Genomic DNA, 144179 nt, shown 5'->3' with positions numbered 1-144179 from the left:
TAGTGGTTGTTGTCTGTGCCCTGACTGCAGTATACACCACTATATTCACCTCACCTATATAGCTAGTGATCTAGCTTTAACCACTTAACAACTGCCCATTGCCGATTAACGGCTTCAGGGCGGTTGTTTAACTCAGAGAGGCCGTTAATTAACGGCCTCCCAGAATTCTGCTCTCGCGTGCCCCGAGGTGTGCGCACTCGAGAGCATCCGTGATCGCCGGGTCCATAGGACCCGGCGCATCACGGTAAACGGCCGCTCATAGCGGCCGTTTACCACATGATTGCTCCGTCAAATGACGAAGTGATCACTTGGAAACAAACCGGCGTCATGTTATGACGCCTGTTCCTCCCTCCCCTTTCTGTACCGATCGGTACAGCGGAGGGGAAGAGATCGGTGTCAGCAGCGATGTGGGCTGCATCTGCAGTGCCCACATCGCTGCGCACCGAATTTAACCCCTCAATTCCCTGCCAATACTCTGCAATACCAGTGCATACTCTGCAGTACCCTGCCATTACTCTGCAGTACCCCGCCATTACTCTGCAGTACCCCGCCATTACTCTGCAGTGCAGTACCCCGCCATTACTCTGCAGTGCAGTACCCTGCCGTTACTCTGCAGTACCCGGCCATTACTCTGCAGTACCCCGCCATTACTCTGCAGTGCAGTACCCCGCCATTACTCTGCAGTGCAGTACCCTGCCATTACTCTGCAGTACCCGGCCATTACTCTGCAGTACCCCGCCATTACTCTGCAGTGCAGTACCCCGCCATTACTCTGCAGTGAAGTACCCCGCCATTACTCTGCAGTACCCCCATTACTCTGCAGTAACCCCCATTACTCTGCAGTACCCCCCAATACTCTGCAGTACCCGCCATTACTCTGCAGTACCCCCAATACTCTGCAGTACCCTGCTATTACTCTGTAGTACCCCGCCAATACCCCGCCAATACTCTGTAATACCCTGCCATAAATTGCCATACCCAGCCATACTCAGAGATACCCAGCCATACTCAGTGATACCCTGAAATACCCAGCCATAGACGCCCCCCACCCCTCACCGCCCTCCGGTGCTTCTACCAACTCGCCAGTACGATCAAAGCCAGAATCTTTTTTTTATTTTTTATTTCAGGCTTCCCAGCCTAGAGGTGAGATGTGGGGTCATATTGACCCCCCAGATTTCACTGTAAAGAGGACCTGTCACCCCATATTCCTATTACAAGGGATGTTTACATTTCTTGTAATAGGAATAAAAGTGATCAAAAATATATTTTTGGGAAAAAAAATGTCAAACTAAAATAAATAAAGTAAAATGAACAATAAAAAAATAAAATAAAAATTAAAGCGCCCATGTCCCCATGTGCTCGCATGTGCCACACATGTGAGGTATCGCCGAGAATGTTAGAGCGAGAGCAATAATTCTAGTCCTAGACCTCCTCTGCAACTCAAAACATGTAACCAGTAAAAAAAAATTTAAAGCGTCGCCTATGGGGATTTTTTAAGTAGCGACGTTTGGCGCCATTCCACGGGCATGTGCAATTTTGAAGAGTGACATGTTTGATATCTATTTACTCAGCATAACTTCATCTTTCACTTTATGCAAACATTGGGCTAACAAGTGGTTAATAATAGAGCTTGCAGTCAGTAGTGTTAGGAGTGCGTGCTGTCTGCGTGCTCTGTACCCAGTACATACCGCTATAATATAGGGCAGGCCCCTACTTTCAAACATCCAACTTACAAACATCTCCTACTTGCAAACGCAAGGAGACAGCAGCAAGTGAGATGAAAAAAGATAGACGACAAAACAAATTATACAGGGGTGATAACCCTTCCCTATGTTTTCCAAAAAGCTTAAAGATAGTTTTTTTGACTGGAGCTACACTTTAAAAATGTACCGGTTGAAAATGACAAACAGATTCAACTTAACACAACAAACCTACACAGTCCCTGTCTTGTTTGCACCGCCTGTATACTGCTGTTCTGAGTATATAGGGCCTGGGGGCCACACGCATTTCCTTTTTTTAATATGGGTACGGGGTTCCCCTTAATATGTGTACAAGACCCAAATAGGCTGGTAATGCGCAGGGAGGGCTACCCATGCCATTTTTCTGAATGATTTTCAACCATATTGCAGGAACCAGATATAACATTAAAACCGCAAGCAGTTTTAAATGGTGTTATTTCCGTTTAATGTCATTTTGTGCAGGGACTGTTCTAAACACGGGAAACACGTGGCACTTCACAGGCATACTACAGACACCCCCCAGGCACCATATTTAAAGGAATATTTCACTTTTTTTTTTCACTTTAATCGTCATTAAAATCAGTGCTCCCGCCAAAACTGTAGTTTTTAAAACTTTTTTTTGCAGTGACCCATGTCCCCTGAGGCAGGAGGCAGGTCGCCAAACCCTTTTTAGGACACTATCTTGCATATTAGCCGTTAAAATTAGCACTTTCCAATTCGAACGTTCGAGTCCCATAGACTTCAATGGGGTTCTAACGTTCGTACCGAACGCGGGGGTCGTTCGCAAGTTCTGGTGCGAACCGAACCGGGGGGTGTTCGGCTCATCCCTACTTACAGGAGAGAATTGCCCTTCCTAGGGGTAGATTTAATCTCATGTTCTGTTGTCTCCTTCCATTTGCAAGTAGGATTAGTTTGTAAGTTGGATGTTTGAAAATAGGGGCCTGCCCTATATGCTCTGCAGAAATTTGGGCCTAAGGTGTTGGTGTTGCCACAACACTGTAAGCCCTCACAGTTAGGCGGCGTACACACGGGCGGACTGTCTGCCCAAACTAAGTTCGTCAGACAGTCCGCTCAAACTTTTGAATGAATGAACTTGCCCACACACGGCACTTTTTGAGCGGACTAATACGGCAGACTAAGTTCGTCGTACTAAGTCCGCGCAACTTTTGAAATGAACGGACTCGCCCACACACGCGGAGAAAAGTACGCTCATTTCGAGCGCGTGTCAAGGTAGGCGGGGCCCGCGACGGAGACGTCGCGGGCCCCGCCGCCTGGAATGAACTTAAAGGGGAACCCCAACGCTGAAAAAAATCGGCGTGGGGGTCCCCCCAAAGTCCACAACAGACCCTTGTCCGAGCACGCTACCCAGCCGGCCAGGAAAGGGGGGCGAGTGAGCGCGCCCCCCCTCCTGAGCCGTACCAGGCCGCGTGCCCTCAACATGGGGGGTGCCTTGGGGAAGGGGGGGCCGCGCGGCCCCCCCACCCCAAAGCACCTTGTCCCCATGTTGATGAGGACAAGGGCCTCTTCCCGACAACCCTGGCCGTTGGTTGTCGGGGTCTGCGGGCGGGGGGCTTATCGGAATCCGGGAGCCCCCTTTAATAAGGGGGCCCCCGGATACCGCCCCCCCCCACCCTATGTGAATGAGTATGGGGTACAATGTACCCCTACCCATTCACCTGTGAAAAAAAGTACAAAAAAAAACACAACACAGGGTTAAAATATTTTATTGCACAGCTCCGGGGGTCTTCCGTCTTCGGGGGTCTTCTCGCCGTACTCCTCCGCTATCTTCTTGTAGCTCTTTTGCTAGCGGAGGAGTCCGGCTTTCTTCCTCCCCGCCGCTGGCCTCTTCTCCCGACTTCGGGGGTCTTGTCCCCCTCTTCGGTTCTTCTGCCGGGCCACCGCGCCTTCTTATAGCTCTTTTAGAGGTGGTGGCTCGGTCTTCTGTCGCCGCTGTCGCCACCGTCGCCGCCGTCGCCGCCGTCGCCGCCTTCCGTTCTTCTTCTTCTTCTCCAGGAGATGTTGACACGACGCTCTCTCCGGCCGGAATGCCAGAGCCGCGCTGCGCGGCCACTTATATAGTGACAATGGGGCGGTGTCACATGGTATATGTCACATGGGTTGGTCACATGGGTTGATGTCACATGGGGACTATGACATCGTAAGGGGCGGGGTCACCATGTGACCAACCCATGTGACATATACCATGTGACACCGCCCCATTGTCACTATATAAGTGGCCGCGCAGCGCGGCTCTGGCATTCCGGCCGGAGAGAGCGTCGTGTCAACATCTCCTGGAGAAGAAGAAGAAGAAGAAGAAGAAGAACAGAAGGCGGCGACGGTGGCGACGGCGGCGACAGCGGCGACAGAAGACCGGGCCACCGCCTCTAAAAGAGCTATAAGAAGGCGCGGTGGCCCGGCAGAAGAACCAAAGAGGGGGACAAGACCCCCGAAGTCGGGAGAAGAGGCCGGCGGCGGGGAGGAAGAAAGCCGGACTCCTCCGCTAGCAAAAGAGCTACAAGAAGATAGCGGAGGAGTACGGCGAGAAGACCCCCGAAGACGGAAGACCCCCGGAGCTGTGCAATAAAATATTTTAACCCTGTGTTGTGTTTTTTTTTGTACTTTTTTTCACAGGTGAATGGGTAGGGGTACATTGTACCCCATACTCATTCACATAGGGTGGGGGGCCGGTATCCGGGGGCCCCCTTATTAAAGGGGGCTCCCGGATTCCGATAAGCCCCCCGCCCGCAGACCCCGACAACCAACGGCCAGGGTTGTCAGGAAGAGGCCCTTGTCCTCATCAACATGGGGACAAGGTGCTTTGGGGTGGGGGGGCCGCGCGGCCCCCCCTTCCCCAAGGCAACCCCCATGTTGAGGGCACGCGGCCTGGTACGGCTCAGGAGGGGGGGGCGCTCGCTCGCCCCCCTTTCCTGGCCGGCCGGGTAGCGTGCACGGACAAGGGTCTGTTGTGGACTTTGGGGTGACCCCCACGCCGATTTTTTTCGACGTTGGGGTTCCCCTTTAAGTCCATACCAGGCGGCGGGGCCCGCGACGTCTCCTTCGCGGGCCCCGCCTACCTGGAGACGCGCTCGAAATGAGCGGACTTTTCTCCGGGCGGGAACAGTTCGCTCATTTCGAAAGTACAGTAGACTGGCACACACACGGGCGGACTGTCCGCTCAAACCAAGTTTCAGCGGACAGTTTTACGGAAATTCCGTAACACTTTGTTCATCAGACAGTCCGCTGAAACTGTCCGCTGAAGCCCACACACGAGCGGACTGTCCGCTGAAACACTGTTCAGCGGACAAAGTTGGGCGAACAGTCCGCCCGTGTGTACGCGGCCTGACTCTTGGTGGGCGCTGGAACGGGCTCTGCTGTGAAATATTATATCAAGAAATGTAATTACATGCCCCTGTTGAACAGGGTCAGAAAAAATGGACTTTAGGCACTGGTGCCAGAACACTGTAACCCCTCACATATTCTGTTGTTGAGCGCAGGAACAAGCCCTGCTGTGAAATATTAGATCTAAAAATTTTAATTACGCGCCCCTGTTAAACAGGGGCAGAAAAATTGGGCCTTAGGCACTAGTGCTGGTGCCACAACACTGCAATCCCTCACAGATACTCTAGTTGGAGCGCAGGAATGAGCCCTGCTGCAAAGTATTGCATCAAAAATTGTAGTTACACGCTTCTGTTAAACAGAAGCTGAAAAATTGGGCCTTAGGCACTGGTGCTGGTGCCACAACACTGCAACACTCACAGATACTCTAATTGGAGCACAGGAATGAGCCCTGCTGCAAAGTATTGCATCAACAATTGTAATTACACTCCCCTGTTAAACAGGGGCTGAAAAATTGGGCCTTAGGCACTGTTGCTGGTGCCACAACACTACAACCCCTCACAGATATTGTAGTTGAGCACAGCAACGAACCTTCCTGCAAAATATTGCATCAAAAATTGTAATTACAGGCCCCTGTTAAACAGGGGCTGAAAAATTGGGCCTTAGCCACTGGTGGCGGCGCCCAGAACCGAAAATGGTATTACAAGCTATCAGCATGATCATTTAAGGGAGGAAGAGGATAGTCACTCAGCATCAGCATAGGCAGTCTTGAAGGGATCTGACATTTCAAAAAAAATATTCGGCTACATCAGCATCAGGTGCTTGGTAGCTGGAGGTGATCCAAGACTGATTCATTTTTATGAAGGTCAGTTAATCAACTGAGTCGGTGGACAGGCGCACCCTGTGATCCATTACAAAGCCTCCAGCAGCACTGAATGTGCATTCCGAAAGAACGCTGGATGCAAACACACAACAGTAGCTCAATTTCATACTGTGTAAGCTCTGGCCAGTGATCCATCCTCAAGACCCAGTAACCCAGAAGATTTTCGGTGGAAAAGGTGTCCAAGTCTGATCTTGCCCCTAGGTATTCCTGCACCATGTAAATCAGGCGCTGGCGATGGTTGCTGGAAACGATCATACCTTGGGGCTGAGGACTAAAAAATTGTCTGAACGCATCGGTCAGACAGCCACCTTCTCCACCGCTCCTTCTCTGACTGACTGAAGCCTCAGCAACACGTTGTCCAGGACCAGGAATTTGTAACCTCCCAGGCTCTGGGAACGCATTGCACAGACCTTTCTGCAGGGCCTCTTGAAGATGTTTCATCCTCTGCTCCCTCTGCGACGGCAAGATAAGGTCCGCAACCTTACCCTTGTAACGTGGATCAAGGAGGGTTGCCAGCCAATAATGATCCCTCTCCTTGATCCGACAAATACGAGGATCCTTCCACAGGTTTTGCAGGATCAGGGAGGCCATGCAGCATAGGTTAGCTGAAGCATTCGGTCCGGGGTTCTCTGGGTCACTAAGGATGACATGATCTGCAGCCACCTCCTCCCAGCCATGTACAAGTCCATGGGTTTCTTGGGACTGTAAATGATCCCTTAAAGACTGCTGCTGATGCTGAGTGCTAGGCTCCACCTCCATGCTGACACAATCCTCCTCCTCCTCCTCCTCGTCCTCTTACTGTGTGATCGGCAGGCCAGCAGGAACACTGTGTGGATAAAGGGGTCCTTGAGAGGTAAGGAAGTCCTCCTCTTCCTGCCTCTTTTCTGCCTCATGTGCCCTGTCCATTATTCCACACAGAGTGTGCTCCAACAGGTGGACAAGAAGGACAGTGTCACTGATGCATGCACTGTCACTGCTCACCATCCTCATGGCCTCCTCAAATAGTGACAGGACACTGCATGCATCCCTGATCATGGCCCACTGGCGTGGGGAAAAAAAACAAGCTTCCCTGACCCTGTCCTGGTGCCATAGTCACACAGGTACTCATTGATGGCCCTCTGCTGCGCGTGCAGCCGCTGCAGCATGGCCAACGTTGAGTTCCACCTGGTGGGCATGTCACAGATTAGGCGGTTCTTGGGCAGGTTAAATTCCTTTTGGAGGTCAGCCAGCCGGTGGCTCCTGTCCCCCAAGCACACCATCGCAAGCACCGCATGGCATCTTTTTGCCTGCGTATTAGCGTAGCTCCTTGAATGCCTACGGAGCACCACTGGTTCCGAGGACAAAGCACAGGAAGAGGCCATGGAGGAAGAAGAAGAGGAGGGGTGGAGGAGAGAGTTGTGTCAGAATCACCAGTAGTAGCATTTTGGAGGCTTGGTGGCGGAACAACCTCCAACACTACTGCACCTTGTCCTGCATCCTTCACAGCTGCCAGCAGAGTCACCCAATGCACCGTGAAAGATAGGTAATGTCCCTGTTCATGCCTGCTGGACCATGAGTCAGTGGTAATATGCACCTTACCACTGACCTCCCTGTCCAGCGAGGCCAAGACATTGCCTTCCACGTGCCGGTAGAGAGCTTTCCATGAGAAAAAGTGGCGTTTAGGAACCTGCCACTGAGGAACCACACATTCCACAAACTCACGAAAGGGAGCAGAGTCTACCAACTGAAAAGGCAGCAGTTGTAGTGCTAGCAATTTAATCAAGCTAGCATGCAACCGCTGGGCATGTGGATGGTTGGGAGTGAACTTCTTTCGGCGGTGCAGCAGCTGGGGCAGGGAAATTTGCCTGGTACAATCTGACCTCGGTGTACCAATACAGATTGCCCGCAAGTACTTGGCTGTGACACACCTAATTCTACACCTTCATTCCTCTCAGTGCAGGTTTCAGAGAGGACTGAAGGTATAGTGGGGTTGGAGATCCCAGCTGATGAGGAGCAAGGAGAGGTCTGTTCTTTAGTGTGGGTCTTTTAGGTACGCTTGCCAATGAACTGCATGGCAGGTCGCCATATGTCTGGTCAAGCATGTGGTGCCCAAGCGGCTGATGTTTTGGCCACGCGAGATAAGACATATGTTGCAAATAGCAGGGGTGCGATCCGATGCACTCATCTCAAAAAAGGCCCACACCAAAGAATTTTGTAATAAAATGCGGAAACAGCAGTGCCCTGCACATACGGAGCTCTACGTTGTGATGTAGTCAGTGTGTTGCCCTTAAGCTGGCCCCTGGAGGGCATTCTGCCTCATTGAAGATGTGCCTCCTCCTCCTCCTCTCCCCTATCAGGCACCCACGTTGAGTGAGTGACCTCATAACCCCCTCCCTTCTCATCAGTGGAGCAAACCTGGCAGTATGCTGCAGCTGGGAGAACATGACTGCCAGATTGCTGTCCGTCTTGGGCACCCCCTCTCTCTGGGCTCACATTACTGCCTTCCTCTAGCTGGGTACCATAATCAGAGCCTTCAAAACACTGGGCATCCTCCTGGAGCATGTACCCAACACTGTGGTCAAACAGTTCGGGGGACTCCTCAGGAGGACATGGTGGAGCTAAGGAAGGAGTGACTGATACCATTGAGCCAAGGGAAGCGGCCGTGTTTACCAGACAAAGTACCCTGAGCCTGGGTGAGAGAGGATGAGGAGGATGAGGAGGATGAGGACGGCTTGGTCATCCACTCTACCAAGTCTTCAACACGGCCAGCTGCCGAAAAAAAGGGCAAGTGTGTCCCACGGCCACATGCTGATGAGGATGCACCGTGTCCACGACCAGCACTGTTGCCTCTAGACACAGAGCCTGCTTGCCCTCTTTTATTGTTTAGTGACTGTCTGCAGCTTTTTGTTGGCCTTCCAGACATACTAATGGCCTGCAGGGAGATGTAGCTGCACAAAGCTGGGACGTATATATATATTTATACTGATTATACTGCAGCTAGTAGAATCAACTGCCTGCCTGTAGTATTATTAGTATGAGAACGCCAGCAATTGTATTCAGGTAAAGATTTAGGTGCACACTGTGCAAAGGACACTAAAACAAAATACTGCAGCTCCCTGCATGTATTTGTATGAGAACGCCAGAAATTGTATTCAGGTAAAGGTGCACACCGTGCAAAGGACACAGTACACCAAGTGAAAATATGCAGCTCCGTGCCTGTCAGTATATTATGAAGAGAAGAAAAGGAACGGATCTAGCTAAACTGAATACAGTGTATAAATATATATACAACACACCTGGGATGCATATATATCCTCTACACACTCTAACCGAAGCTAACTGACTCGCCTGCCTACTCTATCTAACTCAAATTAAATGACACTGTCTCTCTCTCTCTCTGTCTGTCTTTAATCACAAGACCGCCATGCAGGCGGCCTTATATAGTGTGGAGCGTGTACTAACCCCCCTGAGACATAATTGGCCAAAGCCACCCTGGTTTTGGCCAATCATGGCTCTCTGTTTTTTCTGAGCGGTGATTGGCCAAAGAATGTGGGTCATAGTGCATGGCCAATCAGCACCCAGCAATGCACTGCGATGCCGCAGTGAATTATGGGCCTTGACGCACCACTCAAATTTGGCACAAACTGCCCATAACGTTCGCAATTCGACAGACGATGTTCAAGTCGAACATGGGTTTGACTCGAACACGAAGCTCATCCCTAGTTAACACCTGTTTTCCTCAGCAGAAGTAGCCTAGAGTACAGATTGAGAGATTCTATGTGGGTTATTTACTAAAGGAAAATCCACTTTGCACTGCAAGTGCACTTGGAAGTAAAGTCGCTGTAGATCCGAGGAGGACATGCAAGGAAAATAAAAAACAGCATTTTAGCTTGCGCATGATTGGATGATGAAATCAACAGAGATTCCCCTCCTTTCAGATCTACCCCTTAGGCCGCGTACACACGAGAGGATTGTCCGTCCAACTTAGTCCGCTGAAACGTGTTTCAGCGGACAATCCGCTCGTGTGTGGACTTCAGCGGACTTTTTCAGCGGACAGTCTGGCGGACTAAGTCTTTCGGAATTTCCGTAATATTGTCCGTCCAAACTTGGTTTCAGCGGACAGTCCGCTCGTGAGTAGGCTAGTTCGACGGACTAAGTATGGCGCATGCTCAGAAAGGATTTACACGGCCGAAGGTTGCATTGCAGTGTATTGGACGTCGAATTTCTAGTCCCGTCGTACGTGCCGTACACGTCATCGTGCAAGCTTTCAGCGGACTGTCTGTTCGTCGTGTGTGGTCAAGTCCGTTCATTCAAAAGTAGGACGGACTGTCTGTCGGATTGTCTGACAGACTTAGTTAGACGGATAGTCCGCCCGTGTGTACGCGGCCTTAGATTTAGAGCGCCTGCACTTCCGTGCACTTGCTGTGCAAAGTGGATTTGCCTTTTGTAAATAACAAAAAGCAAAGAGAGGGGAGCCTCTGGGTGTATAAATAAGATGCAATTTTATTAATATATTTCTTAGATACGCAACTTACATTTTCTGTCGTAATTAAAAGCATTGTTTCCATCAAAGAGATCCTCAGGTCCGTCATGAAATCAATCCAGTCACAGTATATGCTTAGCCTTACACAGGAACCCCACCACTAAATGTATAAGGGTCGGACGTGGTGTATACAATGTCCCATCAAAATAAAAGCATGTGGACTTTTTTTTATTTTATGAAGGTTCCTCACTTCATGATAGAATCCTTGGAAACCATTATTTTTGGTGGTGAGTAGTGATGGACGAACTTCCGACGGGACTTTTCGCGAACGCGAACTGCGAACGCGTCCAAAAGTTTGCGAACCGCAAAGTTTGCAGCGGACCCCATTGACTTTAATGGCAGGCAAACCATAAAAACCTACAGGTCATATTTTCAGCCACAAAATACTTACTAGCTGTGCACACATAGTCCCACCACATGGACACTGACATAACAAAAGTATTAAGTGAATCTGGGATCGACAACGACAAGCATTCTTTTTTTATCTGTGAAATTTTGACAATTCAGGAGCGCATGAAGGCCATGGAGGAGAGGCAAGTTCAGTCCAGGCTATGAAGGGGGTGCAGGAGATGATCAGTGCCACAGTCAGGGCAGCGCAGTCCTGTGCCAGTGTCCCAATGTGCCAACCTGTACTTGAACCCCTCCCTCTGCCTGGCCCTTACCCCACCTATGCAGGGCTCCACTGCGGTGGTCCGGAGGTGCCAGTCCAGTGCTGATCCTCAGCCATGGTGCTGGCACTGCCTGCTGATTGGCTTCTCCGCTGCTATCTCCCTCACTGTCTGAAACCAGCACCGAGATAGAGACTGAGCACTGACATCAGCACCGTGATAGAGAGCACTGACACCAGCACAGAGATAGAGAGCACTGACACCAGCACAGAGATAGAGAGCACTGACACCAGCACCGAGATAGAGAGCACTGACACCAGCACCGAGATAGAGAGCACTGACACCAGCACCGAGATAGAGAGCACTGACACCAGCACCGTGATAGAGAGCACTGACACCAGCACCGTGATAGAGAGCACTGACACCAGGTCCGTGATAGAGAGCACTGACACCAGCACCGTGATAGAGAGCACTGACACCAGCACCGAGATAGAGAGCACTGACACCAGCACCGAGATAGAGAGCACTGACACCAGGACCGTGATAGAGAGCACTGACACCAGGACCGAGATAGAGAGCACTGACACCAACACCGAGATAGAGAGCACTGACACCAGCACCGTGATAGAGAGCACTGACACCAGCACCGTGATAGAGAGCACTGACACCAGCACCGTGATAGAGAGCACTGACACCAGCACCGAGATAGAGAGCACTGACACCAGCACCGAGATAGAGAGCACTGACACCTGCACTGTGATAGAGAGCACTGACACCAGCACCGTGATAGACACATTATCAGCCATTGTGCTACATGCTGGGTGTTTGGTATGCTGCATGTACCTTTAAGAAGGGGTGTGCTCCCCTTCAGTCCACCTGACCTCATCTATCCATTAGAATGCATGTGCCTCCACTGTGGGAACACTCATACTTTAGTGTTAGGACCACAGATACAAGAGTGCCTCGACGAGGCTCTGGGGCTTACGCATGCATTTGCAAATGCGTGCGGACTAAACCCCTGTTTTTAACGTACTGTTAGACAGGTCAATTTGGTTGTCTGCGAGCTGGTGGTAGGTAGGCTTAGATTTTTCCTGGGCATTCCCCAGGCCTTGTTGTTACCTGATTTAGCCTTCCAATACCACTTACTGCTATAGCCAGCTATAGATGAGGGCGGTGGCGAGTTTTTTCATATCGTATTTGTATTGGTGCAGCAATGCACCAACACCTTTGCAGCCATTGTGCTACATGCTGGGTGTTTGGTGTGCTGCATGTACCTTTAAGAAGGGGTGGGCTCCCCTTCAGTCCACCTGACCTCATCTATCCATTAGAATGCATGTGCCTCCACTGTGGGGATACTCATACATAGTGTTAGGACCACAGATACAAGGGTGCCTTGACGAGGCTCTGTGGCTTATGCATGCATTTGCAAATGCGTGCGGACTAAACCCCTGTTTTTAACGTACTGTTAGCCCCTGTACACACGGTCAGAGATTTCGACAACCAGCACCGTGATAGAGAGCACTGACACCAGCACCGTGATAGAGAGCACTGACACCAGGACTGAGATAGAGAGCTCTGACACCAGCACCGTGATAGAGAGCACTGACACCAGCACCGTGATAGAGAGCACTGACACCAGCACCGAGATAGAGAGCACTGACACCAGCACCGAGATAGAGAGCACTGACACCAGCACCGAGATAGAGAGCACTGACACCACACCAGCACCATGATAGAGAGCACTGACACCAGCACCGTGATAGAGAGCACTGACACCAGCACTGGGATAGAGAGCACTGACCCCAGCACCGAGATAGAGAGCACTGACACCAGCACCGTGATAAAGAGTACTGAGACCACACCAGCACTGTGATAGAGAGCATTGACACCAGCGCCGTGATAGAGAGCACTGAGACCACACCAGCACCAAGATAGAGAGCACTGACACTACACCAGCACCGAGATAGAGAGCACTGACACCAGCACCGTGATAGAGAGCACTGACACCAGCACCGTGATAGAGAGTACTGACACCAGCACCGTGATAGAGAGCACTGACACCAGCACCGTGATAGAGAGCACTGACACCAGCACCGAGATAGAGAGCACTGACACCAGCACCGAGATAGAGAGCACTGACAGCAGCACCGAGATAGAGAGCACTGACACCAGCACCATGATAGAGAGCACTGAGACCACACCAGCACCGAGATAGAGAGCACTGACACCACACCAGCACCGAGATAGAGAGCATTGACACCAGCATCAAGATAGAGAGCACTGACACCACACCAGCACTGTGATAGAGAGCACTGACACCAGCACCGTGATATAGAGCACTGACACCAGCACTGAGATAGAGAGCACTGACACCAGCACCGAGATAGAGACAGCTGCAGAATCGGTCAGCAGTGCACTTAACGATCAGCAGCACAGCAGTGCCCCAGAACCCTATATACTGTACACCTATACCAGTCCTTAAAAGGACCTTTGTGGACCTAGTAGCTAGTGATTTTCAGACTGTCCCTCAGTCCCTACACTGATAAAAGACAGCTGCAGAATCGGTCAGCAGTGCACTCAGCAATCAGCAGCACAGCAGTGCACCAGAACCCTATATACTGTACACCTATACCAGTCCTTAAAAGGACCTTTGTGGACATAGTAGCTAGTGATTTGCAGACTGTCCCTCAGTCCCTACACTGATAAAAGACAGCTGCAGAATCGGTCAGAAGTGCACTCAGCAATCAGCAGCACAGCAGTGCACCAGAACCCTATATACTGTACACCTATACCAGTCCTTAAAAGGACCTTTATGGACCTAATAGCTAGTGATTTGCAGACTGTCCCTCAGTCCCTAAACTGATAAAAGACAGCTGCAGAATCGGTCAGCAGTGCACTCAGCAATCACCAGCACAGCAGTCAGCAGCAGTGCACCAGAACCCTATATACTGCACACCTATACCAATCCTTAAAAGGACCTTTGTGGACCTAGCAGCTAGTGATTTGCAGACTGTCCCTCAGTCCCTACACTGATAAAAGACAGCTGCAGAAACCATCAGCAGTCAAGTATAATAGGCTTTCTATATTTGAAAGAAAGTATATTATACGTGTACAACCCTATATACTGTACACCTATACCAATCCTTAAAAAGACCTTTCTGGACCTAATAGTAATAGCTAGTGATTAAACTGGCTGTCCCTGCTCAACACAGCATCCTGTCCCTACACTGACAAAAGACAGCTGCAGAATCGGTCAGCAGTGCACTCAGCAATCAGCAGCACAGCAGTCAGCAGCAGTGCACCAGAACCCTATATACTGTACACCTATACCAGTCCTTAAAAGGACTTTTGTGGACCTAATAGTAATAGCTAGTGATTAAACTAACTGTCCCTGCTCCACACAGCGTCCTGTCCCTACACTGACAAAAGACAGAATGTAAAATGGCCGCCAGATCAGGTCTATTTATAAGGTAGGGGGAATGTCCAATTGTCCATGTGCTGAAATGTTTCAATTGGTTGTCCTGTACCCCATGATGGATGTGTCATCATGGGTCAAAGTTCTTTCACAATGTAAACGCATATGTCCGCAGCGCGAACAGCACTAGAAGTCCGCCAGTTTGGCGAATCATGAACACGCAAAATTTGCCGTGAACTGACCGCCGGGTGAACCGCAAGGCCATCCCTACTGCTGGCATCTGTTGGTACTGTTATCCAGGAGACTGGCAGTTGAGAAGACTCCTCCGCTGCAACCACCAAATGAGACTCTCCCACATGGAGGAGTTATCTGAATGAGATGATCTTGCAGCCCCGGATTCCGCTGTTGAAGGAAGCCCCTCTGAAAGGGCCGCATCCTCCATTGTGCCCACTTCACCATAGGTGCTGTGGCTACAATGGTGAAGACTATCCTGAGACATTGAGAAGCCCTGAGAAGGGAAGCTGACATTGCAAGGTGAATTCTGTTCCAGATTACCGGGATCTTCTCCAGAGGAAGAGAGATGGTGCACTGTGTCAAACTGTGCCCCAAGAAACGCTAGTGACTGTGTCGGATCCGAATCACTCTTCTCCTTGTTCAACAGCCAGCCAAACTCCATCAAGACAGAGATGACTTGATCCCAATGCGACAACAATTGCTCCTTGTCCTGAGACAGCACAAGTAAATCGTCCAAATAATGATGTAACCGGATACCTCTGACTCTGATCAAGGCGACTACCGCCAGTAAGAGCTTCGAAAATACCCGAAGCGATCTTGTAAGCCCGAACGGGAGACATATGAACTGGAGATGTCTTTGGTCTACTGTAAACCTGAGATATTTTTTGAAAATCCTTTGCAATTGGTACATGAAAGTAAGCGTCTTTCAGGGAGTCCGTGTAGGCCAAAAGAATTTCTTTCTTTTCTTCTGATTGTGGGAACAAAACAATGTGTGGGTGAACTGCTGAATACCCAGGTATGTCCTATGGAAACTGTTTTGATGGCCCAATAATCCTGAATCGAGGCTGCCCAGACGTGGCAAAAACAAAGTAGACGAGCCCCTACATGCTCCGCCTGGACAGGCCCTATATTAAAAAGATTTTGTAGCATCTCCACCACCAGAAGATGTTGACTTTGAAGGCTTCTCACCAGAAGGCTGGTTTCTCCTACAATTTTTCCTAAATTTGTGACCCGACCTAGGGTAAGAATCCCGATTTACTCCCAGTAGCACGTGTGATGGCTGAATCGAGTTTATTACAAAAGAGAGAAGCACCCTCAAAAGGAATCTTACACCATGCCTGTTTAGAGGCAGGATCTGCCACCCAAGGGCGCAGCCCTATGGCCCGTTTAGCTGTAAAAGAAGAAAGCATGACACGTGCTACCAAGTGAATAATATCCAGGGAGGCTTCACCCAGAAACGCAGACGCCATCTTCAGTTCATATATCAGAGAATTCTTGACCGCTTCCTCAGAAATACTTCCTAAAGTCGCACCCACATCATCCGTCCAACATTCCATAGCTTTAGATAATGCCGCTAAAGCCAATGCTGGCTTACAGGCCATCCCTGCCGTAATATAGATACGTTTTAAATCGGTATCAATTTTTCTCTCTAGATCATCCTTGAAAGAAATGGTGTCTTCTAGAGGGAGCGTGACATGTCTCACCAGCCTCATTAGGGGAACAGACTCAAGATGTTTGACCTCTTCACCTTTAAATGGGTACATTTTTGCCACTTTGGAGATAAGTGAGTTTTTTCTCTAAACCTTACTCCACTCATCTGAGATAATTTCACCCAGTTCACCCAAAAAGGGAAAATTTGAGCGTTCTTTCTTAAGATACTTAACCACGTTCAGACCGGACCATTTTGCTGGCTTAAGACCAGACTACTTTTTGCGATTCGGCACTGCGTCGCTTTAACTGACAATTGCGCGGTCGCGCGACGTGGCTCCCAAACAAAATTGACGTCCTTTTTTTCCCACAAATAGAGCTTTGTTTTGGTGGTATTTGATCACCTCTGCGTTTTTTATTTTTTGCGCTATAAACAAAAATAGATTTTTGAAAAAAACACATTATTTTTTACTTTTTGTTATAATAAATATCCCCCAAAATATATAACAAAACATTTTTTTCCCTCAGTTTAGGCCGATACGTATTCTTCTACATATTTTTGGTTAAAAAAATAGCAATAAACGATTATTGATTGGTTTGCGCAAAAGTTATAGCGTTTACAAAATAGGGGATAGTTTTATGGCATTTTTATTAATATTTTTTTTTTACTAGTAATGGCGGACACATCGGACATTTTTGACACATTTTTGGGACCATTGTCATTTATACAGCAATCACTGCTATGCAAATGCAGTGATTCCTGTGTAAATGACACTGGCAGTGAAGGGGTTAACCAGTGGGTGGCAGTGTAGGGGTTAAGTGTTCCTAGGGGCGTGTTACTAACTGTGGGGGGGCTTGGCTTTGTTTTAGTGAACACTGATCTCTGCTCCAATCACATGGAGCAAAGATCAGCATCACTTGTTGCTAGGCAGAACGTAGAGATGCTGTTTACAATGGCATCTCCTTGTTCAGCCACCCCCTGAGATGATCGCAGGTATGCCTGCGGCGATCGAGTCCACAGGACCCACGACCGGACTCACGGGGGTCCCAACCAGCGGCGGCGTGCTCGCAATGGCAGGGCGGCATTTAAAACTGGACGCACCTGTACGCCAATAAGCCTGCCCGTGCCATTCTGCCGACGTACATCGGCGTGCGCCGGTCGGGAAGTGGTTAAAGTACTTCCTCTGTTTAGAGGGTGCCTCTACCGGCTCCTCTCACCTCAGTGCATCCTTCACTGCTCTGACCAGATGAGAAACCAGGGAGAAATCAAATCCTATACCGGAATCATCCACATCCGCTTCACTGTCAGAGGATCCACTGAAGGAACAGCTGTCACCGGAGGGTCCCGGAACTTCAAGGTCCTCTACCTCAGCTGCTGAAGCTGGTACAGAGGGAGGAATAACTGTGTGAGTGGAATTGGATTTATTCAAGGATTCTTGAATGACCTTCCTGACCAAGGTCTTTAGCACCTCTTTCCTTCACAGCTCGGGAATAACAGAGAGATGTATCCTCTGGCACTTTAGCTCTACATCCCCAACAGGACCTTCCTTCCGAGCGACCAGAATGGCAGTGAGAATAGTGCCAAGATCCAGACCTTGATCTATCAGACTGGTGTCTGGAAGAGGACTTAGGACGTCTAGAATTTAAATTCGAGTGGTCACGCCGAGAGCCAGACTGAACATTATCTTTGCGTGCTGATGAACGAAGATCAGGTACAGAAGGGCTGAAATAAATGATAGGGAGAAAAAAAATCTAATTTTATCCTATATACCCTACCAACCCCAACAAACAGGCAGAAGGAACAACAAAATTCCATCCTACCTGCGGCGCAAGGGCTGGCCACAAGGGGGCAATGAAACATCCATGGCTACAGATTCAGACAGGCTGCAACAACATATTAGCAAATTGAAATCAATAAATTAAATTAAATTAAATTTAAATTAAATCCATAGTTTAATATATTAGCAATCAATAAATAAATAGATTTAGAGCCAAAATACAACAAGGAACAATAGACATCAAGCCCCTTACCTCTGTAATCAAAGATAGTAGATACTGAATGCAGCAGCCAAGCCCTCCTGAATCTGACAGGCATTTAAACCCGCCGCCAGATGACATAATCACTCCATCCAGTGTCACCAGCGTTGTTTTCCTGGCGCTCCTGCGCATGTGCGATCGCGTCATCTCGTTCGCACTGCGCAGGCGCAAACCAAGCCTCAATTTCACTCGAGACCATGCGGCTGCACAGTACACACAGAGAGCGGTGAACTGGAACGCAGATGCGCTCCAGCCGTCTCCCCCGCAATATAAAGCATAGACAAATGACAAAACAAACACAGGCTGCCATAAATTACCACTCCAGCACGCTAACCATCTGACCTGGCTCCAATCCACAGGCACATCACCGGGGATCACAGAAAAGGGGGAGGCCTCCCGCTAATAACTAGGACAAATGGCCATACTGCCGCTTGGCAGCCAATGGCTGGATAGTAAACACTTCATGGCAACGCACTTAATCCCCGTGTCCACCCTGCTAATAGCTGGGATGCTGGACTCCAGACACCAGAAATTCTTCATCATGTGTGAACGGAAAACAGGAACCAGAAACGGATTCACGACTCCTTCAGATAAGAACTTAACCCTTGGTCCTTAAGGAGGAGGACAAAAAATAAACACGGCCTCTGATTAGGAGCAAAGATTTATGGGAGTGGGGTCCTATGAGGTATGAGAGGCGGGATTAACCCATTTAAACCTATACGTAAGCTGCCATAGAGTCTGTCAGGAAATTTGTATATTTTATCTTAAAAACTAGGGCATAATGGTGTTGTGGAAACTTGCCCAAAAAAAAATAAAAAATAAAAAGCATAATAATATTATTCTTGATATCACTAGGAAAAAAAAGCCTTTAAAAATTAGTTTGCAATAACTCCATCAGTATCACCAGCAAAGCAGCTTCATTATTATCCCATTATAGAAGAAGAGAATGTGTGCTGCATTTCAAGATTTCATAATTTGCCAGGTCACGAATGTTAATTCTCCATTACGAACACTAGTTTACAATATCGACCGCTTCTGGCTCGTCCTTGCTTCCGATTGTGTGTGTTTGTACTTTGAACTTTTGTCAGACAGACTTGTGTACACATGGTCGGAAAATCCAACAACAGACATTTTTCTATGGAAAATTTTAAAACCTGCTATTCAACGTTTGTCTGCGGTAAATCGGACATCACACAATCAGATTTTCTGCCAACAGCCTGTCATCTCACATTTCCTGTTGGAAAATCCGAACGTGTGCACACGGCTTTAGTACATAGCTGCTACACAAGCTACAGTGTAAAAAGTTAGCAGACAATTTTAGAAAAAAAGCAAACTGATGACAGTCCATGTCATAAAAGAGCAAAAGAAACACTTTGTTCACTTAGTTTGCTATCCTGCATCACATCCAATTAGATTGACTTGTATGTGTTTTATCGAATAAATAAAATTATGGATTAGTGCTAGGCAGTTAGCCACATATGTGGTAATACAGGTGAAAAGAATGTGACAGATTTGATCAGAGCAGCATACTACAGCTGAAAATAGGATATCTAAATTAGAAGCGTAGTCTGGGTGATGCAGAACAGCCCGAATACAATGTGGAATGAGGCATGCCTCTTCACTCTTCCATTTTTAGATTCCATATTCACAGATTCAATTGCTCAAAAGAATGACGCTGTGAGCAAAGAAAACACAGTTGATTGTTTTATGTCAGTTCCTTTTAAACACAGGAGAAAACAGTGCAATGATAATAGATGTTTTGGACACAACTTTAGCTAGTAATTACAGGAAGCCCATCTTGTAACTAAGCAGATGAGAATGGTTTAATTCGACTTTTAAATATCCTAGTAACCAATGACAGCATCTGCTCTACCTATGTTTTTTTTACCCTCTCTCTTGCATGCACTGCACTCATTGTACAATTAAAAAACAAGTTAATATTCAAATTTATTGAGCTGTGAATTAGGTTTGTGGTGTCATTAATTATAGGCAACATTCTTTGAAAGCTTCCACAGAATGCACTCAGTGACCTTTTTGTCTGGACAGTTTGAGAAGCTATTGATGATTTTATTATGATCGGTTTACCTACTTCAGACAGGTTAGTATATCTACTGCAACCATGTCTTTTAAAATTGAAAGAACAAAATATGTAAGGAAAAACATAATGAAGATACTTCTTAACTTAGCACAAATATTTATTACTGATGACTCAGCAACCTGTTTGACTACATGCTTCCTCCCCACTAGTTATAATAAATACAATAAATTTAAAATATCCAACAGGGAGTGTGGGAACCGGAATCTGAAAGATCACATTAGGTGTGCTGATCCAGGAACTCAAGCACAGAGATTTTCCAAATGATATAAAAACTATTCAGCATCTACTAAATAATAAGATACTAGTACTGAGTTGGGCTGACCATTTAAAGTAAATTTAATATTAAAAGTACTTTTTTTAAAAATTTAGATTAGAGTAGGAGATAGTTAACCCCCCCCCCCCCCCTGACAATGTGTTTCTTAATCTCTGTCCACTAACAGGAAGTGAGAAAAAATGTTTTCTCAAAAGTGAGGGAAATTCCTTCTTAGAAAGTTTTCAGCAGAACAAGTGTCCTCATTGGATGATTTTCCTCTTTTTCTTTTCTGGAGACAACTCAACAAATTTGTAATTTCCCTCCACTCTCACTCACCGAGACAAATAAAGATAGTTAATCTCTAGTGGGAACAATGCAATAAAAACTAAAAGTGGTTCTAACTGCCCAATCCTCTATCCTAAGAAGTTTTGGGTTTAGAGAGATGCACTTTAATAGTTGATGGGTATGAATAAACATTATAAGCAAATTGTTCAAATGTACAAACTTAGATTATAATTATACCCACTTAAAGTAGAACTAAAACCTATCTATCCTTTACATCTGAAAATCAGTCATTAGATGGCTTGACAGTTGGGTTGACAGCTCACATAAGCACACTAGTAACTGTGACAGTTATTATTCAAGGCATGCCTTCAATGTAATTGTTTTGGAAATGGTGAAATCAATGGGTTTAGTTCCACTTTAATTGGTGTGTCTTAGTAAGTATGCATAATGGGGGAAATCTCTAACATATTACAAAGATCTTGTCATGTCAGTGATAAAAACAATGTTATTTTGTTTTTCCTGCTTTGTGCTTTACACTAGTTTAACGATTTAATGATGAAATTCATAGTGCACCATATTTGACAATAGCTGTACTCTGATTATTGCATTTGAACAAATTTATGTGGGTTCATTATTTACTGGTCCAGTAGACTTGTCAGCAGGGTATTTACACCTTGGAGACCACGAGGCACAAAGCAATACATATCCATCAACAGGATTATTCTATTTTATTTTATTTTTTTATTTTTTTAAACACACCTTATTGCTATGTAAAAATGGAAGTATAAAACAAAGTTATCCATTTAGTTAAACATACCATGAGTCTACCGTGTGTCATAAAGAATGGGAAAGTGTCCACTCAAAACATTTGTTGTTACAGAAAAGATGCCATAAGAGTATCTTATAAGGGTAGAAAACAAACATAAGAAGGAGACACATCAGCCTATTGCATTACCGTAGGACTAATAATGCAATAAAAAAATACACCAATATGCTCCCAAAGGAGATAAGGTCAAGTGCATGTAACAGCTCATCACACTACCAGACGCGTGTCCATCAGCTTACATGTTTCAGGGGCTATGCCCTCTTCCTCAGAGCTAACAAAAACCCCCAATACTGCAATCAATATATAGAGAACAAAAAAACAGCCTATAAGGGTGTATAAATAAAATCTGGTCAAATATTGCACAAAGATCTTCAAACAACTGGGTTCCCGCAGAAGCTTGGCTGAAAATTTTTCAATTAGCGACCCACACATGCTGGCTTGCTTCTAGGATGCAAAACTGTTGGTTTTCACTCCTGCAATGCAACGTGGGGGTTGCTAAATGGGAATTTTTCAGGTAAGCATCTGGGAGGACCCAATTGCCTCATTCATATGGGCAATGAAGCTGTGACACCAGCAGCCCACCTCTCTAACTCAGCCAACCAGAGGAAGCTTTGTATTCATTGATAGAATGCATTGCTTGCCCTGAGTGACAAAGCAATGCTGCTGTAGACTCTTCTGTATTTCAGTTATGAGACAGGAGCAGCTACATATAGTTTATACTGCACATCCTGGGGCCTCATAGGTTAGTGTGGAACATAGTTCCATAGAACTTTGTAAAGTGTGTGGAAAGATGGAGTTTTTCTTTAAGAATAGGAAATGTTGCATAGACTTCTTTCAACGGACTGTCTACATGTTCTAAGGACAGTTTGTATATTGAAGGTGCATCTTCTGCCCTTCCTCCTTCTCTTCCTCCTCCTTTTCCCTGGAGTTAGAGGAGGAATGCTTCCCTTGGGTAGGAGGACCAGCTTTAGCCTCCACTGCTGGGATAAATTGTGAGCCCTGAGAGATTCCTGAGGTAGTTGGCTGAATCAGGGATGGTGTTGTAAGAGAAGAGTGAAAAAATTGGATAGTAGCATCTAGCTCTTTCTTAACTGAGGTGATTAAATCGCTGCATGCAGAAGCTTCTTCCTTAACTAAGGAGTCAATGCAGATTTGTCACAAAGTCTTCTTCCAACCCTCAGGTAACTTTGTTTTACATGAGGAGCTTTTCTTTTTGCTAAAAAACGACTAAAAAGAACACCAGAGCATCCCAGTGAGTCAAACCTGCCTCCAAACTTGCTCACCACAGGTGCATAGGTAGTACAACAGCCAATTCCCTGTGCGCAGACAGGCCCCAGCCACCAGGGGGAAAAAATAGAAAGAGAGAGAGGCACTACAGTATACAGGGCAGACCCTCCATACCCTCTTACCTGGGCCTTGCTGGTGCCTGTGCCACTAGCCACAGCCACAGAGGTGAAAACATTATACTTTGCGGCTGTTTCTCTGCTAAAAGTACAGGCTGACTTTGCCGCATTGAGGGGCCAATGGACAGGGCCATGTATTGTAAAATCTTGGATGAGAACCTTCTTTCCTCACCCAGAACACTGAAGATGAGTCGTGGATAGATCTTCTAGCATGACAATGACCCAAAACATTCTGCCAAGGCAACAAAGGAGTGGCTTAAGAAGAAGCACATTAAGGTCATGGATTGGCCTAACCGGTCTCCAGACATTAATCCTATAGAAATTTAATGGAGGGAGCTGAAACTTCAAGTTGCTAAGCAACAGTCAAGAAACCTTAAGGATTTAGACAAGCTCTATAAAGAAGAGTGGATCAAAATCTCTCCTGAGATGTGTGCAAACCTGGTCACCAACTACAAGAAATGTCTTACCTCTGTGCTTGCCACCAAGTACTAAGTCATGTTTTGCTTGGGGATCAAATACTTATTTTACTTACTGAACTGCAACTCAATTTATAACATTTGAGACGGGTTTGTACATGTGCCTTCTTGAGGAGGGGAATCTTGTGGGTTCTGCAGGATTTCAATCCATGGTGGCATATTGTTACCAATGGCTTATTTGGTCACTGTGGTCCCAACTGCCTTGAGATCATTCACAAGTTCCTCCTGTGTAGTTCTGGGCTGATCCCTAACTTTTCTCGTGATCATCCTTACCCCACAAGGCAAATTCTTGCATGGAGCTCCAGAACAAGGGCGATTGACGTTTTTTTGTATTTACTCCATTTGCAAATAATCTGTCCAACAGTTTTCTCCTTCTCACTAAGCTTCTTGCTGATGGTCTTGTAGCCTATTCTAGCCTTGAGTTTTTTCAGGACTTTTGGTTGATTTTCTGTCTCTACCATTTAAAATACATGTATAATAAAAATTATAGACCCTTAAAGCGGGGTTCCACCCTAAAGTGGAACTTCCGCTGATCGGAACCCTCCCCCCCTCCGGTGTCACAATTGGCACCTTTCAGGGGGGAGGGGGGTGGAGATACCTGTCGAAGACAGGTATTTACACCCACTTCCGGGCATAGACTCCCATGGGAGTCTACGCCATTTCCTGTCCTGCCGCACTGTCTGCTGGGACACACACGGGTCTCAGAGACAGCGCGGACAATTCCTATTGCGCTGCGCGACTCGCGCATGCGCAGTAGGGAACCGGGAAGTGAAGCCGATTCGCTTCACTTCCTGATTCCCTCACCTAGAATGGTGGCGGCAGCAGCCGAGAGCCGAGCGATCGATCGGCCTCGGCTGCCGGCATCGCTGGAACCCGGGACAGGTGAGTGTCCATTTATTAAAAGTCAGCAGCTGTAGTATTTATAGCTGCTGGCTTTTAATATTTTTTTTGTAGATGGAATCCCTCTTTAATTTCTTTGTAAGTGGGCAAACTTACAAAATCTGCAAAGGATCAAATAATTATTTCCCCCACTCTATTTAGCAAATCAGCATTTTCTTCAGCCCCTCCAAGCATACAATTTTACAATTTATCCATGTACATAGCTTTAAATTTAGTTTGTCAGTTCATATTCATTCATTTTTCAGCTACAGTATTACTGGCCCTTTTTTTTTTTTTAAACAAGAAAACTACTGCCCATTTTTACATGACTGACTTGTCCACTGTGTATCTACTTGGCACAAGTGTTTAACTGGTTGGCGACTGCCCACTGTCAAAAGACGGCGGGAGGTGCGGCTCCTGTTCTGGGACCCCATCATATGACGGCGCCCCACAACGGCCACACTCGCGCGCCGTGTTGTTAGGACATGGCGCGGCTCTTTAAACATGTGATAGGCTGTGTTCAATCACAGCCGGTCACATATAAACAAGGAAGTGCCGGTAATCAGCGCTCCTCGCCTCTCACTGACAGAGTGTGAGGAGAGGAGAGCCAATCACCGGCATCTCCTCAAAGGGGGACATTTAGGAATGTATTCAGGCCACTGATCATCAGTGCCCTAATTACAATAGTGAAAAATAGTGTTACCATACAGTGCCCACCAATGGCAGTGATCAGTGCCCACCAGTGCCCATTAGTGCTGGCAGTCAGTGCTGGCAATCAGTGCCACCTATCAATGCTCCCCATAAATGCCCATCACTGCTGTCAATGCCCATCAGTGCCACCCATCAATGCCCATCAGTACCGCCTATCAGTGCCCACCAGTGCTGCCTATCCGTGCCCACTAGTGCCACCTATTAATACCCACCAGTGCTGCGTAACAGTGCCCACCAGTGCCGCCTAACAGTGCCCATCAATGCAGCCTAACAGTGCCCATCAGTGCCACATATCAGTGCCACCTTTCAGTGCCCATAAGTACGGCATATTAGTGCCTCCTCATCAGTGCCATAAGTGCCACCTCATCAATGCCCACCAGTTCAGCCTATCAGTGCCCATCAGTGCCGCCTCATCAGCGCACATCAGTGCGCAATTGTCATTAAAAGTGTGACAGTGTTGAAAGCTGAAAAATGGCTTGGGCAGGAAGGGGGTGTAAGTTCCTGGTAGGCAAGTGGTTAACGGTGTACCACATTAGCGATCATTTAAAAAAAAAATGCAGAGTAAGCTTAGCAATCAGACTCCAGCTATAATTTGATTAGTGAAGATTAAATATTGAAATTCATTGCCCTACCATCAGAATTACAGAGATATAAAATGATGTAAGTTTGTGAATACACAGTTCAATATATTTAGTCTTCTCTTTACCATCTTAGCTTATCATTTCATGGCAATGACATATGATGACACTCCTGAGAATCGACATTTAAACTGGAAATTAACTGGCAACTGGTTCTAGAGAAGGAATGAAGTGTCTTAGTCATAATAGCTGTTCTATTGTTTGAATGGCTCGCGAGTGTATATAAGGGTCTGCAAAGAATTCTACATTCACTAACTGGCCAGAGGATTATCTCTCTGTCTGCGAAGCGGTTCCTAAATCTTCACTCACAAGACCCTGGTACCCCACTTTCTTGTAAGTACTGACTTTTATTTATGCAATGCCTGCTTAACAGTTAAGTTGATAAAGCAAAAACATGATACAAGCATTGTGTTGTATACACAAAAATCAATAATACATTATGCATGGGTAAAGGCAGTTTGAAGAAGGCATGGGGATTGTTACAAATACAAATATTAGGGAATTGATTTACAGTCCATATACCTGGCATATGGATGGTCCAATGAGACAGCAGAAAGTCATAGGGAACCCCACAGAATAATATAGTCATAGAATGGAAATAGACTTCAAATAGAACCGCATGAAATTATGATTCTAACGCTATCTACTTGAACTTTAAAGATAGTGAAAAATGTGTTTGAAATTATATTATATATATATATATTTGTAATATCAATTAGTATACCTTTTAGGAAACAGAACAGTAACCATTAAGATAGTAATAATTACAAAGGTATAATTATTTAGATTTTAAAAGCAATACCACCGTTAGCTATTTTGCAAAATGTAACTGCAGTGAAGATGTTTCAATTGTTAAAAAAAAAAAAAAAAAAAGGAGAAAGAAAAAAGAAAAAGAAAAAAAGAAAATAAATTAATATTGTCTTAATATTGAATATTAAGGATGATCATGGAGGAGGGATCTTCACTGTTTCTTATTACTGCTGTTTATGTTTTGCAATACAACTGTATGTACTTTCCCTTAGAATCTGTTTATGTTTGTGATTGAATTATTTTAGGATACTTTTTACTGTTATCGCAAATTATATTATAAAAGTCTTTAATAACAATTATCTCAAGTTGAACACTGTTCAACAATTCCATGAAGCGTTTCAGTAGATAGATAGATAGATAGATAGATAGATAGATAGATAGATAGATAGATAGATAGATAGATAGATAGATAGATAGATAGATAAAAGTGTAAATTCCATGTGGGCATTTTTTTCCTGTGGTTTGATGTGGATGTCCCTTACAAATCTGCAGATAGAATAAAACACAACATGATAATGTTCTAAAATACTTGGAACAGATGTTAGAAGAAACTGTTATAGGAGCAATGGGAAAGCCCATGCTGTTAAAGAGGAACTCCAGGCAAACAGATATATTGGTGAGCTTCACATTTTGTGGTTTTATTTGCCAAAGGATTTGACATTTTGTTCAACCAGTCTTATAATTTACACAACTCTATCCCACTGCACAAACAGAAAGGATCACTTACCACTACCTGAAACAGCTTTCTGGATCACCTTTATGCTTTACAGAATTACAAACTCTTTGGCAGCTAAAACTGTAAATATTAGTTTATTTCAGCTGCGTATTAAGCACTTGCCTGGAGTACTGCACTGAATATAGGAATTGTTAGGCACAGGTAAGTTTTACTACAGCATTATTTTTTGTAGTTATACAGTCATGCATGTTTACACCATTATATATTCTAAACATGTTCGGATCAAATGATGGAGACTGCCATTGGTACCTTATTTTTAAAGTATATCTAAACCCATGAAAACATTGTTATATGCTGCAGCTTATCAGTCCTTAGATGTGGCGTCTATAACTGTTTTATTTTTCAAGGAAAAGAATACTTTAAGCACATAAAGATTTTTTTTTTTGAACTTGCCAGAAATACAGTGTCCTTGTCACTTCCTGTGAACTGAAAGCACAAACAATGTTTTCTTCCTTCTGTAAACGACTACTCCCCCCAAATCCCATGTAATAGAGATGTGTAGAGGAAGATATGTTTAAAGTCTATCCGGGGTGAGAATCATGGCTTTGTACAATGAGCAAGCATCGATACCCAGAGACAGTAGGTAGGTTTCTCACAGAATTACTGAGTGAAAAATCCTAATATATTACATGTTTACCTTTTGTTTAAGAGCTCCCCAGCTGTCATCCTCATTTTTCCTTTACCACATAGCGAGTAACCGTCCGAGAAGCAGAATGCAGCCAGTGAAGTTATAACTGCAGTACTTTCCATTAAATTAATTAACTGATCCTAGGTACTCTTGGTTAAAGTTAAACTATAGGCCAGAAGGTTTAAAGTAGCTTTAGGAATGACATGTTTTACCTTTGTAGCGGCCATAACCCTTTGTAGGGCGGCCTTGATTTATTGGGCTTACCGGTTACCTCCGCTTGGCTTGTTCTTCCACGTCTAGGGGTTCCCAGGGTTGATACCCAACAACTTGGATGCTGACACCAATAAAGTCCTTTTGAAAGGTATTATTTTGCAGGGATAACATCCAACAACACAGTCTCGTATAGGAACAGAGGGCAAGGGTGAAGAACTCAGACACCTTGAACTGCAGACATAACAAAGTCTCTAATACCACCCAGAGAGTAGCCACTCGCAGCTGGGCACTTCAAGGCTGAACAGATCTCTAGCCAGAGATCATGGCAATCAGCAGATTGATTCAGAACTAAAATCTCTGAACGTGGACAAGTTGTAACTGAAAGTGAACAGGAACCTTTTTCCTCAGTACCTGGAACGTTCTCTGTCTCCTTGATAGTACTGGGAAAAGCGTGGATTCGTCAATGTTATTCCCAACTCAGTAACCAGGCCCTTCTCAGGATGCCACTTGTCGGCCCTCCTCCAAAGAGTCCTCCCCGGTCCCTTTCACGAGCTGTGGTGCCCCTTCAAGCCGAGAGCACACCCGGACATCTTGAATCCTCCCTCAGTTACTGCCCTTAGGACCAGCCGGCTCCGAGACTCGGGAACAGACGAATCCCTACCCCAGACCAGGCTGGTCAATTGGGGCTAACAGACAGAAGCATGTTTCGGGATGTCGAACACCCCATGACCGGGACCCCTCGCGGGGCTACCCCGGTCCTGGAAACAAGAACAGACCACACGGGCCTCACGAACTCCTCCTGAACACGTGATCCCAACATCTTAAGTACACCTTCCCAGACTCCTCAGCGGGGCCCGGCACACCCACTGATTGGTTCCGAGAAGGCTGATACCCAAAACGTCCAACCGGGCCTGGTTCTGGCTTGTCATGTGCACCTCACTGTAACATGACCAAGCAGAACTTCTAACACAGCCCAGCCAAATTGATGTCAAAGTTAACCTACATAATTAACCCTCAGAACTCCACTACTGTTCTGGGGCAAAAACTAAATTTACACATGAATGACACTTTGTCCAAAATGTCATCTGCTACACCTTTAACAAATATGGTCTTCTTTTATAATACAATGTTGAACCCACTGCGTAATAAGGGCTCAGTGTTCCTTATTTTCTGTCTGTAAGAGCAGTGGATGTTGTGCCCACTCCTTCCATAGGCCACTGGTTGCATAGCATCCTCTGCCAAGTACCTGTATGAGGAGCCAAAGAGGATGAGGTGGCCTCTTGCACAATTCCCATCCAAGCAACGGTAGGAGTTAAGACAGAGCCTGCAAGTGTGATGGGAGGGCACAAATGTCTGGGTGCCAGAACTGGTAAGTGGAACTGATGGTGCTGGTATCAGAATAGCAGGAATACAACTGGTATTGCACAGAGGAAACACCAAGTTCAAATTTAAGGGAAGTCAGGTTACAGGTCAGGGTTGGTAGCAGAAGAACAGTAAAACACAAAATTGTAGGCAGAAACAATGTCAGGAACAAGCAGAAGTTGGCAATGTGCAGGCAGTGTAGTACCATGTTAATAGGCCGAATTGTGGTCAGGCCGAGGTGCGTAATTGAAGCCAACAGCAATCATAAGCAGACAGAGGATATCCAAATGTAGGTAAGGTGAAAGATGGGTCAGCAACAAAGAGGTCTGGCACAAGTTCAGAATCAGGAATCACAGGGGTATACAGACAAAGACCATTCAGCAATTAGCCTATAAAAAACTTTTAAAAGTTTTAAAAGCCCGCTTGGCACCAATGTCTGTGGTAAAAATGCACGCATGCTGCTGCACAATCTGTGATGGACGTGTGATAATTAGGCACAGAATGCACAGAAACATGTATGCTGGTGGCTGGCACAATATTCCTGACATCCCTCTGTAGTTATTTTCTTACCAGCAGCAACTTAATTACATAATGGCTGGATGGAGGTCCTGGGTATATCAGAATTCTGCTTTGTCCTGCCCACCATGACATAATAGTAGAGGATTATTGGCCAAAAGAATCTGGTCTGTCATACTTTATTCACACCCATACCCACAATAGAGTTAATTGACAGCTACAATTCTCATTTCATGTTGGAAAATGTAGTTTGTTCCAGCAGCACCATGTATTCATGGATTTTTTTTTTAAGAAAGGGATTTATTTGTATTAAAAATAAGTTTACACCAAACAGCTCAAATATGTTACTGCAAATGCAGCAAGAAACATAGGGGAACATTTACTAAAAATGGAGCACGCAGATACTGGTATAGCTGTGCATAGAAACCAATCAGTTCTTCTAGGTTTTATTGTTAAAGCTTAATTGAACAATTTGAAGTTGGAGGCTGATTGGTTAACATGCACAGCCATGCAGAGCTGCACCAGATTCTGCTTGCTCCCATTTTAGTAAATCCCCTCTATAATGCATTTTTTCAACTTTTTGCAACATATAGAGTTTCAATAAATGTTTATTGCCATTATTTAATTGGCAACGATGCTTTTTCCACACTTGATATTTTGGAGCATAAATAACCAACTCAAAAATTATATTATCCCCTAACCTTACTCCTTACTGCTTACTCTTTATTGCTTATTGAAGCAAAAAGAGAACGAGATTAAAATCCTAGTGAGTCATATGGGAGCAGTTGGGGAGAGCTACATGGGGGTTCCCCTGTACAAGGAGTGAAAAGCCAATAGTTTCTAAAAACAAAACATAAACTTTACTCTAGATAGTATTGAAAGCTGAAACACTAACCTAAAGCATTGTAGGAATCACAGGTTCAGAGATGACCATCTATATAAAAACCTATGCTTTAACAGTCAGTGACCGGTTAGGAGAGCAACCATGAAGAAGGATGGTAGATCAGGCCTTGAGACACAGGATTCTGGCAATGTACTAGAGCCCATATAGCATTCACCAAGAGTCTTACCAGGTTGGTATACAACATGTATCTGAACCAGGCCGGAGCAATGAGGATCACTGCATTGGCCTCCATCTTGACGAGGAAGAAGTTACAACGAAAAAAATTCAAAGAATTGGGTGTGCTGATCCTATGGAACCACTTGAACATCTGCTAAATGATCCCTGTACCTGAGACATACCTGTCTATTAGTTGTTAAACCTGCAGGCCATTCTACCTATCTTGCCACAGTAACATTTCTAGTTCTCCCCTGATGGATGGAATATGCTACTTCCATTTTGTTGTCTGACTAAATTCGGATCAGATGACCTTCCAGCTGGATAGCCCCTGTCACGGATGTTATACATAAACATCCAAGCAGGTAGTCAGATCGCTGGGCTGCACCAAGGAATAGGGACATCAAGTAAAAGGAAAAATATATATATTTATTAAAGATAAGGACACACGTGCACCACCAATAAACAGCAACCATAAGCAAGCAAAGAAAATACAAAGACAAACCCCAAAACACCTAACTATCTAACTAACTAATATAATACACAAGCAAGGAAACAAACAAGAAATAATAAAGCAGGGACAAAAGCAACAAGGAGACAGAAACCAGGGATAAGGAAGCAGACCAAGGAGCAGGGAACAGGGAACGGGACTGGATGACAGGATAACAAATGGGGTGCTGGAACAAACTGGAACAAGAGCAGGTACTATCAGGAACAAGGGCTAGCAGAGGAATTCTGAAGCACTGAGCATAGTTCAGGGAGGGTCTATATAGTCCAGCAGACCCAATACAGGTGTACTTGATGGCACGTCTGAAGTCCGAGCAGGGAGACACCTGCTGGTGGCCACTGGAATTACACATTTTGGTCCAGAACATAATATTGTCAACAGCAGGTGAAATCAGAAATTACACCGTTCCTGACAGCCCCAATGCTGCAGAGACAGCTGAATTACCCAAAAGTACTACAATGTTGATCAGGAGTAGGGATGAGCCGAACACCCCCCGGTTCGGTTCACACCAGAAATTTCGAACGGACCCCAAATTCGTACGAACTTTAGAACCCCATTGAAGTCTATGGGACTCGAACGTTCGAAATTAAAAGTGCTAATTTTAACGGCTAATATGCAAGATTCTGTCCTAAAAAGGGTTTGGGGACCTGGCTCCTGCCCCAGGGGACATGGGTCAATGCCTAAAATGTTTTTAAAAATGGGCGTTTTGACGGGAGCACTGATTTTAATGACGATTAAAGTGAAAAAAAAAAGTGAAATATTCCTTTAAATATCGTGCCTGGGGGGTGTCTGTAGTATGCCTGTGAAGTGCCACGTGTTTCCCGTGTTTAGAACAGTCCCTGCACAAAATGACATTTAACGGAAATAACATCATTTAAAACTGCTTGCGGTTTTAATGTTATATCTGGCTCCTGCAATATGGTTGAAAATCATTGAGAAAAATGGCATGGGTAGCCCTCCCTGCCCATTACCAGCCCCTTTGGGTCTTGTACGCATATTAAGGGGAACCCCGTACCCATATTAAAAAAAAGGAAATGCGTGTGGCCCCCAGGCCCTATATACTCAGAACAGCAGTATACAGGCGGTGCAAACAAGACAGGGACTGTGTAGGTTTGTTGTGTTAAGTTGAATCTGTTTGTAATTTTCAACTGGTACATTTTTAAAGTGTAGCTCCAGTCAAAAAAACTATTTTTAAGCTTTTTGGAAAACATAGGGAAGGGTTATCACCCCTGTATAATTTGTTTTGTCGTACATCTTTTTTCATCTCACTTGCTGTTGTCTCCTTCCGTTTGCAAGTAGGAGATGTTTGTAAGTTGGATGTTTGAAAGTAGGGGCCTGCCCTATATGCTCTGCAGAAATGGCGGAACAAGGTGTTGGTTTTGCCACAACATTGTAAGCCCTCAAAGTGACTCTTGGTGGGCGCTGGAGCGCCCTGCTGTGAACGATTATATCAAGAATTGCAATTACATGCCATTGTTGAACAGTGGTAGAAAAATTGACCTTTGGTGGTTGTGGTGCTGGTGCCACAACACTATAAGTCCTCACAGTTACTCTGGGTGGGCACAGGAACGGGCCCTCCTGTGAAATATTATATCAAGAATTGTAATTACATGTCCCTGTTAAACAGGGGCAGAAAAATTGGGCCTTGGGAACTGGTGCTGGTGCCACGACACTGCAACCTCTCCCATATACTCTCGTTTTAGTACAGAAATTAGCCCTGCTGCAAAGCATTGCATCACAAATTGTAATTAAACGCCCCTGTTAAACAGGGGCAGAAAAATTGGGCCTTAGGCACTGGTGCTGGTTCCACCACACTGCAACCTCTCCCATATACTCTAGTTTTAGTGCAGGAATTAGCCCCGCTGCAAAGCATTGCATCAAAAATTGTAATTAAACGCCCCTGTTAAACAGGGGCAGAAAAATTGGGCCTTAGGCACTGGTGCTGGTGCCACGACACTGCAACCTCTCCCATATACTCTAGTTTTAGTGCAGGAATTAGCCCTGCTGCAAAGCATTGCATCAAAAATTGTAATTAAACGCCCCTGTTAAACAGGGGCAGAAAAATTGGGCTGATGGCATCACCCAGAACCAGAAATGTTCTTCCAACATATCAGCAGAGGAGGAAGAGGATAGACAATCAACATAACAGGACAGTCACTCAGCATCAGCATAGGCAGTCTTGAAGGGATGTGATATTTCAAAAAAAATTATTCGGTTACATCAGCTTCAGGTGCTTGGTAGCTGTGGGTGATCCAAGACTGATTCATCTTGATGAAGATCAGTCGATCAACTGATTCGGTGGACAGGCGCACCCTGTGATCGGTAACAAAGCCACCAGCAGCACTGAAGGTGCGTTCCGAAAGAACGCTGGATGCAGGACAGGCCAGTAGCTCAATTGCATACTGTGCAAGCTTTGGCCAGTGATCCATCCTCAAGACCCAGTAAGCCAGAGGATTTTCAGTGGGAAAGGTGTCCAAGTCTGACCTTGCCCCTAGGTATTCCTGCACCATGTAAATCAGACACTGGCGATGGTTGCTGGAACCGATCATACCTTGGGGCTGCGGACTAAAAAATTGTCTGAAAGCATCAGTCAGACGGCCACCTTCTCCACCACTCCTTCTGACCGATGCCTCAGCAACACGTTGTCCAGGACCAGGAGTTTGTAACCTCCCAGTCTCTGGGAACGCGTTGCACAGACCTTTCTGCAAGGCCTCCCGGAGATGTCTCATCCTCTGCTCTGTCAGGTCACCTTGAGGCAAGGTGACAGGTGCACACCGTAGGGATCCGGAGTGCACCGCAAGGTTGTGGACCCTACGGCTGACTGCTGCAGACGGGGGGACAGATCCCACTGGGGATAGAGCGTAAGATTCCCTGGGGCGCGGAGTCTAAGAGCCAGCAGGTGTTCACCAGAGCCTCGAGTGGTGAGGATGGACTTGGCTGCAACTGGCTCCAGGTCGCGACCCCCAGGGTCCCCCAGCTCACACCCACAGTAGGCAACAGGAGGATAGGGATGGTGAGGGACAAAGCCAAGGTCGGGGCCACAAGCAGACAAGAATAGTCGGGTACACGCCAAAAGGTCAGGATCACAGGCAAACAGGGATAGTCAGACACGCCAAAGTCGGTAACGGAAAACAGTAGCAGAGCACACGGCAGGAACCAGGACGCTAACACACAAAGAATACACAATGGTTGATCAGCCCTGAGGCCTGCAGTGCACAGGTTAATATAGGGCTCCCTGATAGGTCTGGGGTGGAGCCATGCTTAGAGGAGAGGTTATAAAAACCACCAGGTGGAAGTGGCTGGCTTCTTAGTCTGAAGACATGAGGGAAGGTAAGCAAACACAGGAAGATCACTGCATAACCATGACATGCTCCCTCTGCGATGGCAAGATAAGGTCGGCAACCTTACCCTTGTACCGTGGATCAAGGAGAGTGGCCAGCCAGTAATGGTCCCTCTCCTTGATCCGAAGAATACGAGGATCCTTCCGCAGGCTTTGCAGGATCAGGGAGGCCATGCAGCGTAGGTTAGCTGTAGGGATGAGCCGAACACCCCCCGGTTCGGTTCGCACCAGAACTTTCGAACGGACCCCGCGTTCGTAACGAACGTTAGAACCCCATTGAAGTCTATGGGACTCGAACGTTCGAAATGGAAAGTGCTAATTTTAACGGCTGATATGCAAGATACTGTCCTAAAAAGGGTTTGGGGACCTGACTCCTGCCTCAGGGGACATGGGTCAATGCAATAAAAAGTTTTAAAAGCGGCCGTTTTGGCGGGAACACTGATTTTAATGACGATTAAAGTGAAAAAAAAATATGAAATATTCCTTTAAATATGGTGCCTGGGGGATGTCTGTAGTATGCCTGTGAAGTGCCACGTGTTTCCCGTGTTTAGAACAGTCCCTGCACAAAATGACATTAAATGGAAATAACACCATTTAAAACTGCTTGCGGTTTTAATGTTATATCTGGTTCCTGCAATATGGTTGAAAATCATTCAGAAAAATGGCATGGGTAGCCCTCCCTGCCCATTACCAGCCTATTTGGGTCTTGTACGCATATTAAGGGGAACCCCGTACCCATATTAAAAAAAGGAAATGTGTGTGGCCCCCAGGCCCTATATACTCAGAACAGCAGTATACAGGTGGTGCAAACAAGACAGGGACTGTGTAGGTTTGTTATGTTAAGTTGAATCTGTTTGTAATTTTCAACTGGTACATTTTTAAAGTGTAGCTCCAGTCAAAAAAACTATTTTTAAGCTTTTTGGAAAACATAGGGAAGGGTTATCACCCCTGTATAATTTGTTTTGTCGTCCATCTTTTTTCATCTCACTTGCTGTTGTCTCCTTCCGTTTGCAAGTAGGAGATGTTTGTAAATTGGATGTTTGAAAGTAGGGGCCTGCCCTATATGCTCTGCAGAAATGGCGGAACAAGGTGTTGGTTTTGCCACAACATTGTAAGCCCTCAAAGTGACTCTTGGTGGGCGCTGGAGCGCCCTGCTGTGAACAATTATATCAAGAATTGTAATTACATGCCATTGTTGAACAGTGGTAGAAAAATTGACCTTTGGTGGTTGTGGTGCTGGTGCCACCACACTATAAGTCCTCACCGTTACTCTGGGTGGGCACAGGAAGGGGCCCTCCTGTGAAATATTATATCAAGAATTGTAATTACATGTCCCTGTTAAACAGGGGCAGAAAAATTGGGCCTTAGGCACTGGTGCCATCACACTGCAACCTCTGCCATATACTCTAGTTTTATTGCAGGAATTAGCCCTGCTGCAAAGCATTGCATCAAAAATTGTACTTAAACGCCCCTGTTAAACAGGGGCAGAAAAATTGGGCCTTAGGCACTGGTGCCATCACACTGCAACCTCTGCCATATACTCTAGTTTTATTGCAGGAATTAGCCCTGCTGCAAAGCATTGCATCAAAAATTGTACTTAAACGCCCCTGTTAAACAGGGGCAGAAAAATTGGGCCTTAGGCACTGGTGCCATCACACTGCAACCTCTGCCATATACTCTAGTTTTATTGCAGAAATTAGCCCTGCTGCAAAGCATTGCATCAAAAATTGTACTTAAACGCCCCTGTTAAACAGGGGCAGAAAAATTGGGCCTTAGGCACTGGTGCCATCACACTGCAACCTCTGCCATATACTGTAGTTTTATTGCAGGAATTAGCCCTGCTGCAAAGCATTGCATCAAAAATTGTACTTAAACGCCCCTGTTAAACAGGGGCAGAAAAATTGGGCCTTAGGCACTGGTGCCATCACACTGCAACCTCTGCCATATACTGTAGTTTTATTGCAGGAATTAGCCCTGCTGCAAAGCATTGCATCAAAAATTGTACTTAAACGCCCCTGTTAAACAGGGGCAGAAAAATTGGGCTGCTGGCATCACCCAGAACCAAAAATGTTCTTCCAACATATCAGCGGAGGAGGAAGAGGATAGACAATCAACATAACAGGACAGTCACTCAGCATCAGCATAGGCAGTCTTGAAGGGATGTGGTATTTCAAAAAAAATTATTCGGTTACATCAGCTTCAGGTGCTTGGTAGCTGTGGGTGATCCAAGACTGATTCATCTTGATGAAGGTCAGTCGATCAACTGATTCGGTGGACAGGCGCACCCTGTGATCGGTAACGAAGCCACCAGCAGCACTGAAGGTGCGTTCCGAAAGAACGCTGGATGCAGGACAGGCCAGTAGCTCAATTGCATACTGTGCAAGCTCTGGCCAGTGATCCATCCTCAAGACCCAGTAAGCCAGAGGATTTTCAGTGGGAAAGGTGTCCAAGTCTGACCTTGCCCCTAGGTATTCCTGCACCATGTAAATTAGACGCTGGCGATGGGTGCTGGAACCAATCATACCTTGGGGCTGCGGACTAAAAAATTGTCTGAAAGCATCAGTCAGACGGCCACCTTCTCCACCGCTCCTTCTGACTGATGCCTCAGCAACACGTTGTCCAGGACCAGGAGTTTGTGACCTCCCAGTCTCTGGGAACGCGTTGCACAGAGCTTTCTGCAAGGCCTCCCGGAGATGTCTCATCCTCTGCTCCCTCTGCGATGGCAAGATAAGGTCGGCAACCTTACCCTTGTACCGTGGATCAAGGAGAGTGGCCAGCCAGTAATGGTCCCTCTCCTTGATCCGAAGAATACGAGGATCCTTCCGCAGGCTTTGCAGGATCAGGGAGGCCATGCAGCGTAGGTTAGCTGAGGCATTCGGTCCGGAGTCCTCTGGGTCACTAAGGACAACATGATCCGCAGCTACCTCCTCCCAGCCACGTACAAGTCCACGTGTTTCTTGGGACTGTAAATCATCCCTATAAGACTGCTGCTGCTGCTGCTGATGCTGAGTGCCAGCCTCCACCTCCATGCTGACACAATCATCCTCCTCCTCCTCTTCCTCCTCCTCACCCTCTTCCTGTGTGATGGGTGGCACAGCAGGAACACTGTCTGGATAAAGGGGGCCTTGAGAGGCAAGGAAGTCCTCCTCTTCCTGCCTCTGTTCTGCCTCAAGTGCCCTGTCCATTATTCCGCGCAGCGTATGCTCCAAGAGGTGGACAAGAGGTACAGTGTCACTGATGCATGCACTGTCACTGCTCACCATCCTTGTGGCCTCCTCAAACGGTGACAGGACAGTGCATGCATCCCTGATCATGCCCCACTGGCGTGGTGAGAAAAAACCAAGCTCCCCTGACCCTGTCCTGGTGCCGTAGTCGCACAGGTACTCATTGATGGCCCTCTGCTGCGTGTGCAGCCGCTGCAGCATGGCCAATGTTGAGTTCCATCTGGTGGGCATGTCACATATAAGGCGGTTCTTGGGCAGGTTCAACTCCTTTTGGAGCTCAGCCAGCCGAGCACAGGCATTAAATGATCGGCGGAAATGCACACAGACTCTCCTGGCCTGTTTCAGGACATCCTGTAAGCCGGGGTACCTGCCCAAGAACCGCTGCACCACCAGGTTAAGGACGTGAGCTACACAGGGCACATGGGTCAGTTGTCGCTGTCGGAGGGCGGAGAGGAGGTTGGTGCCATTGTCGCAAACCACCATTCCTGGCTTAAGCTGGCGTGGCGTCAACCACCTCTCGGCCTGCCCCTGCAGAGCTGACAAAACATCCGCCCCAGTGTGGCTCCTGTCCCCCAAACAAACCAGCGCAAGCACGGCATGGCATCGTTTTGCCTGCGTACTTGCGTAGCCCCTGGAACGCCTACGGAGCACCGCTGGTTCTGAGGACAGAGCACTGGAAGAGGCCATGGAGGAAGAAGAAGAGGAGGGGGTGGAGGAGAGAGGTGTGTCACAACCAATAGTAGCATTTTGGAGGCGTGGTGGCGGAACAACCTCCAACACTACTGCACCTTGTCCTGCATCCTTCCCAGCAGCCAGAAGAGTGACCCAATGGGCCGTGAAAGACAGGTAACGTCCCTGTCCATGCCTGCTGGACCATGAGTCAGCGGTAATATGCACCTTACCGCTGACCGCCCTGTCCAGCGAGGCAAGGACATTGCCTTCCACATGCCGGTAGAGAGCTGGAATCGCCTTCCGTGAGAAAAAGTGGCGTTTGGGGACCTGCCACTGAGGAACCGCACATTGTACAAACTCACGGAAGGGGGCCGAGTCTACCAACTGAAAAGGCAGCAGTTGAAGTGCTAGCAATTTAGCCAAGCTAGCATTCAACCGCTGGGCATGTGGATGGCTGGGAGTAAATTTCTTCCGCCGGTCCAGCAGCTGGGGCAGGGACATTTGCCTGCTATAATCGGATGTGGATGTACCACTAGCAGAGTTCCCGGAAGCACTTGGCTGTGACACACCTAATTCTACACCTTCATTCCTCTCAGAGCAGGTTTCAGAGAGGACTGAAGGTCTAGTGGGGTTGGAGATGCCAGCTGATGAGGAGCAAGGAGAGGTCCGCTTTGTTCTTTGGTGTGGGTCTTTGAGGTATGCTTGCCAACGAGCTGCATGGCAGGTCAACATATGTCTGGTCAAGCATGTGGTGCCCAAGCGGCTGATGTTTTGGCCACGTGAGATACGCTTGAGACATATGTTGCAAATAGCAGCGGTGCGATCTGATGCACTCGTCTCAAAAAAGGCCCACACCAAAGAACTTTTAGAATAACGCGCAGAGGAAGCGCTCTGCGCTGGCGGAGCTCTGCGGTGTGATTCAGTCGGTGTGCTGCCCCTAAGCTGGCCCCCGGAGGGCATCCTGCCTCGTTGGACATGTGCCTCCTCCTCCTCCCTCCTTCCAGGCACCCACGTGGAGTCAGTGCCCTCATCATCCCCTCCCTCTTCATCGCTGTAGCAAACCTGGCAGTATGCTGCAGCTTGTGGAACATGACTGCCAGATTGCTGTGCTTCTTGAGCATCCTCTCTCTCTGCGCTCACGCTACTGCCTTCCTCTAGCTGAGTGTCATCATCAGAGCCCACCAAACACTGGGCATCCTCCTGGAGCATGTACCCAACACTGTGCTCAAAGAGTTCAGGAGACTCCTCAGGAGGACGTGGTGGGTCTAGGGAAGGAGTCACTGATGATGACATTGAGAGGAGGGACGACGATGTGTTGGCAGCTGCTTTTCTACTACCCTCAGACTGGGTGAGAGAGGATGAGGAGGATGAAGAGGGCTTGGTCATCCACTCTACCAAGTCGTTGGCATGTTGCGGTTCAACATGTCCAGCTGCAGAAAAGAAGGACAAGCATGTCCCATGGCCACGTGCTGATGACAATGCACCGCGTCCACGACCAGCACTGTTGTCTCTAGACACAGAGCCTGCTTGCCCTCTTTTATCGGCTCGCGCCTGTCTGCCTCTCCTTGCTGGCCTTCCAGACATGGTAATGGCCTGAAGGGAGTTGGGTAAAACAGTAGTTGGGTAGTTTATATTGTGCTGGAGGCACACAACACCCACTAACTCCTGCAGATGCCTTTTTTTATAGAACAGCAGAGTTAAAGGGGTATATACAGATGTATACTGTGCTGTGCTGGAAGCACACACAACTTCCTATAACTCCTGCAGATGACAATCAGGCCCAAATAGAGAACAGCTATGTAGGTGGATTATAGCGGTATGTACTGGGTACAGAGCACGCACACAGCACGCACTATCTCCTGAGTGACACTACTGACTGCAAGCTCTATTGTTAAAGATGGACCACTAGCTATATAGGTGAGGTGAATATCACGGTGTATACTGCGGTCAGGGCACGCAGACAATAACCAGAGAACAGCAGAGTTAAAGGGGTATATACAGATGTATACTGTGCTGTGCTGGAAGCACACACAACTTCCTATAACTCCTGCAGATGACAATCGGGCCCAAATAGAGAACAGCTATGTAGGTGGATTATAGCGGTATGTACTGGGTACAGAGCACGCACACAGCACGCACTATCTCCTGAGTGACACTACTGACTGCAAGCTCTATTGTTAAAGATGGACCACTAGCTATATAGGTGAGGTGAATATCCCGGTGTATACTGCGGTCAGGGCACGCAGACAATAACCAGAAAACAGCAGAGTTAAAGGGGTATATACAGATGTATACTGTGCTGTGCTGGAAGCACACACAACTTCCTATAACTCCTGCAGATGACAATCGGGCCCAAATAGAGAACAGCTATGTAGGTGGATTATAGCGGTATGTACTGGGTACAGAGCACGCACACAGCACGCACTATCTCCTGAGTGACACTACTGACTGCAAGCTCTATTGTTAAAGATGGACCACTAGCTATATAGGTGAGGTGAATATCACGGTGTATACTGCGGTCAGGGCACGCAGACAATAACCAGAGAACAGCAGAGTTAAAGGGGTATATACAGATGTATACTGTGCTGTGCTGGAAGCACACACAACTTCCTATAACTCCTGCAGATGACAATCGGGCCCAAATAGAGAACAGCTATGTAGGTGGATTATAGCGGTATGTACTGGGTACAGAGCACGCACACAGCACGCACTATCTCCTGAGTGACACTACTGACTGCAAGCTCTATTGTTAAAGATGGACCACTAGCTATATAGGTGAGGTGAATATCACGGTGTATACTGCGGTCAGGGCACGCAGACAATAACCAGAAAACAGCAGAGTTAAAGGGGTATATACAGATGTATACTGTGCTGTGCTGGAAGCACACACAACTTCCTATAACTCCTGCAGATGACAATCGGGCCCAAATAGAGAACAGCTATGTAGGTGGATTATAGCGGTATGTACTGGGTACAGAGCACGCACACAGCACGCACTATCTCCTGAGTGACACTACTGACTGCAAGCTCTATTGTTAAAGATGGACCACTAGCTATATAGGTGAGGTGAATATCACGGTGTATACTGCGGTCAGGGCACGCAGACAATAACCAGAAAACAGCAGAGTTAAAGGGGTATATACAGATGTATACTGTGCTGTGCTGGAAGCACACACAACTTCCTATAACTCCTGCAGATGACAATCGGGCTCAAATAGAAAACAGCTATGTAGGTGTATATAGTGGTATGTACTGGGTACAGAGCACGCAGACAGCACGCACTAACACTACTGACTGCAAGCTCTATTATTAAAGCTAGATCACTAGCTATATAGGTGAGGTGAATATAGTGGTGTATACTGCGGTCAGGGCACAGACAGTAACCACTACACAAGAGCAAGATAGTAAATCAGCCAAAAACGATTGGTGTGTAACTGTGTTGAAGGTACACAGAACACCCACTGCTTCAGACGCCAACACACTGCACGAGGCTGCCTTAATGGCGGCCTTATATAGTGTGGGGCGTGCACTACACAGCCTGAGCTATGATTGGCCACAGGCAGGATGCCTGTGGCCAACCATGGCTCTCCTCGCTGCTGGCGCTGCGATTGGCCAAGCATGCGGGGTCACAGTGCATGCTTGGCCAATCGTGAGACAGCAATGCATTGCGCCATCGCAGTGCATTGTGGGCCACACGAATTTTGCCGCGAACGGCCCAAACGTTCGGAATTCGGCGAACGCACGAACGACCGATGTTCGAGTCGAACATGCGTTCGACTCGAACACGAAGCTCATCCCTAGTTAGCTGAGGCATTCGGTCCGGAGTCCTCTGGGTCACTAAGGACAACATGATCTGCAGCTACCTCCTCCCAGCCACATACAAGTTCACGGGTTTCTTGGGACTGTAAATCATCCCTACAAGACTGCTGCTGCTGCTGCTGATGCTGAGTGCCAGCCTCCACCTCCATGCTGACACAATCATCCTCCTCCTCCTCTTTCTCCTCTTCATCCTCTTCCTGTGTGATGGGTGGCACAGCAGGAACACTGTCTGGATAAAGGGGGCCTTGAGAGGCAAGGAAGTCCTCCTCTTCCTGCCTCTGTTCTGCCTCAAGTGCCCTGTCCATTATTCCACGCAGCGTATGCTCCAAGAGGTGGACAAGAGGTACAGTGTCACTGATGCATGCACTGTCACTGCTCACCATCCTTGTGGCCTCCTCAAATGGTGACAGGACAGTGCATGCATCCCTGATCATGCCCCACTGGCGTGGTGAGAAAAAACCGAGCTCCCCTGACCCTGTCCTGGTGCCGTAGTCACACAGGTACTCATTGATGGCCCTCTGCTGCATGTGCAGCCGCTGCAGCATGGCCAACGTTGAGTTCCACCTGGTGGGCATGTCACATATAAGGCAGTTCTTGGGCAGGTTCAACTCCTTTTGGAGCTCAGCCAGCCAAGCACAGGCATTAAATGATTGGCGGAAATGCACACAGACTTTCCTGGCCTGCTTCAGGACATCCTGTAAGTCCGGGTACCTGCCCAAGAACCGCTGCACCACCAGGTTAAGGATGTGAGCTACACAGGGCACATGGGTCAGTTGTCCCTGTCGGAGGGCGGAGAGGAGGTTGGTGCCATTGTCGCAAACCACCATTCCTGGCTTAAGCTGGCGTGGCGTCAACCACCTCTCGGCCTGCCCCTGCAGAGCTGACAAAACATCCGTCCCAGTGTGGCTCCTGTCCCCCAAACAAACCAGCGCAAGCACGGCATGGCATCGTTTTGCCTGCGTACTTGCGTAGCCCCTGGAACGCCTACGGAGCACCGCTGGTTCTGAGGACAGAGCACTGGAAGAGGCCATGGAGGAAGAAGAAGAGGAGGGGGTGGAGGAGAGAGGTGTGTCACAACCAATAGTAGCATTTTGGAGGCGTGGTGGCGGAACAACCTCCAACAATACTGCACCTTGTCCTGCATCCTTCCCAGCTGCCAGAAGAGTCACCCAATGGGCCGTGAAAGACAGGTAACGTCCCTGTCCATGCCTGCTGGACCATGAGTCAGCGGTAATATGCACCTTACCGCTGACCGCCCTGTCCAGCGAGGCAAGGACATTGCCTTCCACATGCCGGTAGAGAGCCGGAATCGCCTTCCGTGAGAAAAAGTGGCGTTTGGGGACCTGCCACTGAGGAACCGCACATTGTACAAACTCACAGAAGGGGGCCAAGTCTACCAACTAAAAAGGCAGCAGTTAAAGTGCTAGCAATTTAGCCAAGCTAGCATTCAACCGCTGGGCATGGGGATGGCTGGGAGTGAACTTCTTTCGCCGGTCCAGCAGCTGGGGCAGGGACATTTGCCTGCTATAATCGGACGTGGGTGTACTGCTAGCAGAGTGCACGGAAGCACTTGGCTATGACACACCTAATTCTACACCTTCATTCCTCTCAGAGCAGGTTTCAGAGAGGACTGAAGGTCTAGTGGGGTTGGAGATCCCAGCTGATGAGGAGCAAGGAGAGGTCCGCTTTGTTCTTTGGTGTGGGTCTTTGAGGTACGCTTGCCAAAGAGCTGCATGGCAGGTCAACATATGTCTGGTCAAGCATGTGGTGCCCAAGCGGCTGATGTTTTGGCCACGCAAGATACACTTGAGACATATGTTGCAAATAGCAGCGGTGCGATCTGATACACTCGTCTCAAAAAAGGCCCACACCAAAGAACTTTTAGAATAACACGCAGAGGCAGCGCCCTGCACAGGCGGAGCTCTGCGGTGTGATTCAATCGGTGTGCTGCCCCTAAGCTGGCCCCCGGAGGGCATCCTGCCTCGTTGGACATGTGCCTCCTCCTCCTCCTCTCTCCTACCAGGCACCCACGTGGAGTCAGTGCCCTCATCATCCCCTCCCTCTTCATCGCTGGAGCAAACCTGGCAGTATGCTGCATCTTGTGGAACATGACTGCCAGATTGCTGTCCTTCTTGAGCATCCCCTCTCTCTGCTTTCACGCTACTGCCTTCCTCTAGCTGGGTATCATCATCAGAGCCTACAAAACACTGGGCATCCTCCTGCAGCATGTACCCAACACTGTGCTCAAAGAGTTCAGGAGACTCCTCAGGAGGACGTGGGGGGTCTAGGAAAGGAGTCACTGATGATGACATTGAGAGGAGGGAAGACGATGCGTTGGCAGCTGCTTTGCTAGTACCCTGAGACTGGGTGAGAGAGGATGAGGAGGATGAAGAGGGCTTGGTCATCCACTCTACCAAGTCCAGCTGCCGAAAAGAAGGACAAGCGTGTCCCATGGCCACGTGCTGATGATGACGATGCACCGCGTCCACGACCAGCACTGTTGTCTCTAGACACAGAGCCTGCTTGCCCTCTTTTATCGGCTCGCGCCTGTCTGCCTCTCCTTGCTGGCCTTCCAGACATGGTAATGGCCTAAAGGGAGTTGGGAAAAACAGCAATTGTGTAGTGTATATTTTGCTGGAGGCACACACAACTTCCAATAACTCCTGCAGATGGCACATGGCTCAAATAGAGAAGAGCTATGTAGGTGGATATAGCGGTGTATACTGGGTTCAGAACACGCAGACAGCACGCACAAGCTCCTACCGCTGACTGCAAGCTCTATTTAAAACGAGCAAGATAGTTTGCTATATAGGTGATATAGCGGTGTATACTGGGTTCAGAGCACGCAAACAGCACGCACAAGCTCCGACCGCTGACTGCAAGCTCTATTTAAAACTAGCAAGATAGTTTGCTATATAGGTGGATATAGCGGTGTGTACTGGGTTCAGAGCACGCAGACAGCACGCACAAGCTCCTACCGCTGACTGCAAGCTCTATTTAAAACGAGCAAGATAGTTTGCTATATAGGTGGATATAGCGGTGTGTACAGGGTTCAGAGCACGCAGACAGCACGCACAAGCTCCTACCGCTGACTGCAAGCTCTATTTAAAACGAGCAAGATAGTTTGCTATATAGGTGGATATTTTTTTAATGGTTATCTGCTACCGAACATACAAATTTTTCATTACAAATCAAATATCAGTTAACATACACTTTGCAATTTAACATATAATAAACTATACAAACAAAAGGGAAAAAACAACTTACATGTCATCTTCCCCCTCCTCCTCCCCAGAAGAAAAATTTATAAGTAGAGCATCACCCCTACTGCTAGGCCCTTCTGGTGGCCCAGGATCCACCTCAGGTAACGGGGCCCTTTTTTTCTTCTTCTTCCCCTGCTTTTTCCTAATCGTGACCCAAGCCACTTCACCTTCCTCATCCGATACTTCTTTTGGGCGTTTCTGAGCCCCCTTAACCGAGACTTCCATCTCCTCCTCCCCAGACCTGTCATCCCCAGCCAAAGAATCGGATGAGGAGACAGTGACCAGACGTCTGCCCGGCCTACATCTCCGAGGAAGGGGAGTGGGAGCAGTAACCTGGGAAACAGAACCCTGTGCCCCCCCCTTATCCAAAAAGGGAGGCCCAACTACCTCCACCTGACCAATATCTGGACCGGGCACCTGAACTTCAGTGACAGGGGCCTGGGCAACATCTGCATGCCGTACCCCCTTTTCTCTTTGAGGGACCCTACTTGCCTTTTGGGTTCGAGGTGCACCCTGTGGCTCCGCCGTAGGAGCGCTTCCCTGCCTTTCTCCTCCAGAACTCTGCCCAGCAGGAGGAGGTGCACTATCCCCTCCTGGCCCACCACCTGCTGCAGCTTCACCCCTGTAGGCTCTGGGGCATCTGCTAAAGGGATGCCCCATTTGACCGCAAAGGTTGCAGCAGATCAACCCACACGTGTCACCTGAGTGTCCAAACTTATTGCACTTAGTGCAGCGCACAACTGTGCAATCTGCACTCATGTGGGTTGGACACCCACACCTGAAACACCTACGGGGCTGGCCTGGGTAGAACACCAGGATTCTATCTCGTCCCAGGAAAGCACTTCCTGGGACATGTGCAACCGTGTTGCCAGATCTTCTCAAACGAATCCTGGTGTTCCATGCTCCAGTCCATACCCCACGCTCGTCTAAGCATTTATTTAGAGGACACTGCAACTGGCCGTGTCTCCCCAGCCAAGTTGCTATGTCCTCCGGGGGCAGGCTCTCGTTCCTTACTAACACCGTCAGGTTTTTAATCTCCTCCTGCCTACTCAAAGGAATCAGGCGGAACCCTTTCCAGGGATCAGCCCCTTTAACCAACCCAAAAGCGGTTATAAAACGCTCCATAGTCACAGCGTTGGTGAAACTGACATCAAAGTCAGGGGTGCCAGCTGGGTGGATCACAGCAAATAGCTCAGCCACCCTGAACCCCAACGCCAGGACCATGTCAACCACTTGGCCCCTCGTGGGGCACTGACCTTCACCCTCCCATCTCAGCTGGACCACATTCCTACGCTTGCGCTCCGGACCACCTGTCCCCCTAGACCAAGTACTGGCCCCAGGGGTCTGACCAGCCGGGGGTACCCGAAAGTTACTGGCCCCAAACTGGTGGTACAGGTGGTCCAGAGGCACACTGGACCCAGCCACATTGGCGTAGGAACGTCTTTCACCAAGTGCCGTCAGCAACTTTACCTCCGGTGTCCCCCTTAGTACGGGTCCCGGAGGAGGAGCCTCTGCCACAGACACTGGGGGTACAACATGAGAAGCAGCCCCCCCACTCACGGCATGGGAAGTCACACTCCCCACATCGTTTACCCCAGCCTGAACTTTAGGATAGGTCTCATCCTCAGAGCTATAAAGCAAAGCCTCCCAGGCTTCCTGCCACTCCACCTCCATATGGGCCCCGCAGGAATCCACTGACACTTGGCTCGGCCCTGATTGAGAACCCTCCAAGCCGCGAATGAACGTCATTGCAGGGTTCTCACCATCAAGCTCGCCCATTGGGCAGTCACCCCAGGCCGTAGCTTGTTCTGGCACTATACAATTAGACATTTCAACATTACTGTTACTGTTACTGTTTACACTCTCTTGACCAGAAAGCAGACCGGAAGTCCTTTGAAAACGACCCTCGGGGTCAACTTCCGGACCCGCCACCGTCACTTCAGGCCGCGGGCTATTCTCTCCATGAACCAGCTCGCGCACCGGAAGTGCGTCATCACCCCTTCCCGCGCTACTATTGGCCTCGCGGTCAGTAGCACCACCCCTCCTCCCGCGGGAAGACGGCGTTCTCTTATTCACGGCCGCCATTCCCGAACTGTCAGATGCCATGCCGCCGGCCGACACTGCACCGCTGCCCACAGCGGCAGCCAAGCTGGCTTGACTCTCATATACCCTAGTCCCCTTACCCTGAGACCGGCTTGCAGCAGTGGCAGCCGACAACGCAACTGATGGCGTGCCCTGCTTGCAACCACCGGCTGGGATCACTGGGGACTGTACAGGTAAGTCAATTTTTCCTTTGCTTACTATCCTAGCAAGCTGCACCACTGGTATCTTCTTAACAACACTCCTGTCTTTAATGTCCTTTTGCTGCCTCCTTCCCACTTCACCGGGGTCTAACCTGCCCTCTGGGGACACAGCCTCATTCATAGGCTGGCAACCCTTAGGCTTACCTGACCCCTCTGCAGGATTAGTGGAGTTAGCAGGGCTAGCAGTCTTTTCACCAGGAATGCTCTTCACATTTTCAGCCTTCACAGCACTCTCTCTCTCCAAAACTGTTTCTTTACACACCGCTGGCTTTCTTTCCACCACAGTCTTTCCCTCTGGTTTGTCACTGGCCACCTTTCTTTCCACCGCACTTTCCTTTTCTTCATGGCTGGCTTCCACAGAGGGACCCGCCATTTCCTCCTCCTGCGTTGTGTTCGGGGCTGGATACAGTCTACGGCGTCTCCCTGCCTGGGTCCCCTCGTCACACGCAATTCTCATCGCTTTGTCCACGTTAGATAGAAAGTCTTTCTCACCAGAAGCACTGTCAATCAGGTTGGATAACAGCTCACCCAATATGTTGCACTGCTTCTTCAATCCGTCTATCACCGTCTTATACTCCTGTCTCTTTACAACGCCTGATCTGTCTCTCCGGTTCCTTAGCTCCGCCAGGACCTTCATTTTCTCGCAGTAGCTGCGGGAAGCCTTTACAATTAAGCTTTTAGCTTTCTTTCTTCTGTCTGCAGATTTCTCCACATCCTCTCCTGGCTGTCTCAGAGACCAATCTGCAAGATCCAGCTGGTTCTCCAAAAACAACCTCTCCTCCTTGACGAGCTCCAGGAGCTTAGGGGCTCCACGTCCTTCATTAGGCTGAGAAACAGGCACCTGGCCTGGGCTGACTGAAGTCATCAGCTCCCTCTCTTTCTCCACCACTCTGGAAGTCCTCAGAGATCAGAGCACGCAGCCAGCACGCACAAGCTCCTACCGCTGACTGCAAGCTCTATTTAAAACGAGCAAGATAGTTTGCTATATAGGTGGATATAGCGGTGTGTACTGGGTTCAGAGCACGCAGACAGCACGCACAAGCTACTACCGCTGACTGCAAGCTCTATTTAAAACGAGCAAGATAGTTTGCTATATAGGTGGATATAGCGGTGTATACTGGGTTCAGAGCACGCAGACAGCACGCACAAGCTCCTAACACTGACTGCAAGCTCTATTTAAAACGAGCAAGATAGTTTGCTATATAGGTGGATATTTTTTTAATGGTTATCTGCTACCGAACATACAAATTTTTCATTACAAATCAAATATCAGTTAACATACACTTTGCAATTTAACAGATAATAAACTATACAAACAAAAGGGAAAAAACAACTTACATGTCATCTTCCCCCTCCTCCTCCCCAGAAGAAAAATTTATAAGTAGAGCATCACCCCTACTGCTAGGCCCTTCTGGTGGCCCAGGATCCACCTCAGGTAACGGGGCCCTTTTTTTCTTCTTCTTCCCCTGCTTTTTCCTAATCGTGACCCAAGCCACTTCACCTTCCTCATCCGATACTTCTTTTGGGCGTTTCTGAGCCCCCTTAACCGAGACTTCCATCTCCTCCTCCCCAGACCTGTCATCCCCAGCCGAAGAATCGGATGAGGAGACAGTGACCAGACGTCTGCCCGGCCTACATCTCCGAGGAAGGGGAGTGGGAGCAGTAACCTGGGAAACAGAACCCTGTGCCCCCCCCTTATCCAAAAAGGGAGGCCCAACTACCTCCACCTGACCAATATCTGGACCGGGCACCTGAACTTCAGTGACAGGGGCCTGGGCAACATCTGCATGCCGTACCCCCTTTTCTCTTTGAGGGACCCTACTTGCCTTTTGGGTTCGAGGTGCACCCTGTGGCTCCGCCGTAGGAGCGCTTCCCTGCCTTTCCCCTCCAGAACTCTGCCCAGCAGGAGGAGGTGCACTATCCCCTCCTGGCCCACCACCTGCTGCAGCTTCACCCCTGTAGGCTCTGGGGCATCTGCTAAAGGGATGCCCCATTTGACCGCAAAGGTTGCAGCAGATCAACCCACACGTGTCACCTGAGTGTCCAAACTTATTGCACTTAGTGCAGCGCACAACTGTGCAATCTGCACTCATGTGGGTTGGACACCCACACCTGAAACACCTACGGGGCTGGCCTGGGTAGAACACCAGGATTCTATCTCGTCCCAGGAAAGCACTTCCTGGGACATGTGCAACCGTGTTGCCAGATCTTCTCAAACGAATCCTGGTGTTCCATGCTCCAGTCCATACCCCACGCTCGTCTAAGCATTTATTTAGAGGACACTGCAACTGGCCGTGTCTCCCCAGCCAAGTTGCTATGTCCTCCGGGGGCAGGCTCTCGTTCCTTACTAACACCGTCAGGTTTTTAATCTCCTCCTGCCTACTCAAAGGAATCAGGCGGAACCCTTTCCAGGGATCAGCCCCTTTAACCAACCCAAAAGCGGTTATAAAACGCTCCATAGTCACAGCGTTGGTGAAACTGACATCAAAGTCAGGGGTGCCAGCTGGGTGGATCACAGCAAATAGCTCAGCCACCCTGAACCCCAACGCCAGGACCATGTCAACCACTTGGCCCCTCGTGGGGCACTGACCTTCACCCTCCCATCTCAGCTGGACCACATTCCTACGCTTGCGCTCCGGACCACCTGTCCCCCTAGACCAAGTACTGGCCCCAGGGGTCTGACCAGCCGGGGGTACCCGAAAGTTACTGGCCCCAAACTGGTGGTACAGGTGGTCCAGAGGCACACTGGACCCAGCCACATTGGCGTAGGAACGCCTTTCACCAAGTGCCGTCAGCAACTTTACCTCCGGTGTCCCCCTTAGTACGGGTCCCGGAGGAGGAGCCTCTGCCACAGACACTGGGGGTACAACATGAGAAGCAGCCCCCCCACTCACGGCATGGGAAGTCACACTCCCCACATCGTTTACCCCAGCCTGAACTTTAGGATAGGTCTCATCCTCAGAGCTATAAAGCAAAGCCTCCCAGGCTTCCTGCCACTCCACCTCCATATGGGCCCCGCAGGAATCCACTGACACTTGGCTCGGCCCTGATTGAGAACCCTCCAAGCCGCGAATGAACGTCATTGCAGGGTTCTCACCATCAAGCTCGCCCATTGGGCAGTCACCCCAGGCCGTAGCTTGTTCTGGCACTATACAATTAGACATTTCAACATTACTGTTACTGTTACTGTTTACACTCTCTTGACCAGAAAGCAGACCGGAAGTCCTTTGAAAACGACCCTCGGGGTCAACTTCCGGACCCGCCACCGTCACTTCCGGCCGCGGGCTATTCTCGCCATGAACCAGCTCGCGCACCGGAAGTGCGTCATCACCCCTTTCCGCGCTACTATTGGCCTCGCGGTCAGTAGCACCACCCCTCCTCCCGCGGGAAGACGGCGTTCTCTTATTCACGGCCGCCATTCCCGAACTGTCAGATGCCATGCCGCCGGCCGACACTGCACCGCTGCCCACAGCGGCAGCCAAGCTGGCTTGACTCTCATATACCCTAGTCCCCTTACCCTGAGACCGGCTTGCAGCAGTGGCAGCCGACAACGCAACTGACGGCGTGCCCTGCTTGCAACCACCGGCTGGGATCACTGGGGACCGTACAGGTAAGTCCATTTTTCCTTTGCTTACTATCCTAGCAAGCTGCACCACTGGTATCTTCTTAACAACACTCCTGTCTTTAATGTCCTTTTGCTGCCTCCTTCCCACTTCACTGGGGTCTAACCTGCCCTCTGGGGACACAGCCTCATTCATAGGCTGGCAACCCTTAGGCTTACCTGACCCCTCTGCAGGATTAGTGGAGTTAGCAGGGCTAGCAGTCTTTTCACCAGGAATGCTCTTCACATTTTCAGCCTTCACAGCACTCTCTCTCTCCAAAACTGTTTCTTTACACACCGCTGGCTTTCTTTCCACCACAGTCTTTCCCTCTGGTTTGTCACTGGCCACCTTTCTTTCCACCGCACTTTCCTTTTCTTCATGGCTGGCTTCCACAGAGGGACCCGCCATTTCCTCCTCCTGCGTTGTGTTCGGGGCTGGATACAGTCTACGGCGTCTCCCTGCCTGGGTCCCCTCGTCACACGCAATTCTCATCGCTTTGTCCACGTTAGATAGAAAGTCTTTCTCACCAGAAGCACTGTCAATCAGGTTGGATAACAGCTCACCCAATATGTTGCACTGCTTCTTCAATCCGTCTATCACCGTCTTATACTCCTGTCTCTTTACAACGCCTGATCTGTCTCTCCGGTTCCTTAGCTCCGCCAGGACCTTCATTTTCTCGCAGTAGCTGCGGGAAGCCTTTACAATTAAGCTTTTAGCTTTCTTTCTTCTGTCTGCAGATTTCTCCACATCCTCTCCTGGCTGTCTCAGAGACCAATCTGCAAGATCCAGCTGGTTCTCCAAAAACAACCTCTCCTCCTTGACGAGCTCCAGGAGCTTAGGGGCTCCACGTCCTTCATTAGGCTGAGAAACAGGCACCTGGCCTGGGCTGACTGAAGTCATCAGCTCCCTCTCTTTCTCCACCACTCTGGAAGTCCTCAGAGATCAGAGCACGCAGCCAGCACGCACAAGCTCCTACCGCTGACTGCAAGCTCTATTTAAAACGAGCAAGATAGTTTGCTATATAGGTGGATATTTTTTTAATGGTTATCTGCTACCGAACATACAAATTTTCATTACAAATCAAATATCAGTTAACATACACTTTGCAATTTTACAGATAATAAACTATACAAACAAAAGGGAAAAAACAACTTACATGTCATCTTCCCCCTCCTCCTCCCCAGAAGAAAAATTTATAAGTAGAGCATCACCCCTACTGCTAGGCCCTTCTGGTGGCCCAGGATCCACCTCAGGTAACGGGGCCCTTTTTTTCTTCTTCTTCCCCTGCTTTTTCCTAATCGTGACCCAAGCCACTTCACCCTCCTCATCCGATACTTCTTTTGGGCGTTTCTGAGCCCCCTTAACCGAGACTTCCATCTCCTCCTCCCCAGACCTGTCATCCCCAGCCGAAGAATCGGATGAGGAGACAGTGACCAGACGTCTGCCCGGCCTACATCTCCGAGGAAGGGGAGTGGGAGCAGTAACCTGGGAAACAGAACCCTGTGCCCCCCCCTTATCCAAAAGGGGAGGCCCAACTACCTCCACCTGACCAATATCTGGACCAGGCACCTGAACTTCAGTGACAGGGGCCTGGGCAACATCTGCAGGCCGTACCCCCTTTTCTCTTTGAGGGACCCTACTTGCCTTCTGGGCTCGAGGTGCACCCTGTGGCTCCGCCGTAGGAGCGCTTCCCTGCCTTTCCCCTCCAGAACTCTGCCCAGCAGGAGGAGGTGCACTATCCCCTCCTGGCCCACCACCTGCTGCAGCTTCACCCCTGTAGGCTCTGGGGCATCTGCTAAAGGGATGCCCCATTTGACCGCAAAGGTTGCAGCAGATCAACCCACACGTGTCACCTGAGTGTCCAAACTTATTGCACTTAGTGCAGCGCACAACTGTGCAATCTGCACTCATGTGGGTTGGACACCCACACCTGAAACACCTACGGGGCTGGCCTGGGTAGAACACCAGGATTCTGTCTCGTCCCAGGAAAGCACTTCCTGGGACATGTGCAACCGTGTTGCCAGATCTTCTCAAACGAATCCTGGTGTTCCATGCTCCAGTCCATACCCCACGCTCGTCTAAGCATTTATTTAGAGGACACTGCAACTGGCCGTGTCTCCCCAGCCAAGTTGCTATGTCCTCCGGGGGCAGGCTCTCGTTCCTTACTAACACCGTCAGGTTTTTAATCTCCTCCTGCCTACTCAAAGGAATCAGGCGGAACCCTTTCCAGGGATCAGCCCCTTTAACCAACCCAAAAGCGGTTATAAAACGCTCCATGGTCACAGCGTTGGTGAAACTGACATCAAAGTCAGGGGTGCCAGCTGGGTGGATCACAGCAAATAGCTCAGCCACCCTGAACCCCAACGCCAGGACCATGTCAACCACTTGACCCCTCGTGGGGCACTGACCTTCACCCTCCCATCTCAGCTGGACCACATTCCTACGCTTGCGCTCCGGACCACCTGTCCCCCTAGACCAAGTACTGGCCCCAGGGGTCTGACCAGCCGGGGGTACCCGAAAGTTACTGGCCCCAAACTGGTGGTACAGGTGGTCCAGAGGCACACTGGACCCAGCCACATTGGCGTAGGAACGCCTTTCACCAAGTGCCGTCAGCAACCTTACCTCCGGTGTCCCCCTTAGTACGGGTCCCGGAGGAGGAGCCTCTGCCACAGACACTGGGGGTACAACATGAGAAGCAGCCCCCCCACTCACGGCATGGGAAGTCACACTCCCCACATCGTTTACCCCAGCCTGAACTTTAGGATAGGTCTCATCCTCAGAGCTATAAAGCAAAGCCTCCCAGGCTTCCTGCCACTCCACCTCCATATGGGCCCCGCAGGAATCCACTGACACTTGGCTCGGCCCTGATTGAGAACCCTCCAAGCCGCGAATGAACGTCATTGCAGGGTTCTCACCATCAAGCTCGCCCATTGGGCAGTCACCCCAGGCCGTAGCTTGTTCTGGCACTATACAACTAGACATTTCAACATTACTGTTACTGTTTACACTCTCTTGACCAGAAAGCAGACCGGAAGTCCTTTGAAAACGACCCTCAGGGTCAACTTCCGGACCCGCCACCGTCACTTCCGGCCGCGGGCTATTCCCGCCATGAACCAGCTCGCGCACCGGAAGTGCGTCATCACCCCTTCCCGCGCTACTATTGGCCTCGCGGTCAGTAGCACCACCCCTCCTCCCGCGGGAAGACGGCGTTTTCTTATTCACGGCCGCCATTCCCGAACTGTCAGATGCCATGCCGCCGGCCGACACTGCACCACTGCCCACAGCGGCAGCCAAGCTGGCTTGACTCTCATATACCCTAGTCCCCTTACCCTGAGACCGGCTTGCAGCAGTGGCAGCCGACAACGCAACTGACGGCGTGCCCTGCTTGCAACCACCGGCTGGGATCACTGGGGACTGTACAGGTAAGTCCATTTTTCCTTTGCTTACTATCCTAGCAAGCTGCACCACTGGTATCTTCTTAACAACACTCCTGTCTTTAATGTCCTTTTGCTGCCTCCTTCCCACTTCACCGGGGTCTAACCTGCCCTCTGGGGACACAGCCTCATTCATAGGCTGGCAACCCTTAGGCTTACCTGACCCCTCTGCAGGATTAGCGGAGTTAGCAGGGCTAGCAGTCTTTTCACCAGGAATGCTCTTCACATTTCCAGCCTTCACAGCACTCTCTCTCTCCAAAACTGTTTCTTTACACACCGCTGGCTTTCTTTCCACCACAGTCTTTCCCTCTGGTTTGTCACTGGCCACCTTTCTTTCCACCGCACTTTCCTTTTCTTCATGGCTGGCTTCCACAGAGGGACCCGCCATTTCCTCTTCAGGCGCTGTGTCAGGGGCTGAACGCTGTCTGCGGCGTCTCCCTGCCTGGGTCCCCTCGTCACACGCAATTCTCATCGCTTTGTCCACATTAGATAGAAAATCTTTCTCACTAGAAGCACTGTCAATCAGGTTGGATAACAGCTCACCCATCAAGTTGCACTGCTTCTTCAACCCGTCTATCACCGTCTTGAACTCCTGTCTCTTTACAACACCCGATCTGTCTCTCCGGTTCCTTAGCTCCGCCAGGACCTTCATTTTCTCGCAGTAGCTGCGGGAAGCCTTCACAATTAAGCTTTTAGCTTTCTTCCTTCTGTCTGCAGATTTCTCTGCATCCTCTCCTGGCTGTCTCAGAGACCAATCTGCAAGATCCAGCTGGTTCTCCAAAAACAACCTCTCCTCCTTGACGAGCTCCAGGAGCTTAGGGGCTCCACGTCCTTCATTAGGCTGAGAAACAGGCACCTGGCCTGGGCTTACTGAAGTCATCAGCTCCCTCTCTTCCTCCCCCACTCTGGAAGTCCTCAGAGATCAGAGCACGCAGCCAGCACACACAAGCTACTACCGCTGACTGCAAGCTCTATTTAAAACGAGCAAGATAGTTTGCTATATAGGTGGATATAGCGGTGTATACTGGGTTCAGAGCACGCAGACAGCACGCACAAGCTCCTTCCGCTGACTGCAAGCTCTATTTAAAACGAGCAAGATAGTTTGCTATATAGGTGGATATAGCGGTGTGTACTGGGTTCAGTGCATGCAGACAGCACGCACAAGCTACTACCGCTGACTGCAAGCTCTATTTAAAACGAGCAAGATAGTTTGCTATATAGGTGGATATAGCGGTGTATACTGGGTTCAGAGCACGCAGACAGCACGCACAAGCTCCTTCCGCTGACTGCAAGCTCTATTTAAAACGAGCAAGATAGTTTGCTATATAGGTGGATATAGCGGTGTGTACTGGGTTCAGTGCATGCAGACAGCACGCACAAGCTCCTAACACTGACTGCAAGCTCTATTTAAAACGAGCAAGATAGTTTGCTATATAGGTGGATATTTTTTTAATCCAAAACTGCTACCGAAATACAGTGGTGTGAAAAAGTATTTGCCCCCTTCCTCATTTCCTGTTCCTTTGCATGTTTGTCACACTTAAGTGTTTCGGAACATCAAACCAATTTAAACAATAGTCAAGGACAACACAAGTAAACACAAAATGTAATTTGTAAATGAAGGTGTTTATTATTAAAGGTGAAAAAAAATTCAAACCATCATGGCCCTGTGTGAAAAAGTGATTGCCCCCTAAACCTAATAACTGGTTGGGCCACCCTTAGCAGCAACAACTGCAACCAAGCGTTTGCGATAACGTGCAATGAGGCTTTTACAGCATCCTGGAGGAATTTTGGCCCACTCATCTTTGCAGAATTGTCCTAATTCAGTTACATTAGAGGATTTTCGAGCATGAACGGCCTTTTTAAGGTCATACCACAACATCTCAATAGGATTCAGGTCAGGACTTTGGCTAGGCCACTCCAAAGTCTTCATTTTGTTTTTCTTCAGCCATTCGGTGGTGGACTTGCTGGTGTGTTTAGGATCATTGTCCTGCTGCAGAACCCAAGTTTGTTTCAGCTTGAGTACACGAACAGATGGTTGGACATTCTCCTTCAGGATCTCTTGGTAGACAGCAGAATTCATAGTTCCTTTTATCACGGCAAGTCTTCCAGGTCCTGAAGCAGCAAAACAGCCCCAGACCATCACACTACCACCACCATATTTTACTGTTGGTATAATGTTCTTTTTATGAAATGCAGTGTTCCTTCTACGCCAGATATACTTGGACACACACCTTCCAAAGAGTTCCACTTTTGTCTCATCGGTCCACAGAATGTTGTCCCAAAAGTCTTGGGGATCATCAAGATGTGTTGTGGAGAAATTGAGACGAGCTTTGATGTTCTTTTTGCTCAGCAGTGGTTTTCTCCTTGGAACTCTGCCATGCAGGCCATTTTTGCCCAGTCTTTTCCTGATGGTGGAGGCATGAACGCTGACCTTAACTGAGGCAAGTGAGGCCTGCAGTTCCTTGGACGTTGTTGTGGGGTCTTTTGTGACCTCTTGGATGAGTCGTCGCTGCGCTCTTGGGGTAATTTTGGGCGGCCGGCCACTCCTGGGAAGGTTCACCACTGTTCCATGTCTTCGCCATTTGTGGATAATGGCTCTCACTGTGGTTCGCTGGATTCCCAAAGCTTTGGAAATGGCTTTATAATTACTTTCTTTCTCAATTGTTCCTGAATTTCTTTGGGTCTCGGCATGATGTGTAGCTTTTAAGGATCTTCTGGTGGACCTTACTGTGTCAAGCAGCTCCTATTTAAGTGATGCCTTGATTGTGAACAGGTGTGGCAATAATCAGACCTGGGTGTGGCTAGAGAAATTGAACTCAGGTGTGGACAACCACAGTTATAGTATGTTTTAACAAGGGGGGCAATCACTTTTTCACACAGGGCCATGATGGTTTGGATTTTTTTTCACCTTTAATAATAAACACCTTCCTTTACAAATTGCATTTTGTGTTTACTTGTGTTGTCCTTGACTATTGTTTAAATTGGTTTGATGTTCCGAAACACTTAAGTGTGACAAACATGCAAAGGAACAGGAAATGAGGAAGGGGGCAAACACTTTTTCACACCACTGTATACAATACTTTACATAAGAAAACCAAACATTAGTTTACATCCACTTGAACATAATACAAACTTACAAAAATACTAGGCTATACAAGGAAATAAAATTTTACATATCCTCATCACTATACTCTTCTCCCGAAGAGAAGAGTATAAGCGCAGCATCCCCTTTGTTACTAGACCCTGACTGGGGCCTTGATTCCACCTCAAGGGGTGGGGCCTTTTTTTTCTTCTTCTTCCCACTCTTCTTTTTAACTGTTACCCAGTTAACCTCCCCCTCTTCATCAGACTGTTCCTTGGGGCGCTTTTGGGCACCCTTCATCGAAACCTCCATCTCCTCCTCCCCTGTCTGACTGTCCCCTGCCGAAGAGTCAGATGAGGAGACCCTAACTGGGCGTCCACCTGGTCGCCGCCTCCGAGGGAGGGGAACAGGACCAGAAGACTGGGGGGCTGGAACCTGAACCACCCCCTCCGAGGGGGGAAGCCCAACCACCCCTTCTTCCTCCACCTCATTTGCAGGTGCTTGAGCAGCCTCCCCAGGCACAGGCCTGACCTCTTTAACCTTCTGAGGTATATTACCTTCTTGCTGAGGCTGGATTTTCCCACGTCTCACCCCAGCCTCAGGGTCAGCACTTTGTTTTTTATTCCCAGGACCCCGCCCAGCAGGAGGCGGAGCCTTACTACTGTTTGGTTTATTCCCATCTGCTGTTTCCCCTCTGTAGGCCTTAGGGCATCTACTAAATGGATGTCCCATCTGGCCACAGAGGTTGCAGCAGATCTGATCACATGCCTCCCCCGAGTGCCCGAACCTGTTGCACTTAATGCACCGGACCACTGTGCAGTCAGCACTCAAATGGGTCGGGCACCCACACCTAAAACACCGACGGGGCTGTCCTGGATAGAACACTAGGATCCTGTCCCTTCCCAGAAAAGCACTGCCCGGGACATGCGCAACTGTGCTGCCAGCTCTTTTTAGCTTGATCCTAGTGTTCCATGCTCCAGTCCAGACCCCCTTCTCATCACGACACTTGTTTAGAGGACACTGCAACTGGCCGTATCTCCCCAACCAAGTCGCAATGTCCTCTGGGGGCAAACTCTCATTTCTTACCAATATTGTAAGAGTTTTAATATCCTCCTGCCTACTTAGAGGGATCACCCGAAACCCCTTCCAGGGATCGGTTCCCCTAATCATGCCAAAGGCTGTGATAAACAGCTCCATGATGACCGCGTTCATGAAGCTGATATCAAAATCAGGGGAACCAGACGGGTGAATCACCGCATAAAGTTCCTCTACCTTAATACCTAAGGACAGGACCATATCTACCACCTGGCCTCTAGTGGGGCACTGACCACCTCCCTCCCAACGCAACTGTACCACATTTCTCCTCTTACGCTCCGGACCACCAGTCCCTCTTGACCAAGAATTGGCCCCCGAGGACTGATCAGCCGGGGGAACCCGGAAATTCCCGGCCCCAAACTGGTGATAGATGTGGTCCAGAGCCACATTTGCTCCTGCTACTTTAGCATAAGACCGTTTCTCCCTTAAGGCCGTTAGTAACCTTATCTCTGGTGAACCCCTCAAAATAGGCTCAGGGGGAGGGGCTCCTGTCACAGGTACAGAGGGGGGAGCAGACGGTGACACCCCTATCTCCCCAGCACGAGAAGCATTACCCTCCACCCCTTCTACACTCAGATGATTTCCTAAAGGGGTCTCATACTCTGAACTACAAAGAAGCGCGTTCCAGGCCTCCTTCCACTCTACTTCCATATGAGCCCCGCAGGAGTCTACTGGAACTTGCCCTCCTTCACTTTGGGATCCTTCTAGACCTCTAATATAGTCCAGTGCTGGATTACCCTCATCCAGTTCCCCCATTGGGCAATCTCCCCATGCAATCCCCTGACCAAGTTCCAAACTATCAGACATATCCATATTATTAGAACTGTCAACAACATTTGCGTGAAGCGCTGGACCGGAAGCTGTGTTAACCACCGGCCGGAAATGCTTTCCACGGCCAACTTCCGCTCCCGCTGACATCACTTCCGGCCCTGAATCAACCCCGCAAGAGGTCGATCCGCCTACCGGAAGCACGTCATCCTCCCCCATTGTCTTTACATTAGGCTCACGCCCAACAGACCCGCCCTTTTGCCCGCGAAAAGACGGCGTTTTGCTATCAGCAGCCGCCATTACCGCACCACCAGGAGCCTTGCCGCCGGCCGTCACTGTAACCTTCCCCACAGCGGCGGCCAAGCTGGCCTGGCTCTTTACACCACCATTACAACCACCAACCCCCTTCCCCTCTCCCTGAGGTCGGCTTGCAGCAGCGGCAGCCGACAGCTCTGCTGACGGCATGCCCTGCTTACAACTACCGCCCGGGATCACTGGGGACTGCATACAAGGTAAGTCCATTTCTTGTTTGTCTTTCAGTCTTGTTAACTGCACCACTGGTGTCTTCACCTTTTTAGAGTCTTTCTTGTTCCTTTGCTGCTTTCCTTCTGCTTCACTGGGACCTACAACGCCACCCAGGATCACAGCCTCACACACAGGCTGATTACCCGTTTTGTCTTTAGGGACACTTTCCACTTTTCCAGGTTTCTCTGCACCTTTACTCACTGGGACTGTCTCTTTGCAGGTCAATGGCTTTCCCACACCCACAGTCTTTTTCACTGGTTTCTCACCGTCCATCTTTCCTTCCACTACTCTTTCTGTCTCTTCACGGGTGGCCTCCTCAGAGGGACCCGCCATTTCCTCCTCTTGCGTTGTGCTTGGGACTAGATGCTGTCTGCGGCGTCTCCCTGCCTGGGACCCCTCGTCACACGCTACTCTCACCGCCTTCTCCACATTAGATAGGAATTCTTTCTCACTAGAAGCACTGACAATCAGGTTGGATAACAGCTCACCCATCAAGTTGCACTGCTTCTTCAACCCGTCTATCACCGTCTTGAACTCCTGTCTCTTTACAACACCCGATCTGTCTCTCCGGTTCCTTAGCTCCGCCAGGACCTTCATTTTCTCGCAGTAGCTGCGGGAAGCCTTCACAATTAAGCTTTTAGCTTTCTTCCTTCTGTCTGCAGATTTCTCCGCATCCTCTCCTGGCTGTCTCAGAGACCAATCTGCAAGATCTAGCTGGTTCTCCAAGAACAACCTCTCCTCCTTGACGAGCTCCAGGAGCTTAGGGGCTCCAAGTCCTTCATTAGGCTGAGAAACAGGCCCCTGGCCTGGGCTGACCGACGTCATCAGCTCCCTTTCCTCCTCCACCACTCTGGAAGTCCTCAGAGATCAGAGCACGCAGACAGCACGCACAAGCTCCTTCCGCTGACTGCAAGCTCTATTTAAAACGAGCAAGATAGTTTGCTATATAGGTGGATATAGCGGTGTGTACTGGGTTCAGTGCATGCAGACAGCACGCACAAGCTCCTAACACTGACTGCAAGCTCTATTATAAAAGATAGATATATCGCTAGCTATATAGGTGAATATAGAGGTGTATACTGCGGTCAGGGCACGCAGACAACAACCACTACAGAAGAGCAAGAACGAAAAATCAGCCGATAACGATCGGTGTATACTGTGTTGAAGGTACACAGAACACCCACTAACTGCTTCAGACGCCAACACACTACACAAGGCCGCCGCGCTGGCGGCCTTATATAGTGTGGGGCGTGTACTACACAGCCTGAGCTATGATTGGCCACAGGCATCCTGCCTGTGGCCAATCATGGCTCTCCTCGCTGCCGACGCTGTGATTGGCCAAGCATGTGGGGTCACAGTGCATGCTTGGCCAATCATGAGCCAGCAATGCACTGCGCCATCGCAGTGCATTGTAGGCCGTGAGCGCCACACGAATTTGGCACGAACGGCCCATAATGTTTGGAATTCGCCGAACGGGCGAACAGCCGATGTTCGAGTCGAACATATGTTCGTCTCGAACACGAAGCTCATCCCTAATCAGGAGATAATAGTCCTGAAATTACCAATTCCCATACACAGACAGGGACCCAAAGCCTGTCTCTCAGCCTGATAAGCTGTCATCTATCATAAGAATCTTTCAAAAGATAGGAATGCTGGACATCTGGATCCAGGGATAGATTCCACCTGGTCCTTTATGCCAAAGAACTGTATACATTTGTGATATTCTGATAATGTGCAAGTGAAACTAGGCAGTAGTTCACTTTCCATGTTCAGTAGCGATGTATGACCAGTGTATCAAGTTTATAAGGCACTGTGCTTTTATTGACCCTTAGTTACCCATTTTGTTGCTATGAAGCCTGGAGGGCAGATCTTCCTTTCTCCCTGCGTGCAAGAGATTGCCATGTGTGGTATTGCCACCAGTCTCCCTTCCTTGACAATGCTCTAAGCAGCAATGTATGTGAACATCATAGGTCAGGGTATATGTTTGTCTCTCATAGTAACAAACATTTTTCCCTGAGAGCTCCATGTACAATCAGGGTATGACACCTTGATTGTACATGGAGCTCCCAGGGAAAGGTTATGTTAGTCCCTGTGAGGTGCCACCAGTGTGTGTGCTGCAGGGAGATCCTGGGACATGGCCAAAGACACGGCATTGGCGGGACAGAGAGCCAAGTTGTGGGACTGGTCAGGCAAATACTGGGCAATTGTCACCTATAGAATCTACCAGTACTGACCTGACTGGAGAGATTTAAATAATCCAGCTTGGATCTACAAGCAGCTGTTGATAGCAGAAAAATCTTCTAAGCGAATAAAGAACAGTAGAGCTGAAGAAAATATGTCCAATTAGCTGAAAACACTAGAAAAAAAGCTGAAGAATGGTGGTTGTGGACTCTGTTATCTTGTGCTGACCCATGGCTTTTTTGTTGCCAGTGTCCATTTTTCCTATAGGTGTCAGTATAACCCTAACAGTCTAATGCCGCGTACACACGGTCGGAGAATCCGTCGGAATGCGTCTTATCAGACCGTGTCGTCAGATAATCCGACTGTGTGTGGTATGCATCGGACTGATTCCGTCCGAATCTCCGTCGGACCCAATTTTCCAACATGTTGGAAATATTTCCCGATCAACTGGGCCTGTCGGACGTAATCCGATCATGTGTAGAGAATTTTGATCGGACCAAGTGCCACGCATGCTCAGATCAAATTCCTACATCAAAGCTATTGGCTACTAGCCTGAATCTAGTCCCATGAAATTACGTCATCACGTTCTGAAAGATCAGATTTTTCGACAACTTAGTCCGACCGTGTGTATGCAACAGTTTCGGACACAATCCGTCAGACTAAATTTGACAGACAAAATCCGACAGATTTGGTTGGCAGAATCTCCGACCGTGTGTACAGGGGCTTAGAATTCCTGTGTCCCTCAGTGGATGAGAAAGAAAAATATTTACCTTACTCCCAGGCTTTTAATGGGCTTGCTGAGACGAGGTGACATCAGTGGGTCTTCTTGTATAATTCTGGAAAAATGACGGCCCAAATACTATTGGCGTATGATCCTGCACAGTGCAGTAGCATCCTCCTCTGAGAACTGAGGTCCTGAATTTTCCCCAAATTCCTCAGCCTTAAATGGGGTCTTCTTTAATAATAATAGATTTTATATATATATATATATATATATATATATATATATATATAGTGCCTTGCGAAAGTATTCGGCCCCCTTGAGCTTTTCAACCTTTTGCCACATTTCAGGCTTCAAACATAAAGACATAAAATTTTTATATTTTGTGAAGGATCACCAACAAGTGGGACACAATTGTGAAGTGGAACGGAATCTATTGGATAATTTAAACTTTTTTAGCAAATAAAAAACTGAAAAGTGGTGCGTGCAAAATTATTCGGCCCCTTTACTTTCAGTGCAGCAAACTCACTCCAGAAGTTCAGCGAGGATCTCTGAATGATCCAATGTTGTCCTAAATGACTGATGGTGATGAATAGAATCCACCTGTGTGTAATCAAGTCTCTGTATAAATGTACCTGCTCTGTGATAGTCTCAGGGTTCTGTTGAAAGCGCAGAGAGCATCATGAAGACCAAGGAACACACCAGGCAGGTCCGTAATACTGTTGTGGAGAAGTTTAAAGCTGGATTTGGATACAAAAAGATTTCCCAAGCTTTAAACATCCAAAGGAGCACTGTGCAAGCGATCATTTTGAAATGGAAGGAGTATCAGACCACTGCAAATCTACCAAGACTTGGCCGTCCCTCTAAACTTTCAGCTCAGACAAGGAGAAGACTGATCAGAGATGCAGCCAAGAGGCCCATGATCACTCTGGATGAACTGCAGAGAACTACAGCTGAGGTGGGAGAGTCTGTCCATAGGACAACAATCAGTCGTACACTGCACAAATCTGGCCTTTATGGAGTGGCAAGAAGAAAGCCATTTCTCAAAGATATCCATAAAAAGTCTTGTCTAAAGTTTGCCACAAGCCACCTGGGAGACACACCAAACATGTGGAAGAAGGTGCTCTGGTCAGATGAAACCAAAATCGAACTTTTTGCCCACAATGCAAAACGATATGTTTGGCATAAAAGCAACGCAGCTCATCACCCTCAGCACACCATCCCCACTGTCAAACATGGTGGTGGCAGCATCATGGTTTGGGCCTGCTTTTCTTCAGCAGGGACAGGGAAGATGGTTAAAATTGAGGGGAAGATGGATGCAGCTAAATACAGGACCATTATGGATGAAAACCTGTTGGAGTCTGCAAAATACCTGAAACTGGGACAGAGATTTATCTTCCAACAAGACAATGATCCCAAACATACAGCAAAATCTACAAAGCAATGGTTCACAAATAAACGTATCCAGATGTTAGAATGGCCAAGTCAAAGTCCAGACCTGAATCCAATTGAGAATCTGTGGAAAGTGCTGAAAACTGCTGTTCACAAACGCTCTCCATCCAACCTCACTGAGCTCGAGCTGTTTTGCAAGGAAGAATGGGCAAGAATTTCTCGATGTGCAAAACTGATAGAGACATACCCCAAGCGACTTGCAGCTGTAATCGCAGCAAAAGGTGGCTCTACAAAGTATTAACGCAAGGGGGCCAAATAATTTTGCACGCCCCACTTTTCATTTTTTTATTAGTTAAAAAAGTTTCAAAAATCCAAAAGATTTCGTTCCACTTCACAATTGTGTCCCACTTGTGGGTGATTCTTCACAAAAAATAAAAATTTTATATCTTTATGTTTGAAGCCTGAAATGTGGCAAAAGGTTGAAAAGTTCAAGGGGGCCAAATACTTTCGCAAGGCACTGTATATATATATATATATATATTGTAATCTGGGGCAGTTCTGGAATGACCGCTAGCCAGTTTGGTGAAAGCAAAACAATTAATTTATTTGAATCACAGTTAAAAAAAAAGACAGCTTAATTCAGAGGTTAGGCTCCTACATGGTAAGGGTTAAGGGTTCCAGGCAGGCCACACAGGGGGTTAGCGGCTCATGTCTCAGCTTGTCTGACACTTGCCACACAGCTTGTGATCCTCTTTTCCACTCACTTCCCTGACACAGGTGCTAATTTCCCTCAGATGCCTTTCAAGCCTCCCTCACCTGGGACTCAACCCCTTCAGGACCAAAGTCCTGGTAGTCAAGGTTTTGAGGCTCTTCCCACCCAAGTCTCCTTGAACCTCTGAAATCCCAGGTCCCTAATACAAATTTAGCAATGCAGAGAGTATTAAAGTCAGTCCTCTCCAGCTAAACTTAACCTGGGACACCTCATCCTGCATGGGTGAGAACCCCTGAGTACTGCAATGTCTCTGCAACTGCATCCCTTAAAAAGGGACTACAACTCAAATATTGGGGAAACATACCTGCCATCCATGAGATATTCCTGGTGTCCTCTGCAATATACATACGAGTTGTGGTGATTTAATTCCCAGAATGGACCGGTAATAACCCTATCAAACACCTCTGCATTCTTCAAAAGATCGAATGAAAAGACTACCTTCTTTTTAATCTTCTGTTAAGATTCCAGGCACCATCATTGTAGAAATCACTCTTATTCCCCTGAATCCTCTGTTAGAAACTGTCGTTTCCCTGCTCATTTTCAACTCTTCTGCCATCATTCGCACTCTGTCCACATTTCCATCTGTCCTTTGCGTTTTTTGCTGCCCACTTCTTGCGTCATCATAGACATCTTCCCACCCCTCCTTAAACCGCCAATGCCATTCAAAAACACTTGATTTCTTATTGGGATGTCCACCATAAGCCTGTTGTAACAGTCTAAAGTTTCACTCCCACTTTTGCCAATTTTCACCCAAAATTTGATGTTAATCTGCTGCTCCAGATTCCTGTCACTCATTTTCCACCAACAGTGCAACACACGCGTGTTATTTCTTTGTACTACTCCTTAGCGACAGAAATAACTGGTCTGCGATCCAAGCAAGTGCAAGTTAAAACATGTCAGAACACGCTCAAGTGCAAATGGCTATGTATACACACACACACACACACACACACACACACACACACACACACACACACACACACACACACACACACACACACACACACACACAGTATCTCACAAAAGTAAGTACACCCCACACATTTTTGTAAATATTTTCTTTTCATGTGACAACACTGAAGAAATTACACTTTGCTACAATATAAAGTAGTGTGTGTACAGCATGTAAATTTGCTGTCCCCTCAGAATAGATCACACAGCCATTAATGTCTAAACCACTGGCAACAAATGTGAGTACACCCCTAAGTGAAAATGTCACCATTATTTTCCAATACTACCTTAACCCTCTTGGGCATGGAGTTCACCAGAGCTTCACAGGTTTCCACTGGAGTCCTCTTACACTCCTTCATGACGATATCACGGAGCAGGTGAATGTTAGAGACCTTGCACTCTTCCACCTTCCGTTTGAGGATGCCCCACAGATGCTCAATAGGGTTTAGGTCTGGAGACATGCTTGGCTAGTCCATCACCTTTACCCTCGGCTTCTTTAGAAAGGCAGTGATTGTCTTGGAAGTGTGTTTGGGGTCGTTATATTGGTAATACTGCCCTGCGGCCCAGTCTCCGAAGGGAGGGTATCATGACATGCTTCAGTATGTCACAGTACATGTTGGCATTCATGGTTCCCTCAATGAGCTATAGCTCCCCAGTGCCGGTAGCACCCATGCCTCCCCAGACCGTGACACTCCCACCACCATGCTTAACTGTAGACAAGACACACTTGTCTACAGGGCTTCGTTCCCCTGCATCATTGGACCCTTGGACAGGTAAATATCGGATTATTAAAAGTCAGCAGCTGTAGTATTTGTAGCTGCTGACTCTTACTTTTTTTTTTTAAGGGGAACCCCGCTTTAAAGCCACAAGAGCTTTTTTTTTTTTTTTTTTACCATATTTGCTTTTGAAATTTACAAATGCACCAATTTAGAATTTGGATGAAAGTTTTAGCACTGGGAAACACTTTTTGAAAGATAAAAAGTGCATTTTATATACAACTATATGGATCAGACCAAAATTTGAGACAAATGAGGGGGAACAAGGGGACAGAGGGACATTGCTCCAAATCAGGCAAATAAATTTGGGTAAATTAAGCGCACTCTGGGTAGGGGTGCAAAGATACAAGAGAAATACAGGGAGGGGAGGGGTGGGAAGGGGAGGGGGGGTTGTCAATCTGTAGTATGTACTGTGTTCACAGGGCAAATATTATAAAATAGTCCATGGCAATTAGTCCATATAAAAGTAAGTCCATATAGAAAATATACTAAATAAGCTAATATCAAAGAAGGCTGCCAGGCTTGCGGACAGAAGAGGATCTGAAACAGGAACAAAGACAAGAAGCGGCACCTTCTAAGCTTCTAAGCATAGCAATTAGATAGTTTTAATGTATAAAAAAATCAGGGATAGTCCCTCGAAATCAGGGACAGTTGGGAGCTATGCTTTTAGATGTTTGTCAGGAGGAGGTGTCATGGCTGACTGCAAGGTTTTATGAATGTTAGAGTGAGCCTGTACCAAGTCTAAGGCCGCGTACACACGGGCGGACTGTTCGCCCAACTTTGTCCGTCCAACAGTTTCGGCAAACAGTCCGCTCAAAATTAGCATGGATGGACATGGCCACACACGACGAACGAACAGTTTGCTGAAACCGTGCGCGATGACGTGAACGGCACGTACGACGGGACGAAAAATACGACGTCCTATACACTGCATTATAGCTTTCGGCGTGAAAATCCTTTCTGAGCATGCGCGCAACTTTGTTTGACGAACAAGCCTACACACGAGCGGGCTGTTCGCTGAAACAAGGTTTCAGCGGACAGTTTTTCGGAAATTCCGAAAAACCTTGTCCGTCCAACTGTCCGCTGAAACTGTCCGCTGAAAGCCCACACACGAGCGGACTGTCCGCCCAAACACTGTTCAGCGGACAAAGTTGGGCGAACAGTCCGCCCGTGTGTACGCGGCCTAAGGCTGGATTCACACCTATGCATTTTTAGTGCTTTTTGCATTTTGCAGATTTACACTACAGAACGTGTTCCATAGGAAACCATGTTAAATGGACTGTAGTGCAAATCTGCAAAATGCAAAAAGCACAAAAAATGCATAGGTGTGAATCCAGCCTTAAAGTCAAATTCATCATTAACAACCAATGCAGAAAGCCCAGCCAGTTTAAAAAAAAATAGAGCCTTTCTAGAGATAGTAGGATACTAAGGAAGGTTTGTGCTTAAGGTCTGATTCACACCTATGCATTTTTTGTGCTTATTGCATTGTGCAGATTTGCAGCACAGAATGTGTTCCATAGGAAACCATGATAAATGGACTGTAGTGCAAATCTGCACAATACGAAAAGCACCAAAAATGCATAGGTGTGTATCACCCCTTATGCCTTATGCCGCGTACACACGACCGGACTTTCCGGCAGACTAGGACCGACGGACTTTCAGCGGAGTTCCGACGGATTTTCCAAATGTGCGGACCTGGCCACACATGAACAGACTAAGTCCGTTCGAAAGTTTGTTCATTTTAAACGTGATGACGTAAGACGGGACTAAAAAAGGAAGTTCAATAGCCAGTAGCCAATAGCTTCCCTTGCGTTGTATTTGGTCCCTCGGACCAGCATACCGACGAATGATTTTCCTGATAGGAATTGAGTCCGTTGGACAGATTTAAAACATGTTCTATTTTTAGGTCCGTCTGAATTTTTTTAATGAAAAACGATTGGATTAGCCCACACATGATCGGATTGTCCGACGGACTGATTCCATCGGACCTAGCCTGCCGGAAAGTCCGGTCGTGTATATGCGGCATTACTCCGCTACTAAGGCCTTATCCCATACATCTGTGTCAAGGGCTGTCTTCACCTAAATGGGATGCACAGGGGCGTGCAGGCAGCCTGTTCAAACCAAACCAAAGCAGGCAGGCAGCCAGTTGCGCAGACCTGCACTCATACCCAAGCGCATCCCAGTGTGAAAAAGGTCAAAAGCAACTTCACTTACTGATCTCACTTTAGGCCCCTTTCAAACGGGTGTTCCGATCAGGTCCATCTGTCAGTTTTTAAGGCAGACCTGATCAGACGCTCCATGCACCACTATGGAGTGGCGGATGTCAGTGGTGACATCTGCCGGTATCCGATCCTGTCCGTGATATCCAAACGGATGGAAACCCTATTTTCCATCCATCTGGAGGATCGGATGAAAATAGACAGGCGGTCCGTTTTCATCTGATCTCCCATAGAGGATAGCGAGACTCTGACAGGTCCATCTCTGCACAGTGAGCGGAGACAGATCTGTCATCCACCTGCTCAGCGGGGATCAGTGGATCGATCCCTCCACTGAGCAAGCAGAATCCGTATCCAAACAGACAAGCCCGTGTGATAGGGGCCTAAAGGGAGCAAGTCCGCTATGGTGAAATTACAGAGAGAGCTTTTTTTTTTTAGGTTTTATTTGATCACCACAGGATTTTTTATTTTTTTTGCTGAAAAAAATAAGTTTTTCAAAATTTTTGTAAAAAATGTTATGTTTTAAAATATGTTTTCTCCTTCACTGACGAGCACTGATGAGGCGGTACTGATATGCAGTACTGATAGGCGGCACTGATGAGGAGCCACTGACAGGCATTACCGATAGGCACTGATTGGCATCCCTAATGGGCTGCACTGATAATTAATGATTATCAGCACAGACCCTCCCTGACAGGAGACACGTTGTCAGCATGAATAGAGGAAAAGCCAATAAACGGCACTTCCTGGTTTTGATGTGACCAGCTGTGATTGGACACAGTTGATCACATGGTACGTCATAGGTGCTTTACCAAGATCGGAAATGCGGTGTGACACACAACACCACCAATCGCCGCTCTGCGGGCCCTCGGGGCTTATCCTGCTGGATGTCATATGACGTTCAGTCAAGAGAACACAACCACCCTTCAGTCGTAATTTTGTATACGGGAAGTAGTTAAACAGCTAGTTTAATTTGTATTTCCCCCCCAACTTCAGTGAAGAATTTCCTTAGAAACAGATGCTTCTGATGATGGCCAAGGAGCAGCCTTGTTCCAAAATGTATTAGGGATAAACATCTAGTAGCATATATCAACAAGAAACGAATCCCTGCAAAGAGGAATTATTCAATAGTGGAAACTGGAAAGTAACTGTCCTTTAATAAAGTGGACACTAGATTTACTTTAGGTATTACCTTTTGGATAGACTGAATACAGATCATGCTTTGTGTGGCTTGCAATAAAAGGAATCAAAGGTTCAATTCACTAAGGCTCAGGGGCGTACCTAGAACATTTGGCACCCGGGGCGGATCCTATACCTGGCACCCCCCACCTTAACCAGTTGCCGACCGCCGCACGCCGATGTACGTCGGTACAATGGCACGGGCAGGCATAAGGACATACATGTACGTCCCTTGCCTCCCGCGGGTCGGGGGCCCGATCGGGCCCCCGCCCGGTGCCTGCGGCGGTCGGTATTCGTTCGGGAGCGATCCCGGACGAGGGGGCGGCCATTCATTCATGGCCACCCCCTCGCGATCGCTCCCGACGAATAGAAATCCCCGGTGACATCACTTCCTCTCCTGTAATGTAAACACAGGAGAGGAAGTGATGTATTCTCTCCTCCGTGTCGGTATTTTTCGTTCCGACACGGAGGAGAGCGGATCAGTAAGTTGCACCAACACTCACACACACAGTAGAACATGCCAGGCACACTCACACCCCCCCTTTACCCCCCGATCACCCCCCCAATTACCCCTGCCCCCCAGTCACAGTGACACCAATTAGTGATGGCCGAACGGTTCGCCCGGCGGTCGTTTCGCGGCGAATTTCCGACATTCGCGGTCCGCACGTTCGAACGCCTTTTTCCGTCGTTCGCCGCGGCGGACTTACGTGTTTAATGTATACAAGAACTTTAACCTTTGGTGACACGTTTATCATGTGATACAGGACAGCCAATTGAGACATGACAGCACATGGACACTTGTACATTCCCCCTAACCTATAAATACACCCGATCCGGTGGCCATTTTACATTCTTTCTTCTGTTAAGATAGGGACAGGTTCCTGTGTGGAGTAGGGAGAGATAAACCACTAGCTATTTGGTACACAAAAGTTCTTTTCAGGACTGGTATAGGTGTTAGGTGTTGATAGGTTTGCTGTGCTGCTGATTCTTGCAGCAGCCTGAGTGTCTTTTGTTAGTTTAGAGAAAGGGAAAGGACGGTGTATGCTACAGGGACAGCCAGATTAGTCTTTCATCATCATCATCATCATCATCATCATTAGCTGTTACTATCAAGGTCCACAAAAGAGCTGTTCCAGTAACCACTAATCGTTCTCTTTTTTTGCCAATTTGTATAGGGACAGGAAGGAAGCAGTGTTGTCAGGCAGTGAGGGTAATTTTAAAGACTTGCTGTTATTATTAGTTCCACAAAGGTTCTTTTCAGGACTGGTATCAGTGGTACAGTAATAGGCTTGTACATGTATAATATTCTTTCTTCCAAATATAGAAAGGATATTATACTTGACTGCTGCCCTTCTGCTGCAGTCTGCTAAACATTCACAACTCACTTGTTCCACAAAAGTTCTTATAAGGACTGGTAACTTGGTATAGGGTGCTACGGTACATAGGCTTGAGTGCGGTACAGTCTGCTGTTCTGTAAGGACCGCTATCGGTCCACAATAGATAGGGTTGACGTGCACCACTGCTGACCGCTGCCCTATACTGCAGCAGTCCTTCAGCGGTATAGGGACTGACGTACAGTCTGCTAATCACTAACACACAACCTGCTTGTTCCACAAAAGTTCTTATAAGGACTGGTAACTTGGTATAGGGTGCTACGGTACATAGGCTTGAGTGCGGTACAGTCTGCTGTTCTGTAAGGACCGCTATCGGTCCACAATAGATAGGGTTGACGTGCACCACTGCTGACCGCTGCCCTATACTGCAGCAGTCCTTCAGCGGTATAGGGACTGACGTACAGTCTGCTAAACACTAACACACAACCTGCTTGGTCCACAAAAGTTCTTATAAGGACTGGTAACTTGGTATAGGGTGCTACGGTACATAGGCTTGAGTGCGGTACAGTCTGCTGTTCTGTAAGGACCGCTATCGGTCCACAATAGATAGGGTTGACGTGCACCACTGCTGACCGCTGCCCTATACTGCAGCAGTCCTTCAGCGGTATAGGGACTGACGTACAGTCTGCTAAACACTAATACACAACCTGCTTGGTCCACAAAAGTTCTTATAAGGACTGGTAACTTGGTATAGGGTGCTACGGTACATAGGCTTGAGTGCGGTACAGTCTGCTGTTCTGTAAGGACCGCTATCGGTCCACAATAGATAGGGTTGACGTGCACCACTGCTGACCGCTCACCTATACTGCAGCAGTCCTTCAGCGGTATAGGGACTGACGTACAGTCTGCTAATCACTAACACACAACCTGCTTGTTCCACAAAAGTTCTTATAAGGACTGGTAACTTGGTATAGGGTGCTACGGTACATAGGCTTGAGTGCGGTACAGTCTGCTGTTCTGTAAGGACCGCTATCGGTCCACAATAGATAGGGTTGACGTGCACCACTGCTGACCGCTGCCCTATACTGCAGCAGTCCTTCAGCGGTATAGGGACTGACGTACAGTCTGCTAAACACTAATACACAACCTGCTTGGTCCACAAAAGTTCTTATAAGGACTGGTAACTTGGTATAGGGTGCTACGGTACATAGGCTTGAGTGCGGTACAGTCTGCTGTTCTGTAAGGACCGCTATCGGTCCACAATAGATAGGGTTGACGTGCACCACTGCTGACCGCTGCCCTATACTGCAGCAGTCCTTCAGCGGTATAGGGACTGACGTACAGTCTGCTAAACACTAATACACAACCTGCTTGGTCCACAAAAGTTCTTATAAGGACTGGTAACTTGGTATAGGGTGCTACGGTACATAGGCTTGAGTGCGGTACAGTCTGCTGTTCTGTAAGGACCGCTATCGGTCCACAATAGATAGGGTTGACGTGCACCACTGCTGACCGCTGCCCTATACTGCAGCAGTCCTTCAGCGGTATAGGGACTGACGTACAGTCTGCTAAACACTAATACACAACCTGCTTGGTCCACAAAAGTTCTTATAAGGACTGGTAACTTGGTATAGGGTGCTACGGTACATAGGCTTGAGTGCGGTACAGTCTGCTGTTCTGTAAGGACCGCTATCGGTCCACAATAGATAGGGTTGACGTGCACCACTGCTGACCGCTCACCTATACTGCAGCAGTCCTTCAGCGGTATAGGGACTGACGTACAGTCTGCTAATCACTAACACACAACCTGCTTGTTCCACAAAAGTTCTTATAAGGACTGGTAACTTGGTATAGGGTGCTACGGTACATAGGCTTGAGTGCGGTACAGTCTGCTGTTCTGTAAGGACCGCTATCGGTCCACAATAGATAGGGTTGACGTGCACCACTGCTGACCGCTGCCCTATACTGCAGCAGTCCTTCAGCGGTATAGGGACTGACGTACAGTCTGCTAATCACTAACACACAACCTGCTTGTTCCACAAAAGTTCTTATAAGGACTGGTAACTTGGTATAGGGTGCTACGGTACATAGGCTTGAGTGCGGTACAGTCTGCTGTTCTGTAAGGACCGCTATCGGTCCACAATAGATAGGGTTGACGTGCACCACTGCTGACCGCTGCCCTATACTGCAGCAGTCCTTCAGCGGTATAGGGACTGACGTACAGTCTGCTAAACACTAATACACAACCTGCTTGGTCCACAAAAGTTCTTATAAGGACTGGTAACTTGGTATAGGGTGCTACGGTACATAGGCTTGAGTGCGGTACAGTCTGCTGTTCTGTAAGGACCGCTATCGGTCCACAATAGATAGGGTTGACGTGCACCACTGCTGACCGCTCACCTATACTGCAGCAGTCCTTCAGCGGTATAGGGACTGACGTACAGTCTGCTAATCACTAACACACAACCTGCTTGTTCCACAAAAGTTCTTATAAGGACTGGTAACTTGGTATAGGGTGCTACGGTACATAGGCTTGAGTGCGGTACAGTCTGCTGTTCTGTAAGGACCGCTATCGGTCCACAATAGATAGGGTTGACGTGCACCACTGCTGACCGCTGCCCTATACTGCAGCAGTCCTTCAGCGGTATAGGGACTGACGTACAGTCTGCTAATCACTAACACACAACCTGCTTGTTCCACAAAAGTTCTTATAAGGACTGGTAACTTGGTATAGGGTGCTACGGTACATAGGCTTGAGTGCGGTACAGTCTGCTGTTCTGTAAGGACCGCTATCGGTCCACAATAGATAGGGTTGACGTGCACCACTGCTGACCGCTGCCCTATACTGCAGCAGTCCTTCAGCGGTATAGGGACTGACGTACAGTCTGCTAAACACTAACACACAACCTGCTTGGTCCACAAAAGTTCTTATAAGGACTGGTAACTTGGTATAGGGTGCTACGGTACATAGGCTTGAGTGCGGTACAGTCTGCTGTTCTGTAAGGACCGCTATCGGTCCACAATAGATAGGGTTGACGTGCACCACTGCTGACCGCTGCCCTATACTGCAGCAGTCCTTCAGCGGTATAGGGACTGACGTACAGTCTGCTAAACACTAATACACAACCTGCTTGGTCCACAAAAGTTCTTATAAGGACTGGTAACTTGGTATAGGGTGCTACGGTACATAGGCTTGAGTGCGGTACAGTCTGCTGTTCTGTAAGGACCGCTATCGGTCCACAATAGATAGGGTTGACGTGCACCACTGCTGACCGCTCACCTATACTGCAGCAGTCCTTCAGCGGTATAGGGACTGACGTACAGTCTGCTAATCACTAACACACAACCTGCTTGTTCCACAAAAGTTCTTATAAGGACTGGTAACTTGGTATAGGGTGCTACGGTACATAGGCTTGAGTGCGGTACAGTCTGCTGTTCTGTAAGGACCGCTATCGGTCCACAATAGATAGGGTTGACGTGCACCACTGCTGACCGCTCACCTATACTGCAGCAGTCCTTCAGCGGTATAGGGACTAAGAGTTTTGTCACAGGGTCATTTAAAAAATGACATGCAGAGGAAGAGGCAGGCCCTTCCGCAGGGGTGGTAGGGGTAGGGCAGGAGCAACAGGCTTGAGCCAAAGTGGGAAGTTGCAGAAGGTGCGTTCAATTACTTTAAAGGATGCACCAGACTTGGTTGAGTGGCTCGCTCAGCCTTACTCTTCTGCACCCTCCTCATCCTCTCGATCTGCACCCTCTTCTTCACTCTCTGCTATGTGCACCCCCAAAGACACTACCACCAACAACACGACCACCACCACCACCACCACATACCTTCCGCTTGAGTCACTGGAATTATTTTCCGATCCATATCAAGAGGACATTTCTGATGCGCAGCCACTCTTGGTATTGGATCAGGAAGAGGAGGTAGCAACAAGCGCTACTCAGCAGTCTGACGCCAGTACCCAGATCAGCCCAAGGAGGAGGTTGGTCCCCGGTGTTGCTGCCTACTCTACTTATAGCGGTGGGGAAGGTGACGTTGATGATGACGTGTCTAGTGATGTCACGTGGGTGCCCACAAGAGAGGAAGAGGAGGGGAGTTCAGAGGGAGATATGGACCAGCAGATAGGGAGGAGAAGCAGCAATGACTTACATTGCACAGCAGGGACAAAGCAGACTGCAAATGTATCAGGAGCGAGTCATCGACCATGTACGGTCACATCTGGCGCTCCCAGGACACCGGCACATGGCTCCGCAGTGTGGGCTTTTTTTAACGTGTCCGCTGCTGACAATAGCGTTGCCATCTGCAATCTTTGCAGTCAACGCGTTAGTCGCGGTAAGCCCAATACTCACCTAGGGACGACCGCCTTAAGAAGGCACATGAGCAGCCATCACCGAGCCCAGTGGGAGCAACGGAACACACAAAGCCACACTGCAGGCTCTCACCGTCCAGCCTCGTCTTCTACTTCTCCTTCTCCTCTCTCCTCACAATTGTCCTCCACTCCACCTTCCATCACGCCAAGCTCACATTTTTCTGCAAAAAGGCAGGCTTCCGTGGGCCTAATGTTTGAGCGTAAAAAAATGATGACGCCGGATAACCCTCTTGCCCAACGGTTGGCGGCTGGCTTGTCAGAACTCATAGCCCGCCAACTACTGCCATATAAACTGGTGGACTCGGAGGCCTTTCGCAAATTTGTGGCCATTGGAACACCACAATGGAAGGTCCCAGGAAGGAAGTATTTCTCAGAGAAGGGCATCCCAGAGCTATATGGCCATGTTCAGCGGCAAGTGAATGTATCTCTGGCACACAGTGTCGGTGCCAAGATACATCTGACCACAGACACGTGGTCTAGCAAACACGGGCAGGGAAGGTATATCAGTTTTACTGCCCACTGGGTGAACCTTCTGACGGCCGTCAAGCATGTAACCCGTGGCACCCGTGTAGATTTGGTTTTACCGCCACGGATTGCATGCAGGCCTGACTCTTCTTCTCCTCCTCCTACTCCATCCTCCTCCCTCTCCTCCTCAGCTGCCTCCTCCTTTTCCGCTGCTAGCGTCTCTTCCACTGCACCGCCCAAGCTCCCCAGAACCTATTCCACATGCCAGGTGAGACGTTGCCATGCCGTGCTGCGTCTGTTGTGCCTGGAAGCAAAGAGCCACACTGGCCCGGCACTCCTTTCAGCTTTGCGTTCACAGGCAGATGAGTGGCTAACACCGCTCAATTTGACAGTTGGTAAAGTGGTGTGTGACAACGGTGCCAATCTGCTTAGCGCATTGAAACAGGGCAAAATCACGCACGTGCCGTGCATGGCACACGTCTTAAACTTGGTCGTGCAGCGATTCCTTGTCAAATACCCTGGGGTCCAGGACATCTTGCGGCAGGCAAGGAAAATCTCGGCCCATTTCAGAAGATCTTACACGGCCATGGCTCGCCTTGCTGACATTCAGCGGCGACACCATCTGCCGGTCAGACGTCTTATTTGCGATTGCCCGACGCGATGGAACTCAACCTTCTATATGCTTGATAGGCTGCTCCAGCAGAAACGTGCAGTTAACGTCTACCTGTATGAACTCTGCGAAAGAAACGGTTCTGGGGAGCTGGGTTTTTTTTCACCGCGCCAGTGGCTGCTCATGCGCGACACATGCAGACTTCTGCGGCCATTTGAGGAGATCACCAAACTGGTCAGTCGCAGCCATGGCGCCATCAGTGACATGGTACCTTATGCCTTCTTTCTGGAGCGTGCATTGCGTCGTGTCATTGATCAGGCTGTGGAGGAGCAGGAGCGGGAAGATGAGGAAGTCGCAATGCTGGATGAATTCCCAGGGGGGGCTACTCTATCTGAGACAAGTCAACAACAGGAGTCTGATGAGGAGTCAGAGGAGGATGGTGCCGGGGCGGATGAGCAGGAGCAAGAAGAGCATGCTTTAAACCTTTCTGGGATCCCTGTTGTGCGAGGATGGGGAGAGGAGAATGAAGAGGACGACATTATCCTGGATGATGAGCAGGAGCCAGGCCACCACACCGCTTCCACTTTAGTGCAAATGGGGGCCTTCATGCTCCAGTGTTTTAATAGGGACCCCCGTATAAAAAGCATGAGGGTCAAGGACCAGTACTGGGTGGCAACGTACTTAGACCCCCGGTACAAACACAAAATGGCGGAAATGTTACCGCCGTCGCAGAGGGCTGTCAGAATGCAGCACTTCCAGGCCTTGCTTCGAGAAATGCTGCATTCTGCTTTTGCGTGCGCTGGCAGAGGAGCAATTCCCACTCCCAGAGAAGGATTTGCGGGTACCAATCCAACAGCGCCTGCAAGAAGAGGCCGGTTTGAAGATGTGTTGGTGACTTCGGATATGAGGTCATTCTTTCAGCCGACCCATCGACAGGTGTCATCCGGATCCAGCATCAGGGAACGCCTAGACCGTCAGGTGTCCGACTACATTGGGTTAACGGCCGATGTGGACGCTCTGAGGAGTGATGAACCCCTAGACTACTGGGTGGGCAGGCTTGACCTCTGGCCAGAGCTTGCCCAATTTGCAATCGAACTGTTGGCTTGCCCCTCATCCAGTGTCCTGTCCGAAAGGACGTTCAGCGCAGCAGGGGGGATTGTGACCGATAAGCGTACTCGCCTAGCTCACCACAGTGTTAACTACCTCACATTTCTAAAAATGAATGAGGCATGGATCTCGGAGGAATTCAACACATGTGATCAGTAGACCATGTATATGTCTATAAACAATTTTTGGAATCAAGCACACAGACCTTCTTAATTCATTTGGCTCACTTCCCTGACCCAAAAAAGCACACCGTACTATATGCCCCTACCCTCCTCTTTGAAGAGGTTGAGCGGTGTCATATTTCTACTGGGGCTGCTTATTATGAGGGGTTCCCACCATCCCTGTGCTGTGCTGACTTCCTCCTGGGTGTTCTTATTATGAGGGGCTCCCACCATCCCTGTGCTGTGCTGACTTCCTCCTGGGGGTTCTTATTATGAGGGGATCACACCATCCCTGTGCTGTGCTGACTTCCTCCTGGGGCTGCTTACGGTGCTGCTGTCAGCGCTGTATGTCACGGAGCTGCTGTCAGCGCTGTATGTCACGGAGCTGCTGTCAGCGCTGTATGTCACGGAGCTGCTGTCAGCGCTGTATGTCACGGAGCTGCTGTCAGCGCTGTATGTCACGGAGCTGCTGTCAGCGCTGTATGTCACGGAGCTGCTGTCAGCGCTGTATGTCACGGAGCTGCTGTCAGCGCTGTATGTCACGGAGCTGCTGTCAGCGCTGTATGTCACGGAGCTGCTGTCAGCGCTGTATGTCACGGAGCTGCTGTCAGCGCTGTATGTCACGGAGCTGCTGTCAGCGCTGTATGTCACGGTGCTGCTGTCAGCGCTGTATGTCACGGAGCTGCTGTCAGCGCTGTATGTCACGGAGCTGCTGTCAGTGCTGTATGTCACGGAGCTGCTGTCAGCGCTGTATGTCACGGAGCTGCTGTCAGCGCTGTATGTCACGGAGCTGCTGTCAGCGCTGTATGTCACGGTGCTGCTGTCAGCGCTGTATGTCACGGAGCTGCTGTCAGCGCTGTATGTCACGGAGCTGCTGTCAGCGCTGTATGTCACGGAGCTGCTGTCAGCGCTGTATGTCACGGAGCTGCTGTCAGCGCTGTATGTCACGGAGCTGCTGTCAGCGCTGTATGTCACGGTGCTGATGTCAGTGCTCTGTATTACGGTGCTGCTGTCAGTGCTCTGTATCTCCTGCACCCTCTTGTTTGCCTACCCTGGTCCCTGACCTTCCCTCTCCTCCATTGCCTTCATTAGCTCCATAGTCCTGAATTGTCAGAACAATTTCCCAAATAAAAAAAAAATGCTTGTAGTTATCGATCCCAAATTCACCTCATACATGTATTATGCTATTGTCCAGGTGGTGGGACTACGTGCTACCCCCTAATAATTACCCCGTGGCCGCAAATTCGACCTAAAGGTTTGCGAAATTCGCCTCCCATTGAAGTCAATGGAGCCCGCGGCGAACGGTCGTTTTCGCGAACGTTTGTGTCCGTTCGCGTTTCGCGTTCGCGAAACGTCCCGTCGGAAGTTCGTCCATCACTAACACCAATGTCATTTTTTTTTTTTTTTTTGCATTGGTGTCATTTGTGACTGTAATAACTGTTAGGGCAGTTAGAGTTAGCCCCCTTTAGTTCTAATGTACCCCCCTAACCCCCCCAATAAAGGTTTAACCCCGTGATCACCCCCCGTCGCCAGTGTCACTAAGGCTGGGTTCACATTGCAGCGGTTTATGAGAACGAATGTGATTCGCACCGCACTGCAGTGCAAATCACATCCGATCTCTGTGCGATTCGAGTTCTGCCATTCGCCGCACCCGCCACACCCGCCGCACCCGCCGCAAATTCGCACGGGACCCTTTTTTTGGCCCGCAGCAGAATCGGATCGCATGGGTGTTCACACCATGCGATCCGAGTTTGCAGATCGCACTGCGATATGCGAACTGATCTGGGGGTGTCAGTAACATTTCACTGACACTCCCAGCAGTTCGCATAGGGCAGTGTGAACTGCCGCCGGGAGGCATGCGATGCGGGAACCCGCCGCGGATTCGCGGCGTTTCCGCATCGCTCCAGTGTGAACCCAGCCTAATAAGCGATCATTTTTCTGATCGCCGTATTAGTGTCACAGGTGACGCTAGTTAGGCAGGTAGGTATTTAGGTTCGCCGCAGCTTTTTATAGCGCCAGGGACCCCCATATACTACCGCATAAAGCCCCCTGATTGCCCCCTAGTTAACCCTTTCACCAGTGATCACCATATAACTGTTACAGGTGACGCTGGTTGGTTAGTTATTTTTTTATAGTTTCAGGGCACCCGCCATTTATTACCTAATAAAGGTTTAACCCCCTGATCACCCGGCGGGTGTCATTTGTGACTAATAACTGTTAGGGCAGTTAGGGTTAGCCCCCTTTAGTTCTAAGGTACCCCCCTAACCCCCCCAATAAAGGTTTAACCCCGTGATCACCCCCCGTCGCCAGTGTCACTAAGGCTGGGTTCACATTGCAGCGGTTTATGAGAACGGATGTGATTCGCACCGCACTGCAGTGCAAATCACATCCGATCTCTGTGCGATTCGAGTTCAGCCATTCGCCGCACCCGCCGCACCCGCCGCAAATTCGCACGGGACCCTTTTTTTGGCCCGCAGCAGAATCGGATCGCATGGGTGTTCACACCATGCGATCCGAGTTTGCAGATCGCACTGCGATATGCGAACTGATCTGGGGGTGTCAGTAACATTTCACTGACACTCCCAGCAGTTCGCATAGGGCAGTGTGAACTGCCGCCGGGAGGCATGCGATGCGGGAACCCGCCGCGCATTCGTGGCCTTCCCGCATCGCTCCAGTGTGAACCCAGCCTAATAAGCGATCGTTTTTCTGATCGCTGTATTAGTGTCACAGGTGACGCTAGTTAGGCAGGTAGGTATTTAGGTTCGCTGCAGCTTTTTATAGCGCCAGGGACCCCCATATACTACCGCATAAAGCCCCCTAATTGCCCCCTAGTTAACCCTTTCACCAGTGATCACCATATAACTGTTACAGGTGACGCTGGTTGGTTAGTTATTTTTTTATAGTTTCAGGGCACCCGCCATTTATTACCTAGTCTCACTAGTGTACCCCTAAATTTAGGGGTGTCTACTTTCCAAAATGGGGTCATTTGGGGGGGGTTTGTGCCATCTTGGCATTTTATGGCCTTCAAAACTGTAACGCCCTTAGAAAGCCTGAAGGCGGTGCTTGGTTTTCGGGGCCCCGTACGCGGCTAGGCTCCCAAAAAGTCCCACATATGTGGTATCCCCATACTCAGGAGAAGCAGCAGAATTTATTTTGGGGTGTCATTTCACATATGCCCATGGCATGCGTGAGCAATATATCATTTAGTGACAACTTTGTGAAAAAAAAAAAAAAAAAAAAAAAGTTTGTAATTTTCCCGCAACTTGTGGCAAAATATAAAATATTCCATGGACTCAACATGCCTCTCAGCAAATAGCTTGGGGTGTCTACTTTCTAAAATGGGGTCATTTGTGGGGGTTTTGTGCCATCTTGGCATTTTATGGCCTTCAAAACTGTAATAGGTAGTGAGGAGTGAAATCAAAAAATTACGCCCTTAGAAAGCCTGAAGGCGGTGCTTGGTTTTCGGGGCCCCGTACGCGGCTAGGCTCCCAAAAAGTCCCACATATGTGGTATCCCCGTACTCAGGAGAAGCAGCAGAATTTATTTTGGGGTGTCATTTCACATATGCCCATGGCATGCATGAGCAATATATCATTTAGTGACAACTTTGTTAAAAAGAAAATAAAAAAAAAAAAGTTTGTAATTTTCCCGCAACTTGTGGCAAAATATAAAATATTCCATGAACTCAACATGCCTCTCAGCAAATAGCTTGGGGTGTCTACTTTCTAAAATGGGGTCATTTGTGGGGGTTTTGTGCCATCTTGGCATTTTATGGCCTTCAAAACTGTAATAGGTAGTGAGAAGTGAACTCAAAAATTTACGCCCTTAGAAAGCCTGAAGGCGGTGCTTGGTTTTCGGGGCCCCGTACGCGGCTAGGCTCCCAAAAAGTCCCACATATGTGGTATCCCCATACTCAGGAGAAGCAGCAGAATTTATTTTGGGGTGTCATTTCACATACGCCCATAGCATGTGTGAGCAATATATCATTTAGTGACAACTTTGTGTAAAAAAAAAAAAAAATTTTTTTTTTTGTCATTATTCAATCGCTTGAGGCAAAAAAATAAAATATTCAATGGGCTCAACATGCCTCTTATCAATTTCCTTAGGGGGTCTACTTTCCAAAATGGGGTCATTTGGGGGGGTTTTGTACTGCCCTGCCATTTTAGCACCTCAAGAAATGAGATAGGCAGTCGTAAACTAAAAGCTGCGTAAATTCCAGAAAACGTACCTTAGTTTGTAGATGTGACAACTTTTGCGCAAACCAATAAATATACAATTATTGACTTTTTTTTTACCAAAGACATGTGGCTGAATACATTTTGGCCTAAATGTATGACTAAAATTGAGTTTATTGGATTTTTCTAATAACAAAAAGTAGAAAATATCATTTTTTTTCAAAATTTGCGGTCTTTTTACGTTTATATCGCAAAAAATAAAAATCGCAGAGGCAATCAAATACCATCAAAAGAAAGCTCTATTTGTGGGAAGAAAAGGACGCAAATTTTGTTTGGGTACAACATTGCATGACCGCGCAATTACCAGTTAAAGCAGCGCAGTGCCAAAGTGTAAAAAGACCTCTGGTCATTTGCCAGCAAAATGGTCCGGTCTGAAAGTGGTTAAAATGTAAAAACACCCCACTTTGCCCCCTGCATATCTCTGCATCCTTCAATATCTTTTTGTCACTACTGTGTACCCCCCTCCACAACTGCACTTCTGGACCCCTTTACATTACACAGCAGCCTGCACCTCTGCACCCCTTTACATTACACAGCCCCTCACAGCTCTGGACCCCCTGCATGTTACAAAGACTCCCTACAGTGCAGACTCCCCTCCCTACCGTACAGACCCCCCATCTTCAGTGTAGACCCCACTAAAGAAGAGGACTACATATCCCAGCATGCAAGGCTGCAATGCATTACAGAGGAGGGCTACAAGTCCCAGCATGCACTGTACTACAGAGGAGAGCCACAAGTCCCAGCATGCATGGCTGCACTGCACTATAGAGGACTACAATCATCCACAAACCAGATGGCAGAGAAGATAAGGTATCCCAGACCAATGCTAGTAGGTTTGGTAATCTAATTATAATCCAAGAGCGAACAAGGATAAAATAATATATGCTTATATAAAATTCAAACATATGTACAGGAAGGTTAGACGTCTGGTTATTAAATGAATAATATGGAAGAACGAGAACTTCTGATACTCGAGGAAGTATTTGACATTGTGGGAGTATCAGAAACCTGGTTACACAGCTCACATGACTAGGTTGGTAATATCCAAGGGTACACTCTGTTTCGAAGGAACAGGGTAGGTGGAAGAGGGGCATAGCTGTACCTGTATGTCAAGAGGGATCTGATGGTAAATGTGAGAGATTACTTTACCAAATGGACTAGTGGAAGGGTGGTATCTTTGTGATTGGAGCTTTAAAGGAACATGTCAGGAATCAGCACACAGATAACCAGATAAATGTAGCTACACAAGAAATCTGGGACCAGACCATGTACAGTTTGTATACTGTCTCTTAAAAGTGAGAAGATTTTTTTACAGTGAATAAAAGATAATCACACACCAGCAAACAATAAATGAGAATGCATGAGAATCAAAACAAAATGCCAAAATACCTAACCAGATACCAAAAACAAAACTAACAATTAGGGATGAGCTTCGAGTTCGAGTCGAACTCATGTTCGACTCGAACATTGCCTGTTCGCCTGTTCAGCGAACAGTCAACAATTTGGGCTGATCGTGGCAAATTTGAAAAGCCGGAACACCCTATACAAGTCTATGGGAGAAATCTAAAGTGCTAATTTTAAAGGCTAATATGCAAGTTACTGTCCTAAAAAGTGTTTGGGGACCCGGGTCCTGCCCCAGGGGGACATGGATCAATGCAAAAAAAAGTTTTACAAATGGCCGTTTTCTCAGGAGCAGTGATTTTAATAATGATTAAAGTGAAACAATAAAAGTGTAATATTCCTTTAAATTTCGTACCTGGGGGGTGCCTATAGTATGCCTGTGAAGGGGCGCATGTTTCCCGTGCTTAGAACTGTCTCTGCACAAAGTGTCATTTTGCAAGGGAAAAAAGTCTTTTAAAATCACTTTCCATTGTCGGCTCCGTAATACAGAGAACACTCAATGAGTGTTCTCTGTATTAGCTGACAATTCATTCATTGATAAAAATTTAATTTTTTTTTTTTAAAAGCGTGGGGGTTCACCTAAATTCAATTACCAGGCCCTTCAGGTCTGGTATGGATATTAAGGGGAACCCCGTGTCAAATTAAAAAAAAAATTGACGTGGGGGTCCCCCTAAATATCCATACCAGACCTTTTATCCGAGCACACAACCTGGCAGGCCGCAGGAAAAGAGGGGGGGACGAGAGCGCCCCCCCCTCCTGAACCATACCAGGCCACATGCCCTCAACATTGGGAGGATGCTTTAGGGATCTGTGACCCCTCAAAGCACCATGTCCCCATGTTGATGTGGAGAAGGGCCTCATCCCCACAACCCTGGCCGGTGGTTGTGGGAGGCTGCTGGCGGGGGGCTTATCAGAATCTGGAAGCCCCCTTTAACAAGGGGGGGTGTGTTACATCAGAGGGGGGCAGGGTCACCCATACATCACTGGGGAAGCCCATGGCTTCCCTCATCAGCGTCAGAGGGGGCGGAGTCAAGTGACGGGTGGCCCTGCCCTCCTAATATAAGAAACGTCAACGCTGGGATCCCCGCAGTGTCTCCGCAGTGGAGACAAAAGACGGATGCGTGTATGGACAGCGCTGGACTGAGAGATCCCCCGTCGCTGGATCAGATCAGCCATCGCTGGACCCCGGAGAGATGATCATCCATCGCTGGATAGCAAGAGTGGATTACCACCTCTGGAATCTTTTTTTATTTTTAATAAAGGAATTTTTCAAAAGTGTGTGATAGGGGTACTTTTGTACCCCCTTACCATTTCAAACGGGGGGGTGGGATCTGGGGGTCCCCTTGTTAAGGGGGGCTTCCAGATTCTGATAAGCCCCCCGCCCGCAGACCCCCACAACCACCGGCCAGGGTTGTGGGGAGAAGGCCCTTCTCCACATCAACATGGGGACATGGTGCTTTGAGGGGTCACAGACCCCCAAAGCATCCTCCCAATGTTGAGGGCATGTGGCCTGGTACGGTTCAGGAGGGGGGGCGCTCTCTTGTCCCCCCCTCTTTTCCTGCGGCCTGCCAGGTTGCTTGCTCGGATAAAGGGTCTGGTATGGATTTTTAGGGGGACCCCCACGTCAAATTTTTTTTTTTATTTGATGCGGGGTTCCCCTTAATATCCATACCAGACCTGAAGGGTCTGGTATGGATATTTAGGGGGACCCCATGTAAATTTTTTATCAATGAATGAATTGTCGGCTAATACAGAGCACACTCATTGAGTGTTCTCTGTATTACGGAGCCGACAATGGAAAGTGATTTTAAAAGACTTTTTTTCCTTGCAAAATGACACTTTGTGCAGGGACAGTTCTAAGCACAGGAAACATGTTTCACTTTACTCATTATTAAAATCACTTCTCCTGAAAAAACGGCCATTTTTAAAACTTTTTTTTGCATTGATCCATGTCCCCTGGCGCAGGACCCGGGTCCCCAAACACTTTTTAGGAAAGTAACTTGCATATTAGCCTTTAAAATTAGCACTTTAAATTGTGAACGTTCGAGTCCCATAGACTTTAATAGGGTTCTAAAGTTCGCACGAAGTTTATGTCTGTTTGCAGGTTCTGGTGCGAACTGAACAGGGGGGTGTTCGGCTCATCCTTACTAACAATATACACTTTATACACAAATGAGATACATACAAGGCAGGGGAAAAATTGGAGGAGCAGGGAGCAAGACAGCAGGGTACTGGGTGCAGGGTCAGGACAGGAGCAGCCAAAACACTGACACGCCGTGTGCTAGTGGGAGAAGCATTGAACTGTATCTCACAAAAGTGAGTACACCCCACACATTTTTGGAAATATTTTATTATATCTTTTCATGTGACAACTAGGAATGGGTCAAATGGACCCCTGTTTGGTTCCCACCAGAACTTTCGAAACACTGCGAAAGTACGGACCCGAATAATGAACCTCATTAAAGTCAATGGGACCTGAACGTCAAAAGTGCCCATTTTAAAGGCTTATATGCAAGTAATTGGGCATACAATGATTATAGGGGTCCTGCCCTGAGGGACATGTATCAATAAAAAAAAGTTTGTGAAAAACGTTTAAGCGGGTGTAGGGTGTAGCGGCTTCACGAGGGAATCACACGTACTGACTTTATAAACCAGGCAACGTTTATTACCGGAGACACGGTAGTAGAAAGAGTATTTACAGCAGTAATGTAATTCGTTTCACTACACACAGGGAGGCACAGATACACAGCACAGTCACTTCGGATTTAAGTGGTAGTAGTATTCGTCAGCACTATAGGTATTTTCCACTGACTGACACAGTATAAACCCAAGCAAACAATGCGTATCGGTAGAGGCTGATATTCACACACGTTACCAGGTAACAATGGTATTCCTTCAGCAGATAGATATAGGCATCTGATACACTTGTCCCTCCCTCACAGCGAGGACACCAGTTAAATTATCCGCAATGGGGAGTCTTTCATCTGACCAGGATTGCTGATACAGGACTCTGTAGGAACCCTCAGCTATCCCTCAAACTCTTCCTATCTTCTCCTAACTCTCCCTCACAAGTGGATCTCTGTCCCTGTCTATACACACACGTGTTCTGTTCTCAACGTGGCTGGACTTTCCTATATAAGATATCCACCCAAAAATGGCTGACCAAATCTCTCAAGATTTGCTTGTCCTATCAGGCTTCTCCAAAATGGTGCTGGAGACAATTACATAGAGGCCAAACAGCTCTGAACATATGTACACATAAACATATCAAATCGTCTGAAAAGTCACTATATACACTTGCTAATCCACTTCTTCTTGAAGCTGCCTACAAACGTAATTTGTAAATGAGCAGTGTTTTTTTATTTTTAAAATGAAAGCCGAAAAATGAAAAACTCCTTCCAATATAGTGCCTGGGGGGGGGCCTTAGTCTCTTAGTCTACCTGTCAAGTGGCAGACCTGTACCATGTCTAGAATCTGCCGCAGCAATAACTGCATTTATAAAGCTAAAAAAATTGACATTTTCCCTGCAAGCTGCCTTTATTTTGCTCAACAACAGCTGGGGAGCCAGTGTGTATGATGAAGCCACAATGTAGTGCACTGGGAACAGGATTAGAGACTTTACCGAAACCCTATAGAGGTAGTCTTGATGAAAGCAAGAATTTGCCTTGCTGTAAAAAAATTGCAATTATATGTACCTGTCAAACAGGTGCAGAAAAATTACTAGTAGGGTGTCGGGGGCACCTTCCCACTGTAACCCTATAGAGGTGTTCTTGATGAAGGTAAAAAAATTGCAATGATATGCACCTGTCAGACAGCGGCAGAAAAATTGGTCTTAAGCCCCATACACACTATCAGATTATCTGCTGAGTTTTTCCTTCAGATTTAACAAAACCATGTAGTAGAAGGGCCTGCCTGATTGCATACACATTGAAACTCCTAAGGTTTGTCCTCATATTATATAGTTTTGGTAAATCTGAAGGAAAAACTCAGCAGATAATCTGATAGTGTGTATGGGGCTTTAGGGTGTTAGTGGCGCCTTCCCACTGTTACCCTATAGATGTTATCTTGATGAAAGCAAAAATTGGCCTTGCTGTAAAAAATTGCAATGATATGCACCTGTCAAACAGGTGCAGAAAAAATGGTCTTTGGGTGTTCATATGCCCATGAAACCTATACCAAAAACATTCTTCCAGATGAAATGATTGAACACCCTCAAAGCTAGGCAGCCTCGAAGACCTGCAGAGATTCCACATCCCAAAAAGACTTAACCACTTCCTGACCGGCGCACGACAATGTACGTCGGCACAATGGCACGGGCAGGCAAATTGGGGTACAGGTACGTCCATTTGTAATTGCCGCCCTGCCATCGCGTGCGCGCCGGCGGTGGCGCGCGCGGGTGCCGGTTGGAACCCTCGTGAGTCCGGTCACGGGTCCCGCTGACTCGATACCCGCGATCATCTTACGGGGAGGCTGAACGGGGAGATGCTGATGTAAACAGCATCTCCCCGTTCCGCCTAGCAACAAGTGACACTGATCTCTGCTCCCTGTGATTGGAGCAGAGATCAGTGTTCACTAACACACAGCCCAGCCCCCCACAGTTAGTAACACGCCCCTAGGACACACTTAACCCCTACATTGCCCCCTGGTTAACCCCTTCACTGCCAGTGTAATTTACACAGGAATCAGTGCATTTGTATAGCACTGATTGCTGTATAAATGACAATGGTTCCAAAAATGTGTCAAAAATGTCTGATGTGTCCGCCATAATGTCACAGACGCCATTACTAGTAAAAAAAAAAAAATATTAATAAAAATGCCATAAAACTATCCCCTATTTTGTAAACGCTATAAATTTTGCGCAAACCAATCAATCTATTATTACGATTTTTTTTTACCAAAAATATGTAGAAGAATACCGATCGGCCTAAACTGAGGAAAAAAATTTTTTTTTTTATATGTTTTTGGGGGATATTTATTATAGCAAAAAGTAAAAAATAATGTTTTTTTTTCAAAATTGTCGCTCTATTTTTGTTTATAGCGCAAAAAATAAAAACCGCAGGGGTGATCAAATACCACCAAAAGAAAGCTCTATTTGTGGGAAAAAAAGGACAACAATTTTGTTTGAGAGCCACGTCGCACAACCGTGCAATTGTCAGTTAAAGCAAAGCAGTGCCGAATCGCAAAAAGTAGTCTGGTCTTAAGCCAGCAAAATGGTCTGGTCTGCAAGTGGTTAATCAGTGACATCGACATCAGGGGCTTCATAGTTAGTAATCCAGGACTGATTTATTTTTATAAAAGTCAAATGGGCCACGGAGTCTGTGGACAGATGCGTTCTATGATCAGTAACGCTGGATGAAGAGCAGCCCCACAACTCAAAACCATACTGGGCAAGTTCTGGCCAGTGGTCTCATGACCCAGTAAGTCAGTGGATCGTCAGCTGGAAAGCTCTCCATCTCTGTTTTGCCCCTGAGGTAATCGTACACCATGTAATGCAGACACTGCCAATGGGATGTGGAAGCTTTCAGCCCTGGGCCGCGAGGACTAAAAAAATTCCAAAAGGCCTCACTTAGGCGGACGCCTTCTCCAACACTCCTCTTTTGACCAACAGAAGACTCAAAACTACGTTTTCCACAACACTGTAACCTACTGGAGTCAGGAAAAACATTCAATAAAATCCTCTTTAACGTGTCCTCAAGAGATTTTCTTCTGCACTCTCTGGGGGACGGGGTGAGTTCTGAGACCTTCCCCTTACAACGGTGGTCAAGGAGGGTTGCCAACCAGTAATCATCCTTCTCCTTTATGATACATATTCTTGGGTCCTTTCACAGGCTTTTAAACATGAGGTTGCCCATGCACCTCAAATTTGCAGAGGCTTGAGAAGCAGACTCCTCGGGGTCACTCAGGATGACAGCATCTGGAACTTTCTCCTCCTAGCCACATACTACTCCCAAGGGTCCTGGGGTCGGAAAACCATTGCTTACAGATTGACGCATGCCTTCCTCTTCGAAGTCTATGAAGCCTATGAAAGTGCCAGAATCCTCCTCCTCCCCTCTCTCCTCCTGTGTGTTCTGGAATGATGGTGTCTGAGTAAAGTGGGCCTTGAGAGGAAAGGAAGTCCTCCTCTTCCTCCTGCTGCTCTGCCTCCAGTGCCCTGTCCATAATGCCTCGCATAGTCAGCTCCAGCAGGAACACAACAGGGACTGTGTCACTGATACATGCACATCACAGCTCACCATTCTTGTGGCCTCCTCAAATGGTGGCTGTAGTTGCCACTAGAAACAAACATCTACCATATCACCCACATATCACTTGCAGAGACAATGAAAAGTCATTTGCTGTGTTTTTTTTTGTAAATCGAGGGGCATAACTTGGTTGGGAAAAGGGGTATATGGGATCCCCATAGGATAAATCACTTTGCCATCATATTTATAGATTTTTATAAGTTAGCACATAATTTTAACCTGAAGGAATGATGCGCATGTGTAACAGCTGCAGTCTTTTTCCTGCATCACCATGCAGACCATTGCTCCTCCTCTGTGTAACTCCTGCAGATGATTGCTTCCAGAATTTCCTCATCAATGACCGCGTCAAGATGACATCACCCTTGACTGTTAGGGTGATGTTCCCAGAACTTCTCAACTGTCACTACACTGACACTATCTGAACTGTCCGTACGCTAGCTATACACTAATGTAAAGATTACTGACACGGTCTCACTACACTACAGTGAAACTATCTGAGCTGTCCCTACTTTAGCTGCACACTATGCAAAGCTGAATGATGGTCCTCCTCACTACACTCACTTTATCCCTAGACTGACACTAAACTAATATTCTACACTGACAACTGAAGCAAAATAGCACACTAACTAATAAACTAAGTTACTAAGGATTAATAAATGTACGAATTTAAAAACTTCAGAGAGAAAGTCCATGCATATAAAGGAGTAAATAGGGAGTAAGGCAAATAAAGTCCTCAGCTGTGAACACTTCTGCTGGTAAAGATGCTTTTCAATCTGGTGCAGATTTGTGAAAATACCACCCCTGACAGAAATACAGGCCCCTCACCTTGTACAGTGGACCTACTGAACTAACGGATAGGTCTACAAAAGCCTTCCCATCACAAGGGGCTAAAGAGGTAAAGATGTTTTCCAGAGATCAAGCTCATATTACACATCCACTGCTTTACTGCTCCGAATTGCTCATCAGTAGGGATGAGCTCCGGTGTGTTCGCATACTCCCCCCTTTCCATAGACCACCACAACTAAGAGACAAGGGACATAGGGAAGATGCCCTTGTTTTTTTTATCAACATGTGGACAAGGTATCTTCCTAAAGTCCACCTCTGGCCTTGTACTTGTTCCCAGGTTGAGGTCACATGGCCTAGTATGGTTTGGGGGGAAGATCATACATTTTCAGATAAAGGTTCTTCTTTTGGATTTGGGGTGGGTGCCCATGGGGCACGCTCATTCACTCAACTCAACTTTCCTAGACTACCAGTTTGCATTCTCGGATAAGACTCTGGTTTTGGATTTTGTTTTTTGGGGGGGTACAAACACATTATTTTATTTTAGGTGCAGTTCCCATTAAATTGGTTGGAAAATCATTACTACCACTTTTACCTACAGGTAAACCTATAATAATGCTTACTTGTATGGACATTGAATTTCTCCTAAACGGTGCCAGTTTAGCGATATTGAGAGTACATGCAGCCATATCGCATACTAGCACATTCTGTCATTATCTTGTATGTTTATTTATATGTAAATTTATTTTTTTATACAACAGCTGTAAAATCCATCAAAACCAAAAAGGTCAGATTTTGAAAGTGGGCTGTACCCCACTCAATGTTTTTTGGCAGGAGTCTCCCTCTCAATATCAAAACCTGACACTCATTGCGGATAAGTGGTCTGTTTTAACATTACAGTTTTTCTAAAGGACAAGGGTATGTTTTTATTTTAGGGGGGAACCACCATCAATTTTTTATGCATGTGTCACCCTCAAAATAAATACCAGATTGACTTTTTTATCTAGCGCTTTTGTGATTGAGTAGCAAGTGTGCTACGTACTAGGGTTGCACTGATGCTTGTATTGGTGCCGATACCGAGCATTTGCACAAGTGTAAATGCTCCAATGCCTAATCTGATATCTGGGAAGTCAGGGACAATCAGTGCGGGCTGTTACAATCACCAATCTCCCTGTATAGATTTCAATAAAGCAGCCCCCTGTGGCTTTCAGCTGCTTTATTGAAATCTAAACAGATCCCTGCTTGTAACTCCCCCCACTGCCACACCGATCATCCCTGGCTATCCTCTGTGTCCTCCTCCAGTCCCCCTCCAGTCCCCCTCCATCCTACTAAGGTCCTCCTCTGGTCCCCCTCCATGTCCTTCTCCTATCCCCATCCATGTCCCCCTCTATGCTCTTCCACCCCCTCTGTGCTCCTCCGGTCCCCCTCTGTCCCTGACCTGTCAGGATGGAGAACGGAGGAAGAAGGAGACAGTAAATATGTTGTTTACTACCTCCATCCTTTTCTGAATGCACAGATCAGTAATAATTGCACATAGTAATTTATACTGGGGCATTGTAAACTGTTTACGATGCTTCACTTTATAAATGAACAGGAGCCTGTGTCTCCTGTCCATTCATCTTCAGTGCAGCTCTGGCTGCAGAGAAACGGACTGGGGAATCTCTGTCCTTAGTCCTTTTCTCTGTCTGAAAAGGTAGATGTCAGCAGGCTGTTTAGACCTCTTATATCACACCAAAGTCCCCCTCCCAAACCCCCCCCCCCCCAAACAGGGTTGATAAAAATGTATTTATAAAAAAAAAAAGAAAGCATTGTAAAAAATAAAAATAAAAATACTGACACAGTGCATGACTCATCAGTGTCACCTATCAATAGATTTTGGTGAGTACTTTAAAGTGGTTGTAAACCCTATTTTTAAACTTTATTCTACAGGTAAGCCTATATTTAGGCTTACCTGTAGCTACCCAGGGTATCTCCTAAACCTGCATGGTTTAGGAAATATCCCCAGTCCCCTGCATGTGCCGATGACATTGGCACCTGTGCACTGGGGCAAACACTGGGGCACGTATGTGCTGTTGCTTCAGTCTGTGTCCTGTTACCGGTGGTTTCCGTGCGCATGCGCGGGAGTGACGTCATCAAGGCTCTGGGCCAATCACAACACCGGAGCCGCGATACCCAGAAGGAACGCCCGGGAGAGATGTCACTGGGGGGGAGGGGGAGACGAGGACAGCTGCGGGGGCTTCGTTCTCAGGTAAGTAATTCATAATGAGCTAGTATGCTATGCATACTAGCTCATTATGCCTTTGTCGTGCAGGTTTTTTGTTTTTTTGTTTTTTTTTAACAGGGTTTACAACCACTTTAAGTATCAGTAATAGTACACGTTCTTAAAAAAAAAGTGGTATTGGTGCAACTCTACAACGTACCAATTATGCATTCCAATTACGGGGATGCGGTCATCTTAGTGACCATGATTTTAAAGGGGTATTCAAGATTATTATGAACCAGACCAACATCTCACCCCCAATCCCCCCCCCCCCCCCCCCACATGCACCATAGACATGTGCAAAAGGAAAAAATTCGTTTAGTTTAGTTTCGTTTTAATTCGTTAATTCATTAATTTCGTTTAGTTATATTCGTTAACTTCCTTAAATTCGTTTTCGGATTTCGTTTAGTTTTCTACCGAATTCGAAAAATCGGCCACATTCGAAAATATTTCAACGAAATTCGAAATATTTCTACCGGATTCGAAATGATTTCAACATGATTCGACATGATGCATCCGAATGTCCGAAAGATGCAAAATTCGTCCGAATTTCGATTTGTTACGAAACGAATTGCACAAGCCTAATGCACCAAGGTGTGGAATGTGGAGGGGAAGAGCCTCTTGTCTGTGTAGGACCCTGATGTGTAGTGAGGGTTGCTATTAAATTTATTTGCCAAGCGATAGTTGCCTTGACCAATTGTTCTAATTATGGAATTACTGCACTTCTCTCTTCTGTCACTAGATGGCTGGGTATCTAGTGACATTAGATAAGAGAAGGGCATTGCAAGGACAGATTATGAATGAATGGAGTGTCTCAGCCAATGGGCAGGGACTTCCTTGGGTCCCTTGGCCTGCTGGGAGAACCTATTTATTTGGGTCGGGTCAGGTGAGCAGGGTTCTGTGCCACCTGGTTGGATGTCTGGGTGGATGTGTCGTATTGCCTCAGGCTGCTAGGCCAGAAACCTAAGGCCTATACCAGGGACATCTGGCTGCTAGGCTGTCTGAGGGCCTATCCAGAAGCAGAAAAGCAGCGTATGGTTGGAACTGCGGGCTTGTAGTCCAACCAGAAGTAACGGTTCCACTGGCCGGAGAACCAGTCATTGTTGGAGGTAGAAGGAAAGTTGTCACCACTAAGGGGCCATCCACCTTGCTACCGGAGACCATTGTGAGTAAGCTGAGGCCAGTACCAGAGCAGACTTCTCGCCAACCAGGGACGATGAAAAGTGGGAAAACTTCAGCAAGTGCCAAGTCAGGGACCCAGCGGTACAGCAGAGGTGACGATTTTGGAGTGCCAAGCCAGGGGCCTAACATGTCAGCAGGCAGCAGGGGTGAAGTTTGAAGAGTATCTGAGTGCCAATCCAGGGACCCAGCAGGGAAGCGGAGGTGACACTTGAGGAAGATACTGAGTGCTACAGTGAAAGAGCTCAGGGGATCCAGTTAGTGGGTCTGAAGTCTAGTGAGAGAGACTGGGAGCTCGTTGAGTGAAGACCCACAGTGAGTGAGTGTGGGGTAAAGAGAACTGTTCATGTTGCAGATAGTTGAATACCTATAACGTTAGTAACAGCTACAAGATTGTTGCCATAGGAGACACTAGCCCTACCTATACAGAAGGGGTGTCCGACTGTCTACCTATAGAAGCCTCGGAGGCTGCTAATTATCTTTGCATATATCTAAGGGTGTCCTGGCCCTAACCCTCTCTCTCACAGTTCTGTTTAAGAGACAATAAATCTCTTTGCATTCAAAAAAGTGTCTGGAGTCCACCTGTTCATCTTGCATTTCACCCACCATGCCTTGTAACTCACTCTAATTCTGGAGATAACTATTAGGCCAAAAGAGGCTTAGGACTCTGCTACATTTGGCACCCAACAATACTTTTTGGAAATGTCAGCGCTTGCCTCTTTTCCTTTGAAGCGTGCCAAAACTTTAATGGAGTCTATTTTAACCCTCGCAGCACTGGCTAAAGACCAGGCTGATACTCTCCCATGAGCAATGAGACATGCTGGTTCTTCCCCACATTGTTGGAATGCACAATAAAACAGTCTATACAAAGTAAAGATGTTACTTGCCACTTTCCCATGGAGTCAGATGAAATCCCAATGTAGCTGTAGCCTGTTACTAGGGGCAAATGCTGTAGGAATAACGCCTTTGCCCCTAGCAACAGGCTACAGCTACATTGGGATTTCTTCTGGCTCCATGGGAAAGTGGCAAGTAACATCTTTACTTTGTATAGACTGTGTTATTGTGCATTCCAACAATGTGGGGAAGACCCAGCATGTCTCATTGCTCATGGGAGAGTATCAGCCTGGTCTTTTGACACTTTACACCAGTGCTGCAAGGGTTAAAATGGACTCCATTAAAGTTTTGGCACGCCGCAAAGGAAAAGAGGCAGGAGCTGACATTTCCAAAAAGTATCTGCACCAATCTGTTGGCAGGGGAGGAGCCCCCGCTCTGCAGAACAGGATAAGGAAGTGCTGCCGCATGTGCCTGGTTGTGAGTTGGATAAGATGGCGCAGTTCGGAAGTACAATGGCAGATTGGAAAATTTATGCTCCGGGTGTTGGCTTTGGACTGAGCGAGCTAAAGGGGTTCTGAGTGACCCCGGAGTGCGGTATACACCTAAGGGTAGTTGTGCCCTGTACACGGCTGGAGGCTATGAGGACTTGGGACTGATCTGCAGGAAGTATTCCAGTTTGGCCACGCATCTGAGGCCTTGGATTGTCTGTGGATGTTGCAGGAACCCCTGCTCAAGGTAATCTCACCAGCCCAAACTCAGCAGGGGGCGGCATTGAGAGTCCACCCGCTATCACCCGGCTCCTGAGAGGATCCTCCTCCTGCTTCTGTGGCTTCTCCAGGACCCAGCACTCCAGTCGTCCCTCCCCTCGAGGCTGTGGCCGGGCCCACCTGCTCTCCTTGATGGCTGAATCCTCGAGCAAAAGGGATCCGAAGTTGGGTAAACCTGCAAGGGGTGAAAGTGGTGTGCCAGTGGGGGAGGCAATACCTGTGGCCATTAAAGGAGATAATGCAGTTGTGCCAATTAAAGCCAGCTCCACACGCAACTATCTCCCAGCTGAAGAATGCTCCACTATATCCAATTCTGACATCCCCTCTGACGGTATCAGGAGAGGGAGTGTGACTTGGAGGAGGATGAGGTTCCTCCAGGGCCTAAGGCAAGTGTTAGGCTTGGACTGCCTACTAACACCGCTCCAACTGTGTGTATTACTAAGTCCTTAGAGGAGGATCGCTGGGAAAATTGGGTCTCTAAATTTGTTCCCACTAAATCGATAGAGGCAACTAAGTTTATTTGCACGCCCCATATTGTTGCGAGATACCCGCTTCAGCGTGCTTCGGACCCATGGGTCCTACCTGGGTATGGAGGCCCTAAGACACTGCCCAAGCTGTCCAAGATACAGCGCATCATCATTAAGAAAGTGGCTGAAGAGTACAGATATCTGTATCCTAAATGGGCCAGTATATAAGAGGAAGAGATCCAGTATAAAGAAACTCAATGGATAGATGAAGCTGTGTGAAATTTCCATTGGATCCTTTTGCGTGTGGACTTCCCAAAGTTGTCACCTAAGATAGCAGAGAATTATATTTCAGTGCTGCACACCTGGGGCTATGGTCACAAAATTAACTTAGACAGTGTGATCATTCACAGGCCTAACAAGTCGGATATTCGACACTACATTACTACGGTAAATACTAAAGCAGAGGCCTTGAAGTTACCAGACCCCAGGTATTACTGGTAAATGATATCATACTGTGTTTTCCAGACACTATGTGGTTTATGAATGTGTGCTTTGAGAACATAGGACGCTATGCTGAGAAGCCACTCCACCTTTTGTACAAGAATTGTTGCTAGTGGGGAACACTCCTGTTGGCTGTATTGCTGGGACTGTGCTGAACTGAATGCTGCTGGCATATACAGGGAGTGCCCACTTGAGTCCCTCTGAAAAGTAACCTGTTGATGTGACTTTCAACATATTTGTTCTTCAACCAATGAGGAAATCTTTTCTCAGTTCCCAGCTGTTATGCAGACAGACTGAGATTACCATTGCAAGGGGACCTGTGTTTGGAAGTATGGTCCCTTGTATCATGGCCTGGCTGCTTGTTGCCTGATTGCAGCTGTGCCTCCTGTCCCCGGAGTTGTCCCTGAGAAAAGGGAAACTGCTGGGAAATGTTGTTCTACCCCGAAAAAAAAAAAATATGGATGGACTTTGGAGCTTCAATGACATTGGGGTGTTTAGTTGGGTAGAATAAGCTGTTGCAAAAAGGGGAAAATTCTCACCTTACACTTTGAATGATGGACTGTGCAGTCTATCAGGATTATTTCTCATATACTGGCCACCAGGTGGTGTAAGTAGTGCCAGCCTGAGTGAGCTCTTATTCACATTATGTGCTTATTTCATAGGGCATTATAAGAAAGTTTCTGTAATATAGTTGTTAAAGGGAGTGGCATCTTCGGATGAAGATGGGACCCACTTTCAATTATATGTGTGTAGTTTAGACATATTATAGGGTGTATTTACACTGCTATGCTGTTCTCAGCTGAGGACAATTGACAACTTCTTAAGATTCACTTATGTATATATTACCCTGTGTCATCTTAGGGATAGGGTGCATTTCTTTGCTGTCTGTGCTTTTTCACTTTCAGGTGTTCCTGCGTCTATCATGGATAGCAATACTAACTTTTTATGTTCCTCATTACTGTATATATTAGATAGATAGTTAGGACACAGTATAAGACTACTATTTATATTTCCCTTAACTGTTTGGGTGATACGCCACACACACAATTGTATATATATATGTTATTTATTTGCCCTTCCGTGAACTGCCACTCCCTCATGTATATGTCATACATTTTTACTTCATGTGGTACGCGACATGTATTGTATTGTTTGTTATTATTCCTTTCCTGTTTCCCCACCTATCCCAGTTTTTGCGAGGACATTTGCTCTCAGGCTTGAGAGCTCAAAATATTTTTTTCTGCAAACTCTGAGATGTAGTTTTCCTAGGCAGGGGGAGGATGTAGCACCCTGATGTTTAGGCATGGTTGTTATTAAATGTATTTACCAAGCGATAGTTGCCATGGTCAATTGTTAGGAGGTCAATTGATTGAAGCCTGCTAATTATCTTTGCATCTAAGGGTGTCCTGGCCCTAACCCTCTCTCCCGCAGTTCTGTTTAAGGCCGGATTCACACTATTGCGTATTAGATGCGGGTTCTCCACATCCAATTCGTAATAGCAGGAGATTGTACCCGGCTCTCTATGGAGCCGGTTCACATATCTCCGATGCAAATTAGCACAGGAGCCCTGTGCATCTTTTGGTCCGCTTCAGGTCCCAATTCAGCCTAAAATTCGGGCTGAAATCGGACCTGAAACGGTGAACAAGGATGCACAGGACTCCTTCTTGGAGCCGCATCTGCATTAGGGGGAACCGAGTCTCAGAGACAATAAATCTCTTTGCATTCAAAAAAGTGTCTGCCACCCACCTGTTCATCTTGCATTACACCCACCATGCCTTGTAACCCACTCTACACTGAAGGATGTCAGCTCTCTCTAACTCTGGCGGTAACTATAAACAAAAAGAGGCCCAGGACTTTGCTACATCTGCATCAACATGGAGACAAGGTACCTTGCTATAAACAACCCTAGGACCATTATCCATCACCATGTGTAGGGGAATGTTGCTGGTTATGATTAAGTGCTAGTTCACACCAGACGCAGTTCTGTTAATTTCGATGTGCTTTTTTTCTGCACTAAAAATGCATGCACAGTGTTTTCCATGTATTCCAATGGCTCTAGGAATACATGGAAAACAATATGCATACATTCTGTGTGCAATAAAAGGACACAAAACTGCATGGAGCTGGATCTGGTGTGAACTGGCCCTAAGGGGAGGGGATTTGGGGGGATGGTTAGTATAACACAATAATTTCCATACATATTTTTTTATGTGAAGTTTACCTTATAATCCTACACATAACCAAAGCAGGGGGCACTAGGAAATTTTTCATATACTAAATCAGAATTGTCTTAGTGACATGTCAAATAAAATTAGGTATGTAATTTTAGTTCAATATTAACTTTTATAACACACAGTTACCATAAAATGACATGCTTTCTAATCTTTAGGTTTATCTAACGCAGACTCTGCAGAAAACATCATTGATACTTGTCCCGCATGTATAAATATTAATTTCTCCTTTTACTGCATTTCTAACACACAGTAAGCATACAAAAAAAAAAACGTGATTACTTTGAGAATGTCTAATTCACTGTAAACTAACCATAAAAATTATAATTATCCATCATTGCAGTTCTGGTTTAATACACAGTAAGCTGAATACCGCAAATGATCTCTCTTTTAAATGTGCACTCTAACCAGAAACAACCATGTTCTTCCACCATGTTAAAAGTCTGCTGCATATTACAATGAAAACCATCTTACTGTTTGCTAGAAATAACTGGAAGCCATATAATAGTCTATACAGAAAATTAATAATGTCAAAGATAAAGTTATTTTACATATAATTAATAGAAACATTTTGATTTTTGATTGGACTTCCACTTTAAAGGTTCACATATACTTTACGGCGATATGATCGCAATATACAGATCTTTATGGCGGGATTGGAAGAAAAATGTTTACTCTAAGGTTCCTAAAGAAGACACCCAGCCACACAAGGAAGTTGGTTGAGAAGTCGTTCAGTCTTAAACCATGTAAGGGTTCTTTACTGTTAGAGAGATAAAGATGTGGAACAGTTAGTGGTGTCAGCAGCGAGTGTTGATAAATTCAAAAAACTTTTACATGTGTTTCTCAGCAAACACAAAATACAGGTCATGCAACACTTTACCTAAATAAAATTGATGTCATATATATATATATATATATATATATATATATATATACTGTGGCAGCACGCAGGTAAAATCACCTGGTTGTATTCAGGGTGGGAAATATGTGTGTCCTAGATTCAGGCTTTATGCAGACTTTTACAATTAGAGGGGAAGAGTTAATGAGCCCAGCTGTAGTAAGTGGGCTCATTAAGACCTCTACAAAAAACCCCAGCATGCATAGGGAGATGCTCCATCCTGGAACCAGTTTTGTGTGTATAGACTGGGGAGTCTGAGATCTGTTCTGTGCGGTGAGTTAACGCCTGTGTGGCAAACCCCTACAATAGAGACAGGGACTGGGGCAGCACAAGGCTGCACCCAGTTGTTAGACAGGGAGTCTACGTGTGTAGTTAGAGGTCAAGCTGACCAGGATTTATTTTCTTGTTTTATTTTGTTTGGCTGTTATATGTATCACTGCATGTAGCCTAAATAAACCGGATCTTTTGTTTTTTGCACCTACACCGCTGTCTGCTGTGCCTGACTTTGTGTTGTGAACCCATCCAGGGGGTCACACACACCCGCTACCGAGCAAACCCCCTCACAGTTGGTGGAGAATTTTGGCAGTTTTTTTTTTTGTTGTTGTTAAGGCCAGCATGGAGGAGATACTGAGACAGCTGGCTCTAGCAAATGCAAACCAGCAGCAAGCAAATGCAAATCAGCAGCAAACAAATGCAGCTTTACAAAAGAGCCTTGCAGCTCAACAACAAGCCCAGCAGCAGGCAAATGCAAATCAGCAGCAGACAAATGCAACTTTGCAGCAGAGTTTGGAAGCCCAGCAGCAGGCAAATGCAAATCAGCAGCAGACAAATGCAACTTTGCAGCAGAGTTTGGAAGCTCAGCAACAAGCCCAGCAGCGATCTGAAGCCCGCTTCATAGACCTGTTGCAGAAGCAAGAGCAGAATTTTCAACAGCAAATAGAGACATTGATACAGCAACGTCCGCAGACCAATGAAGCAAGTGGGTACAATAATACCGCAACCTTTGGTGTGAGCCGTTTACTGACAAAAATGACTGGAGAGGATGATCCGGAGGTGTTTTTGACCACATTTGAAAGGACTGCTGAAAGGGAAAAGTGGCCTAAGGAGCAATGGGCTGGACTGGTGGCCCCTCTGTTAACTGGGGAATCGCAGAAAGCTTATTATGACCTAGAGCCTGACCAAGCAAAAGACTATGTGGTGCTAAAAGCAGAAATATTGGCACGGCTGGGTGTCACCCTGGCAGTCCGGGCTCAGCGTGTGCATAACTAGACTTTTCAGGTTGGAAAACCTCCCAGGTCTCAAATGTATGATCTCATTCACCTGAGCAGGAAGTGGCTGCAGCCAGAGATTTTGACCGCACCAAACATTGTGGAACGTGTGGTTATGGATCGTTTCCTGAGAGCTCTTCCTACTGCCATCCAAAAATGGGTAAGCCATGGAGACCCAGAAAATGCAGATAAACTTGTGGATCTGGTTGAGAGGTACTTGGCTACAGAGAACTTGACCACCTCTTCCAGGGACTCACGGACTTTCCCCCCTAAGACCAGATCATCCCCAGTGGCGGGTAAGATGACTCTAAGGGGTGAGGGTGGAGAGAGTGAGAGGGTGGGAGTTCTACCTAAGGTCTGGCGGGAGCAGCCCAGGAAGCCCATGCTGCAAGAGGCAGCGAAAAAAATTATTTGCTACCGCTGCCGGCAAGAGGGACATATTGCAGCCAATTGCCCAGTTGTGGATGAGCCTATGCAATGTGACTTTATAAGGGAGAGACGTCAGTCGCTGTTTGCGACAGTTGCATGCACTGCCATTCGGGGACCTGAGAAACATTTATGTAAAATGTGTATTAATGGTAGACATGTTGATGGGTTGCTAGATTCAGGTAGCCTGGTAACATTGATAAAAGCTGAATTAGTTACTACAGAGGTCTCTGGGAAGAACAGGGGGGCTGTTATTTGTGTGCATGGGGACACCCGAGAGTATCCTGTAACTTCAGTGTTTTTTGAGACCCCCAAAGGTAACCTCTCTCATCAGGTGGGGTTAGTGTCTCAGTTACCACATGATGCTATTGTGGGAAGGGATTTTCCAAAATTCTGGGAACTCTGGGATTGTTCTGAGGCCCCCATTGGTGCCCCTATAAACCAGGAAGATGACCAGAATTCCTCTGGGAGTGGTGAGGACTCTCCTGAATTTCCCTTGTCGGTATTGGCGGGGGAAACTCGAGAAACTGGGGAGGAGCCAACATCCTCAGATGAAAACATGCCGTCTGTGGAGTTTTCGGATCTTGAGGTTCACAGGGAAAATTTTGCCACAGAACAGTTAAAAGACCCCACCCTAATAAAGGCACGGGAAAATGTGGTGAAAATAGATGGCGAGTTAGTGAACCCAGATAAGACTTGCCCTTATCCTTACTTCACTATGGAAAGGGACCTGCTATATCGAGTGGCTCAAAGGGCAGAAGAAACCATTGAGCAACTTGTAGTGCCCAAACCTTACAGGAAGTTGGTGTTAGAATTGGCTCATGGACACATTCTGGGAGGTCATCTGGGGACAGAGAAAACCAGAGAGAGGGTATTGCAGAGATTCTATTGGCCTGGGGTCATGAAGGAAATAGAAAAGTATTGTTCCTCCTGCCCTGTGTGTCAGAAGTCGGCACCTATGCCACATTTCCGTAACCCACTGGTACCTCTTCCTATCATTGAGGTCCCCTTTGAGAGGATCGCAATGGATTTGGTAGGTCCGATAATGAAGTCTGCTAGGGGGCATCAGTACATTTTGGTTATATTGGACTATGCCACCCGTTATCCGGAAGCAATTCCTCTCCGAAATACCTCGGCCAAAACCATAGCCAAAGAGCTATCCCTTGTTTTTAGCCGCGTGGGTATTTGTAAGGAACTGCTTACGGACCAAGGTACACCCTTTATGTCCCGGGTTATGAAAGAATTATGCAAGTTGTACAAAGTGACGCAATTGCGTACATCTGTGTATCACCCCCAAACAGATGGGTTGGTTGAAAGATTCAACAAAACCCTAAAACAAATGTTAAAGAAGGTGGTGGATAGAGATGGAAAGAATTGGGATTGTCTAATACCCTATCTGATGTTTGCCATTAGGGAGGTACCCCAATCCTCTACGGGTTTCTCACCCTTCGAGTTGCTCTATGGGAGACACCCAAGAGGGCTGCTGGATATCGCCAAGGAAACTTGGGAAAATGAGAGTTCTCCTCACAGGAGTGTGATTGAGCATGTCGCCCTGATGCAAGATAGAATTGCACAGGTAATGCCAATTGTAAAGGAACATTTAACCCAAGCGCAGTTAGCACAGCAGAGAGTGTACAACCGTGGGGCCAAGATACGTACTTTTTCCCCGGGGGATAGGGTCTTGGTGCTAGTCCCTACGGTTGAAAGCAAATTTCTGGCCAAATAGCAAGGTCCATATGAAGTAATTGAAAAAATTAGTGAGGTGAACTACAGGGTTAGACAGCCAGGAAGGCGAAAGCCGGAGCAGATCTATCACGTCAATCTGCTGAAAGCCTGGAGGGATAGGGAATCCCTAGTCGCAGAGACTTTGTCACAAGTACAGCCTGATTGCTTAGTTCCTGAGGTTGGAATAGCAGACACCTTATCGAAACCCCAACAACAGGAGGTTAAAGAGTTTGTACTTCGTAACAAAGAGATTTTCTCTGAGCTTCCGGGACAAACATCTGGCGTAGAGCATGACATTATCACCCCGCCAGGAGAAAGGGTAAAACTAAAACCTTATAGAATACCAGAGGCCCGACGGGAGGCAATACGTGGGGAGGTTCAAAGGATGCTGGAATTGGGTGTGATAGAGGAGTCCCAGAGTGACTGGTCCAGTCCTATTGTACTAGTGCCCAAACCTGATGGGAGATGGCGGTTTTGTAACGATTTTAGACAATTAAATAAAGTTACAAAATTTGACACCTACCCCATGCCACGTATAGATGAGTTGGTTGACCGGCTGGGAACAGCCCGATATATGACAACTCTTGATCTCACCAAAGGGTATTGGCAAATTCCCCTGGCCGAGTCGGCCAAGGAGAAAACTGCGTTTGTAACCCCAGATGGGGCATTCCAATATAAGAGAATGCCGTTTGGGTTACAGAATGCACCGGCAACATTCCAGCGGAAAATGGATAAGATTCTGAGGCCCCATCATAAATATGCTGCAGCTTACCTGGATGATGTGATTATCCATAGCACAGACTGGGTCTCACATTTGCCAAAAGTACAAGCAGTCCTAGACTTTATCCGGGAAGCTGGGTTTACGGCCAATCCAAAGAAGTGTACCATTGGACAGGAGGAGGCCAAATATCTTGGGTACACTATTGGGAGGGGGGTGATAAAACCCCAAGTCAATAAAGTCGAGGCCATACAGAGTTGGCCACGTCCCAACAGCAAGAAACAGGTACGAGCCTTTCTGGGAATCGCTGGCTATTATCGACGATTCATTCCCCATTTTGCTTCTCAGGCTGTGCCCCTCACCAACCTGACAAAAGGGAAAGAGTCGGTTATGGTTAAATGGTCCCCAGAGGCTGAGGAAGCATTTCAGTCCTTAAAAACAGCCTTATGTAGCCAGCCAGTGTTGTACTCACCAGACTTCTCTAAGGACTTTGTTGTACAAACTGATGCATCAGACGTTGGGTTAGGAGCAGTGTTATCCCAGGTCTGGAACGGGGAAGAGCACCCAGTCATTTACCTCAGCAGGAAGTTAAAGTCCCATGAGGTCAATTACTCCACGATTGAGAAGGAATGTTTAGCAGTGAAGTGGGCTCTAGATTCCCTTCGGTACTATCTGCTAGGTAGGCACTTTGACCTGGTGACTGATCACGCTCCTTTAAAGTGGATGGCTCAAAACAAGGAGACCAATAGAAGGGTAAATAGGTGGTTCCTGGCCCTACAGGAATTTAACTTTACAGTTAAGCATCGCCCTGGTGTTAAAATGGGGAATGTGGATGCTTTGTCTCGGATACATGCGTGTCTGGCTGCTTGTGTTACAACCCCAAGGTTGAAACAAGAGGGGGGGGTATGTGGCAGCACGCAGGTAAAATCACCTGGTTGTATTCAGGATGGGAAATATGTGTGTCCTAGATTCAGGCTTTATGCAGACTTTTACAATTAGAGGGGAAGAGTTAATGAGCCCAGCTGTAGTAAGTGGGCTCATTAAGACCTCTACAAAAAACCCCAGCATGCATACGGAGATGCTCCATCCTGGAACCAGTTTTGTGTGTATAGACTAGGGAGTCTGAGATCTGTTCTGTGCGGTGAGTTAACGCCTGTGTGGCAAACCCCTACAATAGAGACAGGGACTGGGGCAGCACAAGGCTGCACCCAGTTGTTAGACAGGGAGTCTACGTGTGTAGTTAGAGGTCAAGCTGACCAGGATTTATTTTCTTGTTTTATTTTGTTTGGCTGTTATATGTATCACTGCATGTAGCCTAAATAAACCGGATCTTTTGTTTTTTGCACCTACACCGCTGTCTGCTGTGCCTGACTTTGTGTTGTGAACCCATCCAGGGGGTCACACACACCCGCTACCGAGCGAACCCCCTCACAATATATATATATATATATATATATATATATATATATACGTGATTCTGCACAGAACGACCGCCCTGTAGAAGTAAATCTGCTATAGGGCAGTCATTAAAGCGGAGTTCCGCTTTGGGGAAAAAAATTTAAAGTCAGCAGCTACAAATACTGTATTTGCTGACTTTTACTATATGCACACTTACCTGTCAGGGGAGCCCACAATTTCAGCATCCCAGTCAATCTTCGAAAAGAGTGTCAGGTGCAGCCGCCGCCATTCCAGGTAAGGGACTGTGCATGCGTGAGCTGAACTTCTGGGAGATCGGGCCGCGGCCCGGTCTCCCAGAAAAGGGAAAGGGGACCGGTGTGTTTCCCCCCTCCCTCCCTGAAAGGTGACAAATGCAACACGGGGGGGGGGGGGGAGCAATTAAGCAGAAGTTCCACTTTTGGTTAAACTGGTTAAACACACACAGACACACACACATATATGTAGAACTGGATAGACTTGTGTCTTTATTCAACCGTACCAACTCTGTAGCTATATATGGAATTTTTTTGGCAGATAAGACACATATTTATGTTAAGCATGTGTGTAGTTAAAATAGCTGGTTGCCTGGAGCTGAGCTTTGATCACAGAGTAATATGAAGCATAATATTTAAATTACCGGTATCCTTTAATATTAAAAATCTGCTTTTTACCAATATAATTAGCATCACATTCATTAATCACCAACTGTATTTACATAAAAAACATGATTTATCAATGAAAAATATGAAGAATGTGTTCCAGATACCTTTGATGCTCTGTAAAATCATAATGGAATTTTACTAATTAGATGTATTAGAAAGTAAAAAATGTATGGAACACAATGTAATTAGATCATTAATTACACATTAGCATAACATGATGTGCAGTATGTGACAAAAGCAACTTTTATCTGAATATAAATTTAAGTTTGCAAACCTTATAGGCAACAATATATAAAGTGTGATATAAAACACTATAAGGAAATATAAATGTAGAACAGCCTTGGAGAGCTTAACATTAGCAAGGAGAGCAATGGAACTAGAATACAAATCAATGATGGTGCATAGTTCTGGCAAGGCAGCCATAATATTTAAATTTGTACATCTAATTCTAGTTTGGATGTGCAATTTGTTTTGACTACACATTCGATTCACGTTAAAAATGTCAATGTTAACTTGTATTTTGTCAATGCTATGGCACTTCAGGTGTGATTAGCTACCAGCCCTTTTCGATGAGCCCTAGTAGGCCAATACACTGCTATCACAGAGTATGATTTGCATTTAAATCAGGAATAGCCCTACTTAGCTTGAAGACAAATTTGCTTGCATTTATAGTCAGGGCTGCTATAAGAAATCATGGGCCTCCATACAGCCTACATGCCAGGGGTTGGAGGTATGTTGTTAGGGGTATGCTATTTGTATGCACCTGTCATTCCAGCTGCAAGAGTCCACTGATTCTTGCCACTCTGCTGGATGCAGCTAAATGGCTGTATTAAGGAGGCCTTAGAGCAAAACTATGCTCAGGTGTGATTAGGCTGAATCATTAAGTGCAATGGAAATCCTGGTGTTGAGTGCTGAAGCACTTTTTGGCCCTTTCACACTGCCACATTGTGGTTTCCCCACAAGGTTTACCTTGTTTTCCCATAGACTTCTATTAGATCAGGTGTTTTTGGTTAATTTTTGAAAGCATACCAAAAGTCCTGCATGCTGCATCTTTGGTGCGCTTTTATAAAAAAACACACAAAAAACCTGATCTAACAGTCTATGGGAAGCCATGGGTACATGGAGCTGCACCTGCGAGGTGCAGAAACTGTAGTAGGGCTTAGTGAGGTTTAAAACCCAACTTCAAGGAACTTGAAAATTATTCCTTGCAGTTGAGTTGAACTTTGCTGTAAGAGTCAATTGCTTATTTAGCCTAGAGAAGAGTAAAAGTGAATTTACTTACCTGATCTTCTGCTACCCCACACTCCAGCAGCGGACTGTCTCTTGGTGTCATCAAGTCCAACACAGGGCTATAGACCTTGGGGAGAAAACACTGCAGAGATTGGTCTAGCAGTGCGGAGGAATTGAGGCTCAAATATGTAAATCTACTTTAAGAAGTCCCCACTAGACCTAAATGAGCATTAACCCTTGCAGTGTAGGTGCAGCCCCACTGCAAGGGATAATTGTCAGGTTTTTCCAGAGTTGGGCTTTAAAATCACACTTTAAATCACTCAGGTGTTATTTATAAAATTCAAGCCTTACATATCCCAGGAGTGATCTGTAGGAGTGACTCTGATAATATATAAAAAAAGAAAGCCAAATTAAAAATGATGCAAAAGAGGGACTGATAAGTGTGTGCAAACCATCAGAGCCCAGCCAGCACTCAGCTCACACTTAGCCCATCCAATGCTGTCCCTACAGCAGGGGGTAGTAAAGAGACACTCAGCCGAGGTTGCAGAAGGATGATGCAGAGGAACGGACACATCATTGTGGAGTCCAGCAATTTTAAACAAGCTAAATTATCCTGGTGAAGAAGAGTTCTGGGCATCCATAGAAGTGCCAGCCTCAGCCACACAGATCCCCCAGTGAAGTGCAGACTGTGGAAAGGAAGATACCTACCTCAAGCATGAGCCCAATTATAATGCAGGTTACAAAGACGCTGATCCACTCAACTTGAGCTGCACTTTCTCCCCAGGAGAGTCCCACCTTCTCCAGGACTACTCTGCTCACTTAACCTGCCACTGTCCCCTTTCCTTGACAGCTGAACCCTCTGATAGTGGTAACACTATATGTCATAACAGTCCTGTCAGTCTCTGATAGAGGATGCCACACTGCGCCCTCTCCCACCTCATGAAACCACTGAAGTACTGCTTACAGAAGCAGGAAGGAAGTGATATCACTCTGCCAGGGACTGAGGCTGTTGGCCAGGACTTTTATTTTAGTATCAGCAACCCAATAACCCTCTAGCTAACTGACTTTACTGCTACATTAAGCACTACAAACACTACCACATGCTCTCTCTCTCTCTCAGGGGCCCTTCTACAGCTCTCCCATGACCCCCAGGCTAGGTCCCTAGGCACTCTGTTTCCTGCAAATCCAGTCCCAGAATGCAGGGTGTCGGCTGGTAGTGAATGGTAAAAACACACCACCCCTTCACTACAAGAGTAACCGACACACTACACCAAGTCACAAACTCCCTGGCTGGTTGGTTGCATTAAGCTATGATACATATACGGTTGTCCCTAGCAACAATTATGTGGCCTACTCTAGAGAGTAAACTACCTGCTGGACTAAGTGTACTGTATCTACACTAACCTACAGCCCCTTAGTTACAAACCCTGTTCTTTGGTTGTGCTATTCAATACACCACTTAAGAAGAGACTTCAATGATAACTTTACTGAAGAGAGGCATCACTCAGGAACAGTTTTTATCAGGCAGCTCCTTACATTAATTTCTGTACAAGCTACTTTAGTGCCCATAGGGTAATCATACTTGAATAGCAGCAGAGAGTCCTCAGTGTTCATTAGAGGCAGAGTCCATGATTGGTAAATAATATACAAGTGGTAGTATAGTGTCAAAAATGTCCATGTTTGCCAAAGATCCTTAGAAGGCTATCAGTCCATCCTCGGTAGTTAAGAGTCCTCAGGCTTGCAGTCCCTCAGGGAGCCCAGAGTGCCCCCCTCCCCCCCGGGGACGCTGTCCAGCAGCATAACGGTCTACATTTTGACAGTATTTCCAGTAACTCCCTCTTGACCTAGATAACTGCAGAGTATACGTGAGCAGAGAAAAAACATGAACCTTTCTGTAGGCACTTGCCTACATGCTGAGAAACGTTTCTTCTCTGCTTCAGCCTTCTGGGTCCCTCTGTTAAACCAGTTGGGCTCAGAAAAATTCAATAAATCTACTGAAGCAACTGGGAGACACAGGGGAAGCATATGTAAACTGGCTAGCCTGCCTGCATATATAATGAAACCTAAAGCTGTCCAGACCCCCTATAGGTGGACCGATGGTGCTCCCTTATCAGCGGCCCTGTTCCTAGTAATATGAGGAAACCTCACCTTTCCAGCTGATGAAATGTATTAGCATCTGAACTATCTAATGGAGATACCATAGGTACATTTTGTAGGTATGCAGAATTTATAATACATTATGTCCTTCAGGCAGTACAGTTTCTGTAGCATAGTTATTGTCAAAAATATCCTCAACTGTTTAGAAAGGTGGCACTTGCCCCTGGGGCCAGATCCCCAACCTTCAAATCAAGGAAACAAGCCCAGATCTCCGTAATTACTCTATACCAAAATCCCCCACTAAACACCCTTTAGACACTTGCACAGTATACTGTACATCTACATGTAGCGGCCATAACCCTTGCAGGGCGGCCTTGACTTATTGGACTTACCGGTTACCTCCACTTGGCTTGTCCTTCCACGTCTAGGGGTTCCCAGGGTTTATACCCAACAACTTAAACGCTGACACAAATAAAGTCCTTTTGAAAGGTTTTATTTTGCAGTAGTAACATCCAATAACACAGTCTCTCATGGGAACAGAGGGCAAAGTCTCTAATTCCACCCAGAGAGTAGCCACTCGCAGCTGGGTACTTCAAGGCTGAACAGATCTCTAGCCAGAGATCATGGCAGTCAGCACATTGACTCAAAACTTGAAGCAATTCTATGAACATGTACAATTTGTAACTAAGGGTGAACAGGAACCTTTTCCTCAGTACCTGGAACGTTCTCTGTCTCCTCAATGGTACTGGAAAAACATGAATTCATCAATGTCCTTCCCAACTCAGTAACCAGGCACTTCTCAGGATGCCACTTGTCAGCCCTCCTCCGAAGAGTCCTCCCCCGGTCACTTCCACGAGCTGTGGTGCCTCTTCAAGCCGAGAGCACACCCGGACACCTTGAATCCTCCCTCAGTTACTGCGCATCGGACCAGCAGACTGGACTCCAAGACTCAGGAACAGACGGATCCTTACCCCACACCAGGCAGGTCTATCGGGGGCATCTAACAGGAACATATTGCGGGATGTCGAACACCCCGTGACTGGGACCCCTCACTGGGCTACCCCGGTCCTGGAACCAAAACAGACCACACGGGCCTCACGAACTCCTCCCCTTTTACCATGTGACCCACACTTCTTAAGTACCCCTTCCCAGACTCCCCAACGGGCCCTGGCACTCCCACTGATTGGTTCCGAGAAGGCTGATACCTAAAACATCCAACCAAGCCTAGTTCTAGCCTGTCATGTGCACCTAGCCTGTCATGTTCTAGCCTGTCATGTTCTAGCCTGTCATGTTCACATGACCAGGCAGAACCTCTAACACAGCCCGGCCAGACTGAAGCCAAGGCCAACCTATGTAATTAACCCTCAGAACCCCTACTGTTCTGAGGCAAAAAAGAAATTTACATGCATGTGACATTTTGTTCAAAATGTCATCCGCTACACACACAATAAAAATTAACGCTTGTCTAGCTGATCTAAAGCAGCCTTTTTCAACTAGGGTGCCCATGCACCCTGGGGTGTCTTCAGGTTTCTTCAGGGGTGCCTTGGCAAAATACCTAAAAATTGCCCAGAAATTGTTTACAAGTAAGTGGGGGGATGAAGCCTGTCTTTTTATTAACAAAGCCAAAGGTTTTCATGGTTTACTATTACAACCTTCTAGCCACTGGGATCACAACAATTAATGATGTCATTGATTAATAAGGAGGATGTTTGATGCTTTTTTTTTGTCCCTCTCCGTTAGCACTGCAGTCACATTAGCTGAGTGAGGGAGTAGAGAAACATTGGAATACTAATCAGTACCAGTGTGCAAAGGTGTGTTTGCTTTGGAAGAATAAATGACCTCTAATATTGGGTGTCCTATGTGTGTAAATGTTGCTGTGTTTTCCAAAATATTAGTTTTGTTTTTTACATTTTAGAAAGGAGGTGCAGAATTTTAAAGGGTGTCTTGACTGGAAAAAGGTTGAGAAACATTGTTCTAAAGGAAACCTATGATTAACAAAATTTGCAGGCTGCCAATGCGTGACCTTCTTATGAAAATAACATTTGCCTGAATGTCAGGCTAATCAAAGGGCTTCAGTACCTACTAATTTTCTGACCAAACACAAGTAATCAGGTCAGAGTTTCTGACTTTGTTTTGACTTAAGGCTGGGTTCACACCGCTGCGGCAGCGAGAACCGGATGTGATTCGCACCGCACTGCAGTGCAAATCACATCCGATCTCTGTGCGATGCGAGTTCAGCCATACAGATAGTATGGCTGAATTCGCATCGCACCCGCCTCAAACTCGCACGGGACCCTTTTTTGGTCCGCAGCAGAATCGGATCGCATGGGTGTTCACACCATGCGATCCGATTCCTGTCCGAGTTTGCAGATCGCACTGCGATATGCGAACTGATCTGGGGGTGTCATTAACATTTCACTGACACTCCCAGCAGTCCGCATAGGGCAGTGTGAACTGCCGGCGGGAGGCATGCGATGCGGGAAAACGCAGCGGATTTGCGGCGTTCCCGCATCGCTTCAGTGTGAGCCCAGCCTCAAGGAGAAGTTTGGGCATATAAAAAAACCAAACATCTATAGTCAGCTCAAATCGATGCTGCAGCTGTCCCATGCCTGCTCTGTGCCTGAGAACAGTTTGATCACACAAACGTTGATTGCGCAGTTCTTGGCCTGCTCTAAACGAAGAGCAGTGACTATCAGGCATCATTCTCTGCTGCGCTCCTCCAGTGGTTACTGGAGCGCTGGACTGGAGAGGGGTAATGCACAGCTGGCTTCAGGCTTTCAGTTGCACGCTAAGAGCCGGAGCCAACCAGAAAAAATGCAGCTAGGTGGATCCCAACAATATGGTCAGGATCCTTTCAGACACTGTAGCAGCTCTGCCACATCAGCAGACAGCAGGCATCAGCCAGCTATAAGCTTACTCTCAGTCACAGGAGAGCAAATGTAAGTGCACTCCTGTGACCCAGAAGAGAAGTAAGGCCAAAAAAGCTTTGACAATACTTTTCTTTGAAAACCCAACTGAACTTTGATTTTAAGTCCACTAAATACATTCCAGTTGAATCAAAAATAAAGGTGTGCAAAGCTGTACAATTGTTTTCTTTAGATAGCCTTGAAGATAACAGCATGCTGATGGGAAGGACCCATGTTTTTATGTGTGGAAGCAGTGGGTCTCTCTGCAAAAGTCTGGCATGCCCCTGCGGATACAGATTTAGAGCTCTCCAGCATGAGTTTTGCTGATTGCAGAACTATAGGTCATAGGACTCATGTACACTGCTGCTGGTAAACGGACGTTTAGGAGCACTTGGGTATTTTTTTCAACTGCCCCTGAACTCTCCTCTGTTATCTTATTAGTACATGTACACAAGGTCATTTTTAGTCTTTTCTAGGCAGTTGAGTTTAGAGGCTTTTTTTGGAAACACCAAATGCTTCCAAATGCGGCTAAACACGTTTCGTTTACAGGTTTTTTTTTTTTTTTTTTTTTTGGTGATTTAAAATAAAAAACGTGGGTTACTATCTGTCAAGTTAAATCATTCAGAAGCCTGACTCAACAGCGGGTGTGTCACACTTCTTTAGAGAGACCATTGCTTCCACAGCAAGGCTCCTTCTCTACAACCTACTGGTAAGGGACAGGCTTTTCCAGTCAGGGTGTGGCTGCTTTCCAAAGGCCACACATTTTCCATTTTTATATTTGTATTTCAATTTTTTAAAAGTTTTCAAAAGTTCAGATTAATTTGCTGTATACTTGTTCTAGGTTTTCAATGAGTTCTGTCTCAGCAGGTTGGATTCCCCTATCCACTTCTATTGTCTGGATGGGGGCATCTGTATGTTTTTTTTTTTCCTTCAACCCGCTGACTGGACAAAAAAAAAAGAACCCAATATATCTTTGGCCAACCTTAGTGATTTAAGCGATTTTCTTTCCTGCAACACAATGGCTATAACAGCGACTAGCAATGATTGCATGTAAAATCTGGCAGGCTATTTGTAACCAAGTTGATCGATCATTCAACTTGAATACATTCAGCCTGTCCATACATGGTTCAAAACTCGTCCGGTCCCTGCTGAACCGGCTGAGATTCAAACTGTCTACAGACGGCTTTAGCCACACGGCAAGCTCAAAATAAATTAGATCAATATAACACCCAAGCTACTAGCAGAAGGAGGTCAACAACAGAATTATATAGCTATATTTTGGAGGAACAAGGTGTGGTGTCAAGGGTGGTGGTGGTGGTGTATGATAAAAATCATTTTGGATGGATTCTTCTATTTAAATTCCAGCATATCATCCATCAGATTTATAAAAGCATACATTTTTCTGCTTTTGTCTTCTGATATTTCAGAATCAAGAGATGTTCCTGTCATTGAAGTCTCTACAAGTGTTGATCTTCCTAGGAATTTTCTGCTTCAGCTATCTTCTTGCTTCATCAGCGAACAACGAAAAGTAATGGTTTTATCCAGTTTACAAGCCTTTTTTTTATACATTTTTAATTAAGTTAGAAGAAATTTTATCATTTCAAAGCTAATGTGTTGGTTAGTACTTTTGATCCTAAAGCCTACTGCCAGTCAAAACATTTTGTTTAGTTTTAAACAGTGTGGAAAGTTTAGAACCCCTTTCAGACCCATCGCCACTGGGAAGATTTACCTTTGCTTCCTGTCAAGATGTGATGGGAAATCCCATTACTGTGGAAACACTTTTTTTTCAGTAAAATGGGTTTAGGTTATAACTTCTGTCACATTGTTATAATTGTCTGTCTTACTATCCCAGTGACAACTATTCCCCTTATTTCTTGTCCTGCCATCACAAGGGCAGGGAGTATGGTCAACTACTTTTAACAAAGTCAAAGACAGAAAAAACAAAACTTAAAGTTATCTGGAACAAAAAAAGAAACGCAAATCAAGAAAAAAGTTTTGGCTTGAGTTAAGCTATATAATTACAACATGCGGTAGATATGGTACATATTTGTATTATGCTGGCCATACATGCAGCAATACAATTATTCAATAATATATTATAAGTTCAATGAAAGAATCCTATCTGTAAATGACTGATTGCAGTACCTACTTCAATTCAACCAAAATCATCTTCTTTTCATGTGTGATGATGGATTGTTTTCAAACCAAATGTCTTCTTAAACTAATTATTTCAAAGGACTAATTAATGGTATCTGCTATGTGCATGGCCAACATTACAGCCATCTTTGGTCGTGAAGTACATAATTCACACACATTCGTAGACATGTAGCACTAACCCCCGAAGGAGCTGCTGGTTATTTCTGGGCTTACCGTTACCCTCCGTTCTCCTTGTTGCACATGTAGGGGATGTCCAGTGGTAGATGGCCCAGTAACTTGAGACTGACAATATCCACTTGAATGGATTTTATTTGCAAAACTCAGACAATTGAACAGTCTTTCAACTTGGGATCAGAGGGTTGGAAGGGAAATTCAGGTTCTCCTAGTATCAAAGTCAAAAACACAGTGAAGAACTTGCTTAATTTCATTGCATCCAGAGAATAGCCATTCGCAACTGGATGATCACAGGTTGGACAGTCCCTCTCTCACAAGACCTAGCAGCCAACTTGGTGCTTACTCAGGAATAAGTCTCTGCCACAGACATTGTTGTAGAAATGTACAAGATAATGTCTCTGCCATAGACGTTGTTGTAGAACTGTAGGAAAACTAAGCTTTAGAACACTTGTAGGATACCTGGATCTTTAAGCCTGCTTGGCGATATCCACAAGACCGGATTCTCTTGGTTACTTCAGGCCTTCCAGGCTCCTGCTAAGAAAACCAACCCGTACGTGGTGTTCTTCTGAAGAGTCCTCCCCTGGAATGCTCGACGTACACTGGGTCTCTCCCGAACCAGAGACGGCACCCAACCACCTCAGAATCCTCCTTTAGTTTCCTTGCCTTGGGCTAGCCAGCTCCAAGGCATTAAAGTCAGGTGGATCCACACCCCAGGCCATAGCCTTCCTGGGGGCTGGCCAGGAGAACCAGGACAATGTAATCAGCACATCATACTGGACCGGAACCCCGAACCACGTGACCTCCGCATCTTATGTACCCTCTCCCAGAAGCACAGCGAGAGTGCCACTCCCACTGGGTCGGGCTCCGAGAGATAGTAACTTAAGCGCCTGACCAGACCACAGTTCCATGCCTGCCAGAAGAGACAGTGCCCCCTGTGGCTAGGCTGAACACCTCACAGTCCAGTCAGACTGATGCTGAGGCTTAATTTAGATAATTACACCCAAACCAAACTGCAGTTTAGGCAACTTTAATTTTAGAAAAAACGCATAGCGAGTGCTCTTCAGGAGCCGCCGCTACAGACATAATAGCTTTAAAGAGGAAGTAAACCCTGATGGGTTTACTTCCTCTTTGTCTCCCTGCAAAGGTAAAGCATAATGAGCTACTATGTATCGCATAGTAGCCCATTATGTGTCACTTACCTGAAACAGGAGCCAGCAATGTCACCGCTGTCCCCTGTAGTACGGAGCGTCCATCTTCTTCCGGGTATCACTGCTCCGGCCACTCACAGCGCCAGAGCAGCGATGACGTCACTCCTGCGCATGCGCACGGGAGCCGCCACTAACGGCATATCGCCGCTAGAAGCGACATGCCGCTAACGGCAATAGTGCGCCTGTCTTTTAGTAAATATCTCCTAAACCGTGTAGGTTTAGAAGATATTTCTTGGACCTACAGGTAAGCCTTAATCTATGCTTACCTGTAGGTCAATGTGGTTTGTAAGGGTTTACAACCACTTTAATGCTGAAATTTAGCTAAAAAGTTACATTCCCTACAGCTTTAGTCACACCATTTATTTGTACCTGTCCTCTTCCCGTATCTGAACTTCTAACACTGCAGGGGTTTTCATCTTTAGATCTTCAGGCAGAACAGCAGTACAGATGTTCTGAGAGACACGTCCTCTCCTCCCACCCTCCATTGTAAAAAAGTTATTTAATTGATTTTCTGCTTGTAACACCATCTGTGTTTGGGGAGGTGGGGGGGATCTTGTGACAGATCAGGCTCTCACTGCATTCGCAGATCATGTTACAAATAGAGTATTCAGTGCAAAATCTTTTCTCAATGGAGGAGAGTGTAGGAGGGGGCATGTCCCTGTTGAATCATTTGTACTTCTGTTTTGCCTGAAGACCCAAAGCTGTTAATGATGAAGCTTAGAGACAGGAAGAGGACAGACAATCCTGCATAGTAGATTTCTCTAGGATCTAGCTGCATGGACAACAGGGGACATACTTTATTACAATGAATTACTAATTGATATAATTAAAGCTGTAGGGAATTATTATTATTTTTTTTAGCTAAGTGTCAGAAACCTTGAAATCAGAACGAGGCAGAAGTACAGTTAAATCACCCTAGTTTAATAATGAAAAAAATTATGAAATAAAAAGAACAAATGTAGCCAAAACATAGCCAACATTCAGTAACCAGAAATGATAGTCAGATAAGCCAGAAGTCAGGGATCAAAATAGTGGAACAGAAAGCAGGATCTGGAGCCAGAATGTCAGCAAAGGATATGAGTGTTGCCTTGGGAGTTGGGTAACTTCACAATGAAATCCATAGACAGGTGGGTTCATGGCCTCTCTCCATTGGGTATGGGTTGTAGGAGTCCCACTGGAAGGTGTTGTGGAGTCTTATTCTGAGCACACATGGAACAGGCAGCTAGGAAGTCAGTTAAATCAGCACATAGACTAGGCCACCAGAACTGTTGGGAAATGTCTCAAACTAGTTGATTCTTCCCAGGGTGGCCAGCTGCCTTGGCAGAATGGTAAGTCTGGAGCACGGCAGTACGAAGACTCTCTGGGACAAAGCAGCAGTCACAACGTTTCTCAGGAGGAGCATGGACCTGAGCAGCAAGAATTATGTCACCCAAAGGAGAAGTGAGGCGAACTGTAGCCAGAATACAATCAGGAGGAATCACAGGAACCAGAACCGACTCCAACTTGGAAGTGGAGGAAAATTGTTGGCAACAGTTCTTGTACTCTGTTTGATGGACTTGAGGCACTTGGCAGCAGAAGTGGAGCATGCAGGAACGTCAAATACCCTTTTAAAGGAGGCCACAAACTCAGGGTAGCTCAAGACCACTAGTTTTTGTGTCTCCCATAGAAGGTTTGCCCAGGCCAAGGATCTTTCTGAAAGCAAAGCTATCATGAAACCTACTTTGCTTCTGTCTGTGGGAAATGCCTGGGGCAGCATCTTAAAGTATATCTCAACTGAATTGAGAAACCCTCTGCATTGAACTGGATCACCCCCAGGCATAGCGGAACGGAACCAGGCATACCTCTTATAGAGGTAATACTTGAGTGCCTGCACAGAGACTGGTGCAGCAGTAGGGATGGCCTGCAACTAAAGTTATACCGGAGCAGCCACAATGGGAGATTCCAGGTGAGCCGTGCGACTCAGGAGCATTTGTAATGCCATGGCAAACTGACCCATGCGGTGATCTTGCTCATCCAATCTGGAAAAAATATTACCAACAAGTGGATTGACTGTATCTTCTGAATTTTTGGCCTTCGCCTACTGTCAGAAACCATGAAATCAGACCGAGACAGAAGGACAGTTAAATCACACTAGTTTACTAATAAAAGTAAAAAGAACAAACGTAGTCAAAACAGAGCCAAATTTCAGTAACCGGAATGGATAGTCAGCCAAGCCAGAAGTCAGGGATCAAAGTAGTCTTAAAACAGGAACGCAGGCGATAGTTTCTTGCGATGTGACCAAGGCGGCAAATGCAGAGCTCCTCTGGACTGGACGGCTTAAGTAGGCAGGACTCACAATTGGGATCATCAACAGCTGAGTAACTGTGGAAAGAGATGGAAGCTAGCAATTAGCCGACAGCTGAGCGGCCAGCTCAGAGAAGGAAGGGCTGGGCCCAGCCATGACACTAAGCTTTAATATCTTCACAGCCTACAATTGTAAGAAGACAATGCTCTACCACTGGTGGAGCCACTATGTAAATGGAAGATGCCCTATGTAACCTGGCTCTCCTGTTCTTAGCCATCTTTGCAAAGAACAGGAGAGCCAGGTTACCTCTACCAGGAGCATTGCTGCATTGTGTGTTGCCGAACAGGTTCCAATAAAAAGGAACAGGCTGGAAGCCTACAGTAGGGAATTAGCCTACATTTCAGCATGGGACCTGAGTTAAATTTTATATTACTCTAGGCTGTAAATATACATTTGTAGATGATTATCTCGACCTAATTAGGACCTTACCAGCTTGATCCTCCTCCGTTCTTCACTACCAATGCTAGAAATAGGAGCATTGCTAACACAATTGCATCGCTCCCAACTGTCTCTAATTTCGAGGTACTGTCCCTGGTTTTGAACAAAGATCCTCTGTCCCTCATTCCTTCTCATTTGTTCCTCATTTTGGTCTGATGCATATACCTGTATATAAAATGCACTATTTACCAATCAAATAGTGTTTAACAATGCTAAACCTTTCATCTAGTTTCTAAATCCCGGGCACCTTCATTCCGGGACAATACAGTGTCCCGGAATGAAAAAAAACAGTGACCACCAGATCAGTCCGCTCCGCGAATTTGCCTGTCTGCCGCCGCGGCGCCACCACAGTCACACTCACTTCACTCACTTGCATCTCACGGTCACAGCACAGGAGGATGACTCGTCATAGGCTGGCAGTCTGGTTGCTAGGCTAGGGTCCGCCCCGCATCTAGCAACCAGTGACGTCAGCTGAGGCCTGAGGGGCGGGCTGACAGGAACTGGTCTGGCACTGGCAGTCAGTGTGGGCAGTGCACCCCCCCTCCTCCCCGCAGGCCGCCCGCACAGTACGTACGTACCCCAGCCAGAGTGACGCCACTGACGACTCAGGGACAGAGTGCCATACTTAAATTTGTCTCCTGAGCAGCCAACCAGCTTGAGTCTCCTTGTCTCAGAGTCCTCCTCCAGAGTCCAGGCTCCTCCCGCCCACGAGGTCCCCAAGTTTGCCTGCAGTGATTTAACAGAGATTGACAAACATCCAGGAGTCTAGGTTAGTGTACTATTCTGCTGCTGTCCCCCTCCCCTTCTATTCTGCTGCTGACTGTCCCCCTCCGTTCTTCCTCTGTGTCCCCCTCCGTTCTTCCTCTGTGTCCCCCTCCGTTCTTCCTCTGTGTCCCCCTCTGTTCTGCTGCTGTCCCCCTCTGTTCTTCATCCGTGCCCCCCTCCGTTCTGCTGCTGTCCCCCTCCGTTCTTCCTCCGCGTCCCCCTCCGTTCTTCCTCCGCATCCCCCTCCGTTCTTCCTCCGCGTCCCCCTCCGTTCTTCCTCCGTGTCCCCCCCTCCATTCTTCCTCCGTGTCCCCCCCTCTGTTCTTCCTCCGTGTCCCCTTCTGTTCTTCCTCCGTGTCCCCCTCTGTTCTTCCTCCGTGTCCCCCTCTGTTCTTCCTCCGCGTCTCCCTCTGTTCTTCCTCCATGTCCCCCCCTCTGTTCTTCCTCCGTGTCCTCCCCTCTGTTCTTCCTCCGTGCCCCCCCCCTCTGTTCTTCCTCCGTGTCCCCCCCCTCTGTTCTTCCTCCGTGTCCCCCCCTCTGTTCTTCCTCCGTGTCCCCCCCTCTTGTTCTTCCTCTGTGTCCCCCCTCTTGTTCTTCCTCCGTGTCCCCCCTCTTGTTCTTCCTCAGTGTCCCCCCCTCTTGTTCTTCCTCCGTGTCCCCCCTTCTTGTTCTTCCTCCGTGTCACCCCCCCTCTTGTTCTTCCTCCGTGTTCCCCCCTCTTGTTCTTCCTCCGTGTTCCCCCCTCTTGTTCTTCCTCCGTGTTCCCCCCTCTTGTTCTTCCTCTGTGTCCCCCCGTCTTGTTCTTCCTCCATGTCCCCCCTCTTGTTCTTCCTCCATGTCCCCCCCTCTTGTTCTTCCTCTGTGTCCCCCCCCCTCTTGTTCTTCCTCCGTGTCCCCCTCTACACATTGCATACCACCTGTCTAAACTGGTTACCACTGTTTACTTTTTTCCCTAAAAATTGGCAAAAAAAAGTATCAAAAACCATCTTTTTTGGGAGGGTGCAGGGGGGGGGGTGTCCCTGAATGGCCATTAGGAAATGTGGTCACCCTATAGTAGTGTGTCTAGGCAATTGCATCAGTTCTGATTGATCTACAGGCATAATGGCAGTGTGAGATATCACAAAGTTTTTGTTTAACTTCTGTCTACATTTTGTTTATTATAGAGAGAGATCAGTTGCAGAGACTCAGCTAATGCATGATACAGGAAAGATGATTGAAGAAATAAGTCGTCAAAGATGGTTGCAAAGTTTACTGGATACCATTCACAACCCAGGCCGAAGAACGCATTTGGTGTTGAGACAAAATAAGTAAATTAATCAGTAATATACTTGCACCAACTATATACAATGAAATAAAATGAAAAGTATTATAAACTGTATGAAACTTTAAATCAAATGGCCAGATGAGTATATACAGTGATGATCACATGTACTATACATAGTTAAATGCCATTAATTATCAAATGCAAAGTGAACATTCAACTTCCATCAATTATACAGGAAAATCATCTTATGACTGAAAGCAATATGTTGGCATATACAGTAAGTCTAAACATATATCTACATTCTGTGACCCTGATTTGGTAATTTTCCTCCAAAATTAAGAGATAGTCTACTTCAGCTATAGCCCAACTTCATTGCACAGTTCAAGATTCTTAGTTGGGTGTTGGTTCACACTAAGAAAAATCAGGAATGTATAACATTCCATTTTCCTGAGTGTGACATACATTTGCTAAGCCTAGTATAGCAAGAGTAACTATAGAATGGCACCACTGGTTAAAATTACTTTTATAGGGACTGACATAGAAGGTGTAGAACACTGGTGTTCAAATTCAGTTGTCAAGGGGCACCAATAGCGCATGTTTTCCCACTACTGGATAGAAGCAGTGCTGCATACATTAGTAACCTGCATTGCTAATTATCTTACCTGTGAGACTGTGAAGAGGACTAAATACAGCCATTATGGTGGCCATTAAGAACTGGTGTTGACCACTAGCATAAAAGCTACACTGAACATTGTCCGGTGTAACTTAGTAAAAGCTTCAAGCAGCCTAGAAACATTCTCAGACAGGCTCGTTTTTCTGGCATGTGTAAGTCATCAGTTCAGGCTCTATCAAATGAATCATAAGACAACACCGTACATCACAATTCACTTGCTTCAAGAATAATAATTTTTACCTTTTATTTTATAGAGAAAGGTCTGTTGCTGAAGCCCAGCTAATGCACGACAAAGGAAAGACTATTGAAGAAATAACTCGCCAGAGATGGTTACAAGGATTGCTGGGAGCTATTCACAACCCTGGCCGGAGAGAAGCCACTCTACTGAGGAACTTACGACGGGAAGTAAATGGAGCAAGCTATGAAGAACATCAAAGGCTTAGTGTCAATAAAAACAACCAGAACCTGCAATACAGAAACCTAAATACTGCACACAGTAAAAAGATATCTGAATAAAAATGCTGGGAATTAAGAGATTAGTTTGTTCAGTGCTACATTTAGACTGAGTCCATGTTTCACCTTCATGAATGCTGACATTGTGGTAGTGGTTGGTTTGAGGTTCACAATGGACTTAGTATAACAAAATCAATTTCACAGTTACATCCACATCAGCTTTTTTTTTGGTAATCTTAGCATAGTTGCCTTTTTTTGTTTTAAGTCAGTGAATTAAAGTAATATAAAAGCACAATTCTGAAAATGGATTAAAAAGATCATATATTATAAACATGATTTACAGCTTGGGGAATATTGCTTCACATGATAAGTACTCACAAACCTATGGGTGTGTTTTAGACTAAAGACTACTCCCTGGTACATACTTTACAGGAGACCACTCATGAGCTGTGGTTTATTTCAGTGTTCACATTACTTTACCCATTCCAATAATCATAGGAAAAGTAAACTAAATTACTTGAGCTTCAGTTACCTTTTCAGCTAGTGAAAAATTGCAAGCAGGCCTTTGTGTGAAATGATTTCACAATTCAAGAAGCAAACCATGGGAATTACTGGGGAATAATCCATAATAAATTTGGATACAAATTATATACACTGTACTTATGCATACAATGAATTATTTGGCAAGACTAGTAAATGCAACTGAATTTGAACCCTGCAAGCAATCAAATATGAAATGATGCAAAGCACAAGCTAATACCATAATACATTTTTCCCCAGAAGCTCAGGGGAGATGGAAGTCCATGAACTGTGTACACTAGCAAGTCTATTTAGATTAATTTTTGCATTTACTAGACCTAGTAAAACCAGAAGACCCAGATGCTCATAAAGCATGCACCCCAAGAATCTAATGTTGTCAAGCAACTGTTGCAATGATGGATCTGTTGCTAAAATTGATTCTCTTTATTTATGAACTTGTTTATTTATGTTGACAGGTGTAAATAAGAATTCAACAGACCAAATACCTTCTGCAATAGCTTCGATGTCTATCACAGGTTTTTCCTGCACCACTACAACTGGAGCTTGTCTCCATACGATAGTTGCTGTAAAGTTGTTTGCATCATGTACAACAGGAACCCTGAGATCTGCACTTCAAACTTTTTTAAGAATGCATTTTTAAAGGGACTTGGGTTCCAATTTTAAATGATACTTACAGGTTGGTGTAGGTCACTGTGCAAGGGGGGTGACGGTTGGGCAGGTGTTGGTACCACTGAACAAGTCCCCACTCCACTTCCTCTCAGATAGGACAGCTACCCGCCTGTTGTTGATGGAACCCTCAATAATATTGTGCCATACTCCTGGCCATAGGCTTGCTCACAACATCCCGAACCGTAGGCCTTAAAATTTGCATAAAATGCATTTTACGTACTTTGTTATAATTTCACAAAGATTTCCGTGACATCTGACATTACATTTAACACACTAGCAGAATTATTCAGCGTGTAGACATTCAGTAGTTGTCATTTTTGTGCAGAACGCTCCTTTACACCTCCTCTCCTTGAGAGCACCATAGATTTGGGATCCCTTGCCTATATACTAAGTCCATTTAGCTTTCATCACGAGTAAGATCAAGGTGTCTTCTATAGTATACCAGTCTCTTCCCAATATCCCTTTATGGCTCTCCCCAGCCAGGCATGCTCCCCAATAACATATCTTGCCAAGTTCTCACCACTATATACAAATGCTGTGCCACCTTGCTTGGGACTTTAGTTCTGCAAAAGGGCCATTTGGGTTAGCACTGCAGGAGACTACATCTTGACAACTCTGGGGTATTTGACTCCCATGCTCATTCTGAGACTGGACCCCACCCACACTGACATTTATGTAGGCATTAACTCCTCCCATTACATCACTAGAGGAGGGTTCTCTCTAAAAGGAACAATAACCTAATTACAACTTTCTCTTTACCAGACTGTGGGAACAGAGCCATATAGTGGCAGGCAAGCTAACTGCATCTGCTAAAAATTCATTTCATGTTTCTCAATACAGCCTTGTCTTTTTTGCATTCCATCTTTTATTTTTTGTACTGATAGTAGTGAAAACGTTAAACATGGCCAAACGCCCCATAAATATTATGTGTAGCACTAACCCCCAAAGGAGCTGCTGGTTAGTTTTGGGCTTACCATTATCTCCTGTTTTCCTCGTTGTACGTCTAGGGGTTCCCATGGTAGATGGCCCAGTAACTTAGAGACTGACAAACGATCCACTTGAATGGATTTTATTTTGCAAAACGTAGACAATGAAACAGTCTCTTGAATTGGGATCAGAGGGTTGGAAAGGAAATTCAGGTACTCTTAGTGTCAAAGTCAAATTTGTTGAAGAACTTGCTTACTTTGACTGCATCGAGAGAATAGCCATTCACAACTGGATGATCACTCAGGTTGGACAGTCCTTCTCTCACAAGGCCTAGCAGCCAACAAGGTGCTTACTCAGGAACAAGTCTCTGCCACAGATGTTGTTGTAGAACATACAAGATAATGTCTCTGCCACAGACGTTGTTGTAGAATATGAAGGAAAACTAAACTTGAAACACTTGTAGGATACCTGGATCTTTCAGCCAGCTTGGCGATATCAACAAGACCAGATTCTCTCGGTTACTTCAGCCCTTCCAGGCTCTCACTAAGAAACCAATCCGTACGTGGTCTTCTTCTGAAGCGTCCTCCCCTGGAATGCTTGAAGTTACTGGGTCTCTCCCGAACAGGAGACGGCACCCAACCACCTCAGAATCCTTCTTTTAGTTTCCTTGCCACAGGCTAGCCAGCCCGAGACATTAAAGTCAGGTGGATCCGCACCCCAGGCCATAGCCTTCCTGGGGGCTGGTCAGGAGGACCAGGACCATGAAGTCAATACATAATTCTGGACCGGAACCCCAAATCACGTGACGTCCGCATCTTAAGAAAGCAGAAAGCACAGTAAGAGCGCCACTTCCACTGGGCGGGCTCCGAGAGAGAGTAACTTAAGCACCTAACCAGACCATAGTTCCATGCCTGCCAGAAGAGACAGTGCCCCCTGTGACCAGGCCGAACATCTCCAGTCCAGTCAGACTGATGCTGAAGTCTAATTTAGACAATTGTACCCAAACCAAACTGCAGTTTAGGCAAAACTTTAACTTTGGAAAAACGCATAGCGCATGCTCTTCAGGAGCCGCCGCTACATATGTATAATCATGAAGATAGGAGAAAGCCCTGCCTAGTGCTCTTTTACTACAGTATGGCACCACTGATATTGGTGTTGTATAGGAATAGTTTTATTGAGCACATAGAGATCAGTCTTGCTTAGAGTGGGTTGTAGAAAAAGCCAGTGCACTTGGTAAAATGATTTCTTCATGTCTACCAAGAGATTTTGCATAAAATGCTAGAGTAAAGATTCCAATTGCATTAAAGTGTATCTAAACTCAAAACCAAAAATGTGATATATTATAGCTCCCCCCCTTTAGAAGTGGTGACTGCATTTGTTTTCTTTTTTCTTCCAGCTTGTTTTTCCTTTCATTTCACCTGGTAATCCTGTGAATATCACACTTCCTTTCTTACCGTATATACTCGAGTATAGGCCGACCCGAATATAAGCCGAGGCCCCCAATTTACCCCCAAAAAAACTGGCAAACTTATTGACTCGTGTATAAGCCGAGGGTGAGACATGCCTGTCCATCCCTGTGTGTGTGTCCGTCCATCCCTGTGTGTCCGTCCATCCCTGTGTGTCCGTCCATCCCTGTGTGTCCGTCCATCCCTGTGTGTCCGTCCATCCATCCCTGTGTGTGTGTGTGTCCATCCATCCATCCATCCCTGTGTGTGTGTGTGTCCATCCATCCATCCATCCCTGTGTGTGTGTGTGTCCATCCATCCATCCATCCCTGTGTGTGTGTGTCTCCATCCATCCATCCATCCCTGTGTGTGTGTGTCTCCATCCATCCATCCCTGTGTGTGTGTGTCTCCATCCATCCATCCCTGTGTGTGTGTGTATCCATCCATCCCTGTGTGTGTGTGTCTCCATCCATCCATCCCTGTGTGTGTGTGTCCATGTGTGTGTGTGTGTGTGTGTGTGTCCAGCCTACCTGTGTCCCGAGCCTGTGTCCCGAGCCTCCGTCCCGTGCCTTGCCTCCTTGCCTCCGTCCCGTGCCGTGCCTTGCCTCCTTGCCTCCGTCCCGTGCCATGCCTTGCCTCCTTGCCTCCGTCCCGTCCCGTGCCGTGCCTTGCCTTGCCTCCGTCCCGTGCCTTGCCAGGATCGCCGCTCTTCGTCGGCGCCTCGGCGGCCATTCTAAAATTCAAAAGCCGCGCCTCCGCCTTCGCCTGTGATAGGCGGAACACTGAATTTCCCAGCAGCCTGTGTTCCGCCTATCACGGACATCGTCTCATCCTCGTCCGTAGTACGAGGATGAGCGGATGTCCGTGATAGGCGGAACACTGACTGCTGGGAAATTCAGTGTTCCGCCTATCACAGGCGAAGGCGGAGGCGGAGGCGCGGCTTTTGAATTTTAGAATGTCCGCTGTCTGTCTGCTCGACACGCTGATCGAGCAGGCAGACAGCGATGACTCGAGTATAAGCCGAGGGGGGCACTTTCAGCCTCAAAAAAGAGGCTGAAAATCTCGGCTTATACTCGAGTATATACGGTATATTGGCTACACTCACTTACTCCTTCCAGAAAACCAGTAAGAGGTTAACTGTGATTTGGTGAGCCCAGATATGTGAGCTACACCCAGGAGTATAATATGATTTAAGCAAAGACAACACAATTTATTAGTGAACATACAACATGCAGAATATGAAACATACATATAGTACAACCAATCAGCAAACATTGGGCTCCATTCACAAAAGCATCTTTCATGAGTTATTTAGGTGTCTGGACACATTTTCCGTAAATATTGCATGCGATCCTTAAGGGCCGGTTCACACAGCAGGCGAGGCGAGGCGACTCCGACTTGCCTCGCCGCGACCTGCCGCGGCCTCAGCGGCGACTTGCAAATGACTTAAATTGTCAATTTACTATACCGTTTACAGTACATACTGTATACACACACACACATTATATTATATTTATAAACACACACACATATGCACACACATAAACACATGCACATACATACAGTATCTCACAAGTGAGTACACCCCTCACATTTCTGTAAATATCTAATTATATGGTTTCATGTGACAACACTGAAGAAATGACACTTTGCTACATAACGTAGTGAGTGTACAGCTTATATAACAGTGTAAATTTGCTGCTCCCTCAAAATGACTCTACCTTCCATTTGAGGATACCCACAGATGCTCAATAGGGTTTAGGTCTGGAGACATGCTTGGCCAGTCCATCACCTATACCCTTCTTTAGCAAGGCAGTGGTCATCATGGAGGTGTGTTTGGGGTCATTATCATGTTGGAATACTGCCCTGCGGCCATGCAAACCAATTTGATGCAGTGTGCAGCGTATGGTCTGAGCACTGACAGGCTGACCCCCACTCCTTCAACCTCTGCAGCAATGCTGGCAGCACTCATATGTCTATTTCCCAAAGACAATCTCTGGATATGACACTGAGCGCGTGCACTCAACTTCTTTACTCGACCATGGCAAGGCCTGTTCTGAGTGAAGCCTGTCCTGTTAAACCGCTGTATGGTCTTGGCCACTGTGCTGCAGCTCAGTTTCAGGGTCTTGACAAACTTCTTATAACTTAGGCCATCTTTATATAGAGCAACAATTCTTTTTTTCAAAACCTTAGAGAGTTCTTTGCCATGAGGTGCCCTGCTGAACTTCCAGTGACCAGTATGGACCAGTATGAGAGAGTGAGAGCGATAACACCGAATTCAACACACCTGCTCCCCATTCACACCTCAGACCTTGTAACACTAATGAGTCACATGACACCGGGAGGGAAATTGGCTGATTGGGCACAATTTGAACATTTTCACTTAGGGGTGTACTCACTTTTGTTGCCAGTGGTTTAGACAATATTGTCTGTGTGTTGAGTTATTTTGTGGGGACAGCAAATTTACACTGTTATACAAGCTGTACACTCACTACTTTACATTGTAGCAAAGTGTAATTTCTTCAGTGTTGTCACATGAAAAGATCGAAAAAAATATGTACAAAAATGTGAGGGGTGTACTCACTTTTGTGAGATATTGTACACGTGCACACACACACACATACATGTGCACACATATACATACATACACACACACATACATGCACATACACATACATACATACACACACACACATATAAACACACATACATACATACAGCCTTTTAAAATTCGGGCAGTCCTTTACCTTAGCGCTTCCTGACGGGTACTGCACTGTAGGGGGAGACAAAGAGCACAGTACACACTGCTTTCACTTTAAGTGAATTAAGTGTGACAAGCTCTCCACAGTGCCAATTTACAGTTCGGCTGAGGATCGGGGGGCACAGTCTCAGCCGCCCTTGCAGCTCCTGCTATCGAGGCAGCATGGGGCCCGGCCGCCATGGTGGCTTCTGTGACCCCCTATATGTTCACCACTGCTGCCCAGCATCACCCATTCCTCTCCACAATGTATCCCCATCCCCGCCCAGCATCATCCATCCCTCTCCACAATGTATCCCCATCCCCGCCCAGCATCATCCATCCCTCTCCACAATGTATCTCCATCTCCGCCAAGCATCATTCATCCCTCTACACAATGTATTCCCATCCCTGCCCAGAATCCTGGAGAGGGATGGATGATGCCTGGCTGGGCTGCTCTGTTCAAAATGTTCCCACCCACACTTCCTCCTCAAAGACAAATCATACGGCCTGCCGGAGTGTGGGCAGACACAGGGAGAGAGAGCGGGAGGAGGCAGAGCAGATTCATCCTCTTCCATTTGTGTGCTCTGTATGGAACATACTCTTAGCCCTGTGACAGGTGCAGCCAACATCCTTGTCACAGGACACATCGTTGGATCGCAGCAGGAGTGTTCCTGCACAGCTTCAGGGATGTTAATCCAGTCCTACTTGCCCCCCTCCGATGCCATCCAAGCAGTAGACTCGGCCCTCTCGGGAACTGCACATGCGCATTTCCTAGCTGGATGCACAGCCAGTACTGCAGGACGTAGCTGCCAATGGGAACAGCGTTCCTGCTGCAGAAAAAGTACAGGAACGACGTTCTCATGTGTTTAGCCCTGGGTTAAAGTCAATTCACAGATGGAAATACATAATTAAATGCATGCAGTAATTAAGTAGTGGTCCAGGCATGTGTTGTTTTACGAATGCAAAAATATATTAGCCAATTTTGAGTAGTATCTGCCTTTTGGATCAGTTCTCTCAACAGTAATACATAGAGACCGAATTATGGAAATATGGAAATCATTGGAGTTGATTTGCTTAAAGTATAACTAAAGGAAAAAAGGAAAAACTTTTTTTTTTACATTTTGGATAGATTGGAGGTGGATTAGAACAGTATTTCTCAATTCAAGTCCTCAAGGCATACCAACAGGTCATGTTTTCAGGTTTCCCATTATTTTGCACAGGTGATTTGATCAGTTTCACTTCCTTAGTAACTACCACCACCAATTTTATCTGAGGGAAATCCTAAAAACATGACCTGCACCTTGGAATTGATAAAACACTGGATTAGAACACCTGTCAAGTTTTTATTGTTCTCTGTGCACTCATTAGGGAGATCCTCCCTCTCTATATTTGTCCCGTTTACCATTATCATTAAAAGTAAGGCTACTTTCACTTTTACACTGAGGCTCTTTACAGGCACTACAAAACAAAACTAAAAATAGCGCCTGTATAGCGCCTGTAAAGAGCCCCTCCTGTGTCTCCAATGTGAAAGCCTGAGTACAATGGAGCGGTGTGCTTGCAGGATGGGAAAAAAGCATCTTTGCAGCGCTATAGGAGCGGTGTATTCACCGCTCCTAAAGCACCCCTTCCCATTGAAAACAATGGGGCAGCGCCGCAAACTGGCTGCAGCAGGCGGGCGGTCTTAACCCCTTTAACCCCCACTAGCGACCAAATAGCGCCGCTAAAATGGCGCTAAATATAGCAGCGCTTTACCGCCGACGCCCCAGACTGAAAGAAGCCTAACTCCGCGTACACACAATCGGATTTTCCATTGGAAAAAAACTTGGATGGTTTTTCCGTTGGAATTCTGCTCAAGCTTGGCTTGCATATACACGGTCACACAAAAGTTCTCTGAACTTTCGACCGTCAAGAACGCGGTGACGTAGAACACTACAATTAGCCGAGAAAATGAAGTTCAATGCTTCCGAGCATGCGTCAAATTGTTTCGGAGCATGCGTAGGAATTTGCGTGTCAGAATTGCTACAGACGATTGGAATTTTCGATTGGAACTTTTTCCGTTGGAAAAATAGAGAACCTGCTCTCAATCTTTTGCTGGCGCAAATTCCACCAGCAAAAGTCTGATGGAGCATACACACAGTCGGAATTTCCGACCAAAAGTTCTCATTGGACTTTTGCTGGCCGGATTTCCGATCGTGTGTATGGGGCTTTAGAGTAAAAGAAAATCCCAAATGTTGGGTTGCCCCCAGAAAAGTAATAGAGAAATCTTCCAATGGGACATAGATGGCAAAAGGAAAACTGATAGGGGTTATAATAACCCTCCTTTACTCTTTCCAAAGTTGTGCCTATAGTTCTACTTTTGCAATTTGAAAGTTGCTCCAGAGTATGGTGGATTTAATTTAAATCGACTTGATTTAAATGATAATTTTTAAAGAGCAACTGTCATTTCTGTCCTGCAGGGGCTTCTCCTCTGACCCTCTGTTGACTCGCCGACAGTCCTATTAACTTAATGGGACGGCTCTGGTGACGTGGCAGTGAGGGACGTAGCGGCAGCAGGTGAGTGGATGCCCACTAACAGGCGCTGCCATGATGGATCTGAAATGACAGGTGCTCTTTAATTGTAAGGACTTTATTATCTGCAAACAAAATGAAGGTTTCCTATTTAAAATAATAATCTGTCAGGTTAGTAAAACAGTGATATCAGAATCAAAAGCGCCAACCGTACGCACATATGCAGCCTCGGCTTTAAGGGGTTATAAGAAGGTTTCACCTGGTACCGTTTTTTAGAGTGGGCGGTCAGCTCTTTAGAGCCGGTTCACACAGGGGCAACCCGACTTACAGCGTGACCTTGCATGGCGTTCTGCACACGACTTGAGCGGTGGCTTGCAAAACGACTTCTGTATAGAAGTCAATGAAAGTCGCCCTGAAGTTGTCCCAAAGTAGTACAGAAACCTTTTTCTAAGTCGGAGCGACTTGAGTCACTCATATTGGAATAGTTCTATTGTACAGAATGGAGCGCGACTTGTCAGACGGCTAAGTCGCCTGACAAGTCACCCCTGTGTGAACCGGCACTTATGCCGCATACACACGATCGGACTTTCCGGCGGACTTGGTCCGTCGGACAATTCGATCGTGTGTGGGCTCCTGCAGACTTTTTCTTCGCAAAAGCCCAGTGGACCTAGAAATAAGACTGGCTTCAAATTTGTCCACCGGACTCGGCTTTTAGCGGACAATCCGTTCGTCTGTGTGCTAGTCCGACAGACTAAAACCGACGCTAGGGCAGCTATTGGCTACTGGCTATGAACTTCCTTATTCTACGTCATCACATTCAAATCCATCGGACTTTTGGAGTAATCGTGTGTGGCCATGCCCATTCGGTTGAAAGTCTGGCAGACCTCAGCTGCAAAGTCCTTCGAATTGTCCGCCGGACCAAGTCCGTAGAAAAGTCCGGTCATGTGTATGCGGCATTAGGGATAACAACCAATACGGCTAAAATCCGCTTGGCTGCCCGAAGGAGCGGTAGGGGACGTTCCCTCTGCCTTGCGCCGCTCTTCCCAGGCCTCCCAAGACCCAAGCCACGATACGGCACTTTCGCCGGCTAGAGTGAGACTGGAAGTAAGTCGTAAATGGCTTTGTTCAAGTCTCCTATGTGTAAACATGGAAGCGACATCACGTCACTTCTGGTTTACTCGGCTGCCTATGGCGGTGATTAAAAAAAAAATCAAAAAATCACAGTATTCAGATTTGCAGTTTTTGGCGATCTGAATACTTTGAAGTACAAAGGAGGGATTTGGGGTCCCTTAGACCCCTGATCCTTTCATAAAGAGTACATGTCACCACCTATTACTGTGACAAGGGATGTTTACATTGCTTGTGACAGCAATAAAAGTGATCAACATTTTTTTTAAAGAGACAATGTAAAAAAAAAAAAAGAAGAAGAAAAAAAATAAAAATACAGCAAAGGAAACGCAGCGTAAATCGTGCCCGCATATGTAAACACTTTTCAATTCACACATATGAGGTATTGCCGCAATCGTCAGAGGGAGAGCAATAATTCTAGTACAAGACCTCCTCTGTAACTCTAATCTGGTTACCGTTTTTTTTTTAAAGCGCTGCCTACCGTAGTTTGTCGCCATTCCGCAAGTGTGCGTAATTTCAAAGCATGACATATTAGGTATCTATTTACTCGGCATAACATCATCTTTCACATTATACAAAAAATTGTGCTAACATTACTGTTTAAATTTTTTTAAATTCATGAAATACAGTGTGACATAAAATATTGCAATGATTGCCATTTTATTCTCTAGGGTCTATATATATATATATATATATATATATATATATATATATATATATATATATATATATATATATATATATATATATAATATGTTTGGTGGTTCTAAGTCATTTTCTAGCAAAAAATACAGATTTTAACTTGTAAGCAACAAATGTCATAAATAGGCTTAGCCATGACAGGGTTAATCATACAGTTTGCAGTGTACATAGATTTGCAAAACAATGGGATAAAGGAATATTCCAGAACTTTGTTTTATCTCATGGTTACTGTGAAATTGCGTGAATGCAGTGCATGTTATCTCAGCTTTCAGAGCTTGGATTTATTGAATGAGTTTACCAAAAATTTAAATATTGCAGAATATACAGCCTCATGCTACATAACTAAACTGAAGAAACTAAATTATTAATGTATCTTAAATAGAAAACTATCTTTAGATTTTATTCAAATAATTCCGATTAAAAAAAAATGATTTAAAATCGAAAAAATCTGATTTAAATCTGATGTTTTAAAAAAAATCATTGATTTTTATCCACCCTGCTCCAGAGCTTAGTAAATGAGATAACGTTTCACTTTACAAAGAATACCCAATCACCTGGAAAAAAAAAATATTTTGCTTGCACGTGATTGGATGATGAAGAGCAGCAGAGCTCCCCCTCATTTACCAAGCTCTGGAGTAACTTCACTTGCAAAAACCTCAGTTTATGTGCCTTTAATAAATACACCCCATTACATGTAGTGAAATATATCTATTTTCTACAGTCATTTTGTCAGATTAAATTTTGTGTATGTGCAAGCATATTATCCATCATTTGCTGCAAGCCTCCCAATCACTCCAAACATAATACAATGCACATGCAAATGACAATGCTCTAATCCCTTGTTAGAACATATGTCATATGTAGTGGGAAAACTTTACTTATTCATAATTATTTTTAGAGATATATTTGGCTCAAATATTTGCAAGACAGAATGGGATTATGAATAGACAAGTATTCTTATAAAGGTGTGGAACTTGATCTGTTAGGAGAGGGGTGTCATGAATTTGAAGGTTTGACAGATGGATACCGGAGTGACACTTTCAAGAACATCAGAGAATGATGACAAAACATACACGTCCAAAGATATAGCAATGACTTTGCCAAATATTACAGCAAAATTTTATTTAAAGCAGGGTTTTCTCAAAAATGGTTCTTTTGAACCCTAGAGTTCCCCCAGAGGTTACCTGGGGAAAATACAGTAGTTTCAAAAATTGCACGCGTATACGAGGGTCATTCAAGTCAAACCGGGATTTTATTTTACAGCTATAAAAAGGAACACTAACGTGGCAGTACTACACGCAGCGGTAAGTGGCAAGTATGTCCTATTAGATAGGCAGCGCACGTGTCTTGGGCCAGTCCACAGACTGTTAATCAATATGGCAGACAACAGTTTTAGTGCTTGCAAGTAACAGCGTGTGGTGATTAAGTTTCTTGTGAACAAATGCATAAAACCCATGGATATCTACAGAAGACTTCAAGCACAGTACGGTGATGAGGTGGTCAGCCACAGTAAAGTCTCGTACACATACAATTGGATTTTCCGACGGGAAATGTTTTGATGACAGGCTGTTGCTGGAAAATCCCACCGTGTGCACACTCCATCGGACAATTGTTGTTGGATTTTCCGTGGAGAAATGTTGGCTAGCAGGTTTTAAAATTTTCCACGGACAAACGTCTATTGTCGGATTTTCCGAGCATGTGTACACAAATTTGTTGCACAAAAGTTCAAAGTACAAATACGTATGCTCACAAGCAAAGACGAGCCAGAGGCGGTCGGTCTTGTAAACTAGGGTTCGTATTGGAGAATTAACATTCGTGACGTGGCAAATTATGAAATCTCCCAATGCAGCGCACATTCTCTTCTTCTTTAATGGGATAATAATGAAGCTGCTTTGCTGGTGATACTGATGGAGTTATTGCAAATTAATTTTCAAAGGCTTTTTTTTTTCTAGTGAGATCAAGAATATTATTATGCTTTTTATTTTTTATTTTTTTTGAGCAAGTTACCACAACACCATTATCCCGTAGTTTATAAGATCAAAGATACAACTATGTTGGTGTCCCTTGTCAATTTTACATTGTATTTTTTAAATGAATGTAACTGCCTACTCCCAAACTGTAATTTGAAGTAAAACACATAGCCAAGTATTATTCTCCACAGTTTTTTTTATTGTGCATTAAAAAAATAAAATCAATAAAATCAGACATGCTATCTGCCAATAGAACTTAACCAAAAATCATCCAAAAATATACCAAATCAAATCATTATTCAACCAAAAATATGATGTCAAAGCAATAACTCCAAGGCCAATAATGAACATAAATAAACATGTCTAGTTGCCGAACGGCCGTTCAGAAACAAACTGAAAAGCATGAAATGAAATAAAAAGTACAAAATAAAAAAGTGGGGATCAACACTCACCAAACTTCTACTAACACGAAATTAGCAGAAGGAGCTGAAGGGTGTCGCTAAATAGCTGAAAAGCCATGTAGTACGCCACTACGTTTGTGATTATTGGCCAACAATTGTGTGCCGTGTGTATGCAAGTCAAGTTTGGGCCAACGCCCTTTGGAAAAAAGTCCACGGTTTTGTTGGCCGACAATCCGATCGTGTGTACGAGGCTAGACATTTGAATGGAGTAAACATTTCAAAGATGGCTGTATGAACATCAGTGACAATCCCAGCCATGTCATTCCTGTGAACAATAAGCGCATGGAACGCCTAATCCTGGATAATCGACACATAACCTGTCGTGAAATTGCATAGTAGACAAATCTTTTTGAATCTTTCTGATGATGAAGTGAAGTAGACTGTCTCAGGATGGTTTAGGCATACTGACAAATCTTTCTCTGCTGAAGCCCTCTAGGCATCAGTTAACCACTTGACAACTGGGCACGTAAACACCCCTCATGACCAGACCAATTTTCAGCTTTTGGTGCTCTCACACTTTGAATGACAATTACTCAGTCATGTAACGCTGTACCCAAATGAATTTTTTGTCCCTTTTTCCTCACAAATAGAGCTTTCTTTTGGTGGTATTTGATCACCTCTGGGTTTTTTATTTTTTGCGCTATAAACGAAAAAAGACCGAATTTTTTTTTTTAACGCATTTTTCTTTGTCTCTGTGATAACATTTTGCAAATTATTATTTTTTTTCATGAATTTTGGCCACAATTTATACTGCTACATATCTTTGGTAAAAATAACCAAATTAGTGGATATTATTTGGTCTTTGTGAAAGTTAGAGAGTCTACAAGCTATGGTGCAAATCATACAAAATTGATCACACCTGATCACACCTGATGTACTGGCGGCCTATCTCATTTCTTGTGACCCGAACAAGCCAGGAAAGTACAAATACCCCCCAAATTACCCAAGTAGCCATTCCAAGGTATTTAGTAAGAGACATGGTGAGCTTTTTGGTGTTGTCATTTTTTTCCCACAATTCTTTGCAAAATGATTTTTTTTTCATTATTTATTTATTTTTCACAAAATTGTCATTGTAATAGGTTATTTCTCTCACATGGCATGTTTATATCACAGATGACACCCCAAAATAAATTCTGCTACTCCTCCTGAGTATTACTTTCCACAGCCTGGCCACTTAGAGAGGCCCAACATGCAGGGAGCGCCGTCACGTGTTTTAGGAGCATAAATTACACATCTAACTTGTTGACTAACTATTACACTTTTGAAGGCCCTGGAGCACCAGGACAATGACACGTGACACTGACGCGGCACTGATGACAGATGGCACTGATACGTGGCACTGATGACACGTGACACTGATGTGGCACTGATGACAGATGCCACTAATACGTAGCACTGATGACACGTGACACTGATGACAGATGGCACTAATATGTGGCACTGATGAGACATGGCACTAATACGTGGCACTGACAGATGGCACTATTACGTGGCACTGATGACAGATGGCACTAATACGTGGCACTGACACGTGACACTGATGACAGATGGCACTGATACGTGGCATTGATGACACGTGACACTGATAACAGATGCACGTTACACTGACAGGTGGCACTGATGACAGATGGCACTAATATGTGGCACTGATGACACGTGACAGTGATATGGCACTAATGACAGATGGCACTATGTGGCACTGATGACACGTGGCACTGATGTGGCACTGATCACAGATGGCATTATACGTGGCACTGATGACAGATGGCACTTATACGTGGCACTGGGGACAGATGGCACTGACAGATGGCATTGGGGCAAATGGCACTGACAGGTGGCACTGGGGCAAATGGAACTGGGGACAGGTGGCACTGACAGGTGGCACACTGGGGAAAGATGGCACTGACAGGTGGCACACTGGGGACAGGTGGCACACTGGGGACAGATGGCACACTGGGGACATATTACGTACGGCCGCTGCAGCCGCTAATCTCTACCTCCTCACATGCTGTCTGTGTGAGGAGGGAGAGCCGGCGATGAGAGATGATCTCATATGTTTACATATGAGATCATCTCTCATTGGGCACGCCGATCATGCTGTAAATGGCCGCTGTGATTGGCCGTTTACAGCGATCTGTGACTGGCTGTGTCCGGGGGACACGGCCAGCACAGAACTTCCCCGATGCGCGCTTGCGGGAGCGCACATTGCGGAAGTAAACAGGAGGACGTCCAGGGATGGCCTCCCGGCAATTGGCGTCTGCTCTGCAGCCGTCTTTCGGCTATAGAGCGGACGCCTAGTGGTTAAACGTTGGGTTAAGTGTATAAATGTAGCAGGGGAGTATGTCAAAAAATAAATGCAGTTTCCACTCCTTGAAATTTGTTCTTTTATTATATAAACTCAAAAGTCCTGGTTTGACTTGAACGTCCCTCATTTAACCACTTCACCTCTGGAAGATTTACCCCCCTTCCTGACCAGGCAATTTTTTGTGATTCAGCACTCCTATACTTTAACTGACAATTGCACAGCCGTGCAATATTGTACCCAAATAAAATGCATGTCTTTTTTTTCCCCACAAATAGAGCTTTCCTTTTGTGGAATTTGATCACCTGTGTTTTTTATTTTTTGAGCTAGAAACAAAGAACGGCTGACAATTTTGAAAATAAAAATATATTTTTTACTTTCTGCTCTAAAATACATCCAATAAAAAAATGGAAAAATCGAATTTCTTCATCAATTTAGGCTAATATGTATTCTGCTACATATTTTTGTTAAAATAAATTCCCAATAGGCATATACAGTATTGATTGGTTTGTGCAAAAGTTATAGTGTCTACAATCTATACGATATGTTTATTTATTTATTTTTTACTAGTAATGGTGGCAATATTGCGGCGGACAAATCGGACACCTAACTGACACTTTTGGGGACCAGTAACACTAATACAGTTGTTCTGCCTTCACAATGTGTTTGTAGTACAAGGCTTGGCAGACAGCTAACAACTTCCCAATAAAGACTGAGGCGGAAGGAGTTGTAATCTTTACTGAGAATTAAATTTTTTCTTTGTAAAGTTGCAAAACACAAATTAAAAAAATATGCATTAACATTAACATTACATTACAAAATGCAAATATTGTCAGGCATGCTATGTTACTCGACGGTGTCATCACCTTGTGTATCCAGATCGATATTAGTTTTCAGGAGAGGGCCCTGGAAAAAAGACGCCAGGACTCCCCGTTCTTTAGGAAGTCCCTTCTCTTTGATCCGAGGCGCACCCCCTGCCTGCTGAGGAACCTATGCAGCTGGGCTGGACCAAGTTATCTCCCGAAGAACGCGCTAGGCGCAGAACTCTGCGCCTGTGCCTCTATTGTGGGGCCAAAGGTCATTTCTGTGACACTTGTTCTCTTCGTCTGGAAAAACGCTCGGGGCTAACACATCTGGAAGGTGGGGTATTAGACCCTGAAATATCACATTCACCTTCTCGTCTTCTCCTTTCTGTGTTCCTTCATGTCGGCGATTCCTCTCGTTCGGTCTCGGCACATCTGGATTCCGGAGCCGCTGGCAATTTCATGGATTGGGAAACTGCATCCTCCATGAGACTTAACCTTTTGCCCCTTACAATGCCATTGGTGGTCTTGGCGATTGATGGCACTGTTCTCCCAGGGGGCCCTGTCCGCTTCCAGACCCTTCCTGTTAAGATGTCAGTAGGGACACTCCACCAGGAGTGGATATCCTTCCTTGTCTTACTTAAGGCTTCATCTCCTATCATATTAGGTCTTCCTTTGTTACGGCTCCATTCTCCACATGTTGACTGGACTGCTGGACAGATCCTGGCTTGGGGTTCCTCCTGTTCTTCTTCCTGCCTACTCAAGGTTACCCCAAAAGAGAAACTTCCTGTTGCCACCCTCCCAGTATATTCTGCTCTTCCCGCTGTATATAGCGATCTCTGGGATGTGTCTTGCAATAGTCGGACTGATGCACTCTCTAGGTCATGTGGCACTCTGGATGAGGGGCCCACCTATGAACCTGAGCCAATCATTCACTCCAGTTTGCATAACCATTTACCTTTGCCTGTCCCTACTCTCCCTTGGACGCACAGCCAGGCTAACTTGTCCACAAGTTTCACAGTGCCCTGTGATGCGTTTGAGATGGTCGCTACACCTGACGATACTATTCAGTCGGCCTCTGCACCAGTTATGCCAGTCCAGCCCATGCCCAGTGAGCTTCCTGCTTCTTGTTCAGGACCTTCTGTAACCTGGCCTCACCCTACTGCGACTATGTCCGTTCAAACCCGTTTAAGAAGTTCAATCCATCCTTTGGATTGACTGCCTCATTCAGCCAGGTGGGGTTTTCAAACTTTTTCTCAGGGCTCTCTGCATTCTGTTTGTGTTTCAGCTATCCAGCTTGACTCAGGTGACATGTCACCTTCTAACCAACCTGACCTCAGGGATCCACTGACCTCTGCCCAGTCTTGTGGTCCTGTGTTGGATGTCCATCTCATCTTTGACTCCTGATGGTCTTCTCATGCCCTTACCCATTCCTAAAAAGCCTTTATCCTCAATAAGTCCTCTCCCTACCTCGGTTCCAGTCTCTGAGGATAATCTAAAATACGAGGTTAGTGAAGTTTTGGATTCCCGGCTCCGTAAAGGCATTCTTCAGTACCTCGTACATTGGAGAGGGTTTGGCCCTGAGGAGAGGTCTTGGATCACTGCACTTGGGTCTGTGCTCTTCATCTGTCGAGGAGGTTCCATCTGGAGTTTCCCTTTAAGCCTATACCCAGGCGGGGGAGGGGGAGGCCTCATAAGAAGGGGGGGTACTGTCATGGTTATGCAGTAATCTTCCTCTGTTTGCATACCTCTCCTCATTTGTTCACACTAAGAGGCCAGCCACTTCCACTTGGTGGTTTTTATAATTTCTCCTCTAAGCATGGCTCCACCCCAGGCCCTATCAGGGAACCCTATATTAACCTGTGCACTGCAAGCCAGCGGTGCTGATTAACCATTGTGTATTCCTGGTGTATGTTTTCAACGACACTTTCAGGCAGGCAGGCCAGGCAGGTGATTCAGTGATCAGCAGTGCATAAAGATATATATATATATATATATATATATATATATATACAGTCTCCTACATATATACCCACTGCATTCTAGTCTAGCCAAGCCTATATCTGACTGCAGGTAGTTCCTGGTGACGTATATTTTCAAAAACACTTTCAGGCAGGCAGGTGATTCAGTGATCTGCAGTGCATAAAATATATATACTGTCTGCTACATATATATCCACTGCATTCTAGTCTAGCCAAGCCTATATCTGACTGCAGGCCATTGCTGGTGTACGTTTCCAAATACACTTTTAGGCAGGCAGGCAAGTGATTTAGTGATCTGCAGTGCATTAAATATATATACAGTCTCCAACATATATATATCCACTGCGTTCTAGTCTAGCCAAGCCTATATCTGACTGCAGGCCATTCCTGGTGTACGTTTTCAATGACATTGTCAGGCAGGCAGACCAGGCAGGTGATTCAGTGATCAGCAGTGCATAAAGATATATATATACAGTCTCCTACATATATATCCACTGCATTTTAGTCTAGCGAAGCCTATATCTCACTGCAGGTAGTTCCTGGTGTACATTTTCAAATAAACTTTCAGGCAGGCAGGTGATTCAGTGATCTGCAGTGCATAATATATATATATACTGTCTGCTACATATATATCCACTGCATTCTACTCTAGTCAAGCCTATATCTGACTGCAGGCCAAAACTGGTGTATGTTTTCAAAAACACTTTCAGGCAGGCAGGCAAGTGATTCAGTGATCTGCAGTGCATTAAATATATATACAGTCTCCAACATATATATCCACTGAATTCTAGTCTAGCCAAGCCTATATATGACTTCAGGTAGTTCCTGGTGTAAGTTTTCAAATACACTTTCAGGCAGGCGAATCAGTGATCCGCAGTGCATAAAATATATATACAGTCTCCTGCATATATATATCCACTGCGTTCTAGTCTAGCCAAGCCTATATCTGACTGCAGGCCATTGCTGGTGTACGTGTCCAAACACACTTTCAGGCAGGCAGGCAAGCAGGCAAGTGATTCAGTGATCTGCAGTGCATAAAATATATATACTGTCTCCTACATATATATCCACTGCATTCTAGTCTAGCCAAGCCTATACCTGACTACAGGCCATTCCTGGTGTACGTTTTCAAATACACTTTTAGGCAGGCAGGTGATTCAGTGATCTGCAGTGCAAAAATATATATACTGTCTCCTACATATATATCCACTGCATTCTAGTCTAGCCAAGGCTATATCTGACTGCAGGCCATTGCTGGTGTACGTTTCCAAATACACTTTCAGGCAGGCAGGTGATTCAGTGATCTGCAGTGCATAAAGATATGTATACAGTCTCCAACATATATATCCACTGCATTCTAGTCTAGCCAAGCCTATACCTGACTGCAGGCCATTCCTGGTGTAATTTTTCTAGTAAACTTCAGGCATTGTTTTGATAATCCAATTTTACAGCATGTCTAGAAGGCCACCAAGGAAAGGCAGATGCTCACAGGCCACTAAAAGAGGAGAAGCAGGCTCTGTGTCTACAGCCAACAGTGCTGGTCCTGGATATGGTGCATCCTCAGCACATGACCGTGGGGCAGGCTTGTTCTTTTTTACGGCAGCTGGCCATGTTGAGCCACAACATGCAGAAGAGTTGGTAGAGTGGATGACAAAGTCGTCCTCATCCTCCTCACAATCTGTCACCCAGGCTAAGAGAAGTTTGGCTGCCAATGCAGCTGCCAAAGCGGCCTATTCCATTGGCTAAATAGCCTCAGTCACTCCTTCCCTAGCCCCGCCATCATGTCCTGAGGAGTCCCCCGAACTGTTCGACCACAGTGTCGGGTACATGCTGCAGAAGGATGCACAGCGCTTTGAAGGCTCCGATGATTGTACCCAGGTCGAGGATGAAGGCAGAAACATGAGCCCAGAGAGTGGGGGTGCCCAAGAAGGACAAGAACCTGGCAGTCATGTTACCCCAGCTGCAGCATACTGCCAGGTTTGCTCCAGTGGCGAGGCGGGAGGGGATGATGAGGTCACTGACTCTACGTCGGTGCCTGATAGAAGAGAAGAGAAGGAGGCACATCTCCAATGAGGCAGGATACCCTCCAGGGGCCAGCTTAAGGACAGCCAACCGAATGCATCACACCACAGAGCTCCACATGTGCAGGACTCTGCTGACTCTGCACTTTTTTTCAAAAGTTCTTTGGAGTGAGCCTTTTTTGGGACATGTGCAGCAGATCGCACTGTTTCTGTTTGCAACATATGTCTGAAGCGTATCAAGCATGGCCAAAACAGCAGCCGCTTGGGCACCACATGCTTGACCAGACATATGTCGAGCTCCCATGCAGTCCATTGACACAGTACTTTAAAGACCCACATCAAAGAACAAGGTGGACCTCTCCTTCCTCCTCATCAGCTGGGATGTCAAACCCCACTATATCTTCAGTCCTCTCAGAGACCTGCACTGAGAGGAATGAAGGTGTAGAAATGGATTTCCCAAGCACTTGCAGGCAATCTGCTAGTGGTACACCTAAACCCAGTTGCTAAACCATCAAAAGAAAGTCGCTCCTAGCCACCCTTATGCTCAGTGGCTGAAAGCTAGTTTGGCTAAATTGCTAGCACTTCAACTGCTGCCTTTTCAGCTGGTAGACTCTGCCCCCTTTCGAGAATTTGTGGAATGCGTAGTATCTCAGTGGCAGGTTCCCAAACTGCATTTTTTTTCTCGGAAAGCCATTCCGGCTCTATACCGGCATGTGGAAGGCAATATCGTTGGACAGGGCGGTCAGCGGTAAGGTGCATATTATCGCTGACTAATGGTCCAGCAGGCATGGACAGTGACATTACCTTTCTTTCACGGCGCACTGGGTAACCCTGCTTGCAGCTATGAAGGATGCAGGACAGGGTGCAGTAATGTTGGAGCTTGTTCCGCCACCATGCCTCAAAAATGCTGGTAGTGGTGATTCTGCCACACCTCTCTCCTCCATCCCCTCCTCTTATTCTTCCTCTATGGCCTCTTCTTGTGCAGATTTGTCTTCAGAACCAGCGGTGCTCCATAGGCGTTCTAGAGGCTACGCAAGCACTCGGGCAAAAAGATGCCATGCTGTGCTCGAGTTGGTCTGCTTAGGGGACAGGAGCCACACTGGGGCAGAGATTCTCCCAGCTCTGCAGGGGCAGGTTCAGAGGTGGTTGACGCTATGCCAGCTTCAGTCAGGAATGGTGGTTTGCGACAATGGCACCAACCTCCTCTCCGACCGGGACACTTGACCCATGTTCCCTGTTTGGCACGCGTCCTTAATTTGGTGGTGCAGTGGTTAT

At 46.6% G+C, this 144179-nt stretch overlaps 1 protein-coding gene across 1 annotated transcript; it reads left to right on the top strand.

Moving 5' to 3' along the window:
* Window positions 1–26013: 26013 nt before the first annotated feature.
* PTH (parathyroid hormone) lies at window positions 26014–122792 on the top strand. The gene is made up of 4 exons (XM_077484587.1): window positions 26014–26104; window positions 114658–114758; window positions 121480–121623; window positions 122508–122792. Exons 2-4 carry the CDS (start codon window positions 114667–114669, stop codon window positions 122767–122769), a joined length of 498 nt encoding a protein of 165 aa, XP_077340713.1. The 5' UTR covers window positions 26014–26104; window positions 114658–114666; the 3' UTR covers window positions 122770–122792.
* Window positions 122793–144179: the final 21387 nt, after the last annotated feature.

This window comes from Lithobates pipiens, unplaced genomic scaffold, assembly GCF_037356315.1.
Source record: "Lithobates pipiens isolate NorthernLeopardFrog02 unplaced genomic scaffold, aLitPip1_a1.2 Scaffold_16, whole genome shotgun sequence".
In the NCBI taxonomy this organism is placed as follows: Eukaryota; Metazoa; Chordata; class Amphibia; order Anura; family Ranidae; genus Lithobates; species Lithobates pipiens.
Note: the sequence above shows the minus strand (reverse complement) of the source record. Positions and strands in the feature narration are given on the sequence as shown.

Bases quoted from the DNA above. Each gene is read 5' to 3' on its own strand.
- PTH (XM_077484587.1), top strand. From the start codon at position 114,667: ATGTTCCTGTCATTGAAGTCTCTACAAGTGTTGATCTTCCTAGGAATT. The intron at 114,759-121,479 runs GTAATGGTTTTA...TGTTTATTATAG, and splicing joins TCATCAGCGAACAACGAAAA to AGAGAGATCAGTTGCAGAGA. The intron at 121,624-122,507 runs GTAAATTAATCA...TTTATTTTATAG, and splicing joins TTGGTGTTGAGACAAAATAA to AGAAAGGTCTGTTGCTGAAG.